A 104,481-nucleotide genomic window follows, 5' to 3' on the forward strand; every position below is an offset into this window, starting at 1 on the left:
GCCTTTTCAGCCACGGCTATAATCAGTGGCGAGTGCTATCTCACTCAGTCCTGATGGGGTCCCCCTTCAACCGAGTCTGACTAGTGTGATGAAGTAATGTACACAAAAACAAAGATCTCCCGTATAGCCTTCACAGACTGTTGGGGAAAGTGATGTTAGCGAGTGCCTGAAGGACGGCACGTCGTTCCTACAAATGGGGACGAGTGGCTGACACGTTATTTGCATTACTGTTAGCAGACGTGCGTAACAGCAGAAGTCGGAACCACGCTGCAGCTGATGGGCAATGTTTGTAGTGGGCTGTTTTGTGGTTTAAGAGGAATGCAAAATAATTAACGGGAGCGCGTCTCTGCACAGTTTGGAGTTGATCATTTATGTACCGACTTGATTAGACTTGCAATGTGGTGGCAACTGAATTGTGAAGCCGTGCAACACATTAAATTGTCACTCTTACATCATATATTACATATCTGGCCGGACAGTGCTGTGATAGACGAATGAAGTTACGGATGGAAGGCTGTAAGTTCCAATCCTGGTTGAGAGTTGATTCGAGGACAATGAGTATCACCTTGTAGCAAGGCGACAATTGTGAGCCTACGAACAAACTGGCCCTCACCATAACAATTGAGAACACTCACAACTGTGGGATTTGCACCACTGGCTCAGAAATCTGAATGGTGACAAGCAACCAATCATTGCTCATTTGAGTAGGAAAACACTTGGGACTCTTGCGATTGTATAATTAAAAGTCAACATTTTCATGTCCACATCACAAATTATATGACGCCCAGGTTGAATTCTTTGTTGGTATTTTTTGCACTGACTTCATACAGTATGTCTCTCAGTGGGCTGTCAATGGGTTGTAAGGGTTTGCAGTCAGGCAAGAAGAGCAATGTCATCAGTTTAAGCATACTCACTGAAAGCGGTGTTCAATGTTGTACTTCTTTCGCACCGTATGTAGGCAACCGTGATAATCAGAGGTGTGGGGAAAGGACAACTAAACACAAAAAGCAGTTCTAAAGTGTGTAGCACCAGTGACTTCCTAATATCGGAAGGAAGAGCGTTCCAGACGGCCACAGAAGTGCATTGAAAAGTGCGCGATGCAGTGACCGTCTTTGTCCGATGGCTAGCCAAAGGCCGCTGCGAGGATGACCGGAGTTTGTGTGATGGTTTATGGTTTCTTGACAAGATGAGCAAGGTATTGTGGTTCAATTGTGGCAAACGCTTGTTGTGTAATGTGACGTGCGCACCGCTCCATCTGCTGTAAACCTCATGACCGAAATTGAGCAACCCTGATGACCGTTTCCATCATCAGTTCTATTTTGTTCTCAAGGTACTGATGTCTAATGCACACATGCTGGAATTTAGCTTGAGATATGACGGTATTAATTTGGAATACGTATATTGGAGATGAATCCGAATTTTTGTTTTTTAAATTCTTAAATAACCTTACAGGTGTTATTGCTAAAGTGCTGGATTCTAAAGTTCACATTCGAAATCACGTTGTGTATTTAATGTCAGAGCCTTGATTGCAAACATAAAGTGGCTCCACAGTGCAACTGGCTTCATACAGTTGAACAATTTTCAAAAAAAGCACAAGCTGAATAAAATTGTGCTCTTGCTACAGCAACGTGTTTCAAGTGATAAGGCCACAATCATGGCCATACACACAGTTCCAAAGCTGCCAGAGTGAAGCTGGCATTGACAGGGTAAAAACATGCTCGCATACACCCATACAAAGACCCCCCCCCATAGCCTTAACAGACTGTTGGAGCAAGTGCTGTTTGCAAGCACCTATGAACGGGTCAGCACGGCACACGAGGAAGGGGGGGTCAGCACCAAGCCCGGCCACCTTTGTCTCCTTAGCGCACCCGATGAGGCCGATTCGACACACTCGTACACACACACCGGCACACACTGGGGCTACCGAGCTGGGGCACAGCCACACTTTGGAAGTCGGTGGTGTCAAGCTAGCACATGGGCCCAGGTGGTTATTGGTTACATTACATACATAAATGATCCACGGAGTCCGCCCCCGGCCACTTCGCCACCGGGAAGCGTTCTCCTGCATTATAATACAACTAGCTGCTGGCTAGGAACTGAACCTAAATGCTTTGTGCGCTACTGTGTATCTAAATGTTCCATCATCAGCATGTCAACTGCTTAAATAGAGAAAACGCAGACTCAAAAAAATACCATTTGTTGAAATTATTGTGGGTGTCTCATAGCCATGTCCAAACATTTTGTGTGCGCGGACACCTACAGCAGTCCGCCAGTGTCTGTGCCCCCTGCTCCTGAGCGAGGTCCCGAGTTGGGTGACCTCATTTCCAGCAGTGCCTAAAGCACTGATATTTCAGGGAAACAGGACTTCGGTATCCCCCAGGTGTTCATTTGCCCGTGACCACGGACGCGAGAGAGAGGAAGGCAGCACGCTGTGAGGAAAGGATGTTTTTAAACTAAAAGGAACGCATCTCATCGCTCAGGGGAGAGAAAAAAAAAGGGGCTTTCCAAAACGTACACACAAACAAAACGACACCCCGACATTCATTTGAATTGCATTTTCTTACAATTGTCTCAAAAAAATTACGTTGACAATAATTTAATTTAAAAACAATTACTACCGCTGCACATTTATAAATTAGACATTTATGGTAGTACAAATAAAACGAGAAGGAAAAAATAGGTCATTTATCATTTGTGGCTACTTAATAACATGCAAAAACAGGTGAGCGCATTTCTTTTAGTTGTACAATGATTAATAAGAATGCTTGAATATAGCTCGAGTGACGACATGACTCGTCTCGTTAATGAAAAACCGTACGAGTTACAAGTTTTCCCGACGCGTCAGGCATGTGCAACGACGATGAAGTTTACAACAACAAAAAACAAAGCCTCATGAGAATGTTTCCTTTCGCTCGACGGTTCGGGGTTGGGAGTTCGGGGATCCTGTTTGTGCAAAGCAGTCTCTTGTGTTGCGACGGCGACTAGGGGCGACCCTTCTTTGCTACAGAATTTTTTAAAATTCTCTTCCCCGAAACGAGCACATTGCTGTCCTGGCTCCGGTCGAACCGCTGTGCGACATATATTTACTGTTGTTAACGTGGCTCCTACACATTAGCACGTCTGTGTTCTCACACACGGAAGGGAGCCGCCTGCTTATGGCCAATTCCCATGCAAATATTATTCCAGTTACAGGCTATAACCTAAAATACCACCCCCCCCCCCTTCACATTTCTGTTTAATGCAACAAGAATGAATGAAGGGGACATGCACAAGATTACTATCAATGTACACCACACAACTGCACAAATACCAGAAGTATTGTGAATGCATGTTTTAACTGTGGGAAATTAATTAGAATGTAATGTTATCGAATGTTTTCTTTTACCAGGAAAGACTCACTGGGCGTCTGAAGGTTACATTTTATAGGAGGTTTAAGCATTGAGATGTTTGGACAATTTCTTATTGAATATTGTTTCGCATGTGGGAGGAAGCCGGACTGCCCCCGAGAAAAATCCTCGAGCGCTAAACGAACCCATGTGGAAACCCACAGAGCGGATAACAAATAAATGTTTCCATGGGGGCACATTCCATTGGTGCTCAATTTAAAGCGGTTAACACAGCTACGTTAGAGGAGACCAGATACAAAGTCTGGTAACAGTTCCTCATTTATTATCAACAGAAATGTCTTATATATACTGTATACATTACTTATATGACCATTTACTTTCATAAGAGGCATGTCATGCGGTCAGCATAGGTTCACATAGTGCCAGGGAACGGCCCCGGAAGATGACACTACAGAACTGCTTCTGAGGTCACCTCAAAAGGCCTCTCTTACCCAACACTGAATGGCACTCCTTCATGCTCTCCAAGGAGTTTTTTTTTTGCCACATGTCAAACATTCGGTACATTTATACATTTCAGCCCTCAGTGCTTGGATGTGCCAAATTAAGTGAACAACCAAATATGACACGAAAGTTTTTTTATACAGTCATTGGTGACCAGGCTAAGATCACAAAACTTGCTACACTTGGAGGACCTGATTTAATCACAAGTGGCCGATTTGAATTTGAACCCAAGTTCTCCGACGGCGGTGGCTCAGTGCTGTAAACCTGGGCTTTAGCTCCCTGAACCACACGTTGGCCTCACAACCCCGAATGCACCTCAACATTCGGTGAGGCCATTTGCGCTGTTTTGTGCTCACACAGTGCATGTGCCAATTGCCACAGCATAGGCTCAAAGAGGCTCCACCATAATCTAATAAGGCCTGGGGCATTTTGTCAAACCCAGCTGGCAGGACTGAAATAAAACGTTGTGTCTAAAATGTTTAAATATCTGTAATCCCATCGTGTCATGAGATAGCAAACTTTGTGCCCCTTAATGCCCGGTGTTTAAGATTTTGTGTTACTTCTTGCAAGATGCACACATGTGACTTCCAAATTACACTCTCAATTCGAAAACGCCAGCAACACACAACTCGATTAAGTGAGTCTAAAACAATTATAAGATTAAGAACGTATTATCATATGGCTGATTCTTTTTTTTCTGAAGATAAAATGTTAACTAAGAGTGAAAAATTAGGAATGAATGGCAGTCATTGACATGTTCCCCATAACTATTGCATAATCGCCATATATCTATCACAAGATTTTGAATTTCATCGTAGAGATTTAGTAAGACGTTTAAAAGCAACACCGAATGGTCTGAAAGGAGGAGTTGTATGACAAAAAAAATACAACATGAGGTAAGTACAAGCACTGGGCTTAATATGAAGCATAACTGATAAAAATGACCATACCACCATCTAACCAAATTAGGCTCATGCCACATTAAAGTGTAAAAAAACACAATTACATACAACCAATGCATATCTAAAATTGTATTTGTTAGCTTTGTTTGTTTAGTCATTTGAATTTTTGTTGTCCGTCTCTTTAAAATGTTTGAGCAACTTTCCTTAAACACAACTCGCCCGACACTGGAACACGCGTGGATATTAACAGCCGCCACTCGGCAAGGTTCACTCACAACAGTCACGCAGAGCTGCGACGAGCCTAACTGATGCAAGATAATTTGTCAAAAATAATAAGCTCGAGCAGGAGACAGGAGCCACCCTTGCGATGACGGTGGACACACCGTACGTCCATCACTGTCGCTTGTCCTTCACCAACCCGTTCATCTGTGCGACTTTCCTGAATTGGCAAAGGGAAAACACAAACAGGTCGAACATTTATCTTCAGTGATTTTTGAGGCTACTCATGTGAGCAAGCATCTATCAAGGCTTGCACGACCTAACAAAGGGATAGTGTTGCAGTATTAGAAAGCCAAGTTAAAGTTAGACTCAGTCCATCATTCATCCAAGGTCAATAAAATAGGTAGACTCATTTGTGAGAAGGCAACAGTTTTTGTAATACAGTCAGACTAATCCCTGCCGTGGGAATGTAGACTTTATTACCAGTGGCTCAGGGCTTTCAAAGGAGATGAGCACCACTCGATTGGTCATTTGAGCAGAGAAAGCAATGAAGGCCTCTCGCCAAAGTGGTTCATCACGGTCAAGAGACACAACAATCCATCCAAATCCTGCACGCGAGTGGATTCATCGCTCCATCAATGTGGCGGACATACCATCAGTCGTGTTACTACTTTGTCTGTCATTCTCTCATTTGTCTCAAACACCGGCCATAATCCTTTCAAGCAATGTGTTTTGCACAAGCCCACTTACGTTCTTTAATCGTCAATATGACGTCTGATCCATATTATACTCTGTCTTTCAGTGTAATTTTAGGCATGCAGTTTTGTACACGTCATTATCATTTTCTTTGAACTTTATCACTTATTAATGATGGTAATAACCATGAAAAGCAACATAAAACTGCCTCGAATAAAAATTGTTAAATCAGTGCATATTGCCTGCAAAGACATATTGTTCAGAATGCTGATGACACAATTACAATATACTGCATGCGAAATTAAAAAGAATGTATTCTTGTCCACATGATTCGATGTATGTATCACGAACATAAGAAAAATTCTGAATCGACACATCACGTACCATTGCATACCTATTAAGACACTCCAAATGCCAACGTGATGTATTTTGACCTGTCACTGATGTGCATGGCCAGGAATTTAGATTACCATTTTTATCATATCGTTATATCCGTAGAAAGTGTCCTAAAGGCGAAATGTGAAGATAATACGGTCCAACCTTACCAAGGCCAAACAAACACAGTAACGGCCCCCGCACCTCCGATTAGCACGGTTGGCTACATACGGTTCGAAAGAAGTTCAACATACATCCACTTTCTTCACAAGGATGAGAGTTGGTTTGGGATTGTATGACAACTGTTACACACACATTTTTAGAATTTTAAATCCTCATAAACTGAGGCGTATGTAATGGGGCTGAACTTTGATATGAAACTCAAAACACTCGTCAATAACACTGCTTTAAAAAGAGAGATGCTTAATCGGCAACGCTTCGGGTAATGACCCTTATTTATAGCACATCCAGAACGTCGATGATTATGTATATATTTTAAGGGAGAATATTTGGCAAGTGCATTGAGTGTTGTTGTTAATTGTGCTCATGCACCACTGCCAAACATTTCTAAAAAGTAAATATATCAAATAATAAAATAACTTTCCCAATAAAGTATTACAAAATTTGTTTTTATTAATTGAAAATAATAAAAACAAATTATAATAAAAGTCTGCTTTCATCTTCAAGTCTATGTTTATCCACTGTTGGATGAAGGCCTTCCCATTCTGTCAGTCAATGGCGACTGTTTGACTGTACTACTTCTTCGTACCAGTCAATGCTGGTTGGTATCGGGGGCCCAGGACTGGTTTAGATATCACATGCCCCTTATGCTAGCTGTGGCAGGGAATCGAACCCAGATTACCATGTTCAAAGTGCAGTGTGTTAACTGCTGCACCATTGCTCCAAATCTGTTACCCTTTATTATATTTTTCAATACATGGACTTAAGTCTTAAATACCAATAAGCAGATAAACTAAAGTAATGTTTTATTTCCATGTGGAGATGCAGAGCAGATGTCATTTTATTTCATAACTCAATCTGCTCCGAGAAATGGATATAAAAACATTCCAGGAATGTATTTTTCAATATACTCACCGCCTTTTAAATATGTTCAATATTATCTTATTAGAGTAGTATTAAGTATTATATACATGTAAATACATTCGAAGGAGCCCCTCTGCTCATTAAATGAGCATTAGATAGAGCTCATCTTGCATGGCCCTGAGCCAGTGGTGGAAATTCCACGCTCCTATGACTTAGAGCCAAAGAACAACATACATCCACTTAGGAGATGGAGCTTGTGTATGTATGCATTTTGAACTGCTTTCGAGTTGTTGGACTGCAGGACTGTAAAAGATAGCAATGGCTTATTTATTTTTCTTTCTTAATAAAGCAGTGATTATTCTGTACATATTAAAAAAGTGCACATAGGCTCAAGGGGTGGTGCAGTGGCTCGTGTAATGTCCTATGCACCTGTGCGCCATGGGATGCGAGTCACGACTCACGTCACTGTTAATAAATAAACCAGTCCTGAACCCCCACAGCCTCTTTACCAACGTGCACCGACCAGCATGGTAAAGTTTGGTCAAAACAGCCTCCCTGACTGACAGAGTATGGGGTGTGCCCTTCATCCTGCAATGACTTGACGAAGGGCTGTAAATGATTGGGGGTTTTTTTTCATCAGGAATGTTTTGTTGTTTCCCTTGTTGGTGGCGGTGACGGTGGATATCTCGTGGGGAGCAGTAGTGTAGGAGTTAGCGGGCTGCACTACGAACCCAGCGGCCCGAGTTCAATTCCCACTCATGGCTAACACCAGTGGTGATTATTTTAACCAGTCCTGGGCCTCCCCTAGGTGGACTCAGCCTGAAATGAGTACCTGGTGCAATGTGTAAACGAGGGAGACAAAGGTGGCCGGACGTGTTGCTGGCCACCCACCGCCTTCGTGCACCGTGCCAGCCTTCATTAGGTGGTCACTAACAGCACTTGCCCCAACCAGTCTGTTAAGGTGGATATCTCGGGTGGTGACTCACCCTTTGATGTAGTGATTTTTGTTGGATGCGTCACCGCCTGCAGGTCTCATCTCGGCCTTCTTCAACTCGATATCGTACTCGCGCACATCGTCCACCTCAGTGATCCGCCCGGTCACCACTTTCATCACAAACATCAGGATGAGCTGGACATTGGCGACAGGGAAAGGATGCAGGGAAGAGAGGGTTGGGTAACAGTAAAGAGGAGGGGACGGAGGTACAGGGCAAGGAAAGAGATGAGAAAACAGAATATGCATAATGTACGTTGACTCATTGATGCCCCCTCCGCCCACACTTTGCGCAAGAGTGCAGCATCGTGGTTACACCACATCAAAGCCTCTATATAAGGAACGAAACAGGAAGACTTCACAAATCTGGCTGTCGCCTGATGAAGCTAGTTGTAATTACTGGCAAAAAGTCGTACTCAGATTTTAAATGTTGTGGATTGGCTCTCCAACACACCGGTGTGCTGTACTAGTGACGAATTGGCCACGTTCTGTTTTTGTGACAACCCTTACTAGTTGGCTGTGTCGGGTGGTGGCGGGTTTTAACGACACATTTATATATTTACGTGATCTAACCCAAAAAAAACTCTATTATGGATGACATTGGTCGCGAAAGCCTACATGTTAAACTCAATTTTAAAGATGTTGAGTGTCAAGTCAGGTCCATGCATTTCTCCCTGTTGATATGAACGTGGGGCAGTGCTGATGTATGTTGGTGGCCACAAGCCACTGGATTTTACGTTGCCATGGCAAGGACCAGTCATAGCCTACATTGACGACAACCTGAGTGGATTCCCCGACAGCGATCGTAACTCACAAACGTTCAGACTGCGAGTGGTGCTCTAAGCAACGGTGCCACCTAAATGTACAGAATAATAATACATTCTTGATACCAAATAGAGAAATATTGTGGGAATAATTAAAAAAGACTACATTAAAATAAGTAAGACACTTGTACAAACTGAAACAACAGTTGCCCAAGTGTCCCACTGGAGGGCATGCTAGAGGTGAGCTTCACGGATAATTATTATTTGTTTGTGGTAGAGCAAGAACCCAGCTGCCCAATGTACCCAATCTTCGTACAGAAATATCCTGCTTTACGTCGGGGATGCGCTCCTGAAAGGCGCGACGGTGAATATCGAAACGACATCGATCAAAGTGATTTACAGGGTAAGGTGGAGGCGAAGGCCGAGGCGACGGATACGAGAAAGGACGGACGATGCTGTCAGCGACGTGAGTGTGGGGTTGAGCCGACGCAAATCAGGTAGCGGTATTAAGACAGTGACGACGTATTTGCAAAACGACGTAAAAAGGGGAGACGTAAATCGGGGTATTACCGTACTGTACTTCCCTTAGAACCCTATTTGTGCGGGAGTGCATCACTCAGTAATAATAGAATAAGAATTTACATTGGTAGGGTGCATTTCATCTGTAGATCCTAATGCACCATAGAATACAACCAAATTCACATCTCATCAGACCTTGGAAGCTAAGCAGGTTTGGGCCTGGATAGCGCTCAAATGAACGACTGCCATGCATGCTGTTACAGTGAAGGAAAAAAGTATTTGATCCCCTGCTGATTTTGTACGTTTGCCCACTGACAAAGAGATGATCAGTCTATAATTTTAATGGTAGGTTTATTTGAACAGTGAGAGACAGAATAACAACAACAAAATCCAGAAAAACGCATGTCAAAAATGTTATAAATTGATTTGCATTTTAATGAAGGAAATAAGTATTTGACCCCCTCTCAATCAGAGCGATTTCTGGCTCCCAGGTGTCTTTTACACAGGTAACGAGCTGAGATTAGGAGCACACTCTTAAAGGGAGTGCTCCTAATCTCAGCTTGTTACCTGTATAAAAGACACCTGTCCACAAAAACAATCAATCAATCAGATTCCAAACTCTCCACCATGGCCAAGACCAAAGAGCTCTCCAAGGATGTCAGGGACAAGATTGTAGACCTACACAAGGCTGGAATGGGCTACAAGACCATTGCCAAGCAGCTTGGTGAGAAGGTGACAACAGTTGGTGCGTTTATTCGCAAATGGAAGAAACACAAAAGAACTGTCAATCTCCCTCGGCCTGGGGCTCCATGCAAGATCTCACCTCGTGGAGTTGCAATGATCATGAGAACGGTGATGAATCAGCCCAGAACTACACGGGAGGATCTTGTCAATGATCTCAAGGCAGCTGGGACCATAGTCACCAAGAAAACAATTGGTAACACACTACGCCGTGAAGGACTGAAATCCTCCAGCGCCCGCAAAGTCCCCCTGCTCAAGAAAGCACATATACATGCCCGTCTGAAGTTTTCCAATGAACATCTGAATGATTCAGAGGACAACTGGGTGAAAGTGTTGTAGTCAGATGAGACCAAAATGGAGCTCTTTGGCATCAACTCAACTCGCCGTGTTTGGAGGAGGAGGAATGCTGCCTATCACCCCAAGAACACCATCCCCACCGTCAAACATGGAGGTGAAAACATTATGCTTTGGGGGTGTTTTTCTGCTCAGGGGACAGGACAATTTCACCGCCTCAAAGGGACGATGGATGGGGCCATGTACCGTCAAATCTTGGGTGAGAACCTCCTTCCCTCAGCCAGGGCATTGAAAATGGGTCGTGGATGGGTATTCCAGCATAATGACCCAAAACACACGGCCAAGGCAACAAAGGAGTGGCTCAAGAAGAAGCACATTAAGGTCCTGGAGTGGCCTAGCCAGTCTCCAGACCTTAATCCCATAGAAAATATGTGGAGGGAGTTGAAGATTCGAGTTGCCAAACGTCAGCCTCGAAACCTTAATGACTTGGAGAAGATCTGCAAAGAGGAGTGGGACAAAATCCCTCCTGAGATGTGTGCAAACCTGGTGGCCAACTACAAGAAACGTCTGACCTCTGTGATTGCCAACAAGGGTTTTTCCACCAAGTACTAAGTCATGTTTTGCAGAGGGGTCAAATACTTATTTTCCTCATTAAAATGCCAATCAATTTATAACATTTTTGATATGCGTCTTTCTGGATTTTTTTGTTGTTATTCTGTCTCTCACTGTTCAAATAAACCTACCATTAAAATTATAGACTGATCATTTCTTTGTCAGTGGGCAAACGTACAAAATCAGCAGGGGATCAAATACTTTTTTTCCCTCACTGTATAGGCTGCAGGGATACATAGTGGGCAGAAGAGGGCAATGCTCCCACATCTATACTCCCCGCCTTCACCATCCTGCACTGACTACCAGCACGGTAAAGTATGTACAAAACAAACCACACGGCAATTAGGAGGCCTTCGTCCAGCAGTCGACTGACATGTACATGTTACAGTCCGGCCAAAGTGCACTGGTAAGCGGGTCGAGTGCACTAGCGTCACTACAGCTCAGTGGCAATGCCGAAGGCAGTGCCGGCACATACGCGTGGCCATCACAATACGTTTCACACACGCAGGTGCCCGGCAGATCCTCTCTGCCGCCGTGCATTCCCATGTGACGCTTTGTTTCTGGTGTTTACCAATGGCCGATTTAGTGTGAATGTGGGCCGCTGTGCTTCGTCATTGTTCACAGCCTTTCAAAGTTGCCAACTGGGCACATCTGAAAGCACTGCAGAGTGCTCACTATTGACAGCCGCTGTGCGGCGGTGTTACTGATATTGCGTTGAAATATATCGCATATCTTGGCATAGCGGCTGGAGTGCCCGACTCACATTTGGAAGGCTGCGAGTTCAAATTGGGAAACGGCTCGGCCCATGATTCCACCCCGTGCAGTAAAAAGTCTGTGATTTTGATATAAATCAACATTGGTCATCATATGTGTTGGGTGTTGGACGATGAGAAAGAGAAATTTCCACTACTGGCTTGGGGCTTTTAACAGAAATGACCACCGCCCCCCGATGCTCGTTCGCTCTAGGATCGAACGTTTAAAACAAACACTTAAAACACCAAATGGAATTGTTGCAAAAACGTTGTTTGCAAAAAAGTCAGAAGATCCCCAGTTATAATCTCCCTTTAAAGGAAGCAGCGTATACCATAGGGCTTCAGCCTGGTTATAAATAAAAAAACAATTGAAGAAAGTTCTTGTTATCACAACAAACAGCAGCTGCTTCTGTCATCGTGGCCGTTTGCCACAGCACTCCAAGGTTTCTTCACGCTGGATTTAGCGCCTTTTAACTTAATTTTTATTTCTACCTATTTATCCAGAGGTACTCGAATGTTCCACCCACTCTCCGTTCTCTCCCTGGTGAATTGAGCAAGTGCTTGTGATCACCTCTGCCCGGGACCCTGGACCAGTGGTGTAAATTCCACATGACTATGGTGGGTGCCAGTATATCCATAGGACAACCACTTTTGAACAAGCAATATGTATTTTTCAGCGAACTGTAATTATAGCCTGTAATTAAATAAATAGAAAATAAAATACTTGCGACATCTGGACTGTAACAGAAGCTTAACAAATGTGACTTGAAATTTTGAATTAATATGACTCCACTCGACGATGAATGCATGCATAATTATTTACGTGATAGTAGTGTTGAGTATCAGCTTTCATATTCGTGAGTTTCTCCAGTTTTCTCCCATATGCCAACCACTAATTACCCAAATGCAGGACCACATTGAAACAGTCTTGAGAATCAATTAGGTTTTTCTCTACATTTAAAACTGGCATTATTATAATCACAATCATTAATAACCATCATAATGGTGGTTGTCTTGGGGAGGCTTTTATCCCACAACGGATAAACCATGGCTGATGATGATCAGTTCTAAATTTGCAAAAACTACGTATTACAAGCTTTCCATTCACACCTCATTCACTGAAATTGGGGGAGCAGGTTTGGAGGAGTTCTCCGAACATACATAATAGGAAATGAGTTTTCGCATTAAAAAATTAAGATGTTATACCATCAGATATTTAGGCCCAAATTCATATTTTATGTTCAATTTCCATATTTAAATGCAATACATTTGAATTGCATGTATTGTATATGTACAAATTGTAACCCATTTAATAAAGTTATATGTCAATCATTGCATATTATTATTCACCATAAAGTTGCATCAGTGAAACAATCGTTTTTAATATACACACTTTTGAATGTTAACACTTGAAGCAACGGTGATATCACGTGATATCAATTTTTGCGTTGAAAAGCAATGCAGTAATGCCATGGAAGTGATGTCACTTCCTGTAACGTCTTTTTTGGATTAAATCCGAATCTGCATAACTTTTATGGCGGATGTTATTTCGTCAGATCAACCTGTAAATCGGGACCGCATCCCTACTGCTCACGTACAGAGTAGCCACATATTACATGGCTGGGAAGGAAGCGCTCACCGAGAACCAGTAGAGATTCATGAGCGCGATGGTGAAGAGGAGGCAGTTGAAGAAGAAGTAGAAGGGGATGTCGGGCACGGTCTGCATGCTGGAGACGCAGGTGGCGTACAGCACCTTCAGCGGGAACCAGTAGAGCCGGAACACGAACCTGGCATGAAGAACCGGAGCAAGGAACACAGGCGGGCAGACACACACACAAACGCAGGCAGCACATGGACAGAATGTATGAGCATGACATCTTCAAAGAGGCGGACAAACGGGTAGACAAACAGGCACACAGATGTAGACAGGGGGGACATGGTGGCGAGATGTTAACCACCTCGCCTGGTATACAGGAGGTCGTGGGTTCGATTTTCACCCTGATGCCTATATATTTGGAGTTTGCATGTTCTCCCCACAGTTTCATTGATTTTTCTCCAGCTCCTCCGGTTTCTCCCCCCACATTTAGAATCAACATGTGTTTAGAGTATTTGGCCGATATACATTTCCACATGATAAGCATAGTTTCGTTTATAGAGGTGGAAAACTGTCAGGCATACAGGGATACAATATGTAGGGATACAGCGATGCAGAGAGAAAGATGGGGAAAAAGAGATGAGCATAGAGATATAGACAGACAGAAAAGAAGAAGACAGTGCACAAGTATATACAGGGAGACAGGCACGTGGACACACAAACTGAGACACCAAGAGATACTTCAGGTGATGTATACTCAGGTAGACGTAGATAAACAACAGAGAAAGAAACAAACTGGGATATTGGGAGAAAGTTGTTTGTAAAAATAGATACAAATAATCAGACAGAGATACATAGACGTTGAGAGACACAGATAGGAGACAGCCAAGATATATAGAGTGACAAGGAAGCCAAAAGACAATGACACAGCAGAACAAATAAAGAGAGACATACAGTGAGGGAAATTTGACCCCTCAGAAAAACATGACTTAGTACTTGGTGGAAAAACCCTTGTTGGCAATCATAGAGGTCAGACGTTTCTTGTAGTTGGCCACCAGGTTTGCACACATCTCAGGAGGGATTTTGTCCCACTCCTCTTTGCAGATCTTCTCCAAGTCATTAAGGTTTCGAGGCTGACGTTTGGCAACTCGAACCTTCAGCTCCCTCCACAGATTTTCTATGGGATTAAGGTCTGGAGACTGGCTAGGCCACTCCAGGACCTTAATGTGCTTCTTCTTGAGCCACTCCTTTGTTGCCTTGGCCGTGTGTTTTGGGTCATTGTCATGCTGGAATACCCATCCACGACCCATTTTCAATGCCCTGGCTGAGGGATGGAGGTTCTCACCCAAGATTTGACGGTACATGGCCCCGTCCATCGTCCCTTTGATGCGGTGAAGTTGTCCTGTCCCCTTCGCAGAAAAACACCCCCAAAGTATAATGTTTCCACCTCCATGTTTGACGGTGGGGATGGTGTTCTTGGGATCATAGGCAGCATTCCTCCTCCTCCAAACACGGCAAATTGAGTTAATGCCAAAGAGCTCCATTTTGGTCTCATCTGACCACAACACTTTCACCCAGTTGTCCTCTGAATCATTCAGCTGTTCATTGGCTAACTTCAGACGGGCATGTATATGTGCTTTCTTGAGCAGGGGGACCTTGCGAGCGCTGCAGGATTTCAGTCCTTCACGGCGTAGTGTGTTACCAATTGTTTTCTTGGTGACTATGGTCCCAGCTGCCTTGAGATCATTGACAAGATCCTCCCGTGTAGTTCTGGGCTGATTCCTCACTGTTCTCATGATCACTGAACTCCACGAGGTGAGATCTTGCATGGAGCCCCAGGCCAAGGGAGATTGACAGTTATTTTATGTTTCTTCCATTTGCAAATAATCGCACCAACTGTTGTCACCTTCTCACCAAGCTGCTTGCCATTGGTCTTGTACCCCATTCCAGCCTTGTGTAGGTCTACAATCTTGTCCCTGACATCCTTGGAGAGCTCTTTGGTCTTGGCCATGGTGGAGAGTTTGGAATCTGATTGATTGCTTCTGTGGACAGGTGTCTTTTATACAGGTAACAAGCTGAGATTAGGAGCACTCCCTTTAAGAGTGTGCTCCTAATCTCAGCTCGTTACCTGTATAAAAGACACTTGGGAGCCAGAAATCTTTCTGATTGAGAGGGGGTCAAATACTTATTTCCCTCATTAAAATGCAAATCAAGTTATAACATTTTTGACATGCGTTTTTCTGGATTTTTGTTGTTGTTAACCTGTCTCTCACTGTTCAAATAAACCTACCATTAAAATTATAGACTGATCATTTCTTTGTCAGTGGGCAAACGTACAAAATCAGCAGGGGATCAAATACTTTTTTTCCTCACTGTACAGGGAGGGGTAGAACACCAACACAGGTCTACACAGGGACATAAACAAAGACATGAAACACCGCCAGAGGCAAAGATAATCCTGATCACTGCAGTGACAGTTATGCATCTGCACAGCCTGTGGTGTGTCCAGGCAGAGATCAAAAATTATCACTGACGCTGTCTTATGAAGGAAAAAAGGGTAATAGTGATAGTTCGATTTTAAAAGTGGATGTGCCAAAACCACTCTCGTAAGCCATGGCTGGGTCTGATCCTTGCACAGGACAAACGCAAACATTAGCAACATCCCACCCATTGCCTTTAATTTGGCTGTGCAAGTATTGATAAGGATCGAGATGAAATCCACCGCCCGCGATGTGGTTAATTTCACCTCACCTCGTTATCATTCCCTTCCTTCTGCCGCAACACCACGACCATTGCGCAATCAACACCCTACCTTGGAAAAGTTACAGCAGCCGATTCCGACATTAAATATGGTGCAATCTGATCGCCCATCTGTAACCGAAGGTTGCTCGAGGTTAGTTTTACTGCAAACATGCGGCTTAACGGAATGAAAAAAAATACACCAAAGAGACCAGTGTGGGCTTCGGGTAAATAAGCAGCCGCATTCATATTTGTGCATCAGACCACGTTTGTTCACCTTGGGAGAGTGCCAGGGACATTTTTTTATCTCTCTGGCAGCGAATTGGCAGCAGCATTGTCTTTGTGTTTCCGAGCATCTGTCTGCATGCGCACGCACCCGTTTATTCATGGGTTTCCGTGTACAATTTTGAACACAGTTAAAATAAGCAAAAAAAATGAAGCTTCCAAACCCCTTTTGTGCATAAAAGATAAATAACTTTCGCTTTTGGTTTTCGTGTTTAAGAAAAACATATAAGCCTGCTCCAACGACCAATGAGGAAGTAATTGTATTTGTTGGCAGCCCCTGAATCGGTAATGTAAATTCCACATTCCTATGGAGGGGGGGGGAGGGGGCAGTATCTCCACAGAACAATCACTTGTTACAATAGTGATGCTCTTTGTTTACCGAGTTTCAACACTCTCGTTGAGAGGGTCCTGCGCTAATGCACCACAGATCTCCCTTGCAAACTAGCCGGGTAACTGGCTGGATGGGTCTTACATGTGTAACAATTAAACATTGATTGATTGAAGTTCATGAATGAGCCTCTAGCACGTGGGCAGGAAGCATCGTACTCATACTCGGATAAATCCCACACGTAAAAATTTATTCAATGGACTCGCTGTACTTCCATATCCTGCCCACCCCACAGCCTAATGGATTTGTGAGTTTCACAATCATGTGTGATTCACCCACCATAGCCTTCATTATGGGCTTAGCAACCGCTTAAACACACACACGTACACAATGCCTAGAAATATAGCATATCACGGGCTCTATGTCAATTTCTACTGTTGTTTTCACAAGAGGATAGAGTTTGCAACAGGAACATTGGCCAACAGGGAGAGTAATGTTTTTGAATGAACGTGTCCACGAGTTAACAAAAACCTCCCCGCCACTTTGTCAAAGAATAGCCTCCGTTGGATTGTATCTGTGAACAATCAAGTTGCATTGAAACTGAGTGGAATGACACGGGGCTAAATATGTGGAGTGAAAACAGCGCTAAAGAGACCCTGAACAAATGAAATGTTTATGCCGATATTGGCGGTGTTTGCTTTTAGCATTGATGCACACGTGTAAGGTACACGACCGTCACACGACATTAGAATTTTAAGGCTAACAGTGGCTCAAGAAATTCAAAATGACCATGTCAAAACTACCGAGTTGGCTTCACTGATTTTCCAGATTCGAATCCAGGCAGCAAACGTGTTACTAAACCCATATATCAAGTGCAGGCAGTTCGAGGTATCAGCCTGAACATCCATCATCATAGAAAATGAAAATAAATAAAGTTGGGGTGGTGTTTCTTCTATTAGTTTGGCCCATGGGCTGCAATTTATAAAGAACATTGGACTCATGACATGCGGCAAAACCACTCCGTTTCATCACCAGGAAGGACCGCCGTCTCATGTTAAACAAGGTAGGCATACTGAGGTGACCACAGAAGTATGGGCAGTTGTCAGTGGCATCTGCCAAGGTCATATTCGGTGAGATCGTGTGGCATTATTATGACTGAATGAGTTCCGGAAGGACGTTAACTCTGCCTCGTGACATAAATTATACCATAATTGTGATGCAATTAACATTAAAATATGCTATTATCCACCAATCTATATAATTAATACCGTTCAGCACTTTGTTATACTACTGTTGGATGAAAACCTCCTCACTTATTTATTGACCCTGGAGGGATAATGGGCGGAGTCGGTCCCACCTGGAATTTGAACTCACAACCTTCCGATTATGAGCCAAACACTATTTTGCCACAATGCCTATGGATAGACCAGAGTCATGACCGCCAAAGAAGATGAGCATTGCCCAACCGTCGTTTGAGCCGAGAGACATTGAGATTTTTTAAGTTGAAAACCAACAAAAAAAAGATAGTGATTTAAATAGCGCTAAGATTGTATGCAGCTGAAATTGTAGTGCAGGGTAGGCCACAAATAAAGGCGTCATGGGCCATCTATAGATATTTTAATTCAGCTGGAAGAACCCAATGAGCTATGAAGCTCCGTTTCACAGGTGTAGGGGTGTTGTGGGAAGGAAACACACAGAGTGGGAAGGTAACACACAGCCACACCTTGGTGGCTACAACCACATCCGCTATAGCCCCGCCCTCAGCGGTGTATGGGTATAAAGGGCGGGGAGCCAGAGAGCTCGGAGCAGTGTGTTGGGGCCAAGAATGAAGAACCAGTGAAGAAGGAAGGCCGGCCCGGCTAGATAGACCCTGGGACTTCTCTGACTGCTTTCCTTTTGAGGGCCGGCAGGGTAAGCCAGTGGTGTGGCCCCAGAGCCTCAGAGCCGGAGCCCTTTTAAGGGCCGGTCTGGTTGGTGGGGTGTCGTGATCTGTGCTTGACCAGGGCCAGATCAGATAGCCTCCTCTAGCGCCTGTAGCTGGAGGAACTGGGAGCACAGGAGTTAGGCTAGATAGCCTAGGGGGTGTCCCAGAGTGTATACGGGTGAAGGGGCCGTTACCCCTTCCAGTGTAACCCCTGTTAAGTTGAATAAAGAGTGCTGCCTCTACTCCACCGTCTCCGTGTCCCGTGAACCCACTACACAGGTATCCCAGACCATGCTGGGTCGGCAATGGTGGAAAATCACAGAGGAAGTTACATATAGATAGATGAATTAAACAATCATACGTAAACTTGAAGAAATATACATAATATCGAAACAAATCGCACCGATCGTAAAAAATCGTACACATAAAGGGATACATTATACTCGTAAATTTGCAGTTGTCAAGTCATAGTCGCCAATGTATGTATGTTGAACTTCTTTCGCACCAACCGTGCTAATCGGAAGTACAGGCGAAGGACAACAAACTAAAGACATTGCAAGATCATCAGAGGGTTATAAGCGACAGTCGTGAATGTGGCTGTGGTTGACATCGAGCATCTGACCAGGACACGGCGAAGGTGATGCAGCCGATGTTGGAGAGGATGTTGTTGAGCCTGTGGTAGGTGTTGTTGCGAGTCTTGAGATAGACGTTGAGCTTGGTGAACTCCAGCTGGATGTCGGTCACGTCGTGCAGGAAGAGGGCCAGCATGCCCACGTTGTGGTAGCTGCAGACGACCGCGCACGCACACAAAGCCAGAGACGACCATCTCCCATTTGGCCCGAGATAACCATTGGAACAAAAATCTGTCCCGTGATCGGCGAGAGGTGATTTAGCGCTGTTTGGCCACGTCAGACAGATGCCAGAGGACACCCCTGGCTCATGCCGCCTTATGCGTCAGAGAAAATTTTTGCCAAATTAAACGGGGAGCCGAATTTATGATTTGTTGTGCATTCATTGGTGGTCGGGCTGAGACTATCAACTCGTGGAGTGAGACCGATTGTCGATCGGAAGGGTCAAGTCGGTTGGCATCATCACACCCTGCCACGTCACACCCAGCCTTGTCAGACCCAGCCGCGTCACACTGCGCTGCTTCACACCCCACAGCGTCACAGCCCACAGCATCACACCCAGCCACGTCAAACCTGGACGCGTCACACCCGACCGTGTCATATCAATACCGGCCACTCTGCTCCGGAGACGTGGATTGCTGCGAGTGAGCGGCGGGGGTGAAGGCAACTACGACTATTTGCTGATCGAGCACAATAGTAGTAGTAGTGGTACCACTGGGATAAGTGCCATGACCATTGGGGGCGAACCTACTACTAAGGCAGCTTGCATGAGCATCTGGTGTGGGTAACACCACGCCTGAACAATTCTGCTTCCCCGGCCGATGATGTTTACATTTCAGACAAGGTGTTCACTTATGGTTTTATGGCTAAGTAAACCTAGGGAAGGCACAGGGCAGGTTAAGACAATACGGATGTTATCCATGAGCTGGGAACTGAACGGAGGCCTATCTCTTTACACACACACACACACAACTGACGCACTTGCACCACCACCAGAGTTCCGAACGGAAACTTCCATCTCACGACACAATGATGACAGCGCAATCGGAATACATTCGGGGAGGGGGAAGACGAAAACGAAACAAAAGCCCAATGTGAAAAACCCTAGCGGCGTTTATGATTTTATTTCGTGTACATTTCCTTCGATCAATCGCGCTCCTGCTCTCCAAGATCAGCGTGCGAAGCGCGTGCGCGGGACTGACCGGAAGGCGTAGGAGGAGATGAGCAGGGAGAGCGTGATGACGTGGTGCAGCAGCATTACTGGCGAGTCCTTGCGCCACGCATCCATGTACAGCGTGCCGTATATGGAGTGAGCGTAGAAGCTGGCCTGCGCCACATATGCCAAGTAGATGTCCGTCGGGACCTCGATTCCGCGCTTCCAGCCTGCAGAAGGAACATTTTGTGAAATCGCACACGTGTGCGTCTCGGGAACCCGAACGCTACAATGGCGCCGGATCCTCCCAGACCAACACAGCCGAGGGCTCTGGGTCTAAATCCCGAAGGTTGAACCGTATTTCTCGGCTCTAATGAGAGGAATAGCCACAGAGCCGTCGCTAGCGACTGCATGAAAATAACTGCGCATGCACATGATCCGGCAACTTGCAGGTGAGTATGGTTGATCGTATAATGATGAGATCGTGTGCTTGAGAGAAAAACCCACTTTGCCAGGGGCAGCAGTTGTGTCCATAATTAACGGTAGCTTGTTGACATATTGGCGCCGAGTGTTTTAGTATTCTCCCCTCGTATTCAGGAGTGTTTGGAGGCACTCCAGTTTCCTCCCACATGCAGAAATAGCCAAAAGGAACTCGCCAAACAAATCGAAGCAGGGCCCTCTTGAAAAGGACTTGAGACTCAGTGAGGCTTCGGTGAGTCACAAAGTGCCGCCCCGCTCAAGGGAAAAACGAAGCATCGTCAGTCCTGAGCCAGTGGTGATAATTAGCACAATTGGCTAAGTATAGTGCGAAAGAAGTTCAACATACATGTGTACATCATTCCACATTTCAATGAAAGACAGCCACTGTTGACTTTCCACACACTGGTATCCATTTTATTGACCGAAAAACAATGAAAGGTCGAGCTACCCCTCGACTGGATTTTGAACTCGTCTAACCTTCCGACCGTGAGCCGCTCACTCTACCAGCTCCACCAGCCCGGAGTGGAATTACTGAGCGAATACATAATCGGTGTTATTCATATTCGAGTTCAACAGTTGCGTTGTCCAAGTCCACTTTTGAACAAAATGCCAGGGACGCAACCATGCGGTGGTATTATCGGCGACTGCTCTCAAATTCAAGGGCAGCGCTGGAGCTCGTCCGCTTGGCACCGGGAGATTCGCAGCATGACCACGGCTCGTGTTCGTCATGTGCCACCCGCCCACCCACACAGGACAGCTCTCAGCCTCCACTTCACCGGTGGCTCTCCAAGTCCCCACAGCTTCCCTCCGTGCAGGAGGCGCGCCCAATAAAACAACAACAACACCACCAGAACCCCTACACCGTGGAGAAATATACGGGACAAATGCGTACAGCCATGTTTTCGCACTGTTGGGTTTACGTGGTTGGTGATGTACAGTTCTTGGCTGTGTTTTCACCTTGTACCGTACGTTGTTTGGCATGAAGTTTGATACACAGTATAGCTGTACAACGAAGGTTGCAACCTGTCCTGGTTTTCCCAGTATCGTCCTCTTTTTGAGATAGCAGTCCCGGGAAATTTCCGTGTTTTTGTTACTCAGAGATTGCAACCCAAGGCTCACAACCTAGTGACATAGCCGGGCGGGAGTGCGTTCGCAGCTCGTTGCAGAGGTTCATGGTTCACCTCCAGCGGCCGCCTTGGTTAATACTGCGGGTGTATTGTCCATGAAAATACCATGTGCCGTCTGCTTCAAAGTGGACGTTACAGATCGTGTGATGTCGTTCCCAAGTATGGGCCATTGTGTGCCGACGTCAAAAAATTACCCGCAAATTACTCAACTGAGGATGAAACCTTGAAATCATTGCCCCCTACTGCGAAAGCTTAGCAGGGCCCTCGTGTGAGAGAGTCATGAGACTCGGTGAGGCTTTCGTGGGTAAACAAGTTTACAGTATTCCGTCGTTATTAACGAACTTGCTATCCACGATTTGGGCTGTCCGCGATGACATTAAGTGATGAGAGACAACGCGATGCGAGAAAGCGATGAGATAAAGTGATGAGAGATAAAGTGATGAGAGAGATAGAACTTCTGGAAGCTTTAGAAGCATCTGCAGACCTTACGCGTATGATATTCGTAGGCTAATATCATTAACCGCGAAATTTGATATTCACGAGCATCTCCGGAACGTATCCCTGGTGAGTAACGAGGGAATAGTGTAATAAAAAATAAACCCCCAAAAACCCATGGGAGAGCCATGTCAGTGCCCACGGGCAAATTGCACAACCCGCCACCGCGGCGGTGCACAGACACAATGAAACGCGTGAGGGTTTTAAAGGGGCATAAATGCCAACCTACCCGTGCATACTTCAGGACGGATGGTTATTATTATGTCTTTGCGTTTCATCTGTCACTCAGAGGCACACACGTGATTACCACCATATGCACCCCCTCCCCATCACGAGATCGCTTGATTCTTGACTGGCTGCGAGTTCACAAACTGGGTTTGTAAGATTCACTCAGCCTCTCGTCCCACCGAGGTCGACAAAATAGATACCACTTTCAGTGTGCAAAATTCAACAGCTGTCATCCTGCAGAGAGTGGTCCAAGTGAAAAAAACGTGGAATTTCCGTCTCTTCCTAAAAGCTGCCAATGAAAAAGAGTAATGCCCCAAATTTCCATTTCCTCAGGGAGACATATACATTTGATTTTGAATGAACAACATAAAATAATCCCTTTCCAAACTCCAGCCCAACTCGGAATTAATTTGTGTTGGTGGTCTTAACAAGGCTGAGAGCATTGCACATTAAGCGTGTTGGTCACGTGACATCTAAGCAAGGCATGATGGGAGTCACACCATCCTGCTGTTTGTGAACACATCTTTTGCGTCTTGCTAAAGACTGCAAATAGGGAGTATAATATAGAGCTCGACTTAGCCAACAAAGGGCATTAGGACTTGCTTCCATGGTTGGACATGATATGCAAAGAAAATGCAGGACATTATGAGGACAAACAGCTGTTAGCAATAAGCTGGAGAGCATTCCATCTCCATGGAAATGTTGGTTTTGCCGCTACCCAGCCCCCACCTCCTCTCTCGCTGCCTTCACCCTACTCCACCGCACCACCGCAACCCCTCCAACATCTCCCTCCCTTCCTTTTGGCAAAGCTCCACGCTCGAATTCATTTCTAGAACGTCGGTTATTGCCGAGCATATCTCTGCAGAACAGCACAATGCTCCACGCTCAAGCAGGGCCAGGCCAGAGAAGTCAATTTGTATGAGCTATTTTTTTGTTAATCGAATGCACCCAATGATGAATGATGCGATAGGAATATTATTGCGTCCCTGGGTTGGCGCTGTGCAGAGACAAAGACAAAGACTCCCGTGTGGCCTTTCACAGACTATCGGGGCAAGTGCTGTTGGCAAGCACCTATGTCGGCCGGCATGGCACACGAGGGGGTGGGTGGCCAGCAACCACGCCCGACTGCCTATGTCTCCCCGGGAATGATGTTTAAACACTGCACCAGGTACCTATTAGAGACTGAGTCGACCTAGGAGAAGCCCAGGACCGGTGCAGATATTTGTCACTGGTGTTGACCGAGAGCGGCAATCGAACTTCGGGTTGCCGGGTTTTTGACGCAGAGCGCTAACCGCTACACCACCACTCCCCACGGGGGGGGGGGGGGGGTGGAGGGTGGCAGCTTTGCTCCACCACCACAAGCAACAACATGCATGTGATGGTTAACCCCTCCACTCCCAGAGATTTCATGAATTGTCACCATTCGGCGACATGATTTGTGTTTAGTTTGTTGTCCTCCCCCCGTACATCGGATAAGCACGGTTGGCTACGTATGGTGCGAAAGAAGTTCAACGTACTGTACATAATCTTTTTTTAAGTCTTATTTTAGACGTTGGAACCGTCTCATTTGCGCCGGGCATTTGTCCTGTTTCGTTTATTATATCAGCCTCAAGTTACATCAGGGTATAATTTGTATACATTGTAAATCATTAACTCTAAGAGAGACATTCAACGTATACGTCATGAGCGAACTGTCCTCGCAAAAAGAATTTCGACTCGGAGAGTCTTAGCTGGATCAAGCACTTCATTATAATTATTCACAATGACCAAATCATTTCAGAATCTCTCATCGCATCAGATCCCAAAAGCTAAGCAGGATTAGAGCCCCAACAGCACTGAAACGGATGACCGCTGTGCATAACAGGTGCTACAGGTAAGCAGGGCCACGTAGCGACAATCCACAGTGCAGCAGCCAGACCCTATTGTTGGACTGCACCTCTGCGTTCCACATCTACGCTCCCCAGCCTTCACCAACTCGCACCTGCCAGCGTGAACCGGGTTAGCGAGCGCAACGTGACCCTGGGCCCCCGCGTCCTGTCGTGCGTCGCGTTGCCGCGTCTCCTGCCGTCAATGGCGGAGCCAGGATTTTCAGGTAGGGGGGAGCAACCCCTCCAGTAATGAAAAATGATTTGGAGTTGTTTGTAAGTAAGGAGTTGTTAGTAAGGAGTTGTTAGTAAGGAGTTGTTTGTAAGTAAGGACTTGTCCCTTGCTTTTTATTCGACGCGTGCGCCGCGATGGCGCAGCCGTCGATCGAGGGTCGAATTCGAACCGCGTTGTGTGATCGGCATCGCGCTCGCTGAAGGTGTTGATGTCTTCAGGGAAGTCGTGTACTGTGTACGCAACTGCGCACAATTCTGTGAGTCACTTATAACTGCTTTGCCGTTACTTATTGCCAATTATGGACTCAGACTATTGTCCTATCATCTCATAGAGTCCCTGGCACATAATAATATGCGACACAGTGGCAGTGGGGGTCGCAAAATACCGATCTATTACTAAAAAACCCCAATGATCCGTTCGAAATCCCTAATTTCGATCGGATCATTTGGGGGGCACGTGCAACCCAATCCCCCCCTCCCAACTGGCTCCGCCAGTGTACGGTGGGGGGTGGTGGTGGTGGTGGTGGGCGCATCGTCGCCCTGTGCCGTGGGCACTCACCGTAGAAGACGGCCGCCGGGTTGTGGTAGAAGGGGTACTCCTCCTTGACGAGCAGGTGTGCCGCGTACAGCCAGATGGCCAGGTAGAAGAGCAGCTTCCAGCAGCTCTCTGGAAACTTGTCGGCGTCGGCAGGACGCAGCCTCAGCCACTGGGCCATGGGCTGTGGAAAATAACGATGACAACCGTGCCGATCACAAGTTGTTTATTGTTGTTGTTAACAAAAGTAAATAAGCTGACGTGTGTGCTTACACGTGACATCGGCCACGCGGCCTTGCGGGGGTGTGTAATTTTAGCTGCGTTGGTCAAATACAAGCATAACTCTGGTCCGGTTTGAACATTTAGTGTCTCGTCAGCAGAGTCGGGCTTGCTTGAAGTAATGCTGGTGAATGTCAGATGTTTATTGGCAAGGACCCTCTCTGTTAGATACGGGTCCCAGTTCGACGCCACATACTGGTACGTAACACAAAATAATGGTGAGCATCGTAGTGGAGAAAATCAGTCGGAGTCACCTTTTTTTTATTTGTATACTTATCTTCTCCACAACGACGCATATGATTAATTTGTATTTTGTGCAACATGTTATTGTGTAGACATAGAGCAGCACAAATGTGTCAGCGAATTCATACGAAGCACTCGGGGTCAGCGTGTCTGCATGCTCAAATGAGTGTCGATGTGGTGTGTTTATCTCTTATAAGGCCACAAATTAACCACAATACCATGCTGACCTCGTCTCAGAGAATAAACCATCACGTGAACTCCGGTCATCCTAGCAGCGGCTTTTGGTGAACCATCGAACAAAGACGGTCACCGCATCACGCGCTTTCAGATGCGTTTCTGCAGCCGTCTGGAACTGCTCCTCCTTCCCAGATTAGGAAGCCACTGGAGCGACGCACTTTTAAATCATCTAGATTGAAAACGAATTTCTTTAGAACTGGCTTTTGAGTTTAGTTTGCAGTCCTTCCCCAGCAACTCCGATTTGCACGGTTGGTTATGTACGGTGCGAAAAAAGCTCTACATACAAAGAAGTTCAACATACATACAACATATATTATATTATTATATTATCTCCACCCGGTGGCCCTGAAAAAAAAGGTGCAGCCTTGCATTTGCTTGCTCGTGGTACTGCCGGTGGAATTGCCTCCACTGCTACGACGAGCTCTAGAGAACGACTTTTTCACCTATTCTTCCACAATGACCACACATCTCGGAAGAGGTCGGAGTACCCGCACTGCTAGCGCATCACGCGCGACCTGCCGAGCCACCAAGCATCGAAACAGTGGCGGAAATTCGAAATTCCTGTGGCTGGCATGAGCCTCCCTCTCTCCCTGTAGGATAACCAACGCTGATTCACCATGAAGTGGGTACTGTAACTCATTTCATTGACCTAGAGGGAATGACAGTTCGAGCCGACCCATGTGCCCCTGCTCTGAACTTGCGAGTCAAATGCTCTGCTGCAGTGCCGAAGGAGTGTCGACACGTCCATTGACAAGCCGTGGCTCGAGGAATGTGTTTTCAGGTTGCACAACCCCCGAATCACGTCGGGAAGCACCACCGCCAAAAACCTGCGCACCGACGTCGTGCCGCGTGTGAAATTCAAGACGTGAAGCACTTTCATTTGACCGTAGAAACAGTGGCAGGGGCAGATCCATTTTCGAAGGGTGTGCATTCGGCATGCCGAGTGTGATTTGGCCCTCTGCGTTTGCTTCCGAGTGAAGTTAAATGGCCACGGAATGCGATAAGCATTGTGTCGGGAATGATCGCTTTTCCTGTCGGGCCCTGCCTGCTCCGCACTGCGGAGTCAGCACTCTGATAATAAACCAAAAAGTTTAACACGGCCAACTACACCGACCAACGTACACGCAACAGCTTGCTCTGTCAGTGCACTGCTACACGGAGGGCCTTCCCCAACACGCCTTTCGGAGGGATGGCTGAGGCGTGGAAATGCAGCAAACGGCGTCTATAGCATTGTGTTGGTAATGATCGCTTTTCCTGTCGGGCTCTGTCTGCACCGCACTGTACCCCGCTCCGGGGGTGACGGATGCTCCCTCGGGCTCCCTCGGGCTCCATCGCGCTGCTGCTACTGCCGTGCGCGGTGTTCGCATCGCAGCGCGGAATTCCGGAATGCGGCGAAGGGTTTCTAGACCGAGAACGCTCTCCCTGGATTATCACGAACGAACTTTTCCTTCACGCACCCTGCCACCCACACACATACCCCACTCACCAGCCACACCCCACTCACCACCCACCACCCACACCCCACTCACCACCCACACCCCACTCACCACCCACATGCATCCAAACACCCCTCCACCCACCCACACAACAACAACCGCCATTCGCCACTATGTCGCGGTAACGTCACCACGGCGCTTGTGCCAGGCTACGTGCATGTTAAGGCCACGTGAAGTGTCGAACGTCCGCTGACAGGAGGTCCCGGGACAGACCCAGGTGCCATGGGTCGACTGAGATGACTGGCCGATGCACCACCTGTGCCCTCTACTGTGCCAACTTGCTGTATTTTAGCCGCCCGGCGCTCTGGTCGTTGTTGTGAGCGTCGCTCCTCTGCCCTCCGTTGTTGCTGGAGGGCGACTGTCTCCAACTTCCCAGTAGCAGCGTCCTTCACGAGCCTCCTCTACAGAGGCCGATCTTGACACCGCTGGTACCGGTCATCGGCAAGTCTACTCAGCCTCTTGTAGCACATCACTCCATCTCTTCTCTAGCCCGTGTAACGCCCGTTTAGCCCCCTCTATCAGGCCTAACAAAATCTGTTTGGGCATGCGGTGGCTGGGCATGCGGTGGCTGGGCATGCGGTGGCTGGGCATGCGGTGGCTGGGCATGCGGTGGCTGGGCATGCGGTGGCTGGGCATGCGGTGGCTGGGCATGCGGTGGCTGGGCATGCGGTGGCTGGGCATGCGGGCTACATGACTCAGCCAACGCAGCCTTGCCTGCCGGAGGAGCTCACCGATGGGACTTTGTCCAGATCTTTTAATGATTTGTTAGCTCCTCACACAATCCAGCCTGGTTACACCCAGGATGGATCGTAGACAGGCCAGCCTAAATGTTTCTAACGGGGCGAAGATGTTCCATTTGGGGGGGTCCACGTTTCGCAAGCTTCGAGAAGGGAGGGCATGACCGTGGCCGAGAACACCCAAAGCTTCATGTGGAGCGACAGACCAGGTAGCTTCCACACAGCGTTACGCAGCCGTTGAAAAGATATTGCTGGACTAATTCGGAGTGAGACCTCTGCTGTTAAACTGGAGCCGGTCATGAGCACACTGCCCAGGTATGGGAAACTCTCCAATCTCTCCACAACTGCCCCATCACAAATTGGGAGTTGTGAAGGTGGAGTGTTTGATGGGACAAAATACCACCCCCCCCTCATCCACACCCCCCCCTATCCACTCCCCCCCCCCTCCCGAGACCAGATTTGTGACATGTTTGGGGGGGGGGGGGGGGGTGTGAGTCGTTCCGTATTGACTCGTAATTCAGAGAACATTCACCCTGTACAGTGTGAAGGTTTTTCCCTTGACTGTGGATTGACATCGGCGTTGGGAAGGAAGGAGGGAGTTGTTTATTGCGCGCACGCGCTGCGTGAAGGAACGCGGTCGTGTCACTGCACATTTGCCTTCTGTTGCACGCAATTGGGCATTTTCACGATTGCCGTACACATCGGTATACATCACGAAATGTGTGTTTTTAAGCTCATGAGCACACCGGCCTTATTGCTTCATACCTCCATGAAATCTGTGCAAAGGTAAAACCCCACGGGGATAATTGGGGAAGACATGCTTTATCTCAAAGGCTCTACGTGTCGTCTCTTTTCACACCTCTCCTCTTGAATATATGAAAACCCATCGCTTTTACCACATGCAATCACCAGTCGAGGAGAAAAAAAGCACAGGGGGCATTAGAAATCAGCGGGGTGGCTATGAACGGATCACCGTGTTGTATATGCAGACGTGTGCTGTACGTCATCAGTCTGTGGCATGCCCAGTACGGTATTAATATATTGAGGCAAAACAAATGTTTTGGACTCCATCGAGTCTTTCCAGCATAATAAACTGTATTAGTATAAGCATTCCTTACACCATTATCCGTATTGGAGCAGCACCATCCGCATCAATAAACACCATGGGATAAGTACACTTGACGTCAAGCATTCCTTTTTTTGGTAGATTATGCCAATGTCTTCATTAGTAACTGCAGTCTGTATTCCTTCAACGGAGGAGGAATAGCAAGAACTACACGAACTCTCTCCTGAAGCCCTCATCTAAAGTCATCTCGTGGCGAGCAAATACGGAGTCTGAACATATTAAGGAAAGCAAATCTTAAGCTGCGTCAACGTATCTCAATGGTCGAACTGCGATACAGTCACGCCGAGCTTGAGCCGAGTTATATAACACAGCGTGTGTGGACCCTCGGTAGCCACATTCAGAGGTAAGGTTTTCTGCTGGCTCCGCTACGTTGCTCGCAGCGGAGGGCGAGAGGTTGGAATCGGCGGACGGCGGGAGAGGTCGAGGGGCGGATCTGTGGCACTCACGGAGCTTCGTGTTTCACAGCGATGACCTCATCAGAGGGCCTGTGATTTTTAACGAGCCGTGCATTGTACCACCCGTGAATGATGCTGGCCGTAAGCTACTGGTAAAGACCAATTTAAACCGGACGGGCATCCGATGCCTCTCACGACAGGGGCACGACGATGAAATTCGAATTAATATTTTGGAAAACCTGCACGTGGATGATGTGTGAAACGCATGATTAGCCATGGCTAACTCGAGTCCGCACGAGTATTTCCGGAGCAAACGTGGGGATGACTTGATCTCAAATTAAACAGTGACAACTGGTGACAAGGAGACCGAAGCAGTTGGGCTAATGTCTAACAATAGCAGATCAAAATATGCCTCGTTGAGTCATCGAGGAGTATAAGCTGAGAGGCACAGGACAGAGGGGAAGGCCATCAAGAAGACAAAGAGACAGAATTCTAATGAGGATTGCGAGAAGAGAGGAATGACTGAGGGCGTGACCGGCAGGCAGTATACCAGAATTATTGCTTTAGGATGAGCGACAGAAGAAATTCATGATCCATAAACTGTGTGCTTCTCATAAAATCTAAAATAGCAAGGTTTCTCCAAAGCACATGACCAGTGCAAACACCAAACTCTAAGAGAAAAAAATATCCAGAGGTTGCACCCCCCCCCCCTCTCTCTCCCCACCCCTCATTCCTCACTCCCCATACAAATCCTGCGCCTCACACCCGAACACATGTGGTTATGCAGCAAGGCACCATATGTGCATTGCAATCAATTTAATCGACTTCCTTGCGTGACGATGTTAATTCATCTCCCAAGTGCTCGGGGCCTCGTGAGAAAGATGTTTAATCTCCAGGACGGCACACTGCTGCACTTCTAACATCAGCATAAACAACCGGGGAATTTACGCCTGGTGAGGCTAGTTGTAATTACTGGCAAAACGTACTCAGATTGTGGCTTGGCTCTCCAACACACCGGTGTGGCTGTACTAGTGACAAATTGTCACGTTCTGTTTACGGTGTCAACCATTACTAGTTGGCTGTGTCGGGTGGTGGCGGGTTTTAACGACACATTTATATATTTACGCGATCTAACCCCCAAAAAACCCCTCTATTATGGCGGAACTTATTGCTGGCATAACAAGCAGCCATGGGGTGGTGGGTGGGTGGGCGAGGGAGGGTTATTGATGTGACGACGGGGGTGGCCGCAGGGCAGGCGGAGAGAGCTGACAGGTGCAGTGACCACATTAGGAGCCGAGGTTGTCCGCTCGTGGTGATGGCTCAGGACCCGTGTGCAGTGGGCGTGAAAAGCCACCGAGGGTTTGTCCCTCCCCCCTACCCGTGCCCCTTCCACCCCCGTGGACTCCGTGCCCTCCACGTAAACGTCCGAGTGTCAGGAGGAGTGCGGACGGTGAAAACCAAAAATCCCTCATTTCGTCGCGACACAATGAGGACTCGCACGCTCTGCGTGTGAAGAATCGCGTGCCCTACTGCTGCAGTGCTGCCTAAGTCGATGCTTTATTTCAAACGCTGGCTCTGCCAATGTTTTATTTTTTGCCACCGCTGCCCAACCCACACTCTGGTTGGCGAATTAATTTATTTGAAATGTTCAAACACATCAAAGCCCCCCCCCCCCGCTGTGTTGAAGGCCTTATGGTGCACCGGAATGAGTGGATTGTCCCGCTTGAATCCTACACCGAGTCCGAAATTCCGTAAATTAAAAAAAAATCGGCGGCAGCGGTGTAAGTTCTGCCGTTGGGTTTTCACGTCGCGTGCGTTCCAGCTGAATAGCCACGAGCCCGAAATAACCCTCCCAGTTTTTTATCCAAGATTCTGTTGCATTCGTGTTTTTTTCTACGTCACCCATAGTGATTCCCAAGGCTAGAATGAACTCTCTTTTTCCATAGCCGTGTGCCAGAACCAAACAAATTCTTTTATGCACTGAAAAAGGGTGAAAGGTCCAGGCCTGCAATTTCTCGCTCACGCCACTGCCGGCAGAAGAGCCTTCACTAGAAGGCGCTCTCGAGAGTATGTTGGTCAAACGTCTTGGCAGAGGTGGGTGTACCCACACTTTACCCCACCACGCGACCAAATGTGGTTTACCCATTTGTTATATTGCTGGGTGGACAGAGGTACAGTAAGGGAAAAAAGTATTTGATCCCCTGCTGATTTTGTACGTTTGCCCACTGACAGAGAAATGATCAGTCTATAATTATAATGGTAGGTTTATTTGAACAGTGAGAGACAGAATAACAATAAAAAAGTCCGGAAAAACGCATGTCAAAAATGTTATAAATTGATTTGCATTTTAATGAGGCAAATACGTATTTGACCCCTCTGCAAAACATGACTTAGTAATTGGTGGCAAAACCCTTGTTGGCAATCACAGAGGTCAGACGTTTCTTGTAGTTGGCTACCAGGTTTGCACACATCTCAGGAGGGATTTTGTCTCACTCCTCTTTGCAGATCTTCCCCAAGTCATTAAGGGTTCGAGGCTGACGTTTGGCAACTCGAACCTTCAGCTCCCTCCACAGATTTTCTATGGGAATAAGGTCTGGAAACTGGCTAGGCCACTCCAGGACCTTAATGTGCTTCTTCTTCTTGAGCCACTCCTTTGTTGCCTTGGCCGTGTGTTTTGGGTCATTGTCATGCTGGAATACCCATCCACGACCCATTTTCAATGCCCTGGCTGAGGGAAGGAAGTTCTCATCCAAGATTTGACGGTACATGGCCCCGTCCATCGTCCCTTTGATGCGGTGAAGTTGTCCTGTCCCCTTAGCAGAAAAACACCCCCAAAGCATAATGTTTCCACATCCATGTTTGACGGTGGGGATAGTGTTCTTGGGGTCATAGGCAGCACTCCTCCTCCTCCAAACATGGCGAGTTGAGTTGATGCCAAAGAGCTCCATTTTGGTCTCATCTGACCACAACACTTTCACCCAGTTGTCCTCTGAATCATTCAGATGTTCATTGGCAAACTTCAGACGGGCATGTAGATGTGCTTTCTTGAGCAGGGGGACCTTGCGGGCGCTGCAGGATTTCAGTCCTTCACGGCGTAGTGTGTTACCAATTGTTTTCTTGGTGACTATGGTCCCAGCTGCCTTGAGATCATTGACAAGATCCTACCGTGTAGTTCTGGGCTAATTCCTCACCGTTCTCATGATCATTGCAACTCCACGAGGTGAGATCTTGCACGGAGCCCCAGGCCGAGGGAGATTGACAGTTCTTTTGTGTTTCTTCCATTTGCGAATAATCGCACCAACTGTTGTCACCTTCTCACCAAGCTGCTTGGCAATGGTCTTGTAGCCCATTCCAGCCTTGTGTAGGTCTACAATCTTGTCCCTGACATCCTTGGAGAGCTCTATGGTCTTGGCCATGGTGGAGAGCTTGGAATCTGATTGATTGCTTCTGTGGACAGGTGCCTTTTATACAGGTAACAAGCTGAGATTAGGAGCACTCCCTTTAAGAGTGTGCTCCTAATCTCAGCTCGTTACCTGTATAAAAGACACCTGGGAGCCAGAAATCTTTCCGATTGAGAGGGGGTCAAATACTTATTTCCCTCATTAAAATGCAAATCAATTGATAACATTTTTGACATGCGTTTTTCTGGTTTTTGTTGTTGTTATTCTGTCTTTCACTGTTCAAATAAACCTACCATTAAAATTATGGACTGATCATTTCTTTGATAGTGGGCAAACGTACAAAATCAGCAGGGGATCAAATACTTTTTTCCCTCACTGTATAGGGATTTAAGTAACTGAACCATTTTAACTTAATTATGCCCCCTGGATTGCAAGTGACGTGTGGTAACATTACACCATAGCAGCATCTACTTTCATGTATGAAAAAGGTTGAAACATCATCTTCTTCTCAAGGGGAAGGTAAAGAGACATCTGAAGCCTTAGAGCCAGTCATGAATTTAAAAAAATACAGCATGTTCTAAAATACACAGCATTCACCAGCATTGGTTCAAGCAAGCCTGATGAGACACTGAGTGTCAAAACCAGTCCAACGTTTGCTTATATTAAACCAAAGCTGCTGAAATTATGCAATTCCAGAAGGCTGTGTGGTTGATGGTATGTGTAAAAAATACTGTTGGGTTTTTATATGGCAGGACAGGTATGTGAAGGAGGCATATTGTGTGACGTATTCTATTTCTGTGCATGTAAGAGAGCTGCTGTGTTAATGCGTTAGCGGAGTACGCAATTGTTGTGCTGAGAGACAGGGCCACACAGCTCCAACAAATGGGAAGTTTGGTCAATTCCATTCAGGAGTTGTTTTACGTGTAAGGGAAAACCCACACATATGAGGGGACAATAACCAAAGCTCAGCACAGATGGGCTCCGGGTGTACGGCCATCTCCTGAACAATTCGCAGGCCGCCTGCCCCTTCCTTCAACATTTCTGGAGCACAGAAGCATGCACCACCATTCCAGCTGGATAATCACTCACGGCAATATCATCAGCCATGAGCTATCCTACTGCTGGACGAAGGCCTCTCCCCAAGCCACCAAGCAGTAATACAGGGTGTTTTAAATACATGGACCCGATTTGAAATCGCTATATCTCTGCAACCACGAACCACCCATGAATGAAACTCTTACCACTTGAAAGGGCGGGGCATAGAGAGGACGGGGCATAGAGAGAGGGCGGGGCATAGAGAGAGGGCGGGGCATAGAGTTTCAAATGATTACCGCCAGATGCCTCTCCCAGCGCACAAACAGCCCCTAGCCTAAGTCATTCGCAAGACAACGCTGCCTCAACGTTGGATAGGTCGCACGGAACTCCAAGACTTGGCGCTACACTCTTGGCCCCCAAGATCCCCAATCATCACCGCACCCTGCGACTTTTTCTTGTGGGGATATGTCAAAGACCGTGTTTTTGTGCCGCCATTAGCGACTAATCTGGATGACCTCAAAAACAGTGGAAAAAGACCCTTTGAGAGGCGTTTGGGACAAATTCAACTATCGTCTCGATGTTGTCCGTACAGCAGGTGGAGGGCACATAAGAGCATTTATAAAATGGTTAGTAAAACTTGATAACTCATTAAACCGTTTGTAATTTTTTGTGTAATTCGAACATGTTGCCATCGTGAAATATACTGCTTTGAAATTTGGTCAATCATTTTAACACACCCTGTACATACCCACAACACAATACCAGGATCGACGATGCCTTAAGGTACTGGAACCATCACGGAAATATGTTTTAAGTAAAAGAGTCTCCTAGCACGACAAATTATTGGGGTGCCACTCCAGCTATAGGCAGCCCCCGAGCCAGAGGTGGGAATTCCAAAGTACTCTGGCAGAGTTCAGTCTAACCACTGGATGACCCCTCTTGACTTCCTACACAAAGTGGAACTTAACTGATTAATTCCACATTCATGATGGGCTGAATGGGTTCCTGACCAGGATTTCAACTTGCAACCTTCTGTTTATGAGTTGTGTTTATCTCGCCACTCGGCCATAAATTCCTCCAGCCATGCCGAGGACTCGGCCTACCAGACTGACTGTTCTGTCTCATCCATTCTGTGTTCAACCATCACACTGCAGGGCAAAACATGGCTCTTCCTGCTTCTGATTCTTTGGACCTGTGCCCAGCAACTGCGATTTAAAAACATATATACCGTACAGTACTCCAATTGAACTGGAAAGAGTATTCGATCTGTGTGCAGTGCATTATAATGCACAACTATTAGTCCAGGTCAGCAGAAACTTGACATTGATTTGGAGGACATGTCAATGACACTGGCCAACGAAGAGATCTCCTTAATTACGGCAATTGCTCCCCAAGATGCAGTAGGGCTTCCATCTGTGGAGTCGTTGTCGCAGCATGAAAGTGGGACAGCGTCAGGTTCAATCTGACCATGACATGTAGCTAAAGCTCAGCCGGACTTGGCATTATCCCAGGGGAAATCCTATTATATCGCACACAAGCTGCCAAAGGGGTGTGACCGGTGACAGATGCCGCAATCCAGGGATGTCACCCTAGCCCAGTGTGTTGAATTACCCAGAGCTCATGCCGAAGCAATGTTCCTGCAGTACATTTATTTGGCAGGTGTAGCTTAATTGAGCCTGGAGATGAGAGAGCCGTAACAATAACTCTGCAGAATGCTGGCATGGTCAGAGCGCCCTGAGTCTGCAGGCATATACAGGAGGATTAAGTTGAATTCCGGATTCTGACTCAACTTACAGAGCAAACAGGGCTGGTCATTTTGGGATTTCTCTCCAATGACTCACTGACCCAGTGTGGATTGCAGCTGGGATGGTTGTGATAAAACGATCAGCACAGAGCAAAGGCCAGATATGCCGGGGATGTAACGAATTTGGTAACACACATTTTGCTGACACGCAACTGTCAGCGATTGTCAATTCGCCACACCGCGGCATAACCGCACAAGTGCAGGCTGCAGGATATGTTACTGTGTCTCCTTGAATGCCCAGGCTCCAATTTTCAATGCGCGGATAAATCTCACTTGGCAATTAATTCCACCGAGCGGGGTCATTTACCACAGTTCAGGTATAATGAGGACTGCGTAACGTGAAAACCAGCTGTGGCGATAACGATAAAGCCTATTTTCAGCGTTAATTTGTAAAATGGCATTTTTGCGAGGCAGCAAAAAGCTTGCTGGCTCCTTCCAGATAAACTTACAATGCTGGGCTCTATAATTGCATTTTAGAGTCAGCATTTAAAATAAAATAAAAAAGTGAACACGGCCACTACCAACCATGGCCACTACCAACCATGGCCACTACCAACCATGGCCACTACCAACCATGGCCACTACCAACCATGGCCACTACCAACCATGGCCACTACCAACCATGGCCACTACCAACCATGGCCACTACCAACCATGGCCACTACCAACCATGGCCACTACCAACCATGGCCACTACCAACCATGGCCACTACCAACCATGGCCACTACCAACCATGGCCACTACCAACCATGGCCACTACCAACCATGTACATGCACATGGTTGGTAGTGGCCATGTTCACGTTGTTTTTTTGTCAGTGCACTGCTGCTACATGAGGGCCTCCCCACGCCATGCGGAGGATGAGGGTTATTTGGCCATAACTCGTGTAATGGCCTAGCAGCGGTAGCACGTTCGAAGCCTGTTGCAGAGGTTGACGGTTTGGAATCAAGCGGCCGCCCTGACAAATACCACCGATGTAATCACCATGGTAATAGGCGCCGCCGTACGTCTCACAGTGTATGTTACAGATCTCCTGACATTATTTGCAGTGGTAGGCCAGTGTGTACGAGCGTGAGGGTGCACATTTTGACGAATTAGAAAACGATCTTAATTGGGACTGTGCTTGCACATGACAATCATTACCCACTACTGGCAGGATGATGGCTCTCTAGTCACTCATGCAAATGAGACGATAAACTTGAAACTTCACCACATGGGTCAATGTGGTGTGGTTGCGGCGAATGGCGGCGGACTACAGAATGGATTTTTATTTCTCTACGCTGCCCCTCGAGTGTCCACGTTGCCTACTGCACGTGGAGTTTCGCACATGGTGATCGCCCATTCCAAGCGCTACCGCGTAGCGTCCGAAATGTGAGGTTAGGCACAGAAACTATTTGCATGCCTACCAACCAGTTCGCCATCGATTTTGCTTTCGCCCCATTCACGGATCACAGATGTGTCCCACTGCTTCCTCCTATCTATTTCATCGCCTCATCTCCACCAGAACGTTCATGTGTACCGTTCTTGATCCTCTGTAAAGGGCCTTGATTAAGGTGCTATGTAAATTGCATTAAGATAAGCTAATTTAACACATTTTAATGACCAAAACTATTGTGCACTCTGAGCTGGGGAAACTCCAAAAAAAGATATACAATTGTAATAACTTTTTCAACCGACAATTTATATTTTAAAGTTAGTGCAGGAATCGCATACTGCACTGTATAGTAGTTTATCAAGTTCCTGTTCAAGTAAAAACTCCAATCTCCACCTCACACATTTCATCTACATAACAGCGGACGGCAGCTGTGGGGGAACAGTGGCATAGTGGTTGGCGCACTGTACTATGGGCCCAGCCATCCGTGTCTGACTCCTGGACAGCGATGTCTGAACCAGCCCTGCCTCACAACCCCCTTCATCCACCCGCACGAACCGGCATGGAGAAGTATGGTCAAACGACGCCCATGACCGACGACAGCGGCCGGAAGGCCTTCATCTAGCTGTGAATTGACCCAAGGTCTCTTAAATCATCGTTTGACTGCAGATCCTCGACAGCTAAAGCTTTCCACTTTGTACGTGTTATCACGTTAACTGTACACGCATTTTTAACTACTGTTTAGCAACACCGCCTCTTACCCGCAGCTGCGTAACCCACCAATCTCTAACATCTCCATCCCCGATCGATCTCTGTTTTGTTCAGACACAAGAGAGGGTTAAGAGGAACTCGGAGCACGTGCATCCTGCCCATCCGTGTCTATCTGTGTGGTTGCATTTTAAGGAGAATTCTCAAGTGGGTATTTTAATATTTGGGCGTAAATGAAGCGAGAGAGGGAGAAAAAAAACTCCAACTGCTTGACAGGAGGACCGGCTGAGCCCTCTCACTCTAAGACTTTCCTTCACACAGGACACCGCGGGCCACTGCGGGTGGTGGTGGTGGCACGCGCGTCTCACGCACGCGATAATTACAGCGATCCACCACCGGCGCCGGATCGCAGGCATGCCCAAACACGCCAACGATCGGTGGTGCAGCGATTAGCATCATCAGCGCCTTCTCCAGCCCTGGGAGAGCGGTGGTGCACTGGTTAGCATCAGCGCCTTCACCAGCCCTGGGAGAGTGGTGGTGCAGTGGTTAGCATCAGCGCCTTCTCAAGCCCTGGGAGAGTGGTGGTGCAGCGGTTAGAATCAGCGCCTTCTCCAGCCCTGGGAGAGTGGTGGTGCAGCGGTTAGAATCAGCGCATTCTCCAGCCCTGGGAGAGTGGTGGTGCAGTGGTTAGCATCATCAGCGCCTTCACCAGCCCTGGGAGAGTGGTGGTGCAGCGGTTAGCATCATCAACGCCTTCTCAAGCCCTGGGAGAGTGGTGGTGCAGCGGTTAGCATCAGCGCCTTCACCAGCCCTGGGAGAGTGGTGGTGCAGCGGTAAGCATCATCAGTGCCTTCTCCAGCCCTGGGAGAGTGGTGGTGCAGCGGTTAGCATCAGCGCCTTCTCCAGCCCTGGGAGAGTGGTGGTGCAGCGGTTAGCATCATCAGCGCCTTCTCAAGCCCTGGGAGAGTCGTGGTGCAGCGGTTAGCATCATCAGCGCCTTCACCAGCCCTGGGAGAGCGGTGGTGCAGTGGTTAGCATCATCGCCTTCACCAGCCCTGGGAGAGTGGTGGTGCAGTGGTTAGCATCATCAGCACCTTCACCAGCCCTGGGAGAGCGGTGGTGCAGCGGCAGTTAACATTACCCGCGGGGAAAGGCTTCATCCAGCAGCGGATTGACAAAAGGGTGTCACATTATTACTGCACTGTTATCCAGCCTTATGTACTGTACAAATATATAATTTAATAATGCTGCAGGGCACAATGATATCCATGGTTATAGCCACGTGTCGATTCGGTTCAAGGCTTGCCAGTAAGAGTAGCTGCCTCCTGTATCCAGTGTGTTGAGGGTTCAATGACAGTCAGGTCCCCGTATAGAAACTTAATGCTCATTTAAATACACTTCTGTATTACATTACTGCACTTTATGAATACGACACCTTATGATTGTTATATTTCATGCGTGCCACATTGTCTCAAGCTTAACTGCATGCTCTAAATTCAATATTTGTCTAGCTCATTATTCTAATGTTTAATTGTTCTTGCCCACTGTCACGTTTAAAATGTCTATTTTTTGCTCATACATATGCCGCTGGAAACAAGCGAAACGCTGCACTGTAAATAACATAAATGACCATAAACAAAAAAATTGCTATACCAATAATGACAGAGGCAAAATCTATGTGACTGCGGATAAGAATTTAATTTGTGCCGCAAATTTGTGATGCATTCTTAAATCAGCTGACAAGGCGGGCAGAAGGAGCTCCTAAATACCATGCCGTGCGTGGTTCTCCAATCTGTAAATGATGAGAAAACTCCATCGTGAAAGAAAGTCAGTGGAGGCTTGAAAACCATGAGTTCCAAATAACACGCAGAAACACGTACAAAAAGCACCGAGCCTTTGTGCATTATGCCTCAGCCCTTGTGCAGTGTGGTTCGTATGACCACCTTGTGACCGAGATTGCGAAACAACCAAGGGGAAATCTCCCACGTTTATTTAACATTCCACAACGTCCTGCCAGATGATGGCAGGTTATTCATATTGCTCCTCCTATATGGCATGGCCCCTTGTGCACTCTATCAAACTACATTATGGGCCGTATTCAGTGTGCAAAGTCAAAAAGTCAAAGTGTCTCCCTGCCTATTGTATACGTGGCGATGGAGTGGATGCTCACATTCATTGGTGATAGTGATGGAAATCCCACATTCCACGTGGTACAGGCAAGTCTCAAAGTTCACCGCTGCTGACTTTCCAAAACGTAGAGAAGCATTCAATTTATCGGGGCAGGTCAATCCCCAACGAGATTTTGAACTCGTGACCTTGTGATTGTGAGCCTGGCGCTCTATACCACCGCAGGTCTAAACACAGCACATTACTGTCATGCTAGCGTGCGTATACAGGACCTTGACGTAGACTTAACTACAACGACACGAGACAACGCGATCTTCAAGGAGAACCACAGGCCTAACAAGTGTACGAAAACGTGTGAATAAATGAATGCGGTTGCTCGTTTCCCAGGAGCGCACGCACAAAACGTGTACTGGGCAGAGTTGGCTCGCCTTTCTGGGCTCGTTTGCCGTGGCAAAGGAGAACCCCAATGATGGAATAGGGCAGCGGGTACAAAACTCCACAGTTCCGAAAGCGCTTCTTTCTCAACATTCAACTGTGCGGAGAAAAAGCAATTTCAGAAGTATGTCCTGCTCAAGACTGACAACGTCCCTGTTGTGCATTGCACAAACGCCATTCATCAGTCACCAAAACAACTCTGTCGGGAAAAAAAAACATTTCATTACTCCCCTCATTGGCCATTCAAGCCGATTTCAACATCAAAAAAGCGCTTACTACTGATGTTTAGCTACAATGCCAACTATTGACCGATAAAAGGCTTACCTCAGTTATGGGTGTTATTCGTCTACTCAAAAAGGGAGACGAAACTTACTCGAAGAATTATGGAGTAATTTGTGTCTAATCACATGTACATTGATCACAAATGGACAATAAGAAGAGGGATTTAATAAAAGTTCTCAACATAAGCACTCTAGGAAAATATTGATTTTTTTCAATGCATTTATAAAGGTGGACCAGATACACCGAAAGCAACATACGTACAAATCTGACACATTACATCGACTGTCTTAGAAACGTAGGCCTCAGCAGGACACATAACTAGAAGCATGGTCGATAGACGAGACTGGTTATGGAATGGCACCCAGGGGAGGGATCGTGCCCGAGAGGATTAACACCACGGATATGGAGCGATGAGATGGCCTGATGTGTGGCATCACATGACTTTGGGGAGTGTAACAACACATGGGAAGGCCTCGATGTCATCGGTACCGTCACCTTGGACGCACTGGGCGTGGCTTGTAGGGGGGGGGGGTTTCCCACCTTCCCGGGGCAAGATGTAGGGATGGCCACCATTTTTTATTAGGCTTTTGTTGTACACAAGTACACAGGCAAGGAGCTCGGTGACATACGAGAGTGTCCGCGCGGCCGATGCACCCAACACGTTCAGTCAATTTAAGGGGGAACAGTCAACCCAGAGGAGGGTGGGGGGGGTCCAGAGTAATTGACCACAAACAAAGGGATTGATTAACTGGCTTCATACGCATTACAATATAAAGTTGTGGGCAATGTGCTTTCAGAAGACAGCACAAAAGTATACGTATGAAATTGGTATCCAACAAAAGGCATGGGATGGCACTCAATGCTTGTTTGCAATGCGGAACCAGGAGGGAATACCACGTGGTTCAGGATCAGCCTTTCCATAATGACACCCACTGTTGACGTCCCACAAAGTGGTACGTGATTACAGTTTTTCCTTTGTCCCAGAGGGATGATGAACAGTCAACCCATGACCGGACTGTGAACTAGAGAGTGCTCTATCCACAACACAACCCAGTACACATGCCAACGTTTGCCCAACTTTGGCCCAGCATTCCATGTTTGTACGTATGCACGTTGGAACTTCTTTCGCACTGTACGCAGCCAACCGTGCTTATCGGAGGTGCAGGAGGACAACTAAACACAAAAAGCGGCTCTAAAGAAACGAGCTTTTCGATCTAGATTTAAAAGTGCATAACTCCAGTGGCTTCCTAATATCAGAAGGAAGAGCGTTCCAGACGGCAGCAGCAGCGCATCTGAAAGTGCCACGCGATGCAGTGACCCGTCTTTGTTCGATCGCTAGCCGGAAGCCGCTGCAAAGATGATCAGAGTCCGTACGTATATATGTGTGTGTGTGTGCTGAACTTCTTTCGCACCGTACGTAGCCAACCGTGCGAATAGGAGGTGCGGGAAAGGACATCAAACTAAATACAAAAAGTAGTTTGCGGGATGGTTTATGCTTCTTGACGAGAAGGTGGATAGGAAGTGCCTATACTATACTCTTTTACAATTTGCAGCCCTGTGTCAACCTGCTACTGGGTGATGCCCCCCCCCACGCCCCCCACGCCATGTAATGTTTGTATTGTATTGGTGTCATTCCGTATTTGCTGTGCATGTGTTAATTGACACCCTGGACATCCTTGAATATGAGAGGTTACATACATCTCAAGGGATTATCCAGGTGAAATATTTTAATAAATGCATTTTTTAATATTTCGGTTATGGGGGTTGTTTAATCATACTGTACCATACAGTTGAGAGCAGGTAAAGGTGTGAAGCATGGACCTGAGAGCATAGAGGTAGAGTACAACAATGAACGTTGCTGTACTGTACTGGATTTATATGCATTCACCTCTGCTGCCTTCAGTGTAGACCAGCAGCCGACAATAACACGTTTGTGCCGAGTGGAGACCCATCCAAGCAATATCCAGCCTCAACATTACGTAGGTCGTGGGAGGTTGTTTGACCATACTTCACCACGCTGGTCAGAGCCGGTTGGTCTCTAAAAAAATGTTTTTAAGCTTTTGCACTGTCCCAGCTCTGTAACTTGAGTGCACTGCTAGCATTTGTTTTGTCCCACAGGTCTTCCCTTGCAAAAAAAGACTTGCCTCCGTGAGTTCTCACCTCGTAAAATGAAGTCTATTGCAGTACAGGGACTCCTCTACGTACGAACATTCGACTTACGAACTTTCAGAGATACGAACAAACCTGTCCGTATGTCCAGTTGCCTGTTCTGACCAATAGTTGTAAGCTCAACTGCCCCGCAATTGATGACGGTGGTGACATCTACATCTACAGAACGTGAAGAGCCAGTGGCATCTACAGGAGATTATACAACTTTTAAAGCCAGTCCCCGTGTTTAGTGTCCATGCCGTACAAAATGTTTGGAATCCACAGCAGTAAAAAGTTGGACTTAGCAACAAATCGACTTCCGAACAGACCTCTGGAACCTAACTCATTCATAAGTAGAAGAGTCCCTGTATAACGAAATAGAAGAGTCCCTGTATAACGAAATATAACAGTACCTGCCGGCCCTGCCGATTTAATCAGCAGGCTTCCGACTTGATAAGCCTTTGGCCGCAAAACAAGCTTCCAAAGTAAAAATTACGTCAAAATAAAATTTTCTTTCAAAACTGTTATAAAAGTATTCACCTTAGTTTACCATACTGTAAAGTAATCTACTACACCATAGTAGATGATAACACAACTCTATACTGTACATGACTGTCGTTTGTAAAATGTACAATAAGTATTGCATGTACAAGAGGATTTGGTACAATGTCTCAACATATTCCATATGCTGCAAAAGTCTGGAGCTCCTCTTATCCGTGACAAATGTGAGGGACCGACATTACGGATCAAATTATCCGTGCTGTTATCCGTTAATTAACTCCACCGATCCATGGGAAACATTTGGCAGTAACGTACTTAATTTGCCCTTCATTGCAAGCAGATAAAAATCGACGATCAATACCCGCGGATAACCTGCGAATAACGGAGTGAATGAACCGCGCGACTCCTTTTAAACACAAAAACATCCACGCATAAATGATCCGTGTTTAAATTATGCACCCCCGAGAAGGCTGTGGCGTTTAGGGTTTGTGAAAAAAATACTTTAAATTTTGCATGCGTCTATGTGAGATTCACAGGCCCAGTAAACATGGAACGTTGGGCCAACGTTGGCATATTTTCTGGGCAGTTTTGCTGCATAACCCCCCCCCCACCCCGTGAAAATTATTTAGAATCGTGCACTGCACCGTGTGGGCTGCATGCATTCTCATCATTACACCGCCTCCCGGGTGGTCCGCTGCATCCACCGATTCCTCGATGGAGATTCAATCTTGAGCTCGTGACACGTGCACTGAATTGCACACGCAAGACAATTACCTTAATTCAACTGGCATGCAGCAGAGCTCGTGTGCAGGCGCGAGGTTGGATTATTACGTCGCAAACAATCGCGTGGGAGATGGCAACGGCTTGGAGGGGCCTTCGTCCGGAAATGGATTGAACACGGCAGATGGTGATACAGCGATGATTAATTATTATCCGTATTGCTATATATGCCTAGTACACTGTACGAGAACTACATGCATATACATGCGGTAATTGCATAGAATGCCAATAGCACAGTCGCGGTATTTCACACCCACAGGGTCAGACTTTCATTGAAATACAACACAAATCCGAAGCTAAACTCGGCCATAATTGGCTGCATTTGTGAGACCCATTGTTCTTCTAAAACTGGAGCAATGGTTCACAACACTCTCTGATTTGTGTTCAGCAAGGCAGCAAGCAGGGGGTGCATAAAGGGCGGCTTAGGGCACTCAAATTTAAAAGCTGCAAGAGATCTGTGGCCTCCATCCCACTCTAGGCTCAATGACCATGTATTTCAGGCACAGTATCAAAAAGGACACCATCTGTTAGACCCCAGAAATTAATCCCATGACACCCTGAGCAAGCGAACATTTACGATGAAGCCAGCCTAGAGTCAGCGGACAATTTAAACCACCTGCAGCGAAAACACCAGCGTTTTCCCTTCGCGTTAAAAACCCAAGCTTCAAAGTGAACACATTTAAAGCGCGGCCGAACAAATTCTACCGTGTGTGTGTGTACGAAGAATAAACATGAACATGATTTAGAAAAGCGGTGTGCTGTGGCGTGTTGGCTGCATGCACGCTCATGCTTGCGACACTCTGGGTGTCCACTCGGATGTTACGAAGCATCTATTAATTTGACTCGTATGGACTCGTGAGCTCACAATGCATTCCCCAGAATTGACGTAATTCATCCCCGACAAGATTCAATCTCATGTGCAGGTGCCAGGATCATTATTACATCGCAGGAGAGTGAGAGATGGCAGCGGCAGCTTGGGGGAGGCCTTCATCCAGCCATGGGCTGACCGTGGCTGCTGATGATGACGATGGTGAGATTGTAACGACCTCGCCTGGTACGCAGGAGGTTGCGGGTTCAATCCCGACCCTGTGACACCTGCTGCTGTATATTTAGAGTTGGCATGTTCTCTTCCCGTGGTCGCGTGAATTTTCCTCGGGGTCCTCCGGTTTTTCACTCCACATTTAGTAGCGGCTGCTGTAAATGTCCCCACGACGATGAGCCACTCCATTGAGCAATCATTTGTTGTAGCCAGGTCGCTTCTCGAAAAAGAGCTACATAGCTCAGTAGGCCTTAGCTGGTAAAATAAGATAAATCGTTGAGTATGTAACGGCTTCGTGTGACCGCTGCGGCCACCACATTCAACGCGCCGTTTAAAAAATTATAATTGATTCTCAAATCGAATAGCCAGGCCCAAATTGTGATGATTCATCGACTTGTAACAGAGGTGGTGGGGGGTGGGGGGAGAATGGTTACACCTCTTATGCACACAATGTCCAGTCACCTCTAGGCTACATGAGTTTGTGTTGGCTTAGCAGCATATGCGTGTTTGATATGTTTGTTATAGGTAATATAACAATGCAATCAATTAAAAAAATGTTGCGTTAAATGTCACACAGAACATGGCGTGACTTTACCCTTTGCGTGAGAATGATGGAAAGACGCATGTTATCCTCTCCACTCGTACTAAGAGTGAGTGCTGCGATGGGGTGAAAATTGTGTAAATGACCCCCATCATATGAACACAATGCAGTTACGCCAAATCGTGTGATGTGTTACCTGTCAATCATAATTCAATCACATGCCACTTACAGTTATTGGGGTAACAGGACATTGTGAACAGCCTGTGTCTTATACTGTATGTAAATCACCCACAATTGACAGGTCGCTAGTTCATGTGATTGACACAGGTTTCCTCAGCCAATCATCCCCACTCAAGGTTATCGAATGAGTAGTACCACTTAGAGGACATTCACGAGTTATTTGTCCTGAAGAAGACGAATCCACACCATCGGAATGGCATTTCCACTCGCGGCTGAGGACATCCAATGGCAATGTGCAACTCACGATGCTCCATTCACTGATATCTTTTTTTATGCAGAGGCACTGAATTCACTGACTAGTTATTATCCATCAACCGTTAGTGAAGGCCTCTCTATTTTGGCACCATTGCCGCCAGTGCTAGTGAGCTACATGTAACCGCACTCTGATGTGCACTCTTATTTCATATTTCCACTCTGGGCAGCCCCTCGAGTGTGTTCCCTTGCTTGAGTGCTGCTCTCTCAATGGGTTTGATCGTCGATGTTGCCATAACAATGTGGTATGCCCTGTAAAAATATATTTCTCATCTTAACCCAATACAGTCGCTGAAAGCATGGCATTCAAGTTTTGTTTTCTTAATCTGCGCACCTAATTTGTTCTACTTCCAGCGATTTCGAGCGTGACTCTTCCCATCCTCCTTGGCAATATTTTACCCAAAGAGTACGGCGCTAAAACAAACCTTAAACAATCCCACTGGCGTGATTCACAGCTAACTTTTGTCCAGAGCATGGATGCCCTTGTTGGGCTTGGAGGGAGTTATCCTGTGAAACAGTGGTAGTGCTGGGAGATCGGAAAGGGTTGCCTCAGAGTTTGCAAAAGCATTCATTCTCCTTATTAAAAACGGTGGTCACATTCCACTCCAGAAACACAGGAGCTAATTGGCCATGGCTATGTTCCCTAATGGGCAGAGGAGGGTCCCGCATCCTCCAAGCGGGTATGCGACATGCGTCATCATCCTGGCTTTCCCCTCGGTGTCGCTCGTGTTTGGCTCCAACAGGATATTGTACAGCGTTACCTTCCCTTGAGTTGCAAACACAAAAGAAAAGACCCATCTGGTTTCCCAAGCGTTTTGATATACACGCATAATAGAAGTCAGTGTCTGCAGGCTCATTTATAAGTGAGCTTTGCATTTGGCCAGTGCTCAACTCAAGAGTCTTGAACCAGTGGAAAAAGCAGTCAAAGCCCGACAAGGCCACTCCTGCTTTGCCAACAAGTGGAGGCGCTTCCTCAGATGATGCTCATTTTAGCAAACCCTGATGGATGATAGGTCGGGTTCACTCAAGCCAAGATTGTAATTTATCAGCTCACATCTCAGAGCTTCTAAGCTCAAATCCTTGAATCTAAGAGCCCAACAGAGGTATAATCCTGCTATTACAGTGTGTTCTCTGGAGGAAAAGTGCCTCGAAGCTCAAATGAGATACAGTCTGGGAAAGCATGGTCTGCTGCTGAGGCAGACTGTTTTAAAACAGATGAGATACAGTCTGCCTCAACAGCAGACCATGCTTGCCCACCTGATGAAGGACGCTTGTGTTGCGCCCAAAATGTCGTGATTTATTTTGGGGTTTTTTCTACCTACGTGACTTTACCGAAAGAACCAAAGAGTATGGATTCCTGCAGTGACGAAAGCTTCAAATCAAGAGAGATACAGTCTGTTCTATAACGCGGTAGTTGCGTTCCTGAAGAACACTGCGTATAAAAATTGCATTATAATAAATCATACAGAGTAAAGCACAGTCCGCGATAGCGCGTGAGTTGCGTATGCAGGCTGAACAAAGACTGAGGCGTGTGGGTAGCATCAAGAAGCATCCAGCAGCATCCCACCTTGTGTGATGCTACGCCGAGGCAGCCGTACAACCGTGTATACTTACTCGCGCGATGTGATTCTGTTCACTCGATCGCGTTCTATCCAATTCGCATACCCGCGTTATAAAAAAAATTGTTCCCTACATCCATCGCGTTATATCCGAATTCGCATCATGAAAACACGCGTTATATGAGAACAGACTGTATGGGTCGGTTACTCATTTTCTTTAACAGCCTTGAACCAAGATGAAACAAAGTCTTGTTCCCATGGCAGGGACCAGTATATCTTCATAAACAGACAGTGCAACTGCATGTAATCAACAATCACACTGAAATGTGCAGTTACAACCACTGTACAGTTACAGCCTTTCCAGTTATGTGGGTGTCCGGCATACTGCCAACAATCAGATAAATACGGTCTATAATTGCCATATTTTAATTGCATTTGCATGCAATTTACACCTAATACACTTAATTCACGTCATAACGTACGAATAATTAACTAAACAATTGCAATTTCATACCGTACATTTGAATTCGAGTCACCATTACCTTGAAGTACAAGTGGAAGTTTAAGGGTCCATGACATGTGCCTGTGTGAGGCTCTAAATATGTTCTGACAGGCATGTTGAACTGATTTTTTTATTTTGTTTATAAAATTAAGATAAGTGTAAAAATTATGTAAAACAAGGCATTTGCATAGGCACAACCCTAGGTCTTGAGAAAGTGGATTGTTGGCAAGGGATGCCCCTATCACCTCCTATTTGTCATTGGTGGGGGTGATTCGATTCACCCACAGAGATCCTAAGGAACGCATCTCACTGGGGCAGTGAGACCGAGCAACTAGCACTGCCTGAGCATTTGCGTGGGATACAACTTGAGTGAACTGCAAGCGAAATGGATTTCTTGCCGACACATGCCGTTCCTATTCATGTTGAATGCTTTCCTGTGAAAACATGAGAGAGCTTACGTTGGTGACTTGTTTTATGCTTAAATTCGAAAATGAAGTGAATAAGATAATAATTTTAGTGCATATGTCAAGGTGGGGTGCTGAAACAACATCCAAACAAACACACCGGGCGCAACTGATGTGGTGGTCTCGTTTATAGGTGCGTGAGAGAAGTCTGGGAGTTGGTGGCATTTTGGTGCATCTGTAGATTGGCGAAGGATTTGGGGAGGCCTTAGGAGGAGAGGGTTGTAATACTGTATTCGAGTCAGGATGTGATGATTGAAGGCACAGATAAGGGACTCGGCAGTAGCTATGGCCTAAGGAAATGGTGTGTGCAGGAGATGTTCATATGGAGGGACGAGATATGAGACCCTGTAGGTTTGAGATATGGGACCCTGTAGGATCGAGATATGAGACCCTGTAAGATCAAGATATGAGACCCTGTGGGTTTGAGATATGGGACCCTGTAGGATCGAGATATGAGACCCTGTAGGATCGAGATATGAGACCCTGTAGGATTGAGATGTGAGACCATTTAGGATCGAGATATGAGACCCTGTAGGATTGAGATGAGACCCTGTAGGATTGAAATATGAGACCCTCTGGATTGAGATATGAGACCCTGTAGGATTGAGATATGAGACCCTGTAGGATTGAGACATGAGACCCTGTACATTTGAGATATGAGACCCTATAGGATCGAGATATGAGACCCTGTAGGATTGAGATATGAGACCCTGTAGGATTGAGATATGAGACCCTGTAGGATTGAGATATGAGACCCTGTAGGATTGAGATATGAGACCCTGTAGGATTGAGATATGAGACCCTGTAGGATTGAGATATGAGACCCTGTAGGATTGAGATATAAGACCCTGTAGGATTGAGATATGAGACCCTGTAGGATTGAGATATGAGACCCTTTAGGATCGAGATATGAGACCCTGTAGGATTGATATATGAGACCGTGTAGGATCGAGATATGAGACCCTGTAGGATCGAGATATGAGACCCTATAGGATCAAGATATGAGACCCTGTAGGATCGAGATATGAGACCCTGTAGGATTGAGATGAGACCCTGTAGGATCGAGATGAGACCTTGTAGGATCGAGATGAGAACCTGTAGAATTGAGACATGAGACCATGTAGGATCGAGATATGAGACCCTGTAGGATTTAGATGAGACCCTGTAGAATTGAGATATGAGACCCTTTAGGATCGAGATATGAGACCCTGTAGGATTGAGATATGAGACCCTGTAGGATCGAGATATGTGCTACGACAACAAGGACTTGGGATCAATGACACTTGAAAAGGTTTTGCGCACTCTCTCCCAACCGGTCTAATATCAGATCTTAGGAGGTACACGCTGACCCTGGAGACTTTACAGAGAGTGGGCTGTGTTAATGCGGGCCAGATGGAGGAAGTTAACCAATCTAACATTTTATGCAAGACAAAACTAAATGCAGTATTGTGGTTTTTAGACTGTGACAGTGACCACAGTAACCAAATATAGTTCCTATACAATGCTGTACAATAGTACTATATGCAGTATATATTGAACTGCCATGATGTACTTTATATGTACAGTCATGGCATTCTAAGGCGCTGTTTTTTAATCTACCGTGAATATTTGATGCACGCGATTGTATATAAATACTGCACCGCCGGGTGAAGACATTTCACGTTTATGCTGTACGGCACTGGACCAGCACTGTATTGACATTGCAAAGCATACATGTACATATTGGGTGTCGTCACACTCGGTACGACGCTAATGGTTGTGCCGCTTCTGTTGGGGGAAATTCTGCAAAAGAAATTGCCAATTTTGTGATTCACTTCCCCCCCCCCACCAATCCAGTCCTTGCGGGCCCCCGCAATGCTTTTAAAGCCAATTTCCAAATCGGTGACCCTTGGGATTAGGATTTGTGCAGACGTGAGAGTGTTCACAAAGCTCCCTTTTCTCCACGCATTTTTTATTTGTTTGTTTAATCAGCTTCAACTAAAATGACGAGTTCGCTTTCGAACGCGACTCTCTCCAACCCTTTTGGAATACAACGCCGCCGTAATCTAATGATACGCCGAAATGCAAATGGCAATTAAGAATTACACAATTAGATTTAAAGATTATTTGTGCTCAAATCGCTTCAGTGGTAACATTACACCTCATTTTACATGGATAGCCAGACGTAAAAGAGGAATAGACTTTGTTTTATTTTTCTTCAAATTAATCGGTCTGCTGCTTGCTCTTTGTGGCAAATATGGCGCATGACTCCACAAACAAAACGACGGATATTACAAGTGATAACACAGAGTCTTTGACATCCTCTTTGCAGCCAGCATCATGCTTTGGTAATGCCCCACAATATAAAATAACTGTCAGCAAGATTCCAGCAAGCCACGTAGAACTCACATTGATTCATTAACTCAGTGAAGACCTTGAAAACGCACTGTATGATGAGCAGGCTTGCAACAATTCACCATCCCAAGTGATCCCATTAATTGTCGGGGTCATGATTCGACGCAAGATCGGATTTATTTGTCTTGTTTTTACCATCTTGTTTGTATTGTTTCGTTCTTTTCTGTCTTATTTGTACACACTTGCCAGCTCCCTTAAGTCGAAATTATATTTTTAAAATACATTTGCATATAATTTGCAGAAATCGTTAATCATTGATTTTGGCACACGCAATTCCATGATGATGACAATGGATTATAATTGATCAATGCCTACTTTTAAGAAATGCTGCTGCCCACAAACATTACCAAAACACATTGTACCACTGTCACCATTAATACTGCCTTTTACCGTAAAAACAATAAGTACATTACAATACTGTACAAACCTTACAGTATCAGATGAGCATTTCTTATAAATGATGGTGACCCAAAATCTTATGATAGAAAACAGTTTACAGTACAGTAATGTATATGCCAACAGCCTCAAAATGTTCTCGTCTCTTCAAGTTCAATACATCATATTGTGTTTTAAAATTCTGTATCATAATCATCACCAATGACCAATCAACTCTGGATAAAGACATCCCTAATCCAACGCCATCTCTCAAGATTCTGAGATGCAACAATCGACCCAGCACCTGCACACAAGCCAATTTAACCACTCCATTTCCTCGCTGGATCACCCTGGGACACGGTCCTTCCCCTTCCATGCTGTCGCTATTCCTGACCCACCGACCATCGCCCTTCCCCCCCTTCTACCGACGTGTCCTGCACAAACCAACTTACTTTTATAAACAATTATAACAATGTCTTTATCCTGTGTATAGTCTGCATTTGCCCCTTAAAAGGGTAATTTCTCAAAAACATTAGCCTACTATTATATGTATACTGTTAAGTTTCTAGTTGATTTTGTGTAACCAGATGAGAACTCAAGAGCCCAGGATGAGTCTCATTTGCAAGAGTGGCCTGGGGCATGAGTCTGCCAGTAGGTGACAATGATTGCTTTGGTATATAATCCCAATTGAGTAAATTTTTTGTGGGTCATTTTCGAATTTGGGCTAATTTGGATCCTGACGTCAGCACACACAGTGGTCTACTCTCTCGAATGACAGCAGGGGATCTTTAGCATCCAATGTAAATGATGATGGTTATTCTACCAGCAGTAATAATCAGGGCGGCTGCTGGATTCGAACTGTGAACATCTGCAAAAAGTGGCAAACGTGCTCCCACGAGGACACGTCACCACCAGTGCTTTAGTGTTCTGCTACCTGCGCTCCTGGGTCGCGTTCGTGTCAGCAGCGATGCCGATTCGGTGTTTTGGACCTGTATTGCAGAGGACTTCCACGTTGGTTCCTTTTAATGGGCATCTGTTATTTTATAAGCTCATTTAATACTGTACTGAGTTTTTTTTATCGATTTACATAATTCTCAAATAGTAATTTAAATTTACTTCGCGTGTTTGGTGGCCTTTGAAAGGCTTGCACTTTTGGAAGCCATTTCTTGTAATGATGTTTTGATTTTGACGTATTGCACGTTGCCACATTTACATAAAGTACTGCCAAATAATTCCTCGTATAGAGCACGTCCAATACAGCCAGTTTTTGAACATCACACAGGATTAACATGTTAAAATGAAAATGAGTCACGTCAAGTATATACGTGACTTTGTGAGAGTAAACACGTGCGCTCGACAAGTTTGTACGATCATTTTATGTTTTGCTGAAGGGGACAGCAGTTTGCGGGCCATCACACCGTTATATCGGCCAACCGCGGACCACAAACTTACTGCACTAGACGGTGCTGTACTTACCATTAGGATCAGATCACTTCGATCCCTGCCATTTTTTTATGCATCACTTTGATGAGTGGTCACGGTTAAATTCTCAAACCCTTATTCCGCCGAGACCTAAACAGAGTATCACTCGACTAACGTTCTAAATCTCGTCGTGGTAATGTGGCATTACTACCCCTTGCTCAGGGCCGCCAATGCGGAGCAGCGCTGCCCAAAGCAGCACTTTTAGGACAATACCAGTCATAGCTTGCTATAAAAAACAGTCCCTTGTAACCTATATTCTTAGCTCTTTCGGTAAAGTCACGTTAAAGGGAAACAATAAAATTATAAAATATATATAAAACAATAACCTGTCACATAACTTACGTATGCAAATTGGAAACTCGACACCATTATTCAGAAATTTAGCTCATGATATGAAACATTTGGGGTTCCTATCATAAATTCTTCTTTTTATTTTACTAGAGTATTTTTTTCAACCTACTGCTGGATGAAGGATCTCCCATGCTGTGTCACTCATGGGGGTTGTTTGACCATACTTCACCACATTGGTCAATGGTGGGTTTAAGAGGTGGGAAGGACCACAACTGGTTCAGATATAACTTGTGACTGATGCGATCCATGGCCTGGAATGCAACTCAAGTTAATCAGGTCACAGTGCAGTATGCTAACCACTGTGCCAGCACTTGCCTTGAAACTGATATTAGGATGTTAAATGTATGCATGGCCTCATTTTAATTACAGGATATAGTATTTATTTATTTGTCTTCTTACCACAATGCAATGAAGAGCAGAAGTGCAACCTGTCATTAACACTGCATTGTAATACCTTTCATTTTACATAGTGTCATTCATGCTAACAGCATCCGATAACACTCTACAAGAATTATATATAAGGACCAAATCCCATATGCAGCCACTACCAAGCAAATGAAAACCCTGCTACCAAGCAAAATTAAAACTAAATAAACTATACTCTTTGGTTCTATTCGGTAAAGTCACGTAGATAAAAAATAAAACAATAAAAATCACGACGTTTCGGCCACAACACAAGCGGCCTTCATCAGGTGAAGGGATCAGGCTGTCTCGAGGACAAGGGATATCTGTCTCGAGGACAAGGGATATCTGCGCTGTCCTCGAGACAGCCTGATCCCTTCACCTGATGAAGGCCGCTTCTGTTGTGGCCGAAACGTCGTGATTTTTGTTGTTTTATTTTTTACCTACGTGACTTTACCGAATAGAACCAAAGAGTATGGATCCTTGCAGTCATGAAAGCTTTAAATCTAGAACTAAATAAACTAATTAAGAAATGGCTCACAGGGCTATACCAAATAAATAAAACTGAAACTGAACTGTATAGCCGTACAAACTTTTGGGACAAGTGCTGTCAGCGAGCACCTATGGAAGCCCGTGTGGAACACAAAGGGGTGTGGTGTAGCCAGGACCATGCCCGGCACCATGATTCCCAGCACTGATGTTTAAACACCACACTAGGTAGGCCATTTAAGGTCAAGTCAACCAAATAGAAACCCAGGACAAGTTCAGACAAGACTAGCCACTTGTGGTTGCCTGTGATCAGGAATCTAACCCAGGTGCAGGAGGCTAACCACTGTGCTATCACTGCACAGTGTATTGTATAACTATTTACACATACATGAATAAGTATTGCATGTTTCAAAAGCAGTACATGTTGACACGAAATATAACCCTGTACATACAGTGGTGCAAACGAATTATTAATGGAATATTTATTCTGCATCGTTTTAACACCACGCAGGCATCTCGAGCTCTATGACCGGCAGACGACAGTGTGAGCCTCTGCGAGCTTGTGGCCTTTATAGCATCCGTACAAGAGTAGGCATGTTGGAGTTGGAGCAAATACAATACATATCCAAAGCATTTCATGTTCTCCGCTTCCCCAGCCTCGTGTGGCAGCTGCAGTGCGTGCGTGCATTCGTATGTACGTTCTGGGGCTTTCACAAGCGCCACATTACACTCCCAATTGTTGGAGTCAAAGGAGAGGGGGGGGCTTGTATTTGACCAAGTGGAGGCAGCTGTCATAACCCTAAGGCGGCGGAAAGACAGAGGCCAGGGACCGGGCTCCACAAGGGGTAATGTCGTGCCGAAGTATCAGGAGACGTGGGGACAGTGGACCAGTCAGCTGGGGGCCTGGAACGCTCATTGCGCACGCTATGTCTTTGCCCATTCCACCGTGCTTTCTCTGCGTTTACAGCTTTACCCCCGATTGCGTTGTGCGAGTACGACGTCGCAATTTTTGATCGTGACAAAGCTGCCCTGGCGAATTGGCCGCCCACACCGCCGAGTGCAAGCGTTTGCGCGTGCCGTAACTGTCAATTTCCATAGATGTTCCCAAATCCCAACGTCGTCGCACGCACCAAGTACAGCCTGTGCCACTATAACACGCGTTTTCATGACACGAATTGAATACAACGCGATGAATGTACGCGGATGCGAATTGGACACAACGCGAGTAGGAATAAATGGTTGTACAGCTGCCTCGGCGTGGCATCCCACAAGACGGGATGCTGCTGGATGCTTCTAGATGCTACCTACCACGCACCTCGGTCTTTGTTCAGCCTGCATACGCATCTCACTTGTTATCACAGACTGTGCTTTACTCTACATTATATATCATTTATTATAACGCAACGACGGTGCTATAGAACAGACTCTATTCCCGATCTCACGTGTGTTCGCTTACTTCCCGAGCACGGCCCAGCACTCGCCCATGTTTAAAGCAGTTTGCACTCCATTATTATCCAGTCACTTATTTGTGCATGGGGCTTGTAACCGTCGTTTTCAATAATTGTTTGTATATATCCGACCCTTTCAATATTCACATACATCTAAATCCCCCCCCCCCCCCCAGCAAATCTGATATGCGATGCTGTATTATTGCCACAGTATTCACCCCAATGTCATTTGGCATGCTGTTCCGATCTGTTAAACGGCCCACGCCATTACAGTAGTGAAATTAATTTAACAAGTGTAAATTATAACGCAAACAAGTACGTACAATTGCATATTCCGTCACAAAGGAGGGTTTAAGAATGATTCAATCTACAATGAAGCCTAGCCATACACGACGCACAGGCGCACTCAACATTATGTAATAATAATCGTACATTATTTATGCCGTGTCCCATTATGAGACTGTCCCCCGCCATCGAAATTTGGAATTTCCCCCACTGTCCAATCAGAAATGTGTGCTGTCGCAGTACTTGTCTGAGAATAGAGACACGGTACCACTCAGCTATTGCTGTAGATTTTATTACATTTTTGGAGCAATACCCACAATCAGCTAATGTACCAAAAAACTCATAAAATCGATTCACCTGAAATCCCCCCCCATATTTCCATGTTTCAGAAGCTAAGCAGGTTTTGAACCTAGTTGGGGGTGACCACCAAGGTACCAACGGGGCTGCGAGGTGACCAGGAGATGGCAGTGCTGAGTGTCACCCCCGAGTGCGGTGTTTTCTCCAGGTTCTGCGGTTTCCTCCGACATGAAGTCAAACACTCCTTTACGATATTGACCGAACATCCCAAAGCAAGGTCCTCTTGAACACGAGTCGTCAAACTCCGTGATACTTTGCTGGGTAAATAGTTACCATAATCATTTGTGTTACCACATCCACTTGGGCAGGACATGTCACTAGAAGAGATGATGATGGCTGATGGTCAAGAATAATAACGGAGTAGCAGGTAAGGAATGGGACGTTCGAAAAGACCTTCACCGAAGATGTGGAGAAATAAATTTGGTTCATGTGCCATTGCGAGGTGGATTTTTACAACGCAGGATCGTGAGATGTGGAGGTGGCTTGGCGAGGTTTTCATCCAGCGGTGGATTGGGCATGGCTGGTGATAATGATGATGAATGCGTTCACATCCTCTGGCTTTACACTGCACTCGCGTGAACCCCTCTGAGGCTAATTTGAACAGGAGTCACGAAAGTTGGCGTCATGCTAATGATGATACTAATGATGACGATGATCGTTTTTAAAAGTGCCTGGATTGTCCCTGCATGAAGGTCAGTCCATCCGTGCCTCTTAATGTTTCGCCTGGTCACGCGAGATGGGTCCCGGGTTACAAACGCATACCCCCGATATCCCGAGGGTGCCTGTTGCCACCTTTAATGCGGGGGGAGGGGAGGGCAATTAGTATTGAAGGCGACGATGCCGGGGGGCTCATTAGAATAACAAACGCTGTCTCATGCTGCGTGTGACTTCATCTGCACCCATAACACGCAGCCACACGTAGGAAAACTCCCCTCCCAACAACCAACCCACCTTACCCCCTCCATCCCAACGGAGTGAAATAAATGACCACCGCACCCCAATCATCGTCACCCCTTCCTCTCTCCTCCATCGTCTTCCACGCTATCCATCACGCGCGCACAAGACTGCACACGCCGCCTCCCCACACCCTCGTGTTCCAACGCCGCGTCCCCGACATAAATGATTGAGCCACACTCGTGTGTTTTCGGGGCACTGTCACCGTCCGGGTTAATGTGCTACCACCGATCACCCGTGCTATGCGGTTTGCTACGATCATGCGAACGATCAATGTCATCGTCGGCCTTTGGTCAATCCACTGCTGGACAAAGGCCTCCCAGAGCCGCCGCCGTTGCCGCAACCGCTCACGGTCCTGCGATGTGACAATCTGTCCAACACCTTACACACGAGCTGATACCATCGCTCCGGTGGGAGATGGAGCGATTAAAATCGGCTCACCTGCAGGTGTTGGTCGTACAAACGATGAGTGTGGAGTAGATGGATGAGTAAATCGAATTTGTTTGACTGGCTCAAGACCTCATTGAGATGTGTACCCGTTCCCAAAGAGAAGATGTAAATATTTATATACGAATACAGATAGTCCCTGATTTACGATGGTCCGACTTACGATATTTCGATCTTACGATTGCGATAGCGATACTACGGACAGAATCTTGGTGAGTACAGTAGAATATGATACGTTACGATACGTTCAATGCGTGTATGATACGTAGCTTTAGCGATTTCATTTTAGGGTTACCACGATACATACGTTCAATGCATGTTAAAAGGTTTTTTTTTATAGCAGATAGGATTGTTTCCTGAAAAAAACTCTCTATTAAATTGCAGTTCATATAGGTAGGCTAAGAATTGACCTTGTTTTTTTACTTTACATTTTACTGTGCAATACAGTATTGTAATTAATAAATACATACAGTATATAGTTTATACAGTACGGTACTGTAAATTGCTCTGTTTTGCTAAATTATCACCATTCTTTAACACTCCTGTGTAGGCTAGGCCATCTTCGACTTACGATATTTTTTGACTTACGATGGGGTCGTCGTAACGCATCTCCATCGTAAGTAGAGGACTACCTGTACTAATAATAAATTACTTCCCCTTTGTTAATCAGCTGCTGTGAGGATCTCATCACACTGTTCTCGTTGCAGGGATTGTTTGACCATACTTCACCGCGCGAGTTATTGGAAGGATGGGGTGCAGGAGCAGTTCAGACGCGACTGGCCGCTGATGTTAGCCGTGGCCAGCAATCCACCTCGAGCCGACGGGTGGACGACTTTAGTGCAGTTACCTTGTGCGGTTTAGCCTTTCAAATAACCAAAACAAGCACACGAGTTCAATCCATAGCACAGCTTCCAAAGCCCCGGGCATAGGAGGTGGCGTTATTACCACTGTATGTGGAACGAAGGTGCAGTGGGTTAGCGCACTGCCCCTTATGAATTTGACGACCCGAGTTTGATGCCCTGCCATGGTTAACATCAACAGCGAGTGATATCTGAACCGGTCCTGCCTCCACCCATTAACCAACCCCCATTGACAGGTGTGATGAAGCACAGTATGTTGAAATAACCCCAATGACCCCCCCCCCCACACACAAAGTGTGGGGAGGCGTTTATCCAGCAGTGGATTGACAAAGGGCCTGTACATTATTGGTATAGTTTTGTTTAGATTATTTGGCTGCTATACATTTCCACAAGATACGTCACTTCGTTGAGCTCTTATCATTTGTGGCCAGGTAGCTTCTGAAAAATAACTAATAGCTCAGTGGGCTTTACCTGGTAAAATAAAAAAAGTTTTCATTATATCATTTAATTTCAGTGATTTGGGTTTACCTTTCATGTACTTTGCACGCCTATCGTTTTTGTATTGTTTGTTGTTGTTTCTAACCCGCTCCTACTGGACATCTGTGAGAAAGAGCTTCATAGCTCAGAGAATTTCTCCAGGATAAATACAGATTCTGATTCTGAATTAAATAGTCTCCATTCACATGCGTACCACATCTCAAGGGGTCTTTTACCATGTTAAACAAACTTGATTCACTCCTCCTTCGTCTAACCCGACACGTATTGTTTGTATGGCCAAGATCAACACTGTCACACGAGCCGATTACACCGCTCTGCTGGGAGATGGAGCGACAAAGATGTTGGATGGATTGTCACATTGCAGGATCGTGAGGTGGCGGCAGCCCTGGGGATGATGCCTTCATCCAGCAGTGGATAGAGACCAGGGTCCGATGATGACGATGGTGCTTTGTACAATCGGGACAACTCGATATGGAAGGGTTGATCGGTAGTACTTAGAACAATAAACATTCATCTCGTCCGAGCAGGACGGATTGTTAACATCGCAGGATCGTGCAGAGATGGTAACAGCTTGGGGGAAGATGGCATCAATCTAGCAGTGGATCGACAGAGGGCAGCGCACTTATCATGATGATGAAACAACATGCGGCTTGAGCTGCGAGAATGCGTGCGTGGCTGTGTGCGCAGAGAGCGGTGGTGCAGCGGTTAGCGCTACGCTGCGCTACGAACCCGGCGGCCCGGGTTCGATTCCCGCTCACGGCCAACACCAGTGGTGACGATTACCTGAACCGGTCCCGGGCTTTCCCTAGGTTGACTCAGCCTCAAGTGAGTACCTGGTGCGGTGTGTTAACATCGACACTGGGGAGACAAAGGCGGTCGGGCGTGGTTGCTGGCCACCCACCCCCTCGTGTACCGTTCCGGCCTTCATAGGTGCTCGCTAACAGCACTTGCCCCAACAGTCTGTTAAGGCTATATGGGGGATCTTTGTCTTTTGCAGTGCGTGCCCCTTGGTGCCGTTATTTGCCCAAGACCGGCGCCTTTCAAAACTCGGTACCCCTTAATTGCTACACACATGGCGTTTATTATGCCGTGCCAAGGATATGTCAAATATATCTTGTGTCGCAACTCTTGTTGTGTCTAACGTGTGTGAATAAATGTGTGTGATTATAGATTATTGCGTGTATGGGCACAAGTGTGTGTGTATGTGCTTCATTGTATGTGAGCATAAATGTGTGTGATATGGCGTAGTAGCGTGTACAGCTGGTGGTGCATCTACTAGTCATCTAAGTCAGCCAACCCATAGCACCTGCTAGGGCTGTCCCGAGACCTGCTGCACCAAGCCTGGCCCAGTAAATAGCACAGATGGTGCATCTACCAGTCATCTAAGTCAGCCAACCCATAGCACCTGCTGGGTCTGTCCCGAGACCTGCTGCACCTAGCCTGGCACAGTAAGTAGCACAGATGGTGCATCTACCAGTCATCTCAGTCAGCCAACCCATGGCACCTGCTTGGTCTGTTCCGAGACCTCCTGCCAGCAGCGAGCACTTCGACACTTCACGTGGCAGCCTCAAAGTGCACCTAGCCTGGCACAGGCACTGTGGTGCCGTCACCGTCACTTCGTAGCGAGTGGCGTGTGGTGGTGTGGCGCAGTGGTTCGCGCACTGCGCTACGAACCGAGTGGTTTCAGAACCCTGCCCTGGGCCTCCCTCTATGTTGACTCGGCCTAAAATGTGCGTTGCGTAAACGTCATTATGCTGGGGAAACAAAGACGGCCGGGCGTGGTGTTCGCCCCCCCCCCCCCCCCCCCATTGTGCGACGTTCCAGCCTTCTACCGGGATGTTCTCTCAGTGCGCTTGACCGAACGCTCCACGACAAGGCAATGCGGGGAATTTTTGTCTTTAAGCTCTCCGCCTGTGCGTACACTGGACATCTGTGAACAAACAATAGATTGTTGTTGTGTAATTTACATTCTTGTTGATTCATATTGTAGACGTTTTTTTAATGTGTCCGTCTTTGAAACGCTCTGGGACGATTGCATTGTGAAGGGCGCGAACGTAAAGAACGTTTGATTCATTGATTAAATCTTATACATAGCATCCCCCAAGACAATTTTTATTACACAACACTACTGGACATTTGTGAAAACTGCTGGACATCTGTGAAAAAGAGCATCGCAGCTCATCGGATTCCTCCAGTTTAAATAAAGATTCCGCATATGCGTATATATTAGGGCTGAACGATTTGGGGGGAAATATCTAATTAGCGATTTTTCTGACAGATATTGCGATTTGATTTGCTATTCATTTTTTTAAAGTCAAGCTTCAGTTCAATATTCACTGTGTAATAGATTTAAAACATGTGATAAGCATTACCACATGCTGTACCATCAAAATATGAACTGCTCTATATATTCTAATGCAAGTATGAGAACTTAAAAGATATTAATTGCTTTCAACGTGTATTTATTAAAAAAGTTAAATAGAACAATCAAACATAGAACAATTATTAAGTTAAATAAATAACGTTAAAACAATACAAATAAAACAATTCCAATAAGAAAGTAATAGGACTTTTCAAATCGCAAAAAAATCGCAGCCTTTGCGAATTGCTAATCGCATTGTTTCAAATTGCGATTTCCATTTGAAATCGATTAATCGTTCAGCCCTAGTATATATCCATTTAATGCATACGTATTTCAAACAATGACGTGTCTACGCATACAATTTAAATGTACATTGCGTGTTCGTATGACCACGTGCGTGCGTGCACGAGACGTGAGTGCAAAGATGCGTCTCGTGAAACGAAAATACCGGTCGCATTATTATTGCATGAATCATTTGACGAATACTGCGATGGCAGTGGTGCACAACAACAATTACTGATGTCGATGTTACTGGGTGTTTTTTTGTTGTTGGAACGTTCGTATGTGTAAAAGCCAACACGCGGTTGTTATTCCGAGTACAGCAGTTGGCAGGGATATAGTTTGCAAGCGGGCAAATTACTCAATTGGAATGTACGGAACAAGCAGGATCCTCCTGGGTAAACAATCGAGCGAGGGAAGCAAAATCCCGATTGCAGCCAGAGGCTAAAACATTGGGAAGAAATGAAAGGATAAATTGGGAGAAAGACGAGACACTTCAGTCTGGGCTGGGCAACCGAGAGAGATTCTGACAGCTGCATGATAGGGGGGGGGGATCATAGGTTTCCAATAGGTGGCGCATAGGATGACCATACTTCACTACGCTGGTCAACGTGGGTGGGTGAAAGCGTGGAAGATGGGGGGGGGGGAAGGAGAGCAGGATCGGTTCTGACATCACTCTTCACCGAAGAGAGTCTTTGGCTGGGAATGTAACACGGCGGCTCGCTGGGTTCATTGCGCAGTGTGCTAAGCAATGCGTCACCCGCTCCCTCCGAATTTTTTACGCCAACCCACGCGCATAATGTACGTGCATGTGTGGATGCTGTGTGCGTGCGTGCGTATATTACGTGTATAGTATGACCAAGTGACCATACAGCATCCACACACGTGTGCACGCGCGTCCACGACGCGCGTGCGTGCGTACCACGTGCGCCCGTTCCACACGCCCCCCCCCCCTACATCCCATCCCCCCTCTGCACCACACCGCCTTCGCCGCCCGTCTCTCGGTGCGTCTCCTACCCCGAAGACCTTCTCCGTGGCGGCGTGGCGAAGCAGCGTCCATCCCAATGCGAGCCCGAGCAGAATGGCCGCGTCGGACCAGCTCACGAAGGCGCTCTCCCGAAGGGCGTCCCAAGCCCCCGCGTAGCCGCAGCCGGCGCAGTCGCGCCACGCCCGACGCCACGTGCCCTGCGCCAGCGAGAAGAGCTCCACGTAGCCGGGCATCTCCGCCGACGCATCAGCGCCAGCGGATTCTGAGATTCCCGTGCTGCTGCTGCTGCCGCTTGTGCCGGGGTTTCTCGGCCACTCGTCCTCCTCCGCCATGATGAGATGGGCGAAAATGAATCGAGAGAGAGTCGGGGGTGGTGGTGGCACAGGAGGAGTAGCGGAGATCGAGTGGAGGCAGCGGGGAGTGGTGGCGTGGGTTGATGGCAGCGGGCGGGGAAGAGCGGTGTGGCGAGCCCGGTCCCGTTGTGTTGGAAGCGATGAGAGGCAATGGTGGTTCGGCGGAGGAGTGGAAGGGGAGGTGTCGGAGTGGAAGGGAGAGGCTAAAGGGAGACGGGGAGGGATGTCCGTGCTGCCTGCGGGGAGGGGAGCTGGGCGCAGGGTGAGACGGATTGGGGAGCATTCAGGGGATTGGCGAGCGCAGTGAGTGGCTGGCCCCGTTCGGTGTTGTAATCGCCGCCTTCTCAAAGCCCCCCCACCCACCCCCCACAGTGATCAGCCCTGGCCGGGATTATTGAAACGCGGTCACGTTTCCTGTTCTAAGGAGCGCAGTGGAAAGACCTTCCCCCCCACCCACCCACGTGTTATGCGAGATTGGTGCAAAAATCTGCGATTTGAGCTGTACATCTGCTTAATCGTTCGCTCTTCGCAGCACTGCATATTTCCTGGAAAGTTGGTCATTTCAACCATTGGTTTTCATCGTTTGTCGTGCTATTGCACTTCATGTATGCTGGAATTTTCATTTGCAAGGTTGTTGCGGCGGCTTACTTATGTGTGTATATTTATTTTAAATGAATCGATTTAATGCCGTGGTTAAACCATGCTCAATATTCATCGACATCCCAACCTCGCGTGCAAACAAACAAAACAATATACAGCACATTCTCAATTGCTGAAGGTTCGGTCACATTGCTCAGGAACGTGTCTTGAATGCATAAAGGAATACGTTGAGCACATTAGTTGTAACAATATTCGTATGTTCGCTGCAGGCTAACGACGTTGAGTAATAAATACATAATCCAGATTCTTTTGTTTGTCAAACGGTTTTACTTAACTTGATTCCTCTGTTTGTCTGGGTCAAATCTTGTCATCAAAATTTCGTCCACTTCCCGTTGTCCAATCAATTCCACATTTTGCACAACGTACTCAGATCCGGTGACAATGCGTGCCTGTATCAAAATCGGCATCAATTAATTTGCTACTTTAAAGCAATTAACATTTTGTATGTACGCCTTATTAATTAGATATATATTTTGTTGTGTGTGGAGATCAAACACGCAGCGGTCCCTAAACTGGTGCAATCGGCTCGCACAATAAGCAGGCGCTATTGATGCACTTCTCAAAGACCGTGAGTAAAACGAAGTTGTTAATAAAACCGTTGTTAAAAAAAAAACTTTTTAAACGAGTTTATTTGGCTTTTGTACATGTTTAACTCGTGATGGACAGGATTTCGCTGTAGATTTATCCGACAATCACCTCCACCGCAGCCTCCCCACAAATGTAAAATTACACTTTCCCGAGGTTTCAATTTCGTGGCAGCGCTCAAACGATTAAAATAACTTTATTTTACCAGGTAAGGCGCACTGAAGATATACATGACTTTCACAGAAGCGACCTGACAAATGATAGTTCAACGAAGTGGCTTTGACCATCATGTGGAAATTTATAGCAGCCAAATACTCCAAAGGCCATGTGTCTTTAAGTGTGGAGGGGAAACAACCGGGAGGACCTGGCGAAAAATCCACGCGACCAGAGGGAGAACATGCACACACTTCCAAATATACAGGTAGTCCCCGACTTACGCTGGCCCCCGACTTACGCTGGTCCCCGTCTTACGCTATTTCGATCTTACGATAGCGATATGACAAAATTGTAAAATATTTTACATTTCGCGCGGTAGGCAAACGCAGCAGTGTTACGAGGTACGATACTGTAACTTTATCATCGCCATCCTCTTCCGACAACTAAGTGAATGTAGCCATCAACAACCAAACATCGTTCAAGTTATGCAGACGACTGACAGAATCTTGATGAGTACAGTAGAATATGATACGTTATGATACGTTCAATGCGTGTACGATACGTAGCTTTAGCCATTTCATTTTAGGGTTACCACGATACGATACATACGTTCAATGCATGTTAAAAGTTTTTATAGCAGATAGGATTGTTTCCTGAAAAAAAAAACTTTATATTAAATTGCAGTTCATATAGTTAGGCTAAAAAATTACCTTGTTTTTTACTTTTAATTTTTACTGTGCAATACAGTATTGTAATTAATAAAAACAGAGTATATAGTTTATACAGTACTGTAAATTGCTCTGTTTTGCTAAATTATCACCATTATTTAAGACTCCTGGGTAGGCTAGGGCCATTTTCGACTTACGATATTTTCGACTTACGATGGTGGTCGTCGTAACGCATCTCCATCGTAAGTCGGGGACTACCTGTTTACAGCAGGCGTCAAGGGCTGGGGTCGAACCCACGCGCTCCTACATACCAGGCGAATTGGATCACACGTGTTAGGGACATACATACAAACACACACGCAGTTGACCCCTCTCTTTTTAAGTGTTCTTTCCAAAAACAGCACACACACACAGCCACACATCCCCACGTGGACACGGCACGCTCCGCTCACAATGGCCACATGGTCGCTTTCCGGCCGCCCCGGTTCAAGATGTTTGCAGTCACCAGAGGGACACGTGCGGACAGACGCCGGGAATGAAGAAGAACTTGCACCGAGAGGAAGGAGCCATCCGCAAAGCGGTGCACCCCCCCCCCCAACACAACATCAAGGATTCAGGAAAGCAGACCGACCTGGCCGGGATATTTTTGGAAAACATCACCCGCGGGGGTGGTGCGTAGGGGAAAGAGAATCGGAATATGTATTTATACTATAAAGCTCTTTTTCACCGATGTCCAGTTACGGGGGCACGGGGTCAGAACCTTACAACAAACAATACAAAACACGACTAAGTGCAAAGTATAGGAACGGTAAACAAATCACTTTAAAAAATATATAAACAAATAAAACGAAACTATTTTTAGCTTAGCGTCGCATGAACCACACACAAGCCACGGGTGTTTAGCAAGCAGCTGCTGGTGTAGATCCCCCAAGCACGCGATTATTAATTCTGGTGACCCCAAATCGGCTTCCACTGTAGATTGTAGAAGACGGACTTTTGGTGACGCGCGTAACGCTGGTGTTTGTTGATCGGTGAAAGATAATAAAATAAACTACTGCGACTAAAGTATAAAACAACCGACATTCTCCACTAAGTGGCGGTGACATCACCACGACGTTTGTGCCAGGCTAGGTGCACTTTGAGGCCACGTGAAGCGTCAAACGCCCGCTGGCAGGTCACGGGACAGACCCCAGGTGCTATGGATTGACTGAGATGACTTGGCTGACGTGTTCACCAGCTGTGCCCCCTACTTGTGCCAACTTGCAGTGGTTTTTATCCCCCCCCCCACCACCACCGGGCGCTTCGCTCGTTGTTGTGAGCGTCGCTCCACTGCACCTCCGTTGTTGATGAAGGGCGACTTGCCTCCAAGAGTCTCCTCCCTTAAACCACCTAATACAACATCGAACTCAAGGGACGTATATCTCGTCGCAGTGGCCCAAATGACAAAGCCGGTTTTGGATCAACGTCAGACGTCTCCTGAACGTCACACACACACGCAGCGGTGTATATAAAACAAGACTTGTTTGCACGGAAATAAAAATACATATTGCTTTATTTTGGTACACCAAATGATGTTGCTACTTGTACTTACTATACAGCACATATAAAACGCCTTTAATAAATCCGTGATGACAAAAAAATGTCCAAGTAGGTTATAAACAAAATAAAACGGTAAACAAAAACGCACGTAAACTTTACGGACGGTATACGTGTACATGTGCTGTTAGGTGATGTTATTGTATTTTACCTAACATGCTCAAAATCGTTTTAAACTTGAATGGCGACTGAGTTTCCACAGTTGAATGAACACGAGATCAAAATGTGTAAAGGAAATTGCCATGCCGATTCACTTTGCATGCGATGTTACGCATCTCGCATGACGTTTTGGATTAAACAAGTTTTCGTATACGGACAACTTACCGCTTTTTGCACTTTAAAAAAATCTGCCTCGACGGTGCATGACCCCAATTTAAAAATCCACTTTGCACACAGCCTAGAGTTTATATAGATGGTAAGAACAAAAATTGCTTGCAACTTACCTTAACCCAGGCTTGTTGACGATAGTTTCATTCTGCTCGACCAACCATGCCGATAGCGACAATCGGCACTACACGCGTGTTGCAAATGGCCATGTGTATACAGGGCTGCTTCATTCTCATGCAGAGCAGGTGATCAGGATGTATGCTGACTCTTACCGGGATGTTCACCACGTAATTGTCTCGACCGGACAGCAGCTGCTTGGATTGTAGCGTCTTGTGTTTTGTTCAGGTCAGCTCAATGACACACTTTGGGCAGTTTGTTGGGATTCACTGTACCAATACTTTGTACATTCTGGTGCGCTTGTACATTCTGGTGCGCTTGTTGGGAGATATCATTTTAATTGGTTTCAAGAGACCGGGCAGTCATTGCTATACAAATGGCCCATTCGTGTTTCTTGTGAGAAGACCATCTCCAAAAACCAAACTGAGGTCGCCGGACAGGGCACCCCTTATGGAAATGCAAAGCATGGAGAAGAGTTGCCACCTAGTGAGTGGGCAAGTGGTTTAATTGAGTGTAATACTGTAGCGAGCAGAGTAGCATAAAATACAATAAAATTTGGAGCGAATATGGACACCATATCGTACGAAAAATATATTTTCGTTTCACTTTAAATTCTTGAAGCGCAAATCAAAGTCACAAAACATGCAGCAAGATACAACAAAGGCAATGGAGTAAACGCGCATGGCTTGATAAATCGCATGGAATTAAAAACTTTGCTGGTGCGCTACATCAACACTTGTTTCAGTGGCCAAAGAAAACAAACTGTGCACACCAGCCAATAGTGTGTTTTCAAGAGCAACAACCATCCATGCAAGCATCGGGCAAAGCAAATGAGAACTACATAAAATTCCAACTTGACAGGAAGCCATGTGTATAAAACGGACCTTTTCATTTCAAGATAGCACAAGCAAAAACCTGTACAGTACACAGTGCAAAACCTATAGCTCGGCTAATAGTCGGCTAAAAGGTGGTGTGCGTCTGTAAGTGTCGCAAGTAGAATTGGCATATGAAATCAGTGACACCAAACGATGTCAATAAATAGCAACACTTCTGGGTTATTCATTCAAAACTTAACCACCCTATTCTTGCCGTAAGCTGGAAATATATACTTTACAGTATCTGATCAAAACCAATTTGTCTGTCACTTCTACATGCTAAATCTGTCGTGCCAACAAGAGCACCTGGCAAATAATGAATGTTTTGCCTGTTTCAGCAAGCAAATCAGTGATATGCAACAGATCCCAATGCTTTTAACAGAATTACTGGTCAGTACAGTATGTAAGAGAATGCTAAATTTGAAAATGTGAAAGCTGATGTGAAGTACTGTCCATGCCTTTTGTAGAATAGTTTCCAATACTTTGCTGTAAATGCAGGACACAATATTGTTTTTTCTCTTTTGTTACCCTTTCTAGAGGGCGAATTAAATTTAATGTACGTAGAAAATGGAAATACAAAGGAACTACAGTACTTAAAAACTAGCCATTCTTTAATCTCTCAAAACATTTACCATTCTTTAATTAAATTTATTATGTGCTGAGCTGACCCGTCATTCTGTTAAATATTAAAACCTCTAAAACTTCAGACATACCTACTACAGTAGAACTCAGATTATCCGCAGTGAATTGGGTAATATCATAGGTTGAATTCAATTCGAATTATGAATGTGGCAAAATTCTGCAAAAATAAAATAACCCAAGTTCACAATTCATGAATGCAAAATGACCAAATGTCCTAAACAATGGCGAACAAGCACCGTCAATCAAATTCATCTCTAAGTCTGCACTTGACCCTTACTGGAATTCAATTATTGGCACGTAGTGTGGTGCCCTAACTATATAAGCCTTGTACATTATTTTGATCTCTGCGTGTCAATGACTATACATTACTTTAACACAACACATTATTTCATCTCGAAGAAAGATGCCGTTTACAAGTAGGTGAAAATATGGAACCTTTATAAGTCACTTTTTTATATAAATTTCACCAGAATTTTTTGTACATTCCTTCATCTCAGATAATTCAACCCAGTGCTTATTTTAATATGCAAAAAAAACAGAACTCTCGCCTTATTTTGTCCTAAATCATGATCATACGATTATCGGAATTTATGGCAAAATATCGTACTGTGGATATGCGTACCTTGTACTCTTAGCGGTATAGTACCCGCACTGATAATCCCATCTCGAAGCCAACAATGAGGTTGTCCCGTAAAATATTGAGGAAGAAATTAAGTCCTGATTAGAATATTCTAAAAGTGCTAGTTAATATAGTACTGTAATAACTTCGATATGGCAACTACAATTGCTTATATTAACCTCTAATTCAAAATGTAGCAATTACAGTACTTTTAGGAAAACATTGTTCTTTTAAAGCTTTTTTAAGGGAATTCTGATGTCATGGATTACCGACTGCATAAACGATTGAATGTACCACACAATTACTGAAACATGTTCCAGGGACAGTTATATCGATTATCTATGATGAGGTTAACCGATTAATCACAATACTGACATTAAATGAAATATTATCATGTGACATTGGTTTATGCTTGTTGCTAATTCACTTCACTTGATTACAGATAATTGGAGTTCCACTGTATGTTAAAACTCAAAACCAAAACACAACCCTATTGTGTGCAACACGGGGTAGGAGATGGAGCCCATTTAACCCACAATTCTTTCTGCAATCAGACACCACTCACTCTACAAATCGCCCAAGTGCCACGTTGGACAGACAAGACGGGACACCCTTGAACGCTTCAACTTGTTCCACGCATGCACATTGGCTATTTTACAAAGCATCAGACAGGAATGTCACCGACTTTAGGATAGAGAGCGAGGGGCGGGTAAGGGTGCTTATATCCAGGAAAGCGGGGTTAGACGTACATTACATATACTCGTACACCAGTAAGAACATCTATAAACTATTATAGGCAGTGACACAGTTCTGTCCATATTACCCTGGGTTAGGCCAAGACTAAAAGTCATCACGAAAGGTGCTGCGCAGCTTTTTGTACAGCCTGGAGTAAAAGCAGGCTGGTGGTCACCATTATGCATCTATTTACAAAGTTATTGACTTATCAAAATCTGCACTAAGTTGGCCATTTACATGAACATGGGTTCAGACAGGACTAGCTTTTCTTCATTCGTGTCCAGCAATACAGTCGAATGTTATGGATATGCATATAAACATCAGCAAAGATACACTGGGATCAACAGGTTAAAATAATACAAAAATACAAAGTTTAAAATTTGCGCTGCTGTTTAAAAGTAAAAACTTCCAATTTACACATTACACATTTACCCTCCTATTTTAGTCCAAGTTTTAAAAAGGTACTTGAACTATTTTTAAAAAGGGATATTTTACAAGATTTGCTGGTTTGTATAATTCACAAAATAAAACAAACGGTGTATTTTGATAAAACGTTTACATAAACAGATCTTAAATATGTAAAATTCTTCATAGCTACCATAGAAAATATAAGGTTTCTACATTAATTTGAGCTTTTTTTTTCATTTTAGCATGTTATGTTACGTATAAAAAAACAACAAACCTCATTACGCCAACTGATTTGGCCTAACTGGAAGATTAAACAACTTTCTGGTGGTGTCTGACGTAGTACACTTGTTGTAAAAACAAGTTCCAAGATGTCCGGAGTTATTCATGTGTCATACTACAATGTTGCAGGCGATGGCACTGATGTGCAAAGTGATGCTGGAAATTGAGCTGGGAAGGCCAGTAAACGGTGACAGCACCAGCACCATATCCACTTCAGTCTGGCGGCAGAAGGTCATGTAGGCGAAACTGGTCGTGGATGTGTGGACGCACATCTTCCTTCTGTACGGATATTAGGGGTGGAAAGAATCGCATTACAATTACAGAAATGCACTCAAGTGGAGAATTCATTTCACCATAGTTCTTACCATCACACACTGTATGCCATTTGTACTATGTAAAATGACACTATAGAGTATAGTGATCATGGGACCTCCCTTGCCAGTATCAAACCTGATTGGTGTGGACCAATCAGTTTCAAAGACAATGCATATACTACCGGAGCATGTTTTTTGTTTGCATGTTCACCACACGTATATGTGGTTAATGCAGACATGATTCCTTGCAAAAGGTTTCAGTTTGGTGTTTTAACATCTTAACACAACTGTTTTATTGCCAGAAAGGGTAAAACCTATTGTTTTGAGTATAGTGAAAGCACTATATAACCTTTTAAATGTATCAACCGAATTAAAACAAAACAGACGTGAGAAAACATCAGGGCGGTGGTGGTGGCTATGTACGCCGGTAAACAATTGATGGAGTATCAAGAGCGTATGTCCTATGGAGAAACTGGCCCCTCTATGGGACTGTACACAAATTTACACTGCCAGTTCATACCCACCGACAAAAACAAGTGCCGCTACTCCTTGCTCGACTGAGCAGGGAGACAACTTGCATTTGATTTCATTCATACTAGGTTATATTTTTTTGAGTATTTGAGGATAACACTTTTCTTAATGATATGAATCAGATCTTTTTGAAGCTTGGCTCACCATTTCCACCAGTGTCTCCAGGAAGGGAATGAGCTTGAGGAGCTCCTTGTCATTTTTATCGACAAACCAGCTCTCAATTGGGATCCCATTTGATAACTGGCAAAATAAGAGAAAAGAACAGCAAACGCATTATGGCAAACTTACATTTGCATATTTTGCAAGTCAGTTACGACTGACATTTATTTATATTTATATATGAGCAAGGTTCCCAAAACGTCACGTGAAGTCATGTTTGTATCAAGCACATATACAGCAGGGCAGTAATTAGCGCACTGCGATGATACCTAGCCACAGCGAACATCAACGGCGAGCCATTCCGGGATGCCTTCACAAACGCACTTTGATTAGCATGGTGGTGTACAGTCAAACAACCCCTGTGACCGATACAGTGTGGGAAGGGCCTTCATACAGCAGTGGATTGACAAAAGATTGTACCTTATTATTATTTATAATCACATATGTGTGTAGGACTTCTTTCGCACCGTACGTATCCACACGTGCTAATTGTGCAACACAAACATTTGAGTTATGTTGAAAGCCGACCTTGGATGGAACCCTATACATTTTTTTTAAATCTTAATAATGCCTTAAAGGTCACCAAGAAAATAAGTGATGTAAATATAATTTGTGGAATAAACACTTTTTCATTTAAAATTTATGTGACTTGCCTGATATGCAAAGGCCTGTGGGGAGTTGTCAACAATGATGGTCTTGGAGAGGTCCCTGCCCAAGATGTTGAGGTCCTTCACATAGTTGCCTTGCACACATACACAGTGCTCCCGAAAGAGCCTGTGTCTGCAGAGTAATTCCACCATTAACCATATATGTCACATAAATATACATGTCTCACAGATACAGTCAATAAATTATGCATTAAAGCATGCCCATGATTAAAAGGTCAATATTGATCTTCATTCATACGTAAATAAAACATCGAAAATATATTTAAACATGTATGTTTTCAATAAAGTGTACTGTGTACTCTAGGATCAAAACAGTCTTGCTCAAAATGACGAATGACATTGTTTGCCAACGGTAACCAGCTAAAGCTATTGCAAAAATACAATGTTTAGCTGATTACATTTTCAAAAATGTATGCAGTTTTACGGTTGATTACACTAAGAAATAGAGCATTAAAGTTTGGCAATGCATGAAGGATGTTGAGAAATTTGGCAAGCGTACCTACTTTTGCAGGTGTAAGGGCTGCTGCCAGTGTACCTCATTAATTAATTATATCTGCCATTGTGACATATAGCATAAACCTACAACTTTACCGTTCAAATGGGTACGTTTGTCTCTCATTGGTCAGATGTCAAGCTGTAACGGATGACCCGTTAAAACGCAACCTTCGACTCGCGCAATTGGCTGCCCGCTCACGTACACTGGATTGGCGGACTGTGAACGGGATATGCTGACTAGTAGAATGGTTTGAAGGGCACAAAACTCAGGACATTTAAGCACAAAGGGAGGGTCGGTTAGAGGCCCATTGGGGGATCAAGGGAATGATTAGGTAAAGGGTGAAAATTGGTTCAGAAGGATATAGAAGACTAAGGATGGGTATATAAGAACTTGAATACAGCTCACTTGGGACTACTCCATACGCATTACATTACTAGCTCCAATAAAATGCTCTTTGTGAGTCCTTTATACAGGTACGGAATGTAAGCCTAAAAATAAATATCTCCAAAAATGACTCCAACTTGTATGGATTTATGCGGGGTGCCCAAAATTCACAGGTATTGCCAGCATGTGGTGGAATGTAATTGAGGTATGACAAAAAGCAATCAAAGTATCAAAACATCAAGAGGCAAAAGTGAAAACACCAGCTTACTTTACAAGTTTCTTTTTTGGATCCAAAATGTTCAAAAGTTTATCCGCGTAAACCTTCTTGGAGGCCGTAAAGAGGATTACCTGTAGAAAACAGAAATTTTTCATCAGATGTGCACAATGAAGAGCTTATCAAAAGAAAGCTTTTACGTACTGTCAAAAGATTACCATAGAATGAAAACGTTGTTCTTACCTCATATATTTTTGACATTCTTTCGAGAAACTCTCGAAAGTGTGGCCTTAACCTTACATATACCTGCAAAGAAAGCAAAATGTCAATTACTATTAGATTTTATGAAATATTAAAAACCCCCAAACCCAAAATACATTCCAACCCTTATATTGTGTGTATATTTAGTCTGTGTCCCCAGCTGCCCAGCATGGGTTGAAGCCTCATTAATGAGAAACAAACCTTAAAGGTAAGGTCATGAGTGTTTAAAGTACTCTAGTGCTATGTCCATTGTCAGGTCCATACATTTTAATAAGCGAATGCAATGACATCACAATACTGCACGATGGTCGCTGCACCTGGTCAGAGATTTTTTAAGTATGTCTCATTAATAAAGCTTCGAATTCATGTCTGACAGGCCACAACATGCAGATTTGGGGATAGTTTTTGCAAGAGATACTTTTTGGGTTGTGTCTTCCTTTAACACAATAACATGTAGAGAAATGGTTCACTCTGTATGGACACAAACTGGCAGAAATACGAATAACTGTTTTTCGCGCTTTAATGAAAATACACCGATGGACCAAACAGCGATCACATTTAGAGATCAGTGTACTTTGAAGCCGATGTGTGTGTGGGTGCAGTTCGGGTTACCTGGTAACTGACGTCCTGGAAGAGAACGGGGAAAGTGAGTGCAGCATCCTCCAGCTCATTCAGGCTGCAGTGAACCAGCGTCTCGTCCTGTGTTTTTGTGTGTTTTAGAATGGTGTAGAAAGACAACCGTTCTCAGCATACAGACAATGGTGAACATTCCAAATTGATTTTGGTGCCAAAGTATCAAGGTCCAGACAGGTGCCATTTATGTGTAAAATGTGGTGGAGTGGTGGCCTACTAGTTCATGCAATGCAATGCTATGAACCTGGCCACCACAGTTTGATTCCTGGCCATGACTAACATGAGTGGCTCACTATATTTTAACCCATCCTGGGCTCTCTACAACCTTCACCAACCAACACTGACCAGGGTGGAAAAGAATGGTCAAACAAACCCCCCATGCACTGACATTGTGTTTAAGGCCTTCATCCAGCATTAGATTGACAAAGGGGAGTAAATATTTACTTTCGGCTTACTGGCCTTCCAAACTTATATTATTTTTTTCCTCCAATGTTATCCAGGAGATGAAAACTCTATGGGCCGCTGCCAGATTTGACCCTAGGAACTTGTCAGTGTCAGCCCAGCGCTCAAACTTCTGAGCCAGCTGGCTATCTCTGTAAATTAGTATTTATATTATTCTAGACGTATCAATGAGGAAAAAAACCCCAATAATGTATGGCCAATTTTTAGTTAAACACTCACAAGGTCCAGCACCAGAGAGTACTCCGGAGTGCTGCGCGTTTTCAACGGAAGCGCAGGTTTCCGAGTCAGCTGGTCTTCACTCAGTGGTGGCAGGTGCTTAATAAAATAGTACCTGTGGTAAAATAACACGTGTGCAGAAACCACATTTCCATTACACTCTTTCATAATGGAAATACACTTTTATATATTTTTTAGATAAATGATAGTTCAAGAGTGACTTTACAAATTCATAAAAATAAAAGTATTTTCTGTAATTTTACATTTCGAAAAATAATGTTAAATTGGGTTCAGCAATATCCTATAACATTTCAAACCTTAACTTAAAATTACATTTGTTACACAAATGCACAAAGGCCTTTTTAACCAGGTGAAAAGTGTGAGGCTGGAAAAATAGGTGAAAGGTGTTTAAAAGTAAGCTCTATTAGGAAAAAAAACTAGAGAAAACATTTTGTTCGACTACTGCACCCAGTATGGACAACAGCAAGCAGCTAAACCTGTACCCCATCCTCTTAGAGATCAGAAGCATTATCAATACATGCAGTTCTTGAGAGCAACAACCATGACAGTAGTGGAAAAGAGACAAGGAGGTAAGAAAACAATGAGAGAATGTGCATTTTTTTAAACTATCACTGCAGAAGAAATACAATATTAACAACTCTAGGGTTGTCAAGTTTGATTTCCAATAGAATCCAGCTGAGAGCTTTGATACGTACGGGTCAAATACATCCCAGTCCTCCTCGTAGTTGGCTTCAGGTTGCACGGCGGAAGGATCAGAGTACACACTTTCTGCTGGGGGCATCAGCACCCGACTTGTGTCACCTGGAGCCAGGCCACTCTCAACTGCACATTACACACAAAGAATTATGAGCACATACACTGCATCTAATGTGTGGTTGATTGCAATGACTGTTAATTTTAAATACTTTGTGATAAAAAGCTGACAAGTTATTGACATTTTCAAACAGTACTGGAAAGGAGAGGGTAATTTAATATAATTAAATACATTCCCAAATTGAATTCCAATTGTGCTACCAGTGGCATGTTATAAGATGAAGTGTGAATTAGGATGCTACATTAAGCTGTGCATCGGCCTGCGTTAAAAAAAACAGTCCATGGAAGGTTATATCATAGAACTACTTCTGAGATCCCATCAAGTGATCTCTTATCCACACTAGGGGGCTGAACGTTCCCACACGCTTTGCTATACAGATGCTTGCCGCATGCAAATCAAACCACAAATTCTTAGGGTTGGAACTTTCGCTTAATTATGCCAAAAGCCATATTCAATTATAGATTTATTTGTGCAATCATTGGTGACTAGGCGAAGACTATCAACGTAAGAACATGGTTTAATCACCGAAGGCGACCTGGATATGAACCCACATTCTGAGTGGTGCCAGCTCAGTTAACTGATGATCCACCATGGGTCACCCTCATGGTAGGGTATTTTTTTTTATTCTTGTAACCATTCATACATCTCACTACAATATGTGAACAGGGACTATGTACTACACATGGGTATTTAATTCGGTAGATGGCTGTTGAGAAGTGCCAATTAAAGATGCTGTGATATTCTTCTCCAAAGCAGGACATGCAATCGTAAAGCGCTTGTGGTGGGGTTAGGTGTTGGACTATGCAGATGTCATCATGTGCTGTAAAACTCTCAACTTGTAAGGCTGCGAGGTGCCCAGAAGATGGCAGTAGAGAACATTAGTTCATATATATTTTTTATCTTCATTTTGTATTGTTTGATTCTTATTTTTAACTGAAAGAACCGAGAATAAGTCTACATTATAGACTGCCAGTACGCTCACTCAGGTTAAGAACCAGGCTACAGTCTACATTATAGACTGCCAGTACACTCACCCAGCTTAATAACCATTACTACAGTCTACACTATAGACTGCCAGTACACTCACCAAACTTAATAACCAGGCTAAAGTCTACATTATAGACTGCCAGTACACTCACTCCGATTAACAACCAGGCTACAGTCTGCATTAATGTTTTTATTCACTCTATTTTTTATTATTATTTTCTATCTACACGACTTTACCAAAAGAACCAAAGAATATCAGTTCCTGACTCGAGTATTACTGAATTCTCATGTTTCCTCCGACATAAAAAACACTCACTGGAAAATATTTACTGACAACCCATTGAAGGACCAAACTGAAAGAGACTGCAGGCTTAATGAGACTTGTCAGAATAAAGGAATATTATAAATTCCAAACGAGATCAGATGTAGTCGTGAATTGACAGGTCTCCATTTTAAAGAATAACATAAAAGGGATCTCAGTCTTCCCAAATCATTATTTCTCACTAGTTCATAAAGCCTGTCTTCGCCAGGCAAAAGTTTTCAATAAATATAATAAACCTATGATTTTTTACAATTTTTATCTACGATCAGACACTAACAACTTCTCCAAAAACGTGTATTTTTCCGCAAAAAAAAAACTTTAATTGTTGATGACTTGATTCAACTTATGTTTAAAGATGTACCCATCGAAAACCGTTCAATGTAAAAATTCCGTTCATTTTTTTAAGATAAAGAACACAAATTTATTAACTTACTCTATGAGGGGAAGCTGGAAAATGTAACCATTTTTGAATTATTCAGATTTGAACATCATAAAATGCATATTTTTTCATTCAAAACCGCTTTAATCCAAAATATCTAAAAAACTATGATAGAATGGTTCTCACTTCAATTTTATTTACTGTTTAACGTTCTATCAAACAAAAACACCTGCAATCTTATATTTTGAATGGTTTCTGAATGACACGTACAAACATGTTTATATGGGGCACTTAAAATCGAGATTTGGGGGCCTTCAAATAAAAAAAATAATCTCAGATTTTTCCTGTTGTGTACCAAATTTCAGCTTTCTATCTTGTCGGGAAGTATCCTAGAGGGTTTTGAGACATACATGCACACGAAGGTCTGTATATAGATACAGCAGTCTTGTTGATCTCAACAGTCAAGTTTTCTCCGATTGCCAACTTTTAACATTCGTATGCAAATCAATCCCAATACAAGTTGCACATGCTTGATAATCACTGGAAACTGCACCATGGGTTTGGCGGGTGGGCATTTGAACTGCAGTTTGAGAAACCCAATGTGCAACACTGTACGAACCCGTGACTTCCGGTCCCAGTGGCATGGATGGGTAGGAAGGTGTGCCGTTGCTCTCACAGCCAACATTTTCGGTTGTGGCACCATCCGTGGCACCACCGCCGCACGGGACCACGCAGCTGCTGATGGTGCTCGTGCTAGTGGGAATCTCGATGGGGTGCTGCTCCAGGTCAAGCTGCCGAACCACCTCTTCCGCCTCAACGGCCTGGTCGTCCGGCGTCTCGTCCGAGCTCGGCTCGCTCGCCTTGCCTGATACATGCAAACACAAATAATGTGACGCTGGGATGCAGGACAACCTTTCATTGTCTGTACGATGAAGGTTCATCATGATGCACAGTGGTCAAGGTGACCACAAATTAACATAAATTTTGCGCATTAATATTGGTGTCCATGAGACTAAAACCAATCTAATAAGAGTTCACAGTAGAACAGAGTTACCAAAACTCCAGTGCTTGTTACCCACCATGGTCCATATTTCCATTTTCACTAATCTTCTCAATATGAGTATAAATGAAGTGGTTCCGCACTGCACATACCAAATTACTGCTTAAAAAAAAATCTAACTTGACAGAGTACCGATGCATATTTAATTAAATAACTTGAACGTGTGTCCTACATGGTGGAGATTGTATTTTTTCAAATTAAAATGCACTGTAAATTTGACTTAGCACTCTCTACATCATGTGGTATTTATTTACCAAGCATATGGCATAACCAGCAGGAAACAAATTGATTTATATTTTAACTGAGAAGTGGTAGGCAGACCATGGTACATTATGAGGAATGCAGTTTGGTAAAATCTGCAGATCTCGAATCCAATTAACATTAAATACACAAGCATAGAACCTCACATGGAGTGAAAGTGTCATATGTAATAAGATCACGGTGCTGTTTATACCCAGAGCCAACATATACGTGCCTGCTTGTACATTTTAGCCACGTCGTGCTCGTTAACTTTAAAATGTCATTTCTGTTCCGTAATGTGAAGGGGACAGCACCTCATTGTCTCATCAGAAGAGCTCAAAATCAACACATTCATCAGCGAATTGTTGTACCCTTTTACTTAACCAGGAGATTAAATAAATCAATTGAGACACGTGAAACATTGCCTCCTTTGAAAGGGCAACAAAAACTATTGGTCACAGCACCTCAGCATATGTTGATATTTACATGGCATGCATCAATCCTCAAGGCTACATTGTGGCTTCATACAGATCCTCAAAAATATGCAAAAAATCCGATGGGTGTCTGCAATGAACTCAATAAATTACTCTTAGGTGTGCTGATAGGAGGTTTGTTATCCTTACCCTCTTTTCCAGATGAGAAGAAGTGGAAGACGGGAGAGAAGATAGTTCCCAAGAAAGTGCTGCGAGGGGGGCTGAGGACGTCAGGGTTTCCCGTAGGTTTCTCTGCCACCTTGGCTACCTTCCCTGCAGGTGGGGTGGCACCTGCAGTAGAACAATAACACACAGCGGTCTCTTTAACATAATGTATGCCCAATACAGAATCGGACAAATACTGCTATGTTGCATACTGATGTTGGTAGAAAATGTGTCATGAACCCATGACAGGAATGTGGAATTCCCACTACTGGCTCAGGACTACCAATGAAGGTAATTAATGCATCATGCTCATTTTAATTGAAGCAGATATATTTTTTCTTCTCCCTCTGTATAAGAGGACAAACATACCCTGGTAAGAGTGGAAAACAATAGGTTGATGTCTTCAAGCTGCACAATCAATGGGAACTAAAAACCATTCATTTAGTCAGAAAATACTCCTTGGAGTTTCTGCGCATTTTCACAAATGAGAGAATATGTGAGAAAACTCATATATACAATACCACACAAAAATACACAACAGAAAACTCATAAACACATTCATGTTTCTAGCTCCATTTCATGAAAATCAGCTAGGAATATTCCTCAACCATTTATATGTACACACACCTTAGCCAACGTATAATATAAACATACATGTTAACATCACTTGCTTAACTTTAACACTGCATTGATTACATACGAAATAATGTGCTGTGGCAGCAAACTCAATGGGATATCATCCATAATACCGTTTGTTTGGGTTCGATCACGTAAATATAAATGGGTTATTAAACCTGCCACCACCCAACACAGCCAATTAGTAAGGTTTGTCATGTAAACAGAACATGTAAATGTGTTACTACTACAGCACACCGATGTGTTGGAGAGTAAATCCAATCTGAGTACGACGTTTCGCCAGTAATTAAAACTAGCATCATCAGGCGGCAGCCAGATTTGTTGAGAAATCCTCCTGTTTCGTTCGTTAAAAAGAGGGAGAGATGTGATGGCATCACTTGTAAGCCATTCACGTGTGAAGGCCATTCATGTGTGAAAACTAGTTACTACTGGCCAAGAGTAATTGGATAATCTATCGAAATGGAAATAAAAAACAAATTTAACCGTTCGGATAGCTACAGGCTTAGTGTTGCTTGGAAGCGAATAATCAAATAACACATTGTTTAAATGCATGCCTATACAGGTCAGCATACATCAATGGGGATTACCTGTGAGCAGACAATAACGGGTACTGCTATTTTAGAGCACACAAACGACAGGAGGTACAAGAACAATGTGCATGCATAATGTATATGCATCATGTATGTTGATTACCAAATGAATAACCCAACTGGTAATGAATATTCTTTGTAATTTATAAGCATTCATTCATCCCCCCCCCACCCACTCTGCCCTTCGCACGTGAAGGGCTCACAAGTGACGCCATCACATCTATCCCTATATTTAAGGAACGAATCAGGATTTCTCCGCAAATCTGGCTGCCGCCTTATGATGCTAGTTTTAATTACTGGTGAAACGTCGTACTCAGATTGTAAATGCTGTGAATTTACTCTCCAACACACAACGGCTGTGCTATACGAGAAACGAATTGGAATGTTCTGTTTACGTGAAAAACCTTACAAATTGGCTGTCGGGTTTAAGGACACATTTATATTCACGTGATCTAACCCAAAAAAAACCTGTATTATGGATGATATTGGTCGCGAAAGCCTACGTGTAAAACTCAGTGCGATATCGTTGTATTTTCTGTCTGCTATAAAACTGTGAAGGGTTATCTTTGGCAAAGGCCACTGCATTTCCCCAAGGAGCCCCTGTCAGTGTTCAAGTGACAAGGATTAGACTTCAAACCTTGGACCTGGTGGTGCCTGGCCATTCATTAACAATTAACCATTTGCAAAACACTGCCATCGATTGTGAATAATCCAATTAATAATATCTAATCAAAGCTGCCTAATGTATTACAAAATTCAAAAAAATTACGACATTGTGCTACCTTCAAAATAAAAGGAATATCAAACCTCAGCTGTCATTTACAGTGACATTAACAAAAACTAAGTGTAAGCACATTCAAGCAACAAGGATTGCCCCCCCTTGTCATGTGACCAAACACCTGAAACTTCAAACACCTGAAACTTCCCACTGTCACTAAAAGTAATGCTTTATTTCTTTAACCACTATTCGCAAAATAAAAAATGTTTAAAGACCGTGAAAATGTTCAGCCTAAAATGAGAGCCATTATTTGCACAGTGCCGTGCTGTTTGCATGCACCTCCGTTGAGCTGGCTCCTCCGACGAGTGCGGACAGCACGCCCGGTGCCTGGGTTTAGCTGTGGTGTGGAGGAGATGAGAATGTCCTCCTGCTCCACCTGTAGACGGCGCTTCTTAGCTGGAGTCTCATCCTGGAAAATATCATCATTTTTTCCATTAAACGAAGAGAAATGGGCCTTTTGCATATGCCAATGAGCAGAAGCTTTCAAACAAGTGGCTAATATTAAAAAACAAAGTAATGCCAATATCATATTTATAAAATAACAAGCGTTTTTAAAATACAAGAAAAAGCGTTTATATGTATGCATGGATTCTGGAATGTTTTCCATCAAAAATGTTTTCTAGGGGGTAGATAATTATTGAAATAACGTTACTTTTCATCTCTTTCTCACCCTCACCAGCTAGTGTTCAACCAAATTCAAAAGGAAAACGACAAATTAGTGCATCCCTAATACAACACGAATGGGTTTACAATACAAGTAATGCGTATTAGTAAAGCAACTTTACAGATAGGCTGAAAATGATTTAGTGTTATGGGGGACATATGTAGTGTAAATGGGACGTAGCAGTGACATTGTAGTTAGAGTGCTGTACTATAAACCCAGCACTCTAGGTTTGATTCCTGCGTATGGCCAATGGCTAATATCAGTGGTGCGTCATATCTTAACTGATCATGCCCCCACCTCTTCCACAAACCACCACTGACTAGTGTAAAGTATGGTCACACAGCACCCTCTATGACTGAGAGTGTGAAATGGGCCTCTATTCAGCAGTGTAAATTATATGAATTAACTTATTTGGTATATCGTATTGTGTTGCTGTTTATCCAATGCAATAATATCACAGCCCAAAACAATATTTTTAGCAGCACCATTGTTAAACAAATAGTCCTTTACAATTTTATTTGCGTAAATAAGTTGTTTGAGTAAAAGGAGGTTTGGAAACATAATGATATATTATGATTTTAGCTCCTTAAATGAATTACATTTAAGACGTACCTGTTCTACATTTTGTTTAATATATGAATTTGAGATGTATCAAATATATGTAGAAATTTTGCATTTATAAAAAGTTGATTAAGACCATTTACTGAAAAACTATCAAAAATATCCTTTGGTCTATGCTTATTTCAAACCAATTTTTTTAGTTGGATACTACATTTTTTGCCCTGTATTTCATGTGTTATGATTGTGCAGGATAACCATAGTTGTCGGCTGTATATCGTTTGTTTCAAGAATTCAGTTTTATGTCAGGAAGCAATGAAAGTTCATTGTGTGTGTTGTTTTAGACACGGCAGAGCTACAAAATATCAAAAAGGATGATCCCAGGAAGTTCTGCAATAAAAAAACCCCGCACACCACCAGAGGGCCCCATGCTTTAATATTCTGTCAGCAGAAGACCATAGGAAGTGGGGGAAGGGTACTGAGGGGAGAAAATAAAGCGAACTTTGGACTCGATGCACTAAACTGCCAATACAACTCATCAAGTCACTTGAACGGTTCCTCATGATTTTAAGTTTCGCAGGCAAATCTCCTAACAACTCCAACATGAGGTTGCCTCAATCTCATTAGAGCCGTTTCATTTGACATTGTATTCAGTTTGCAATTACCGTATTTTCCCGCATATAATCCGCGGGGTATACCACTTTTTACAAACAAAACAAGACCCTGCGGGGTATATGGAAGTGCGGGCTATCCCAAAAAATATTTTGCACGTGTGACATGTCATAACTCGTTACATTTTTTCATGGTAGGACTATCCACTATGCAACACTTACCTTTGACTAAAGCACTGCTGAATAAACCACTCACACTAAAATTGCACATGTTATCACGTTTTCAATTAATTGTTTGTACAATTAAACGACAATGTTTGAAGTGCGTGTACTGTTTACCGGCGACGGGAGAGCTGGGGGGAGAGAGGTGGGAGTTGGGGGGTGGGGCAGCTGGGGGGAGAGAGAGGTGGGGGGTTGGGGCAGCTGGGGGGAGAGAGAGGTGGGGGGTTGGGGCAGCTGGGGGGAGAGAGAGGTGGGTGGTGGGACAGAGCAAGATCTGTGGTGGTGACGGGAGAGCTGGGTAGAGAGGTGGGGGGATGGGGGGGGCAGCTGGGGAGAGAGAGGTGGGGGGGTGGGAGGCGAAGCAACGTCGTTACCGTAGTGCTACTATTATCTGCGCAGTGTGCAATCTACCAGTGCTAAAACTGTACTTACCGTACTCATCTACCAGTTATGTGTTATTTATTGGATATTAACTTTGTTACTTATTTACTGTTTTAAATTCACTCGTTTCCGGTTAGTTTGTTTTCTTTGTGCACGTTATGATTTTAATGTTAACAATTGATAGTGGAATGTATTACAAATGTAAACTTCGTATTAATGATGGAATTAAGCTGCGGTAACGACGGTAAAGATATTCATGCATGCGGGGTATATGGAGGTGCGGGCTATCTGAATTTTTTTTACACAAAACGATATTCTTGCAGGGTATATGCGTCTGCAGGTTATATGCGTATGCGGACTATATGTGGGAAAATACGGTACCCAGCATGTGTTTAATTACCTTGTTAATTTTTTAAATGTAGTGAGTCCAAAAACAATTAAAAGTGAAACGATTATGTAAATAGATGGGCTAAAGCAAAGACAACAACGGCCAATGCATCGATTACATGCAACAGAGCACAGAATCAATGGATAGTGTTGTTACATCTTGGGGTAAATATGTTATAATCACTGTCAAAAAGTAAGTTAATTGTTCTAAACCAAGCAACTTCAGTTTGGTTCCCAGCCACGGTTAACAAGTGATGAGAGATATCTGAACCAGTCCTTAGCACCACCTTCACCAATCTGCACTGACCAGCATGGTAAGGTATGGACCTACAACCCACACAGCTGACATTGCATGCGAAGCCTTCGTCCAGCAGTGGCTTCACAAAAAGCGGTACACACTAGGCAGTCTGAAGATACCAAATGATCAGACAATGTTGCTGTACTTCCAACACTCATATTCACAAATGAAAGACTGCCCATCAGTGTAAAGTGCGAATGGACTCTCACCGTCTTGGGTGTACTGCCTTGGATTAGCCGCTTGATGGACGCAAGCAGCCCAGTGGGTTCGTTGCCGCTGTCGCTGTTGGGGCTCTCACTGTCCTTGCACTCCGTGTGCCGCCGCTTGAGGTTGGACGCTGGCCGTGCCCCGGCCGGAGGGGCCATGGGCGAGCAGCCCCTCCGTGATCTCAACTTCATGCTGCAGCTCTGAGCCTTCCAAGCTTACGAGGCAAAAAGAGAAAAAGCGGACAACATATCACCACCAAGCTTGTTTCCTGCAAGGAGACTGCAAAACATATAAACATATATAGACTACTAACATACTCAAATACAAACTACCATTTTACTGTTCAGATTTATTAAGCATCTAAACACACATGTACGTGGATCACAAAGGTTTTGGTGGATCCCAGGACAAATCAGAACAAACGCTAACATACGCTGACAATTTTCTTTACAGTTGATGGCAAATAAAAATCCATAAGAATTCATACATAAAAAATAGAACAGCTTCTACCAATAGATGGCACCAGTACTTTGTGTATACTCTATAGTGGTAATTATTGTTGATCATAACGCTGTGGTAGATCGAGGATCATGTTGAGATCCACCAAAATGTATCAGTGCTTGGTGTAATGGCCATCACTGCTTCAAAAGCTCAAAGTGGATGGGGAGTTAGAAAACATTTTATTCACGATAAAGTCTTTTCGGTTAGATCACGTAAATTTAAATGTGTTATTAGCCCACCTCAACCCGACAGAGCCAATTTGTAAAGTTCTGTTTATGCGACTACCTTACTAATTGGCTGTCGGGTGGAGGTGGGTGTAAGACACATTTACGTGATCTAACCCAATTAACTTTATCATGTATTGGTGAGAATTGTACGTGCAGAATTGGCAAAGGGATAGGTGTAAATAACTAAAGGTGCAAGAAACAAGTTGAGGATAGAATGTCAGTCAAAGGCAGAGAAGAGGAATGATTTAATATTGCATGTGAACAGGCGGAGAGGCAGGAGTGAAGACAATCAGTAGGACTTCCATACAGCAGGGACAGCAGATGAGTCATCTCACATTGAGCAGAGGTTTCAAATACACATTCACAATTACGATTCAAATATTAGCATTTTAATATTTAAATAATATGGCTGGTTACATCGTTTGTCGGGACTGTGGGATTGTAACTGCGAAAAATTATGAATCTATCACACTTTACAGATCACAATGAGAGATGGTTTATGTGTATTTTGCACAAGTCGAAGTTCTGAAATGTTTGACTGTTTGTACTAGAATATCGTTTATTCACACTGCAAATGCAAAAAACATTAAAATCGACACTAACCATACACGCATTCAGCAAAACAACTCAACTGCAAATATACCTGCAAAAACATCACCCATGGTCGACTGCATCACAATCAAATATAAGAAGTATATGTAAGCACCATGCCCCCCAGAAATAGCCTCACCACCCAGACACAGATAAGAGCACGGTGGCCTTGGGCTGGCAGTGAATTCCTGAAGTCTGAGGATGAAAGCAAGGATGGGATGCACATTGTGTAAAATAAGACATTCTGCCAATATGTGGTGATATTCAAATAATCTACATGAATTTAACAGCCATTGAATAATTCTTCATCTCAATTGATAATTATATGTGCAAGAATATTCAGCTACAAAAAAATCGAACTCCAAAAGCACACACAAATTTGAGAGAACCCTGGGTTTGGATTTTTGAAAAGTCCAGAAAGCCCAAATTTTCAATACAATCTATGTCAAAAAAACATATCTATGTGTATGTACTAAAAAGTATATTGTCTATATATAATACACATTGGTGTGTGTTAGTATGAGTGCACAGGCCTACGAGTAATTTGTGTTCTTTGCTGCCTCACCTGGTTCTTCATGTCAACAACCTTGTTGGAGCTGTATGACAACAGCACAGACCAGTGATAGGCAACCTAGACTGGCCAGTGGACCACGTAAACGGATCTCCACCACTTCAATGGGCCGCAAGCTTAAAATCGTGCTTGTGCACTAATCATGACCCCACACATTACCCGAGATACACTTAAACCAGGCCACAATGAGTGGTTCCAAGGGGCGCAGGTTGCCCACAAGTGACAAAAACGATGTTTTCTTGTAAAGAGTGTGCAGACACAGCTTTAAAATGTGTAACAGCAATATTTTGAATATGCATACATGAAGCGAGTGCAATCAGTGTTGAATAGGTTGTGGTTATAATTCTTTTAATGGTAACTTTTTTTAATCGGCGATAATGTAATGCGTGTATCTGTGATTTGGCAGCACAAAACAGTCTGATCTACACATAGTACTGCTATTAATTTTAAATATTTCTCTAAAATACAAAGCTGAGTTGCAACTTCTCATTTTTTATTGTAGTCTTCAAGATAATTTTTTCAAGGACATTCTTTTAAATTGCAGCATGTACACTCTATTCAGTATTCCACACACATGTATATAAGTATAAAGAAAAAATAAAGCAATATCCTTCTGAAAAGTACTGTGCTGTAAACAATATGTTGAAAACTCTTGTCATTTCATATATAACACATTTGCGAGCTTAAATCCAAACTGAGTCACCCAATAAGTCATAGTTTTCCAGTATAAATTTCAGGTACTGTATTACCGAGTATTTTTTTGGGATGATTGACAGGTTTTCTCTGCTGTTCACATAAGACTGTTGGTTACACTTGATGTGGGATTTGGGGAAAACCTAGTGCTGACATTAGATTATCAAAGTAGAGTTTAGCTTAAGCCGCCTAAAATCAATAAGAACCCGAGATTAAAAAGCAATACCAACCTGCATTCTTAAAACATATATACAGAATGCAAAATTCTTTTGAAATATGAAATGATTGTACACATTTATTAAAAAATAAAAAAATGAGTTTTGAAATATGAAATCATTCAAGTACACATTCAGTACAAATCACTTTACCATAAAAATACATTTAAAGGTGGAAATAGTTTTAAATGTACCAGTCAATCTGGTACAGTACCATGTATACTGGCACATGTAAATCATGTTGCAAACTGGCTTGCAGGACTCATTTTTGAATGGAGAAGAATGCACAACAGCTGTACATTTTTAACAGGTATTGTATTTAGCAGTCACAGCTGTCGGATGATACACCTTTTAAATATAAAAAAAACAATCCATGAGCAAATAAAAAAAATCCACCTGGCAGACAGCTTTAATTTCTTTAGGTTTCATTTTCGTGGAAGTAACACACTTTCATTGAAATTCCAATACAAAGCTAGATGTAAACATGTCCGTATAGAATACAAGTTTGTATAGAATACAAGCTCTTAGATAACACACCTCACAGGAGGAAGAAAATACTTTCTAATGATCCTACATATTGTTGACGATATACACTTTCAGTATAAACATATATTTCAGATAAAATGTATGTGAAGTCCTATTATGCTGCAGTGACTTGTAGTAAAAATCAGCATCCAAGTAATAAATGTATCAGTGTTTGTGTGCCCAGTAAGGTACGTAGGGCTGACAATGATTTGGGATGTGAAATTTACTTGCCCAGGAATTTTGGTGGGGTGGAACAGTACGGTACACACACTGAACTAATTTGAATTCATATTTCATCCACACCTGTATGCCATTTGGCCAGTTAGATGCATAAGGGTTTATGCTGCTAGAAGAGGTCTAGTTTTGAGCATTCAAATACAACAAAATAAACTCGCTCAACACTAATTCTGCATACAAACACAAAGGTTTACAAGGGTAACCATAATTTTTACACTCGCAAAGTCACAAAAGCGATGGGAATTTCATTGACAATAAAGGTTTTTGGATCATTAACCCACTACCACCCGACAGCCAATTTATAAGGATCGTCATGTAAAAAAAAACGTGCCAATTAGTTACTATGTCTGCACACCGGTGTTGGAGAGTAAACCCACAACATTTACAATTTGAGCACGACGTTTTGCGGGTGATTATAGCCAGCTTTATCAGGCGATCTGCAAGAATATGAACACGTCTTTCTGTTTTCGGTCTTAAACCGAGTAAGATAATGTCATCACTGTGTGGCCTGTGTGTGAAGTAGTAACTCATTGTCATGTTTTGGTCACATGACAAACCTTACTAATTGGCTGTGTCGGGTCGTGATGGGTTAACGACAAATTTAAATTTACGTGATCTAACCCAAAACCCCCTCATTATTAATATTGGTCGCAAAAGGCGAAGCGTCCAACTGAATTTCATTCAGTAAATTTTTTCAGGTGTCATAAGTTCGTTTCATTTGTATTAACAATTTGTTTGTAATATAAAACATTGTGCATATTTGCCAATAATTAACCCATTGTCTTTTATATGTATATTGACAATCCAAAAGGTATAAAGCGCAAAGAAATGCATTCCAAGTACAATATGATTTGAAAAGGCAATGAAAAGGTCTCGTTAACACAAGAATGTGCGGCGCGCTTGCATGAGGTGCATCTTAATCAGGCTCCTTGTGAATTGTAAATTTTGGTTAAAAAAAACTTTTAAAACCAAGTAATGCCACTACTTGATAGGGCATGGTCAATTAAAAGTGATATCTACTGTTAGGGGAATGTCACAATCAAAATACACAACAATTTCCTCATAATTTTATCATTAAATATTAATAACCTGTATATCTGCTCCGTTTAAAATAGTACGACTGTAAGCTGTCCCTTGTCCAAATTATGTAGTGTATATGCATTTTATGTGTTAAATTGGTGGTCTATGAATTGAATATCTTATCTATGACTCCAAAAACACTGTGAAAGTAAAACTGTATTCATAGTAGGCAGATATCCAATACTTTCCATTAGCTCCAGTACACATGTGGAGCCATGCCAAAATGTGCTAACCTGCAAGACATTCCTCTGGTTCTTTCCCTTGAGACCTTCCGCTCAAGAAGGAAACACTGTACAGTACAGCAGGGCTTGTACAGTTTACACAAAACAAAAAAATGGGAAAAAATCCTCATACACATGTACTGTACAATGCACCATGAAGCCCTAATTTCCAACCACTCCCATAACGTTGTGACCTAAAGATGGTTTGGATGCACACCTGCCATATAACATTAACTCTAGGTTTTTTTTACAGAACTACTTTATCCGTGGAAAATTCTTAGGAGTCTGTGCATCTATGAATATGTTAACTGTGGCCAATGAAAATTCACAAATAAGCTCAAAAGAGCAAAACTTAATCACATCTGCATTCTGAAATGTGTGATTAACTTTCTCCGCTTTAGTAAAAACTTCTGTTTAGGTTGAAGCCATTTTAAGCATTGCACCAGAAAGAATGTCCTAGAAATGGGCACACCACACCAACAGTAATTCGTTCAGACATGGAAGCCTTTTGCTGTGCATCGACAATGATTCCAAATGCAAGGGAATGATTCGCATTATCTCCAAACAGGGAGTGAAATCCGTGTGAAGGTATGTATTAAAACATTCCTCTTGCTTTAAATAGTGTGGACCAAGAGAAGTTCCCACATTTCCAGATGTGATGGACTGCATGGTCTACAGTGAGGGAAAAAAGTATTTGATCCCCTGCTGATTTTGTACGTTTGCCCACTGACAAAGAAATGATCAGTATATAATTTTAATGGTAGGTTTATTTGAACAGTGAGAGACAATAACAACAACAAATCCAAAAAAACGCATGTCAAAAATGTTATAAATTGATTTGCATTTTAATGAGGGAAATAAATATTTGACCCCCTCTCAATCAGAAAGATTTCTGGCTCCCAGGTGTCTTTTATACAGGTAACAAGCTGAGAATAGGAGCACACTCTTAAAGGGAGTGCTCCTAATCTCAGCTTGTTACCTGTATAAAAGGCACCTGTCCACAGAAGCAATCAATCAATCAATCAGATTCCAAACTCTCCACCATGGCCAAGACCAAAGAGCTCTCCAAGGATGTCAGGGACAAGATTGTAGACCTACACAAGGCTGGAATGGGCTACAAGACCATTGCCAAGCAGCTTGGTGAGAAGGTGACAACAGTTGGTGCGATTATTCGCAAATGGAAGAAACACAAAAGAACTGTAAATCTTCGTCGGCCTGAGGCTCCATGCAAGATCTCACCTGTGGAGTTGCAATGATCATGAGAACGGTAACTACACGGGAGGATCTTGTCAATGATCTCAAGGCAGCTGGGACCATGGTCACCAAGAAAACAATCGGTAACACACTATGCCGTGAAGGACTAAAATCCTGCAGCGCCTGCAAGGTCCTGCTCAAGAAAGCACATATACATGCCCGTATGAAGTTTGCCAATGAACATATGAATGATTCAGAGGACAATTGGGTGAAAGTGTTGTGGTCAGATGAGACCAAAATGGAGCTCTTTGGCATCAACTCAACTCGCCGTGTTTGGAGGAGGAGGAATGCTGCCTATGACCCCAAGAACACCATCCCCACCGTCAAACATGGATGTGGAAACATTATGCTTTGGGGGTGTTTTTCTAAGGGGACAGGACAACTTCACCGCATCAAAGGGACGATGGATGGGGCCATGTACCGTCAAATCTTGGGTGATAACCTCCTTCCCTCAGCCAGGGCATTGAAAATGGGTTGTGGATGGGTATTCCAGCATGACAATGACCCAAAACACACGGCCAAGGCAACAAAGGAGTGGCTCAAGAAGAAGAAGCACATTAAGGTCCTGGAGTGGCCTAACCAGTCTCCAGACCTTAATCCCATAGGAAATATGTGGAGGGAGCTGAAGGTTCGAGTTGCCAAACGTCAGCCTCGAAACCTTAATGACTTGGAGAAGATCTGCAAAGCGGAGTGGGACAAAATCTCTCCTGAGATGTGTGCAAACCTGGTAGCCAACTACAAGAAACGTCTGACCTCTGTGATTGCCAACAAGGGTTTTGCCACCAAGTACTAAGTCATGTTTTGCAGAGGGGTCATATACTTATTTCCCTCATTAAAAAGCAAATCAATTTATAACATTTTTGACATGCGTTTTTTTTTGGATTTGTTGTTGTTATTCTGTCTCTCACTGTTCAAATAAACCTACCATTAAAATTATAGACTGATCATTTCTTTGTCAGTGGGCAAACGTACAAAATCAGCAGGGGATCAATAACTTTTTTCCCTCACTGTATGTTTAACATACATACCATGTGACACCACGGCCAGCAGAGTACTGCCGGCTTGCAATGTAGAGAGATGTTTTCTACAGCATACAGTACATGCATCCTCATACAACCACATACACGCTGCACAGAGCATCATCTATTCAACTGCATTTGTGACAAGAGGCACATCGAATCTCGACGTCCAAGAATTGTATCCAACACTCTACAAGATGCAAACTAGTTTTAATATAACACTGCCGTGAAAGGAAAAATATATAATAGGTGACGTTTGAGGCAATGGTCATTCTTCATAGCACAATATGGGCTATTCAAGGGCCAGTGGCTGAAACGTCACCTATTATATAATTTAAATTTAAGACAGTGTTATTGCCGAACGCGTTGAGTCTTTTAAATTTGTACCTGTGCACCGCTGCAAACGCATTACAAACCACTAGTTTTAAAGGTCGCCTTCTTACCGACTCGAAAGCCACACCAAGCCTGAGTGACATTCCCTGCACACCTCACTTGTTTTTGAATGCTTTTTGCGTGCATGTGCACGATGCCACATGTTGGAAGAAAACGGCTTAATGTAAAAAAAGCTAGCATATTTATTCATGCAACCCAAAAGTAAAGCGATTTAGATCAAATGCAAGGTGTTTCACTGTACTTGCAAATAAAATGTGCTATTGTATGGTACAATTATACATATTTTACAATTATCATTAAGATGTTCAGCAGTCTGGAAAAGAGACATGAGGCCCATTCAGATAAGCGTTTTCATTAAATGCTCCCATGTGACATTTTTTTCAAGTATTTTACAAACATATTTCCAACAAATTATTCTTACAAGTTCAAACTTAGTGTGCTGCTATTCTTTTCAATCGATTAAAAGCCCTGACATCAGCTTGTGAAAAGGAACATAAAAGCACTGCCATACCTGTTAAAGTAGAGTTTTTTTTCTTAAATTCACCTCTTTAATATACAATTCCTCTGCACTGCATTGGTAACCCTATAACATAATGACAGAAATGTAAACAGGAACAGCACTAAAGCTTGAAACTGCACACCACATGTCCACCCACCCACACATGCCACTTTACTGCCTCCATAAGTACACCCAGCTAAACCATATAATATTTTATTCTTTTACAATATCTGGAAAGCAGCCAAATACTATTTATGCAGGTAAGATTCTACCCAAAAGAACTAGGTATAGTGAAAACCAGAGCATACAGTAAAACCTTGGCTAGTGGGACTAACCGGAGGGAGCCATAGTACAGCTATCTGAAAAGTCCAGCGTGCCATTTCAATTAAAATCGAATGAAAACATTACATTGATGTATGTGTATACGTCTCTCCGGTGCTGAAAGATCTGCAATGGCTTCCGGTCTGCTCGCAGATCACATCTAAAATCCTCTACGAATAACATAACGCCTTGGATGGTAGCGGTCTTACTTACCTCTCTGAAATTTTGGAGAGATATGCTACCAGAAGTCTCAGATCCTGGATGCAGAGCCTCCATGTAGATCCTCGGTTAAGGTGCATTGCTTTAGGACGGCACTCGTTCCATTATTTGGCTCACAGCTTTTGGAATGATCTCCCCATTGTCATCATAGAAGCTGGTAGTTTATACACATTTAAAAGGTTGCTTAATACCAATCTCTTCGGTATAATACAATTCCCTATTGGGTGATCTGTCAGCTTGATGCCACTATTTGATGGTCGGTTCGTGAGGCTTGTTATTGCGCTCAGGGAGTGGATTCATAATATGGGTTCGTGGTTCCTCCTTAGGGTGAGTTCCTAGCCCGGGTTTGTGGTTTCGGCGTGTTGAGTTTATGATTTTGTGGTCTAGGTTTGTTGGATTGCGAGTTCACGTTTGTGTGTTCGTAGTCGAGGTTTATGGGTTTTTTGCCTAGGTTTGTGGATGTGTTGTCGGAGTTTGAGGATTCTAAGTACGGCTTTGTGGGTTACATGTCTCTGCGTATAGCGTGTTCATGGTGCGACGTGCTTGTCACGTTTTGTTGATGTGGGTTGCACCATGAATACCATCTGATAAAGTGTTGCCGTTTTTAAAATCAGGCTAAAGATATATTTTATCTCTTGAACATATTTGAACGAATGTGTATACTTTTTAACGTTGTGTAACTTTTATTTTATTGATCTATACTATGTTTACTTTGTGAAGTACCGTGACAATTGTATTGTGAATGGCGCTATATTAAGTAAATGTTCTGCAGTATATAGTGCAGTTATGTAATACTGTATATACAATAGTGACATGTAAGTACAGACCAAAAAAATTACAAATACTTACAGTAAAATGTGCTGTGTATTTATTGTGCTCTCAGAGGCATTGTCAGTAGGTCCAAGTCTAACACTGGTCCCACCATTCCCCCCCACCTCTGCTATCACCCTTCCTGTCATCCCTTACAACCCCTAAAGTAATAATAATGGGGTTTTTCCCCTTTTTTCTGGCAACAAAACTGAAACCGTTTTACAAGGATTCATGTCTGCATTAACCACAATACCTGCAGTCAAAATGCAAAAAAAACATACTATGATAATATATGCATTGTCCTTGAAACTGATTGGTCCACACTAAGGGACGGCTTTCTTTTGAGCCTCGACCCAATTGGGTGCTCGACCATATGACGTCATGTGGTCCACACCAAGGGACGGCTTTCTTTTGAGCCTCGACCCAATTGGGTGCTCGACCACATGACGTCATGGGTGCTCGACCACATGACGTCATGTGGTCGAGCACCAATTGGGTCGAGGCTCAAAAGAAAGCCGTCCCTTGGTGTGGACCAATCAGTTTGAAGGACAATGCATATATTATCATATATTATCATAGTATATTATCATAGTATGTTTTTGTCTGCATTTTGACTGCAGGTATTGTGGTTAATGCAGACATTAATCCTTGTAAAAAGGTTTCAGTTTTGTTGCCAGAAAAAAGGGGGAAAACCCTATTATTACATTTTGGTACTGGCAAAGGAGGTCTAATGATGTAAACCCCTAAAGTATTAGCACATATAAACATTCACTACATTTGACAAATTATAAACAATGTTACATGTTTTAGGTAGTTTTATATGCATTATATATTAAGTAAATTAGTCTACATGTTATATAAATTATATTTCATTTCTAATTATATTTCATTTATAATTCCTATAATTGAATATGTATTACTGATTTATTTTTATCAGCCGACCTGGTCTGGCTAAATACAAAATCTGCCGAGCCAGGGTCAGGCTAGCTGCGGTTTTACCGTATTGCTGTGTTGCATAGCAGCAGTTGCATTACCATGTTCATTCTGAATCTGTTCTGAATAAGCTAACTTTCGAGAACAGATCTTACAGGCTGTTTGCACTTGCTAGAGTAAAATACTATCCAGTGCTTTTCAATCATACGTAACTCAACTGCTGAATAAATATATAGTTCTCCATGCTCACACAACCATCAACAGTCCTGTGTGGATGCATTTATTCTCGCCAGCATGCAATACTTAATGTTTATGCACATTTACACAAATGTGTATCTACATGATCAAATTGCATTGGCTGTTTGTTGAAGCGTTTAATGGCTCGATCTCAAGCCAGTAGTTTAAGGTTTGAGTCAGAAAACATTAATATAACCACTTTCATGTGCTTGATATAACAGCCACACCAATCTCAAGCTAGTTCCAGTTGACAATACCTGTATATATTTGGTTGGACAAAACTGGTCATGGTCTACTCAAGCTTTCTGAAAGACTATCTGAACCAAATTATCCCAAAACCACCGGATATTGTCATATCACAGAAGCCTAAGCATCATTTTCCCTGGCTAGTACTTGGATGGGCGACGACGATGCAAGTTGTTATACACTTGCAGAACTACAGGGTGGGCAAGAGGGCAGTTCAGCAAAATCGAATGCCTCCAGGTCGATGTTCGACACTTTCACCAACCCGCACTGACCAGCGTGATGAATTATGGGCACGCCCTCAACCATCAGTGGACTGACAAATGGGCCATACAAGCGCAGATCTTATTTAAATGTTAATGGATATGCTGATCAACACACACCATTGGATGTGGCTATTTCTTTTTTTAACAAGGTATGGAGTCCAAACAAGAATTATATAAGTTACTTAGTATACACAGTATATATGTTGAACTTATTTTGTACTGTATGTAGCCAACCGTGCTAATTGGACTGCGATCTTCAGATGAAGAGCATATATTAATTAGGAGTTTCATAAATGTGGATGTTCATATTTTATATTTAGACTGAATTATTAATTGAAGTGTACTTTGTCTTTTGGAAACTTGCAACATGGCAAATGTGCTAGTTTAATTGTACATATTCAAATTCTACTGCAAATGCAAGCAATACATTTCACATTTACTGATTCGAATTAAAATAAGCAATGCAAATTTCATCTGGGACAACTGTAATTACAAGTGGCATTCGTTTGTGTGCAGTATACACAGGATCATGGTGTTGTGATGTGGACGCAACATGAACACTAACATTAAGCCATTACTGAACTTTATTGTGCAATTACTTGTATTAATACACTTAATCCTGTAAACGGACATCCATAATTTTAATCAGCAGTTACACTTTCACAAGTGCCATTCGCCAAAATACACTCCACGAACATTCAAGGGCAGCCCGATAAAACAAGTTTTTTTTTACACAACAGCAGCCACTACAGATTGATCTAAATATGGATACCCCACGGATTTCTTATGATCCTCTTACTTTTTCAACAGGTGATCAAATTGTGAAAGCGATTTCTCCATATTTTAAGAGTGTTCAAATATTTAATTTGTACATTGAAAAACAGTGGGAGACATGTAGAAGATATGAAATAACATTTTTACTCAATGTGTAATTGTTAGTTGGGTTTTTTTTATAAATGAATCACCCTGTATCACTACCCTGAGCACTATGCGGCAGAGCGTGCATCTCACACTGAGATGGTGAAATAAAATCCCACGTAGGGGAAAACTCAGCTCATCATCCTTTGAGGATTGGTAAATGGGTACTACTTTTTGGGGTTTCTATAAATGGGTCACCCTGTGTTAGAAAGCCAATCATACAACAGTAGCCACTTACGACTGGTGGCTTGGGCTTTGCCTCTTCCAATTAAACATTGGTTCATCTTCTTTGGTTCTTTCGGTAAAGTCACGTAGAATGAGAATAAAATAATAAATTGATCAAATAAAATAACGCAATAATATTCTCACGACGTTTCGGCCACAACACAAGCGGCCTTCATCAGGTGAAGGGGACGAGACTGTCTGGAGGTTGCCATAGAGTGGAGCAAGCGGGTCCCCCTACAACACGTGCGCGACTGGACGAGCGTGAAGCGGCCGGCGGTGTCAACGAACATTGCCGCGCCGTGTGCGCACCGAGTAAACAACGAAACACACGGCACTTGCACACTCCACAACCCGGACGGGTGGGGGGGGATGGCGAAACTTAATACTTCAGGTGGGCTCGCCTCTGCAAACATTTGTTTGAAACAGGTCATAATCCTCACCCCAAATAGACCCGTCAGTTAAACTGATCAGAACCCGAAATCAGCCCAATGCAAACCCCAAAGAAAACCAAGAGCAAACTGACTATAATCATTAGAAACGGACTATAGTATAACCAAAACCACAAAACTCTCACACCCCCGATCCTTAATCGACCCAATCACAGACCCTACACCAGTTTAACCCCCCCAAATAGACCTTAACCCCAGACATTAAGCCTAACCCCATACTCTAACCCCAAATACTGTACACCTAGAACAGACCCAGCGCCAAAAATGTGGAAATAAGGCTGGGCCCAAACGGTACCGGGTCTCCCTCTCACCCACCTCTTCCCCGCGTCAATGTGATCGTTTCGTCGCACGCGGGAGTCCCTCGACCACCCACTCAGTCTCCTGTATCAGTGCCTTCCTCCCCACAGGGCATGTCATCATCCCTCCTGAGTTAAGTCGCGTGCACAGCCCCCCCCAACCCCAGCCCATGCGATCCCTCCTGCAAGTCGCGTGCGCAGGGGGCGATCGCCCTCCTCACCCTCCATGCGATCGCTCTGAAATTTTGCGTCAGAAATCGCGGGTAACCGAGATATACAGTACTAACAACTGTCGCCACAAACCCTATACGCGATGGCTCAGGAAGGTGGAGATAGAGATGAAGAGGGCTGGAGAGTCGCGTGCAACATGTCCCCCCCCCCATTCCTGGAGTACCCCCCAACACCGAATACCCCCCTTGTGGTTCTAAGTCTCCCCAACCGGGGTCTCAGACTACTCGGGTCCCCCTCCCTACTCCCCCCCCCCCCAATACCTTCCCCCCACCCGCGTGCGCTCGGAGTGTCACGCGCCAGTTTCGTGCACGAGCGCCAGCGGCCCCCCTCCCTCCGCGAGGACCCCCCCCCCCCGTGCGCTCGGAGTGTCAGGCGCGCCAGTTTTATGCACGAGCGCCAGCGACCCCCCTCCCGTGCGCTCGGAGTGTCACGCGCCAGAGTTTTATGCACGAGCCGCAGCGGCCCCCCTCCCTCCACGCGGACCCCCCCCCCGTGTGCGCTCGGAGTGTCACGCGCCAGTTTCGTGCACGAGCGCCAGCGGCCCCCCTCCCTCCACGCGGACCCCCCCCCCCCCGTGTGCGCTCGGAGTGTCACGCGCCAGTTTCGTGCACGAGCCCCTTCGGCCCCCCCCTACGAAGACCCCCGCCCCCCCCCCCGCGTGCGCTCCTCCGACTCGCGTCTCCCGCGCGCGGAACCGTACGCAGCCTCGGCCTCGTCCAGGCGAGCACCGCTTTAAATAAAAAAAAATATACAACCACCACCACGTATATCTATCTACACATACACACACGAGCCCCGTCCACAAGAGACTCGCGCGCGCTTTAATATTACAACACAAATTGCATTTGCTTTCTTTTTTTAAATGAAAAAAAAAAGATCCCCGCACAAACGGTGGCTACGAGATAAAAAGAGTGTGCGATTCAACAGGGGTGGAATCGTTGTCCAGCTCGGCCGCGCTAACAATATACTAGTTTGATACGCCTTTTGCAACATGCGCCGTTTGTATTTGTATTTAAACCGAAGCCCCGCCCGGCGCCGCTCGGCGTTTGGCGCCAGCTGAGGAGGCGGACGCCGAGCTTGCGCGCTTCACTCACTCCCCCTCGCTCGCTCGCTTCCTCAGCCGCTAACAACAACAAAAAAACACCCCCGGCAAACTAAGAACAAAGACGCCCGCAATCGGCGGCGAGAGACGCGGAGGTGTTGCGCGAGGGCGCGGAGCGAGCCGCCGTGGCGCTTACCGAGCTGCGGCGCTGGCGGCGAAGCTGTGCGAGCGCGGCCGGGGATGATGTTTACAGTCTCCGCTCAAGACGCCATTTCCCGCGCACGAACGACGTGCGGGGAGGGGGGGGTGGTAGACGGGGCGGGGCTGTGGGGGGTGCGGGGGGGTGTGGGGCAGCGGGGACCGGAACCCCGCCCCTTCGCCGCGCCTGGCTAAGCCTCTACCATGGCCCTACCCCCCCCCTTCTCTCTCGCTCTCTCTCTCAACTCCAGCAGCAGCAGCTGCTGCTGTTCTTGCGTATGGCAGCAATCGGTTCAGGAGCTAAATGCCAATGTCGAGGTCTGGTCACCACAACGAGAGGGCTTCAGGAGAGAGAGAGAGAGAGTCATCGTGTAGTTGTGCCATTCCTTTGGACGTCAATCAAAGTCCGCAGTTTGGGGTTGCAATGGTTACAGTCGCACGACAGTGGCTTGTCTTTAATTTGCATCTACTTGTTGATATCTGGGATCACAGGAGAGGGATGGAATTAGTCCATAGGTAAGAAGAGAACTGGAAGCACCGAAGGTAGCAAGACGTTAGTACAAGGCTATCGCCATGGAGTCAACATTGGGGGGGACCAAATCTTCCAGGGGGTCTGGGGGTCCCAACCCAGAAAAATATCTAAATTTCAAAACTCATTTCGTGCATGCAAATATTTAAAAATTCACTAACACATGGGATGGACTTTTTATTTCTTTTTTACAATAATGCCTAATCGTGTATTGTATTACATTGCTCTGTTTTTACTTTTTTACCATTTCTTGTTTCATTGTATGTAAGGTTTGAGATTAGGGATGAATAAAGTACAACCATATCCACAATCATATAAACAGAAATCTATTCATTGATTTATATGAAGACAAGTCCAGATATTGTGGCCGAGGTTTAGCAAATTGTTGTTTTTATTTACGTAGCATAGCAATTATTATTACTTTTTTTATATTTGTATAGCAATATATTGGGGGGGACATTTTGATCATATTTGAATATGGGGGGGGGGTGTCCCCATATATTATAATTGCGGCCTTGCGCTAGTATGACTGATTTATTGTGAAATGTCTTGACTTAAAGCTTTCGTGACTGCATGAATTCATATTCTTTCGGTCTTTCGGTAAAGTCACGTAGATAGGTTCAAAGAAAATAACAAAAAACTGCGACGTTTCGATCGCAACACAAGCGATCGTCATCAGGAGGAAAGAGGAGGAAAGCTGCTGAATGCAGACTGTTTTTATAGGGTGTAGTCCAAGGGTCATAAACGAAGTGAGCGGGGCTAGTGATGTTAATGTGAGAGATTAGCATGTTGATGGAAGATCGCAGAGCGGCAACGTCGAGCTCGGCGAGCGAGGTGGCTGTGTTAGTGTGGGATATTTAACCTGTTAATGTAAAATCAGAGAGCCGAAAATAAACAACTGAAACACGGTAGGACCAATACCGCGGGCGTGGCTGATCATTGTTTTAATGCGGTGGGCTCACACGAAATTGATTTCTCCAAGACGAAGGTACTTTGCAAACCCACTGGCTATCAACGCAGATTTGTTCATGAACCTATCTACGTGACTTTACTGAAAGACACAAGAAAAGTGAAATGTCTGGTCTGGGCTCATGGCAAGCAAAGCAAAACGCCCATCCGGAATGGACAACTACCTTGCAGATGGAGCGATGTGACCGGTTTATATGTAGAAGTGAAATTCATGGTCGCAGCACTGGGCCCTGAGAGATGGAAACGTAGTGGGGAGCCAGATAGTGTAAACTATATGTAATTGACACTATGAGACCTCCTTTGCCAGTAGCAAGATATAGTAATAGGTTTTTACCCTTTTATCTGGCACCAAAACTGACGCCTTTTGGCGTCATCTGGTCCAACACCAGTGGAGACTAGGCTCTAAGAAAAGCCGTCTCGGGTGTGGACCAATCAATTTCAAGGACAGTGCATATCATTATCAGAGTTGTCTCTTTTTGTTTGCATTTTGACTGCTTGTGTTGTGGTTATTGCAAACATGATCCCTTGTATAAAGGTGTCAGTTTTGGTGCCAGATAAAAGGGTAAAAACCTATTACTATATGTAATTGAATCTATGGAAATATGTAATGTTTACGTAAAATGAGGGAGACGACGTAGAATGCAGTTTGCATTGCTTAATCGGCTTGGGAGCTGGCATTTTGACGGTCAGGTGGGTAGTGACAGCTAATAGAGCAGCAGAGGAGCAGCTAATAGAGCAGCGCACACAAGAGGCATGGTTAATCGATTCATAGGCTGACAATATATGCATACTGTTTGGGTCTTACTGAAAGACCCAAAGAGTATGAATTCCTGCAGTCACGAAAGCTTTAAGTCAAGATTTAATATATGCATACAATTGGTTACACACTAGATTCTGAATGCATCTCGATGGCAAAACAATGCATTGATTTATGACTGTCAATTATAACAATAAGTCGTCGTGTGGCGGGGGTGACTTGCAACATTCCCCTTGTGGAAATAGGGATAAGGCGTGTTTCCCCGTTGAAAATCGCTGCCTTCAAACCTCAATCTTACAAACCCTTAAAATCCCCCATCATTCCATGAATGTTTCCCTGCGACCCGCTCCTCTCACTCCTCACCCTTCATCCCCTCCTCCCCACCATTCCTTTCCTTCTCATCCACATCCTCACCCCTTCCCTCATCAGCCAACCCACCCTTCTCCCATCCTCATCCTAACCCTTCCATCTCACCCCGACCTCCCTCCTCATCAGCTCTCCTCACAACTCACCACCTACCTCTCACCCTGACCTCTCCAACTCCTCACCATCACCTAAACCCATTCCCTCCTCACCCCGGCCTCCCATTTCTCTTCATCCACATCATCACCGAGCTCTACCTCCTCACCATTTATTATAAATCCTCATCCCTCTGTCTTTCTGCCTTATCCCGATCCTCTTCTCTCGCCCCCCTACCCACCAACCCATAGCCCCCCCCCTCCTGCCCCCCCCCCTCGCCCTCCCCTCGCCCCTCCCCCGCCGAATCTCTCCCAGCCCCTCCCCTTCCCCCGCCTCTTTCCTTTCCCCACTCGCCCCTCCCTTCCTCCGCTCCTCCCCCTTCTCCCGACTCTCTCTCAGCCCCTCCCCTTCCCCGCCTCTTTCCCCTCCCCCCTCCCTCCTCCGTATCCTCCGAACGCCCCCCGCCTCCTCCCAGCTCCCCCCCCCCCGACCTTCCCTCCCAGTCGCTCACCGTCATTGGCCGAACCTTCCCCGTAATTAGACCAATCGCACAAATGGCTCGGGCACGGTCACGTGCGTACGCTCGATGAGGGGCGGGGTGGGTAGTGTTGGGGGGGAGGGGCGCGCGCGCGCGGTAGGGGAGTTAGGTGGGTGGGGGGCAAACCGCGTGCGCGCGAGGCCATGCTGGGGGGGATGGGGGTTGGGGGGGTGTGGCGCGCGCGTGACGTTTCATCGCAGAGTCCCCGGATGTTTCCGTTGCTGACGCACGTGCAACAGAGGACGGCGTGCAGGGGGTGTGGAGGGTGTTGCAAAAAGAAAAAGGCGGCAAATTTAAAAATTGGCGCACGAGGTTGGCACGTGAACTATTAACATGGGGGGGGGGGGGCTGTGGCAGCAGCTGCACATTGACCAACAACTGCCCCCCCCCCTCCCCTTCTATGGCCATGACTCGGGGGCTCTGTTCAGCGACCCGCAGTCACGGTGACGACGACAGCGGCGGCAGCTGACGGAGCCGTCACGTGCCAAGTGTCAATCACCCATCAAAGGGATTCACATCATAAGGCCTCCTTTGCCAGTACCAAAAAATATAAGAATAGGTTTTTCACCTTTTTTCTGGCAACAAAACTGAAACCTTTTTACGAGGAATCATGTCTGCATTAACCACAATACTTGTGGCCAGAATGCAAACAAAAACATACTCTGATAATGTATGCATTGTCTTTGAAACTTTTGTTGTCAATGATAATAATAATGGCAATGGCCATGCGGCGTCGATCACAACTTGTCAAGCGCCCAGTAGAGATGTTGACCGTAACCATTTGTAAATCGGTGTTAATTAAAATGAAACAGTTGTCAATCACACCTGACAAAATGCAGTCAACCATAAACAATTCAGGCATCACAAATGTCAACACGACTAATGTCCGTCACGCATTATAGCGCAAATGTAATAACTTCTGACATCTTAATTAAGATATGTGTACATTTCAATTACATGCACTGTGTACAGTCGACGATGGCAAAATATGTTACTCGTGTTGCCATCTGTCCTTGTTTTGAGCTGTCCTCGGGAGCCTACGTTTAATCTACCAGGGACATAAAAAATCCTCGGTGCTTTTTTTCAATTGCATAATATGGTAATACACCACTCACGACAATGCAGTTACGTGTAGTTCTTCAGGTATAATGAGTTAATATTCTAAGCATGATATTTCCCTTTTTTGTACCTGTACCGCAGCTGGCAACCCTATCAGTTACCCAGTATCAATAACACTTGTCATTTACCCAATACCACTGTCAGTAAACAATCCTATATCATCAATCACCAAAAACAAATGACAATCACCCATTACAAAACAAGTCGCAATCACAAATACTGTAATAATTCTAAGAGGCATGTTACCTAAACCAAATCACATTAATTTCCAATTGCTTCGTTCATCATTTAGTTTTTTTAGTTTTTCCCATTGCTTTGCTTCATGTGCTCCCCCTCTCCCCCTTTTTTAAATGAAAGATTATACGTATTTTCCTATTGTGAAATAAAATCAGTCTGTGCTACTTTCTTCGTAGACACAAACATCAACACGAAGAAGCACACTCTGCTCCTCCTTACCCCTGCCCTATCTCTTACCCCCTCTCTCTACCCCCTCTCTCT

General features: G+C 44.5%; 2 protein-coding genes across 3 annotated transcripts; both read right to left on the reverse strand.

Moving 5' to 3' along the window:
- Window positions 1–2,432: 2,432 nt before the first annotated feature.
- LOC116938518 (ceramide synthase 1-like) lies at window positions 2,433–63,689 on the reverse strand. The gene is made up of 7 exons (XM_032945675.2): window positions 63,077–63,689; window positions 25,398–25,557; window positions 20,459–20,639; window positions 19,250–19,411; window positions 13,397–13,544; window positions 8,071–8,213; window positions 2,433–5,189 (listed from the first exon to the last, which is right to left on the reverse strand). Exons 1-7 carry the CDS (start codon window positions 63,377–63,379, stop codon window positions 5,144–5,146), a joined length of 1,143 nt encoding a protein of 380 aa, XP_032801566.1. The 5' UTR covers window positions 63,380–63,689; the 3' UTR covers window positions 2,433–5,143.
- A 3,314-nt stretch (window positions 63,690–67,003) lies between these two features.
- On the reverse strand, window positions 67,004–99,765 carry CTDSPL2 (CTD small phosphatase like 2). Of its 2 annotated transcripts, XM_032945690.2 has the most exons (14): window positions 99,611–99,735; window positions 86,570–86,712; window positions 85,201–85,412; window positions 82,150–82,279; window positions 79,852–79,992; window positions 78,548–78,793; window positions 76,122–76,248; window positions 75,409–75,520; window positions 74,707–74,793; window positions 74,077–74,139; window positions 73,888–73,967; window positions 72,725–72,851; window positions 72,057–72,152; window positions 67,004–71,346 (listed from the first exon to the last, which is right to left on the reverse strand). In XM_032945690.2, the coding sequence occupies exons 2-14, from the start codon at window positions 86,598–86,600 to the stop codon at window positions 71,281–71,283; spliced, it is 1,518 nt and encodes a 505-aa protein (XP_032801581.1). In that variant the 5' UTR covers window positions 86,601–86,712; window positions 99,611–99,735; the 3' UTR covers window positions 67,004–71,280. The 2 variants fall into 2 exon arrangements, with proteins under 2 accessions (XP_032801581.1, XP_032801590.1); XM_032945699.1 differs by lacking the exon at window positions 86,570–86,712 and having other exon boundaries at window positions 99,611–99,765.
- Between the last annotated feature and the right edge of the window lie 4,716 nt (window positions 99,766–104,481).

This window comes from Petromyzon marinus, chromosome 1 (genome assembly GCF_048934315.1).
Source record: "Petromyzon marinus isolate PM22_M1 ecotype Great Lakes invasive population chromosome 1, UKy_Petmar_22M1.pri1.0, whole genome shotgun sequence".
Classification (NCBI taxonomy): domain Eukaryota; kingdom Metazoa; phylum Chordata; class Hyperoartia; order Petromyzontiformes; family Petromyzontidae; genus Petromyzon; species Petromyzon marinus.

Bases quoted from the DNA above. Each gene is read 5' to 3' on its own strand.
- CTDSPL2 (XM_032945690.2), bottom strand. From the start codon at position 86,600: ATGCAGTCGACCATGGGTGATGTTTTTGCAG. The intron at 82,280-85,200 runs GTGAGAGTCCAT...GATATTTTCCAG, and splicing joins AAGGCAGTACACCCAAGACG to GATGAGACTCCAGCTAAGAA. The intron at 72,153-72,724 runs GCAAGTCACATA...TTATTTTGCCAG, and splicing joins CACAGGCCTTTGCATATCAG to TTATCAAATGGGATCCCAAT.
- LOC116938518 (XM_032945675.2), bottom strand. From the start codon at position 63,379: ATGGCGGAGGAGGACGAGTGGCCGAGAAACCCCGGCACAAGCGGCAGC. The intron at 25,558-63,076 runs GTAGGAGACGCA...TATTTTCCACAG, and splicing joins CCACGGAGAAGGTCTTCGGG to CCCATGGCCCAGTGGCTGAG. The intron at 8,214-13,396 runs GTGAGCGCTTCC...GCCAATGTCCAG, and splicing joins TGAATCTCTACTGGTTCTCG to CTCATCCTGATGTTTGTGAT.